This window comes from Pleurodeles waltl, chromosome 4_2 (assembly GCF_031143425.1).
Source record: "Pleurodeles waltl isolate 20211129_DDA chromosome 4_2, aPleWal1.hap1.20221129, whole genome shotgun sequence".
NCBI classification, from domain to species: Eukaryota; Metazoa; Chordata; class Amphibia; order Caudata; family Salamandridae; genus Pleurodeles; species Pleurodeles waltl.
In genome coordinates, this window is record NC_090443.1 from 1,055,614,678 (window position 1) to 1,055,758,856 (window position 144,179).

Sequence of the window (144,179 nt, forward strand, 5' to 3'; positions counted from 1 at the left end):
GAGCGGTGCACCGAAGACAAATAAAACACCTCTCAGTAGTAGTAGTACTTAGTCACCGAGGATGTGACCGCGAACTATTGTGGTTAGCTAGGCAAATACTATTTTGTATGTCTTTACATCTGGACGTAACTCCTCGCCGTTAATAAGTTCCGAGCCCGCGTCCTCCAGCTAGCTGAGGCCCGGGGACGTGGCGTCAACCTGCGCTCGGTGTCGGCGGAGAGAAGCCCGCCGGCGGCCCGCGGTCACGGTTCAGACTCCACTCCAAGATGGCGGCCGCGGCGCTGCGCTTCCGGTGCGGGGCTGCGGGTGCGCACGTGGGAGCGGGCAGGGGCGCCGGGGCAGCGGGCTGGGAGAGGAGAGAGCGGAGCTGCCTGCGAGGGAAGCACCGGGGCCGGGGGGCGACACACACGGCGCTGTCAGGTGAGGGGGACGCGCGGAGGCGGTCTGTGAGGCGCAGGGAGGGGACCGGGCCAGCCCTGGGCTGGGTGACGGAGTCAGGTACCGGGGGAGGAGTGAGGTATGGGGAGTGAAGTACTTGGATAGGGAGGGGTAAGCGGGAAGGATGGGCGTGAGATACAGGGTTAGGAGTGAGGTGCAGGGCTAGGAAGGGATGGGAGTGAGGTACAGGGTTAGGAGTGAGGTGCAGGGCTAGGAAGGGATGGGAGTGAGGTACAGGGGTAGGAGTGAGGTACAGGGGTAGGAAGGGATGGGAGTGAGGTACAGGGGTAGGAGTGAGGTACAGGGGTAGGAAGGGATGGGAGTGAGGTACTGGGGTAGGAGTGAGGTACAGGGGTAGGAAGGGATGGGAGTGAGGTACAGGGGTAGGAGTGAGGTACAGGGGTAGGAAGGGATGGGAGTGAGGTACTGGGGTAGGAGTGAGGTACTGGGGTAGGAGTGAGGTACAGGGGTAGGAGTGAGGTGCAGGGGTAGGAAGGGATGGGAGTGAGGTACAGGGTTAGGAGTGAGGTGCAGGGCTAGGAAGGGATGGGAGTGAGGTACAGGGGTAGGAGTGAGGTACAGGGGTAGGAAGGGATGGGAGTGAGGTACAGGGGTAGGAGTGAGGTACAGGGGTAGGAAGGGATGGGAGTGAGGTACTGGGGTAGGAGTGAGGTACAGGGGTAGGAAGGGATGGGAGTGAGGTACAGGGGTAGGAGTGAGGTACAGGGGTAGGAAGGGATGGGAGTGAGGTACTGGGGTAGGAGTGAGGTACTGGGGTAGGAGTGAGGTACAGGGGTAGGAGTGAGGTGCAGGGGTAGGAAGGGATGGGAGTGAGGTACTGGGGTAGGAGTGAGGTACTGGGGTAGGAGTGAGGTGCAGGGCTAGGAAGGGATGGGAGTGAGGTACAGGGGTAGGAGTGAGGTACAGGGGTAGGAAGGGATGGGAGTGAGGTACTGGGGTAGGAGTGAGGTACAGGGGTAGCAAGGGAGGGGAGTGAGGTACTGGGGTAGGAGTGAGGTACTGGGGTAGGAGTGAGGTACTGGGGTTGGAGTGAGGTACAGGGGTAGGAGTGAGGTGCAGGGCTAGGAAGGGATGGGAGTGAGGTACAGGGGTAGGAGTGAGGTACAGGGGTAGGAAGGGATGGGAGTGAGGTACAGGGGTAGGAGTGAGGTACAGGGGTAGGAAGGGAGGGGAGTGAGGTACTGGGGTAGGAGTGAGGTACTGGGGTAGGAGTGAGGTACTGGGGTAGGAGTGAGGTACAGGGGTAGGAGTGAGGTGCAGGGCTAGGAAGGGATGGGAGTGAGGTACAGGGGTAGGAGTGAGGTACAGGGGTAGGAAGGGATGGGAGTGAGGTACTGGGGATGGGAGTGAGGTACAGGGGTAGGAAGGGATGGGGAGTGAGGTACAGGGGTAGGAGTGAGGTACAGGGGTAGGAAGGGATGGGAGTGAGGTACTGGGGATGGGAGTGAGGTACAGGGGTAGGAAGGGATGGGGAGTGAGGTGCAGGGGTAGGGAGGGGTAGGAGTGAAGTACAGGGGCAGGGAGGGATGGGGAGTGAAGTACTTGGATAGGGAGGGGTAAGAGGGAAGGATGGGGCGTGAGATACAGGGTTAGGAGTGAGGTGCAGGGCTAGGAAGGGATGGGAGTGAGGTACAGGGGTAGGAGTGAGGTACAGGGGTAGGAAGGGATGGGAGTGAGGTACTGGGGATGGGAGTGAGGTACAGGGGTAGGAAGGGATGGGGAGTGAGGTACAGGGGTAGGGAGGGGTAGGAGTGAAGTACAGGGGCAGGGAGGGATGGGGAGTGAAGTACTTGGATAGGGAGGGGTAAGAGGGAAGGATGGGGCGTGAGATACAGGGTTAGGAGTGAGGTGCAGGGCTAGGAAGGGATTGGAGTGAGGTACAGGGGTAGGAGTGAGGTACAGGGGTAGGAAGGGATGGGAGTGAGGTACTGGGGATGGGAGTGAGGTACAGGGGTAGGAAGGGATGGGGAGTGAGGTACAGGGGTAGGGAGGGGTAGGAGTGAAGTACAGGGGCAGGGAGGGATGGGGAGTGAAGTACTTGGATAGGGAGGGGTAAGAGGGAAGGATGGGGCGTGAGATACAGGGTTAGGAGTGAGGTGCAGGGCTAGGAAGGGATGGGAGTGAGGTACTGGGGTAGGAGTGAGGTACTGGGGTAGGAGTGAGGTACAGGGGTAGGAAGGGATGGGAGTGAGGTACTGGGGTAGGAGTGAGGTACTAGGGTAGGAGTGAGGTGCAGGGGTAGGAAGGGATGCGAGTGAGGTACTGGGGTACGAGTGAGGTACTGGGGTACGAGTGAGGTACTGGGGTACGAGTGAGGTGCAGGGGTAGGAAGGGAGGGGAGTGAGGTACTGGGGTAGGAGTGAGGTACAGGGTAGGAAAGGATAGGGAGTGAGGTACAGGGGTAGGGAGGGGCAGGAGTGAAGTACAGGGGTGGGAGTAAGGTATAGGGAGGGGTAGGGGTGAGGTGCAGGGAGAGGGAGGGGTGGGAGTGAGGTACAGGGGGTAGAGAGGTATGGAGAGAGGTACAGGGCAAGTGAGATACGGGGAGTGTGGTGGAGGGGTAGGAAGGGATGGGGAGTGAGGTACAGGGGTAGGGAGGGGTAGGAGTGAAGTACAGGGGCACGGAGAGATGGGAAGTGAGGTACAGGGATAGGGAGGAGTAGGAGTGAGGTACATGGGTGGGAGTGAGGTACAGGGGTATGGAGGGATGGAGAGTGAGGGACAGGGCGAGCGAGATACAGGGAGTGTTGTGGAGGGGTAGTAGTGAGGTACAGGGGTAAGGAGGGATGGGGAGTGAGGTACAGGGGTAGGAGTGAGGTACAGGGGCAGGGAGGGGTTAGGAGTGAGGTGCAGGGGTGTTCCTGACATGATCGAGGTACTATTTGTTGTTTTGACTTCGAGTGCCCGCAAGCAGAAGGCTTGTGACTGGCAAAAGAAGTGCCCAGCAGGCACACAATTGCACAGTTTAATTTTTTAAAGCTAACTTCATTTTAGTTTGCCAAGTCGCCTTTTCTCAGTTTCTTCTCATGTTGTTGTTGTTTTTTTTTTTTTATCTGTTTATTGCATTTATGACACAAACAAAAACGTATACAACTGAGATACTTATAAGAGATAGGAGCAGAGTGGGAGAAAAGAATAGATAGTAGAGGGGTATGAAGATTATAATTTGCTTGATAAATGGCTGCGGGTCTGATGTTTGGTGATCCGGTGTAGGGGGTAAGGCTACCGTGGGGGGGTGCGCATAAGAGGCGAACAGGGTGTAAGGTATTAATTTCGAGCAGGGTGTATTTGTCATAGGAGGAATGTACCTCTATGGATATAGCTTCGCAGCGGTACATCTAGGATATGTGTTTATATACTTATCAACTGTGTTCAAGTTAAGGTTCAGATCTGAGTAGTTGCACGTGGAAAATGTCGGTTGTGATGTCTCGGTTAATTATTATTCCAGTAGGCTAGGGAGGTAGTGTATCATCTTTTCCCTGTAGTTGATCCGCGAAGGAGTCCCATATGTCGGCACCCTTGATTACCACTCCTATGTCTCGTAATGTATGCAATATCTGTATTTCTGCATTGACCCAACGCTGTACGTCAGTTATCCAGTGGCAGGAGTCTGGGGCGCTAGGTGACTTCCACTGCGTGGCGATGAGTCGTTTGAGGATAACAAATGCTAGATCTGCGCATCTGTGTTTTTGTTTATCTTTGCTACGTCTATGTCGGATACCCAATAGGCAGGACTCATGGGTGGGTGCCAGGGGCATTCCCAGCCATGTCGCCGTTTGTTGTGTGATGTCTTGCCATACGCGGAGTAGTGGTGGGCAGTTCCAGGTCATGTGTAAGAAGTCAGCTTCCGTTTTACCACATCTTGGACAATCGGGACTAGCTTGGGGGTACATAAGGTGGATTCGGTGTGGAGTCAGGTATGTCTGGTGTAGGTAGTTGAGCTGGGTATATCTGAAACGTGCGTTGCGCGATACCTTGCGCATGGATGTGAGGGCCATGGACCATGTTGGTGCTGTGAGTTGTGTGTGTGTGTAGTGCTTTTTCCCATTTGCTCTTGGCTTGTGATTGTACTTCTTCTGGGTTGGCTCGCAGCGCTTTGTGGATCCATGAGATTCGTGTTGGTGTGCCGGTGTCTAAGAGCAATTCGTGCATAATAGGTGATGATTGTGGTTCCCTGCTACTGTGTCCCCATGCGTTACGTATTAAAGATTGTAATGCGCCGTACATAATAAAACTGCCCTGTCCCAGAGTATACGTCGTCGCAAGTACCTCATAGGGGATAAATTGTCCCTCTGCGAATAATTCTCCCACTAACCGGAGGCCTTTGGTGACCCAGTCGGTGAGACACACACGGCCATGTAGTTTATGCACACCTGGGATGGCGAGTAATGGGGTCTTGGGCGAGTATGGTGGTTTTCCAGGTCCCCTCTTCACGTAGCGCGCCACACCCTTTCAGCCACTTTTAACAGGATATTACTGTGGCGCAGGAGGGCCACACGCCCTATAAGCCATTCCAGTATGTTTAAGCCACCCAGTTGTGTGCTCACAGTGTGGCTTTCAGAATGAGTGGGGTCTTGTAGCCAGATTAGGATCCAGTGCAGCTGCGTAGTAAAGTTCAAATTGTGGTACTCCCATCCCGCCTCTGTCCAGTGGTAGACCGATCTTAGCCAAGGCCACACGTCTACGTCCGGTGCTCCATATCAAATCTATCAACAGCTTGTTCAGCTGTGCGAAAAAAGTGCTAGGGAGCCATAATGGTAGGGCAGCGAAAAAATATAGTAGTCGAGGGAGTACAATCATTTTGATTAATGCCACTCTACCCATAGGTGATAGTGGTAGTGCACACCAGAAGGGCAACAGTCCTTTTATTGATCTAATAGTCCGGTCTAAATTGCCTTCCTTAAGGTCAGATTCGTCATGGTATATTTGCACTCCTAGATATTTAAAAGTGCTATAAGTCCATTGTAAGTTATGCTCAGTGCGTATGTGGGTCTGCGTGTCGGGTAGTCGGCGCATGGGGAATAGACATGATTTAGCCCAGTTCACGCGTAGGCCGGATATGTCTCCAAAAGAATTCAATAATTGTAGCAGGTTTGGTAGGGATTCGGAGTGGTTACGCAAGTATATTAACGCATCGTCTGCGTATAAGGAGACTATGCGGTGTTCCATGCCATCCGGTATGCCTCGTCTTGTGGCTTCATTACGCAATTTAGCTGCGGGGGGTTCTATGGCAAGTGCGAACAAAAGTGGTGATAGGGGGCATCCCCGGCGTGTGCCTCTACCGATCTTGAATTTTTCCCGAAGTGATGGTGCCCGTTTTGACTCTTGCTATGGGGTCTGAATATAGGATAGTTATCCAGCGTGTGAACGCTTTACCAAATCCCATTAACTGCAGAGTTGCCATCAGGTATGGCCAACCCAGTGTGTCGAAAGCTTTTTCGACATCTAGTGCGACCGCCACTCGGGAGTAGTCTGTATCAGGAGTTTCAGCTATCAAGCGCAATAGGTTCCTGATGTTGATAGAGGTGCTGCGTCCCGGTATGAATCCGGATTGGTCTGGGTGTACCAGGTAGGAGATTATTGGGAGAAGTTGGTTTGACAGTACCTTGCCTAATATTTTACAGTCTGTGTTTAAAGGTGATAAGGGTCGGTAAGAGCGTAAGTCTAGTGGGTCGCAACCCTTTTTATGAAGGACTACGATCGTTGCTTCACGTTGTGAATCTGAGAGACGACCTGTTTCATATGCCTCCTGTAACATGGTCAGATATGGAGTGAGCGTTTGCGATGGGAAAGTCTGGTAGTACTCGAACGGTTGTCCGTCGCCCCCTGGAGCTTTATTGTGGGCTGGCTGTTGTAATGCTTGCTTTATTTCGTCACTTTCGATGGGTTTGTCTAGCTCTAGTGCTTGTGCAGTAGTTAGATGATTTACGTGGGAGGTCCTGAAAAAGTCTTCTAATTGTGGTGCGAGTGGAGGAGGTTCTGCCTGATATAACCTTGCATAATACTGCTTAAATGCGTCATTTATTTCTGATTGTGTATTCACTATCACACCAGTATCTAGGCGGATGGCGTTTATAGGAGTATGCCGCTGAGTCCCTTTCTCTAACCAGGCCAGCATGCGGCTTGATCTATCGCCCTCGGCGTGTAGTCGCGCCGTGTGGTGTCGATAGTCCAATTTTCGTAAACGGGTTTTAATGTCACCCCATTGCTTTTTGAGTGTGATCGTGTTATTGTTAGCAGAACTATTTAAGGCCGCTTCACATTCCGCCTTACGCAATTTCTCCTCGGTGTCATGTAGCTCTGAGAGTAGAGTGCGTCGAATACCTCCTGCAGCCTTGTGTCCGTCCCACTCGATTGCGCGTGTTGTGGCTGTTTGACTATTAATTGTGAAGTATGACTTTATGGTGTCAGCTAGTTCTTCCCGGAATGGCGGGTCGCGCAACAAGGTGGGTTGTAAGCGCCAAGTAGGTGTTCGTGATGGCTGAGTGCCCCATCTCAGTGTGACGATTAGGGGGCAGTGATCTGATAGGGTTTTGGCCAGATAGTTGGCGCTGTGTATTGAGTGTGTTAACGTGGCCGAGCATAATAGTAAATCAATCCGTGTGTGGAGGTTGTGTACTGGTGAATAAAAGGAGTACTCTCTATCAATGGGATGAAGACTTCTCCATGCATCATGTAGCCTCCGTTCTGTTATCCAGGACCTTAGCATCTCAGATATCCGCCTACTAGGGGCGCTTATCATTGGCGGGTGCGATCTGTCCATAGAGATGTCCAGTACGCTGTTAAAATCTCCTCCCCAGATAATTGGAATGGACGGGTCTTGTGAGATCTGTGCAGACGTGGCCCTCAGGAATTCCCCTTGTCCCGAATTTGGGGCATATATACCAGCTATGGTTAGCTGTCTACCATCCAACTCTCCAGTGAGGCAGACGTATCTGCCATCTGTGTCTATATATGTGTCTTGGACCGCGTAAGGGACCCCTGAAGTGATCCAAATCAGTACTCCCTTGGCATATTTGGATATTTTAGTTCCATAGACAGTGCCCGGCCAGCTCTTATTAATTTCCTTTAATTCTTGTGTGGTGGCATGGGTCTCCTATAATATAGCTACATGCACCTTGTGGCGTCTGAGATATGTATATACTCTGCGTCTTTTAGTAGGATTAACCAGGCCCCTTATACAACATTGTAACCTGGAACATGTCATTGAAGCGTTTTCTGTATGTAGCGCAAGCGGTACGCGTTTTTAGGTAGGATTCGCTGCGTCCCCTCACCCATCACCCTCCCGCCCCCCCCCGAATCGGACCAACCCTCGAGTGTAGCGTGACTAGTACATAGAGGAGTTAGAGGAGCATAGAAGAAAAGGGGAAAAGTGTGGATAACCAGGCACAACAGGTGCAAGAGTGGCTTCGAGACGATTCGTGTCCATACGGGAACCCATCTGGGTTAGGGGGGCTGCTGTAGTATGTGGCCGTGAGAACCGGCCCAATCGGATGTCGTCTTCTCCCATTCAGGCACGCATAGACCGGAGAGCGCGCAGGTCGCGTGCACATAGTGTTTATGAGTTACAGAGTAGGTTGATCGCTGCATCTATGTGTTACTTTTTTAGAGGTCGTCTGCGGTGCGCGGCGTGACCGCCGGTCCCAAGATCAGTGGGGATGCAGGTAGGCTTTGCGGGGTCCCCATCGAGTCCGTGGTGCAAGATTCGCGGTTGTGCTGTATTCGAATGTTCGAGAACCTATTGACGTCCGTTAGTGCTTGAGCTTGCCAGTCCGCTGCTTGTTTTTCAGTAGGACGTGATCCGGTACTGGGTTTCAATTTCCTTTTCTTACGCTTTTTTTGTGTTAGCCATTCCTTTTGCTCTGTGTGTTCATCTGTGGGGTCTGCTAAGCCCTTGGCGTGGATCCAAGTCCAAACATCTTCTGGGGACGGAAAGACGTGAGTTTTGTTGCCATCCACTACGCGTAGTCAAGTAGGGTACATGAGGGAGTATGGAAAGTTCTTGTCGCGTAGTACCTGTTTTGCTTTAGTAAAAGTGTTGCGTTTGCGCTGGACCTCTGCTGTATAGCCCGGGTAGGCCAGCGACTTTTGCGTTTTCAGTTTCAACGGGTCCCAGCGCACGAAAGCCCTTTAGGATTTGATCTCTGTCACGGTAATTCAACAGCCTGGCTATTAATGGGCGAGGGGGGGGGGGGGGCCCTGGGCGTGCGGGACCGTCCGGAAACCGGTGTGCCCGCTCCACCGTCAGGAAAGGGGAGGCCTCCTGTTTCAGTATGTGATCTTTTAGCCAGCACTCTAGAAATAACTCTGCGTTAGGGAGCTCGATTCGCTCCGGGAATCCCATGAATCTAATGTTATTTCAGCGTGAGCGGCCTTCCGCTTCCTCCGCACGTCTTTGGAGCTGTATTATCTCAGATTCCTGTTGTTGTATTCGGTTTTTCATGTCCTCGATATTTGGCTGAGATGTTTCTAGAGTTGATTCGACGGTGGTTACTCTGTCCACTAGCTTCCGGTGTTCAGTGCGTAGTATGGTGACTTCCACTGCCATTGCATCTATCTTTCCTTCCAGGGATGTTTTAGTTTCTAATATCGCCTGCAGTACCTTGTCGATTTGTAACAAGTGAGCAGCTAGCGTTTCAGTCACTTTGTGCAGTGAATCTGAGCCCTCCAGCATTGACGGGTCCCCGATTCTGGTCTCTAATTGGCCCCTCGGCGGCTTCGGTTTCACCATAGTGGCGCTTGTTCTGAGCTCACTTCGTATTACGTTGTGGTTGAGGTGGCCAGTTTATGTGGTTACGACATTCGTGTTATGCCTTGATTACGAGGTTCTTTATATACAATTAGGCGAGACTTGTCGTGTGACCATCGGTGGATGCGTGGGAGCTTGATACGTTCTGCAAGAAGTATGCGCCGGATATGTGCAGTTGACGATTGCGCGCCGCAGCACGCGTGTCTGTGCTTTTTATGTTAGGAGAAAATCGGCATTGCTCCCTGCAAGAGATATGTGCCGGATATTTGCAGTTGGCGATTGCGCGCTGCAGCGCACTTATCTGTGCGTTTTATGTTAGGAAAAGAGAAAAAGAAAAACTGCATTGCTCCCGGGCTGTACATAAAGCTAGGAAATGTCACTGATTTCGCTGACTGGGCGCTGGTTGCCCCTCATTAGTACCAGTAGAGCAACGAAATGTAGCAAAAGCAACATAAAGCTGATCAGTTAAGCTTTGCAAAGGACCTTCCACCCCGCCGCATCGCATTCCTGCAGTTGTTGTAACCTTTGATCCGTTTGAGTTGGAAACATTTTGTTTGTTAAAATCTGCAGGTTATGCAGTAGATGATGGGTTATGTGGCAAATATATAATTATGCGAAACACACTCCAGCTGCATAATTCCAGTGGCCCTGCTTATTATCATTGCTGACCCCATAAAAGGCCCTTTCGTTGAGGGGTTCCTGGAAAGACCGCCTAACTCCAAGTCAGTAAACACACTGTTTCCAGTCCTGACATTTTCAGCTACACACCATTGTTTTCATGTGTGTTAGTCCTGTTAGTTCAATGGAAGTAAAACGACTACAACACCTATAATGCTTTGGGTTATCACACAAATGCCCAGTACTTTAAACACTCAATCTCCTCAAAGGGGGGATTTAATGCACCCTGACCTTTGTTCAGAAGCATCTCTCTCCTATTGTCAGAGCTAGAGCCAATGTTGACACAGATTTCACTGAGAAGTAACACTTGACTCACATTAGGATTTCTGTTCATTACTTAATTACTACTAATGTAGAACAGTAGCTTCTGGCTAAAGTGACTTTTTCAAAGCTTTTATATAAATAGTATATTTCAGCTTGAAGCTGTTCACGTCTGTAAAATGCAGAACTTCGAGCCTTCCCTTGACCATGCACACCACACATTTTCAGATGTTTATAGTAGAACCTAGCCCTCTCCAAGCTTTTTACAGCATGCTGGGAATTCCTGTCCTAATAACAAGGAACCCCTGAAGGAACTATTTATACAATCATTTCGACTGCTGTTGATTGGGGTTGGTCAAAAGATTATTTTAACACTAACCTCAAATTATTTCTCTTTTACTTGTTTTTGTTTTCAATACAACCATTTTGGGGTACAATCACAGTCCGATACAACTTATATTGAGAGTTTTATAAATACATGAGCCCCAACAAGGAGACACAACCCTCTGGTATGTTTTTAACAAGTGACCTTTCTTGATGTAAAACATCACCAGGGGACCTTTACATGTGGCCACTTGGTGAAGAGCACTGTGCTGCTGTTTAGTTGAGAGAGCACTAACCTTCAGAAAGAAGTTAAATAAATGGGCAAACTTTTATTACACGCTAACTTAAGCAAAACAAGAGAAGCAAATAAGGTGTTCTGCACCAATTTAGGAACACCTTTTTAAAGGTATTTTGAAACAAACCTGTAGAAATATAAAGTTTCTTCAGAATTCTAAAAAGTGTATTTCATTAACATGAAGAAGTTTTTCGGTGTAGTACAGAAAATTATATCCGTGCATTGAAAAAATATTCTTAAAAGTTATACATTTAAAACATGGATGTAAAAACACTCATACTTCCACTCACCTTGACAGCAAAGCCTACAATGAACTTAGACGCAAGTCCATTGTCATGTGCACCTTCAGGGGTGACTGTTGTTATACATGGTCAGCACTATACTTTAACAAAACAAGCAGAACATCTTGTACAGTGTGTATCCTGAATTCATGTATTTCAGGGTCTCTTATGTGTGGTAATGAAGAAAAGAGAGGCAAAGTGAATGAAAACCATTTCCTAGAATCACACAGTTTGGTCATGCAGGAAGCCAGGATTGATCCCAGGTTATCTAGTTTTACGTTGTGCAATTCTACTTCATTCCAATTTAGTAGCCAAGTTAGTTCCTTTTTATGGCCTTGCTTGATAGCTGAGCTGTTGCCAGACAATTATGCGAGCATCACTAGAGAGGGGCTTTGGGTCCACCCACATTTTGAGAGCTAGGAATACATGTTTTGATTGGGCAGAAGTTGTGCTTCTGCAAAAAAAAGTGTTGCCCTGTATGCAGCTGTGATGATTTTCTTTATATATCGAGCTGCCTAAGCTTGAACTTTGAGGGGCAAACACGTGACATTAGAATCCTATTAAAATGTTTTAGATAACTAGATAATTGATGTTTTTCACTGGCAGCAGCAAAAATGGGAGGTGCACAGTCATAAAGATACATGGATTTTGAGGTCTGGTTGATCTTTTAACCTACACCAAAATTATTCTACAGTTCTTTGCTTCCACAAAATACACATCTTTTCCCATGCTATTTACTTGTAATGCTTCACATTACCATACAACATTCCTGGTAAGCCAGACCTTTTGACATTGCCCAAGGTAATGTGAGCAGGGAGGAAAGGCCTGCTCTCGTGTGGTGGAGGGACAGAGCCTCAGATACAGCATATGTGTGTTGTCAGCCTAGTACCTTCTAGACACTACATTGCAGTATGGGATGAAACCCTCAGAATAACTCCATGGCTGACTGTCCACACCATGTACGTACGTCGCTTCTCTTACGCTCACCTTACACGTTATCCCCCGTCCGTCAGTGCATTAAGCTTCCAGCACGACAAGACATCAGTCCTCTCATATGAGGAAGCAGCTTCTCTGAGGTATTGCGCCCAGCATTCGTTCGTTTCATGGATACATTTATTCATACAGATATATGGTTAGTGATCCCATCATGTACTTCAGGATAACATCCTCAAGTGCAGGAGTAAGCTGTTCAAATCTTATAACCCATTCCATAACACCACAACAAACAACCAATCATGTGATGTTTACAAGAATGCTGAACGTGAATATGATGCATTAGCTTAACCAGGAGGGGTGTTGCCAACTCCAGCTGTATATGCGCCTCTATCTCAGCCTTTGAGAGAGACTAATGTGGGGGACCATGGAGGAGAATTGGGAGGGGAGGTAGGCATGATCAAACAGTTAGGAACCCCTCTGGGAGTGCATTTGTAACACCAGTAGTAGTGCCTGCCGTTACGCTACTATGGGGTACTTTTGCAGGCCCGAACTTCTTCTCGTCTCAGTGCTACAGCCTCCGCACGTCCCCATTTCAGGGTCGTCGCTCGCCAGTGCGCTACGTTTGACAGTGCTGGAGCCTTCTAGTACATGGCAATGAGCCTGCAGACTATCAATAATGCCAAATCAATTAATCTGTTCGCAGCCTTTTGCTACAGGCGACCGTTTTAAAAAGCCCAAGCAATGACCCCTCCGTCGTGTATAGAGCTGTACGGCCAGTTACTGCTCTATTTCATTAGAGATCGAGTTCCACATCTCTACAGCTTCTTAGAAGGCCCAAAACCTATGTATCATATCGGCCCTCGTTCGCTGGCATCTTGGGGATGCTGATGTGGATATAAACATGTGGGAGAGGGAGGCTGGTGTGAGAATATCCCTTTGTAGTACGTTATGTTGAAGTGTGCAATACGTTCCTGGGCTATTCTGTCACTTCCTCCCACTCTTTGCTGGAGAACTCTCTACCCAGGTCTCTCGCCCGTTCTCTAGCGGTTGCTGCTAGTGGATCTTGTGCAGCACATGCAAGCTCTCGGGCACACCAAGTAATGAGCCTGCGCCCTCCCCCCCATTATTTGTAATGTGTGTATCGGGGTGTTGATCCGGTTCTATGTCTGTGATGCTCCACACCCTTACTAGCGCCGCCCTCAAGCATGCATGTACTAGGATCTGCCCCGCTGGGCGCACATATTACCCCTACATGTTCTGTACGCGTATAATGAATTATTCTTATGATATTCTGGGGTGCTGCAACTGTTCTACAGAAAGTTCTTCTGCAGGTGGGAGAGCCCATAGTTCTTTCCTCGTATCACAGTGTGTAAGCTGAAGTCAATGGTGAAGGTGGGGAAACTGTCCAACATGTCTTGTTGGAGCGGAGTGTCCTGTGTGGTTTTCTGAGCTACTGCACAAGCATTATCAGTGTTGAAGCATGAAACAAATTACAGTACATCTTGAGCAAGTTGTTGCTTTACGATACACCTGTTCTGTATGTCTGTGTTGGTGCACCACACCAACTGCTTACATTTATAGCATGCTTACATCTAGTTAGTGAACATTGATATGTATCGGGGTATTGTGTATGTAAGGAAATGCCTCCTTGGCATGGTTACCCCCTGACTTTTTGCCTTTGCTGATGCTATGTTTTGAATTGAAAGTGTGCTGAGGCCTGCTAACCAGGCCCCAGCACCAGTGTTCTTTCCCTAACCTGTACTTTTGTTTTCACAATTGGCACACCCTGGCATCCAGGTAAGTCCCTTGTAACTGGTACCCCTGGTACCAAGGGCCCTGATGCCAGGGAAGGTCTCTAAGGGCTGCAGCATATCTTATGCCACCCTGGGGATCCCTCACTCAGCACAGACACACTGCTTGCCAGCTTGTGTGTGCGGGTGAAGACCAAAACGAGTAAGTCGACATGGCACTCCCCTCAGGGTGCCATGCCAACCTCTCACTGCCTATGCAGTATAGATAAGTCACCCCTCTAGCAGGCCTTACAGCCCTAAGGCAGGGTGCACTATACTCTAGGTGAGGGCACCAGTGCATGAGCACTGTGCCCCTACAGTGTCTAAGCAAAACCTTAGACATTGTAAGTGCAGGGTAGCCATAAGAGTATATGGTCTGGGAGTCTGTCAAACACGAACTCCACAGCACCATAATGGCTACACTGAAAACTGGGAAGTTTGGTAACAAACTTCTCAGCACAATAAATGCACACTGATGCCAGTGTACATTTTATTGTGAAATACACCCCAGAGGACACCTTAGAGGTGCCCCCTGAAACCTTAACCAACTACCTGTGTAGGCTGACTGGTTTTAGCAGCCTGCCACACTCGAGACATGTTGCTGGCCACATGGGGAGAGTGCCTTTGTCACTCTGTGGCCAGTAACAAAGCCTGCACTGGGTGGAGATGCTATCACCTCCCCCAGGCAGGAGCTGTAACACCTGGCGGTGAGCCTCAAAGGCTCACCCCCTTTGTTCCAGCACCACAGGGCACTCCAGCTAGTGGAGTTGCCCGCCCCCTCCGGCCACGGCCCCACTTTTGGCGGCAAGGCCGGAGGAATTAATGAGAAAAACAAGGAGGAGTCACTGGCCAGTCAGGACAGCCCCTAAGGTGTCCTGAGCTGAAGTGACTCTAACTTTTAGAAATCCTCCATCTTGCAGATGGAGGATTCCCTCAATAGGGATAGGAATGTGACCCCCTCCCCTTGGAAGGAGACACAAAGAGGGTGTACCCACCCTCAGGGCTAGTAGCCATTGGCTACTAAACCCCCAGACCTAAACACGCCCTTAAATTTAGTATTCAAGGGCTCCCCTGAACCTAAGAATTTAGATTCCTGCAACTTACCGAAGAAGAGGACTGCTGAGCTGAAAAACCCTGCAGAGAAGAAGAAGACACCAACTGCTTTGGCCCCAGCCCTACCAGCCTGTCTCCCTCCTTCAGAAGAAAACTGCTCCAGTGACGCTTTCCCCGGGACCAGCGACCTCTGAATCCTCAGAGGACTGCCCTGCTTCCAAGAGACCAAGAAACTCCTGAGAACAGCGGCCCTGTTCAACAAAGACTGCAACTTTGTATCCAGAGGAGCAGATTTAAAGACCCCTGCAATCCCCGCAAGAAGCGTGAGACTTGCAACACTGCACCCGGCGACCCCGACTCGACTGGTGAAGAAACAACCCTTCAGGGAGGACCCTCCGGGGACTCAGAGACTGTAACCAAAGTTGTCCCCCCTGAACCCCCACAGCGACGCCTGCAGGCGACTGCCTGACTCTGAAATCCCGACGCCTGGAAAAGACCCTGCACCTGCAGCCCCCAGGACCTGAAGGATCGGAACTCCAGTGCAGGAGTGACCCCCAGGAGGCCCTCTCCCTTGCCCAGGTGGTGGCTACCCCGAGGAGCCCCCCCTTGCCTGCCTGCACCGTTGAAGAGACCCCTTGGTCTCCCATTGAAAACTACGGGAAACCCGATGCTCGTTTGCACACTGCACCCAGCCGCCCCCGCGCTGCTGAGGGTGTACTTTTTGTGTGGACTTGTGTCCCCCCCGGTGCCCTTCAAAACCCCCCTGGTCTGCCCTCCGAAGACGCAGGTACTTACCTGCTGGCAGACTGGAACCGGGGCACCCCCTTCTCCATTGAAGCCTATGTGTTTTGGGCACCTCTTTGACCTCTGCACCTGACCGGCCCTGAGCTGCTGGTGTGGTAACTTTGGGGTTGCTCTGAACCCCCAACGGTGGGCTACCTTGGACCCCAATTTGAACCCCGTAGGTGGTTTACTTACCTGCAAGAACTAACATTACTTTACCTCCCCCAGGAACTGTTGAAAATTGCACTAAGTGTCCACTTTTGAAATAGCTATATGTGTTTTATGTAAAAAGTATATATGCTATTGTGATTGTTCAAAGTTCCTAAAGTACTTACCTGCAATACCTTTCAAATGAGATATTACATGTAGAATTTGAACCTGTGGTTCTTAAAATAAACTAAGAAAATATATTTTTCTATAACAAAACCTATTGGCCTGGAATTGTTTCTGAGTGTGTGTTCCTCATTTATTGCCTGTGTGTATGTACAACAAATGCTTAACACTACTCCTTTGATAAGCCTACTGCTCGACCACACTACCACAAAATAGAGCATTAGTATTATCTCTTTTTGCCACTATCTTACCTCTAAGGGGAACCCTTGGACTCTGTGCATGCTATTCCTTACTTTGAAATAGCACATACAGAGCCAACTTCCTACAGTGTACTTTTGTGCCATTGAATTAAAAAGTGTGTTGTATGCATATGTGTAGCTCCAGGGAAAGTATGCCTGTGCTTAAGAGTGAGCTCTACTCTTGGGCATCTCTGCTTTATCTGCCATAGAGCTTTGAAGCTGTGCTGCGCCCCAAATGTGCTGCTGGGATTGTGCGTTGGGAGGAGTTAGCTGAATAGTGCTTTTTAGATTACTAGAGTTGTCGGCTTCGTGATAAGACTGCTGAATTGTTGTGATGGGGTTGATTCAGCCAAATCCTTATTATTTATTAGTAGTAATAGATGAACATTGATACATCAAGGTAAAAAGAAGTCCAGGAGGCATACCACGCAGTAAATTAATATTTTTGAGGACAGTGTGAAGTTTACTGTCATGACATGGTAGTTGTGATGTGTAAATGTAAAATAGTGCGTGGATGAATTTGAATTTGTAGAGCACAGGGATACCCAAGGGTGTCTTGGTACTCAAGACTCGTACTCCATAGAGCCCCTGATATTGAATTCACAATGAGTGATGCAGAGAGCCTTAAAGGACAAGCACTTATCTATAGGATACCAGTGAACCAATCTGATGTTTTTTTTTTTTTTTTTTTTATGGAACCACACGCAGGAATTTTTAACTGAAGACTGTAAGCCACATTTTGGACAATTTGCAGACTGTTGATCCAATAGCAAGGGGACACCTGGATAGTGGATAGTGAGTTTGCAAAATTCAGACGTGAGGAAACTAGAGCCTGTGCCACCATCTTAGGAGGTGGGAAGAATTTTCCATAGTAGGCGGAGGACATAGAAAGAAGTGGCAGCTGTTTTATTGATGTATGAAATAAAGGTGATTTTATCACATAGGACACCTAGTTTCCTAGTGACTTGCCTTGGTACAGGACTCAGTTCGGCGGGTCAGCTGTTGGGAGACCAGAAGAGAGTTTGATTGTTGAAGATCAGGATCTCAGTTTTCCCACCATACTATTTAAGACAGTTTAACAAATTCAGTTTGTTGTCGTACAGCACAAAAGTTGGTTTGAGTGGTAGCAACGTCTTTTGAAAAAGATGATAATGATAATCTGAGTATCCTTTGCATTAAGAAGTGATCCTCGCAGCTCAGCCAGCTGGGCCACAGATATATATCCAACATGGTCGTTGTCAGTAATGAACCTTGAGCCTCTCTGCATTGAATAGAAAAGTCTTGAGACTGGAGAGGTCTGTAACTCTCAGTTGGACAAGATTGATGCTATTTAGAGCTATCTTTCTTGCTCCGAATTCAACAAGTCTTGACAGACCACCGCGTGAGAAACCACGTCAAATGCGCGGAGAAGTTTATCAGGACCAGAGCCGTGGCTTCTTGCTGGTCTAGGATTCTTCTGAAATCATCAGTCCTGGTCAGTCAGCTCTCTACAATGACCTGTGCTGGTCTGAAGCACGACTGAGGCTTGTCCAGGAGGTTCTTGTTCTCCACATATGTGGGTAACTAGGCATGTGTTGCCTTCTCTACGATTTTGACTGACAAAGGAGGCAATGAGATAAGTCTATAGTCTGAGGACGAGGAAGCATCACATGAAGATTTCTTAATTATACTGCAACAGCGGCTTTTTTCCTCAGATACACAGGGACAGTCACAGCAGTACAAGCTTTGTTGCAACTAGCAGTGAGACTAGAGACAATCTGGCATACTATTAACTGAACACATTTAGGAGGATAAGGTCCAAAGGAGATTTAGGTGTGATGTTGTTAATCAGCTGATTAACATGATCCTCGGATAAAGAGGACATTTCTACAAAGAGGAGCTAGAAAGTTCTGCTTAAGATTCACTATATCTGCAGTTATTGAGAAAATGAGAACACGTGTTCATAATTATATCCCGGAAACATACAGCATGCTTATCACGCATTATTCAAGAAGGTGCAGTAGTGGTATCAGTCACTTTGGGGTGTGTTACGTTATGTTTATTTGTAAAGGGCACTATCACCTGCAAGGGTCTCCCGGCGCTGAGCATGCGTGTGCTCCTAGCCCTACCTAGGGTTGGTTGGTTAATTGCAAAGGCAGGTCTTCAGCTTCTTGTGGAATTCAAGAAGCTAGGAGGAGACTCTGGTGTCAAGTGGGAGGTCGTTACATGGTTTAGTAGCGATGTAAGAGGACCCCCGTCCTCCTGGCTGAGTTCTGTATGTGCGCGGAAAGTATGTGAGTAGGAATCATGCTGCATGTCTGGGGGTTGCTGGAAGCAAATGTTGAGATAGGTGGGGGCTAAGCTGTGTAGTGCCTTGAATGTGTGTGGAAGGATTGTGAAATGAGCGTGTGACTGTATCAGGAGCCAGTGGAGCTTCCTTAGGTGTGGTGGGAGGTTGAGGCGGAGCCTGGCTGCCAATTTCTGAATGGTTTGTAGTCTTCAAGTGACTTTCTTGCCGTAGAGGATGTTCCTGTAGTCCAACTTGCTGGTGACTAGAGTGTGAATGACAGTTTTTCTGATGTTGTTTGCGAGCCATTTGAAGATCTTTCTCAGCATCTTCTGGGTGTGGAAGCAGGATGCAGTAACGGCATTGACTTGAGAGATCATGTCCTGTTTGCTGTCTGATTATTCTGAGGTTCCTGGAACGGATGCTGGGTGTGGGTGTGGTGTTCTTTCCAAAGATCACTACTTTTGTCTTGTTGGTGTTGAACTTGAAACAGTTGTCTTTTTTTCCAGTTACCGACTTTGGTCATGCAGGCTGTGAACGTGTTTCTTGTGCTAGGGACCTTGTCCGAGAGGAGGAGTTTAAGTTGTGTGTCGTCAGTGTAGGAGAGGATGCTCGTGTTGTTTGCGTGGATGACAGCCAAGAGGGGTAATGTATGCGTTGAAGAACCTTATCTAATCTGTTACGAAGGAGCAGATCCAGGGACGGGCTGGACCTTGGATGCTAATCTCATGCAGGCACCTGATGATGGTGGGGTGTGATACCGTGTCAAATGCTGCAGAGAGGACCAGGAGAATGAGGGCTGTCAGGTCTCAAATGGCAGGGATCATGCAGGTGTCATCTTTGGTGCCAGTGAATGCAGTTTCTGTTTTGTGGTTGGGCCAGAATTCAGACTGGATTGCGTGAAGGAGCTGGTGGTTGCTGAGGTGGCGGTGTCGCATTGGTTGATTAGTTTCTCTAAGTCACTTGCCAGGCATGGTAGGGATGTGATGGGTCTGTAGTTGGAAAGTGTCTCTGGGTCGGCTGATGGTTTCATGAGCAGGAGCATGACAGTGGCATGTTTCCAGGTGTCCAGCATGACAGTGGCATGTCGTGGATGTGGCTGAGTCGATGGAGGCATTGAGGATGGGTGTTAGTGCTTCGCTGATCAGTAGAAGCCCTTTGGTGAAGGCGTGGTGCGGGCAAATGTCAGATGGACCCCAGGTGGATGATCTTCATTGTAGAAGCGATTTTGATGTTGATGTTGGCAGGAAGATGGGCTTGCCTTTGGCGTGGCATCGGTACGTCTGTCCTGCATACGTGCTGCAGCCACCATTAAATGAGACCCTGGATGAGAAGGGGGAGCCCAGGGTACCATATGCGAGAAACCAGTAATGTCACTTCCTATGCCAGTGGATGATGGGGACGAGGAGGCGTGAGGCCGTGAACTATGGAAAATAACTGCCTATTTGAGTTTTGTGCAATTTTGGTTTTAACTGAGTAGTTTTTGGCTTTGACAAGTTTTATTTGATTTTTATGAAGTCTGATGGCTTGTTCCAGATCTAGCCAGGCACTCTGCACTGGGAGTGTTTAAGGTTCATGGACTAGTGGAAGCATTGCTTCTCTAACAGGTTGCCACAATCAAGAATGCTCTGGCCAGCTGTTATCCACGTTGTAAACATTTCTAGGATGATTCTAGTCCATGAAACTACCAATGTTCCTGTACAGGATAGTACTGTTGAAGATGTGTGCCAATCACTGCTAAATGAAACTTGTCTGTGTCTTGGGTGTCTGTACGCAAAGTGTGAAAAGAAAACTGTCATCTACAAAAATACCTTACCGTGTTCGATTATTTTTCACTGCAATTGTGACATTCATGTTCGTGCATGAGTGTAGATGAGCAACCCTGGGGTCCAAGAATATCTTTTAATATCGGCCAAGGTAACCATGAACAACACTTACCTGCAAATGTGAGATCTCCCCCTTACTGGTGATAGCGAGCTGTGTGGTGACAGATTTCAGATCTCGTCTCTGGCCCTCTAACTAATGTCCCTCTGCTTCCTCCTCATAGATAACTGAGGAGAGTTCTCTGTGCTGAGAGAAGGTGGATAGCAGTGAAGGAGAACTCTTTCCATAACCAGCTCCTCCACTCACAAAGGGAGCTTTCCTGAGCCGCAGCCATGGGCAAGAAGGGCAAGGTTGGCAAGAGCCGGAAGGACAAGTTCTACCACTTGGCCAAGGAGACTGGTGGGTAAAGCTCTTTGGCGGTTCTGGGTGTTTGTTTTTAAGGCTGATATGCAACAGACTGAGTGTGCTTGGCCTCTGGTACGCCTCCATACTTTTGTGCCGATGTCTGGATTCTTGAGTCTTGCTCCGTTCAGGTCTCACATCTCTGACCCTTTTCTGGGACTCCTCTTTGAGCCTCACTCCCTTCTTCTCTGTGCCCCTTGTTCCTCTGACTCGTGCAATACCATTTTCTTTCTTTGATGCTTCTGTCGGTCTTTGCCTGTCTTTCACCCCTGTTCTCCTTTGTGCTAAATGTTCTCTCTTGTACCTCCATTAACTCTGTCTTGCGCTGTTGAGTTGCTCTTGGTCTCAACGTCTTGTCTCCTTCCTTCTCCAGGGTATCGCTCCCGATCCTCCTTTAAGCTGATACAGCTGAACCGTAAGTTCCAGTTCCTACAAAAGGCCCGTGCGTTGGTGGATCTGTGTGCAGCTCCTGGGGGATGGTGAGTTCTCCTGGCAGCTTTAATGACCACCTCAATCTTACACCAAACATCTGTGTTTGAGTATCAACACCCAGTCCATTCCTTACAGAATTGTAATGAGCTTTTTTCTGTTTTTACTAGGCTGCAGGTGGCTTCTAAGTTCATGCCAATGTCCAGCCTGATTATCGGTGAGTTAACAGAACAAGTGCAGCTTCAAAAGAAGCTTATACAGTGAAGGGCCCAAAGTCTAGAGAGTGGGAATCTGTTAGGAATACATGAGGGGCATTGAACCTTATTTGAGCGGGATAGTTCCTATGGAGCAGCTTCTGTAAGAATCATATAGGGTGAAAGAAAGGTCCTAGTGTGTACGGGACAAGAAACAGGAGATTTAAGCCCCTCCCAGCGGGCGAGGGGTCCTTGTAGGTATAAAAGATTGTGCGAGAGAGCTGTAGCCTTTGCGGAGCATCTGCTGCTTACAGTAGCTGCTTCCCAGATGTGCCTCACAGATCCCCTCCAGCCACATGTTAAACATGTGTGCCTTGTACAGATAGTCTACGTGCAGCACATTGGCCACTTCCATTTTTTTAAAGTTCCATTAGCCAAGCTGTCACGTGCAGTCGTTGATGGTAAAACGTGTCTTACTTAGAGTCCAGGTCGTCAGTGACTGCGTCTCCCATCTTCAGGCCACACTACAGGACAGTTGACGAGGTGCATAGAAACCCCAGAAACATCCTTCTTGGTGAAAGGATGAGAAATGAAAGTGGGCAGAAGGAGGAGCACAGTAGGGACGCTCTGCAGTATCGGTTGAGGGGCTGACATGTACCCCAACTGATTTCTGAGCTTGTTTGGTAGTCGAGGGGCACCCATTCTAGCTGGAAAATTGTCTTAAGGAAGACACAGAGCAAGCTAGTGGCTGCAGGAGATGCACAGAACAAACTCCAGCGACGTTACTCTAAGTGAAAATCTACAGCTTGGGCAGGACAACAGAAATGTCTGGAGCCAGCGAAAGAGTCGGGTGATGGGGAATCTACAGGGAGTTCACTTGATGAACAGGCCATCAGTGGAGTCTACAAGTGCAACTGAGGCATTTAAAGTGGTACCCAGGAATGGCAGGACAAATACCAAGCATTCGGCTCGAGTGGGCGCAGCAGGGGGATTGTGTAGTTGGTAGACTGCAGGGCTGGCCCACTTTTAACCCCTCTTCATTTCCCTCCTTGCAGGAGTTGACTTGGTCACTATTAAGCCCATCCCTAATGTGGTGATGCTGCAGGAAGACATCACGACTGAGAAGTGCAGACAGGTATTGGTTGTGTCCTGGGAGTGGAATGGAGCTGAAGCTGCTCACGGGCAGCAGGGATTTTAGCTTTCGAGCAGTGGTCCCTCCCATGCCATGCGTGACACCCTCAGTAGGTTATGTAACTTTGCGTTATAGGTTTATAGTAAGAATGAAAAACGTGAAATAAGTATGGATGCAGAGTAGTCCTCTCTCAAAATAATTTAATGGCTGAAGTTGTCGTGTGGCATTGCATCACCTGGCAGCTTTGCCCATCCAATGCCTTGGGAGGGTCCATCTTCAAACTCTCTAACCCCCCTATCCCCCTGCCCACCGCTAATGCAAATTTCACTTAACAGCAGAGCGGTCATGGCGGTATTTGCCTATCATGTATGTGTTTTCTTTGAGTGCAGAGCTATGGGTGGCATAATAATCCCCATCCCGTAGGTTTCTGTGCAGAGAGGGTGAATTGATCACCCAGTAAACCCCCTCATTTACCTGTATCCCCAGTGCGTGGACCTTGGGGTGCATTTGTTTGTCCCCATTGCCTGTGGTGAGTATGAGGTGTCAAGGCCTCAATTCCTTGCTACCTTTTGTCTTGGTGCTCTTTGAGAGAAGCAGTTTGTACCTCAGATGGTGCATAAGTTCCTGAGCTACAAACCAGAGAGGAATCAGCCTCTGAGACAGCGCAGTTATGCTCCCTATTCACCCAGGACACCAAAACACACTTCCTTGGGTACACACTACAAATCAGACATGCTTAGCATTACTTTTCATTAAAAATGAGCAGTTTTCTCTTAAGTGCAACACCCTCCAAATCACTTTCAAATGGTCTCTGTTCTGTCTAGTTACTCCAGTCTGTTCCATCCCTGCTAATAAATAAGCTGTCTTCTCTCTAGAGAACGTTCTCTTCACTTTTGAGGCTAGGGTCCAGTAGGGTCCAAATGTTTACGTCGTTATCTTGAAGTAAAAGTAGCTGTTTTGGTCTTTGTGGGTGCCTCACATGTACCTATCTTTCCAGGCATTGCGAAAGGCTCTCCAGACCTGGAAGGCAGACGTGGTTTTAAATGATGGTGCTCCCAACGTTGGCGCTAGCTGGGTGTTCGACGCATATTCACAAGGTGACTTCCTGATTTATTTCTGACGGCCCCGGTGCCCTTACTGTCTGGTCTGCCAGTTCCTTCGTGTGCTTTCACTCATGAGCTCTTTGGATCCACCGCATCAGCACGTTTGGTGTATTAGCATTGTTGAGTTAATGTTTTCATTAAATGAGGTTAGAGCTTTGTCTCATTCATAAGGAATTGTTCATGTTTGCTGTCCAGAGGAACAGAACATCCAGTATATGCTTCTGTGATTTACCTTTGGGGGCATCAAGATGGTTCGTCCAAAGTAGAAAGAAAAAGCCACTTCAGACATATTTATAATCTGGATAACTTGGACCCATTACATCCCATCACTAAACGCACACCTGCATTATTCTCATCTGGTTGGTCAGTAAACCTGCAAAGTTGTCTGAAGGTAAGACTCCAATAGAACCCTTTCTACTTTGGTAACCCCTGTCATCTTCCTGGTATGACCTGTTCGGCTCAAGCTATCGACTAGCTCAACAGTAAAATGACCTTGTGACAAGTCCACTGCCTTTAGCACCAATGGCTTGCATGTACTCGTATGTGTAAACTTAACCCGGGGGAGCCCTCAATCAGTCTCAAAGGTTTGGGGGGAGAGGGGGACTCCTACCTTTGCTCGCAGTGCTAGAGCTGGTTCTGTAGAAGCAATATTGGGACTCTGAGCTTCAAAAGAGTCCTGGTGAAGTGTCGTAGGGCAGTGGTGCCAGTAAATAAAAATACATAGAAAATAATGTGCCACAGTGGATGGCTGGATGTTAGTAATTGGCACATCAGACATTGTTATGGAAGAAAAAAAAACTGTTTTTGTTTCTCGTTGTGTTTCTTTTTGGTTGAAAGGATGTTGGGTTATCTTTGTATTCGCCCACTTTGTAGGTGGCTTGCGAGACGGAGGGCGTTCTGTCCCAGCAGTTGGTTTCTGGTCTTAGTCCTGGTTTTAGATAGAACAAATTGCACATCTGTCCCTGTTACTACAGGTACACCAGGACACCGAGGCCTTTAAGCGGACGTGCTGGGTGCACACAGGGACAGTGTGCCCTATTACAATCAATGTACTGCCCCTAGGGCAAAGTCTATTTTCACTGTGCATCATCATGTTTTCTGTCCTTTTTTACGTACTTGATAATAAATGATCTTACCCCTATTTAATGTCCTCGCATTAGGTTTATATTTAGTTTGTTGTGTGTTGCTAACAGTGTCAGGCAGTATTTCGGTTTGTTACCTCGTCTGCCTCCAGAGTAACCCTTGTAAGCCCAGTCTTGCTTCCTGGAGTGCCAAGTGGCCAAAGAGAGTCACTCGGCTGCCCATGTAGAGTGCCTCATCACTGGGGCCCCTGGACACAAGTGGTAAACAATAGTATCCACAATAAATACTGTTTAGTAACCACTGACCGGTCCAGGATCTAAAGAAAATACCTTTTACCCTCTCCCGCCAGTGAGGCTGGCATCTTTTAATAACATTTTTACTGGCGATACCTCGCTCCATGCTGACACTTGTACCTCTGCATGTGAAATAAAATGAATGAAATGAAATCTGGATTTGTACAGCACACGGCTCCTCGAGTGTCCTGGCGCTCATATCAGTCAATGGGGAGGGGCAGAGAACAGCCAGTGAATGTTTGAGCAAAAAGCCAAGTTTTACTTTTGAACTGACCCTCAGAATCTACTTGTCAAAAGTCTAAGGGGCGTTTTATTCCAAGCTTGAGAGCCCCACCTCTGCAGGTATTCTCTGCTTCCACCCATGATGGTGACCCCCCTCCCTTCGTGGTCACCTGCCATCTTGATGACTCTGCTCCTTCTGCTGTCTCCTCTGAATTGCTCGCTCTCTGACCTGATTGTGCTTTTCCTCACGCTTTCATGATCCTTCATTCCCTTATTTGCGGGTACCTCTTCCTCAGTTTGCTGACCCTCTCTGCCTCTCTGCAGCTAACCTGACCCTCATGGCCCTGCGCTGTGCCACCGAATGTCTCAACAAAGGAGGATGGTTCATTACCAAAGTCTTCCGCTCGAAGGATTATCAGCCGTTGCTCTGGATCTTCCAGCAGTTCTTCAGGAAGGTGCAGGCCACCAAGCCCCAGGCCTCCCGGAATGAGTCTGCTGAGATCTTCGTCGTCTGCCAGGGTGAGTGCTTAGAGGCATCGATCGTTCTGGGTGAATGAACAATACATGCATGGCATAGTCTTTCTGCCTCAGTAGACCTGTCAGAGCAGAGCCTGGCTGTCTGTCCCCCAAACCCCAAGCAACATTCAAAGCCTTGGCCATCAGATGTCACTGTCAATAGTTCTTGATTCACCATGGGCAGGCAGTTCAGCGGCACCCCCAGTTCTGCCCAGAGCAGGTGTATTATCAGTAGTTGGTTGCCCCTGCCCAGAAGCTGTTCTGTTTCAGAAAAACTCCCAGTCCTGACAAACGGGTGTCACGCTTAAGGACTCGCTTATCTCTCTCCGCTACCTGTTTTTGCTAACCTTCATACCAGTTGCATCATTTCTTTTGATATGCAGGTTATCTGGCACCTGACAAAATTGACTCCAAATTCTTTGACTCAAAATATGCATTTAAGGAGGTGGAAATCCAGGCTAAAACTGTGAGCGACTTGATTAGTACAAAGAAGCCAAAGGTAAGACCTTTCTGTTGTAGTGGTGTGTGTCAGGACGTGTGTGCACATGGGTAGTTATACTAGTGGTGGTGGGAGGTACTGCAGTGTACTCGGGGCCTTATACTCAGGGGTTATGTGGCAGGGCTGAGCACCCCCCATAACACTCGGCCCCCTAAATGTAACCTGCAGCAGGCTAGGGATTGCTTTCAGAATTTAGTCTTTGCTCAGGTTAACATTTTCTCCAACCCAGAGTATGTTGAGCATGCAAGCAAACACTGAGGACCTGCGGTGTATTGTCAAAATTGTTAAACATGAAACTGTTTTTTAATGTTTGCATGATCAGCAAAACTGCCCCTGTATAGTCAACTATAAAAATCAATGAGACAGAGGAGATCGTTGTAACGTTGCACAAGTCGCTGTGCTCAGTGCCTTAAGCCTTAATAAAATGCATGTTTTTCTTGTCAACGCTTCCTTTTATAACTTATCCTTCCCAAAAACACTCCTCATCCGGACCACTTTTTTCCGATCACTAGAGCTGTCACCCATCGTTATCACCTTAGCACTTTATAGTAGCGGTAAGAGGGTATAAGTAGTTTACAGACAGTGACATCATGTGGGGCACTTGACACTATGGCTTGTACACTGACACAGCAAAGTCACCCTGACACTAGGAAACAGACCGGGGCACTGGCAGAGGGGCACAGAGTAATGTTGGGACACTGGCATGGGACAGTTTCACTGTGACACCAACCTCGGGGCGCTAGGCACAAGGATAGTGAAGTTTGGACACAATACTAGATCGTTGGCACATCATAGGGACACCTAGTTTGGGGAGGTGGCACTGACGTGTACACTGACAGATGGCTGACTCGAGGACGGTGAAGTGTGGGTGCACGGATGCTGCCACTTGGACTCACACACTAGAACGCTGACACAGATGCACCAACCATGACATGAGGAGGTTGACACAGTGATGGTGGCACCGAAATGGATCAGACACGTAAGCTCTGGGACATCGACAGGGAGGCTCTGACACCGACTCAGCCCCCGGCACAGCAGCAGCCAGAAGGCAGTGTCGCTACTGGGACACAGATACACCGGATTGCTGGCAGAGGGGCCAGCATTGATGCCAGGGCAGCAGCATGGGACGCTAACACTAAGAGACTGATATGGACAGTAGGATACAGGCACTAAGATACTGACCCTTGAACACAACACCAGGACAGTGTGATGCATGCTCTGGGGCACGAAAGCGGAGGATTTATCCCCAGGGTGCTGACTTTTAGTTACTGAATTATGTTCCCGACTAAGGTCTAATGACACATGGACACTGACATGGAGACAGTGGCATTGGGACACAGGATTGGATACTCACTGGGACACCTGCGTGGACCTGTGGCCCCCAGCACAGCCTGGGCTTTTAGCCACAGGAACACTGCCAGTGCACACAGACCTCCTGAGAATAACATGGAATAAATAAATACCTGAACGAGTAGTTTATAAAGCTGGAGCAGTTTGTCTGGAAGGGTGTCCTGGTGCTGAAAGCTGGTGAAGTTAGATGACCTAGCAGAACAGTAATGTTTTCGTGCATTTAGTAAATTTAAAGTGATTGAATTCAGAACAATGATTGCAGAGTAGAGGATTCCATAACTCAGATGCAGGTTAGGAAGGCGCCATCCCTGCTTGTCCTCTACGAGAGATGCAGGGAGCAGTTAGCAGGGATTCATCTGAGGAGCGTATTCTCCTCTCTGAAGATTAAGGATGAGCCCTGGACTGCATCAGTGTCGGTCCTTATTTACAGTAAGCTGCACGGCAGATACAAAGGTTCTTAAAAAGCTCTTGCTGCTCCGGAGCCAGTGCCGGTCCCCTGGATGTGAAGAGAAGTGGTGGTCGCGCCAGAGCCAGTAGGGGCACTACAAAGAAGATTGTGAAGTCAACAGTTGCAGCTCCTGGGAACTCCCAGATGAAGCAAACTACAGCAGCCAACTTAGGACAAAGTACGAGACAAAACAAGAGCTCTGACCACAGTATAGCGCAGGTCATTGGGGAACAAAGGAACCTCTGTGTAACACGTGTGTATTGAAAAAAAGCAAGTGCAGGGAAGTTCATTCATTTGCTTCCTGAAAGCTAACGCAATGTCAAAAAAGCCACCTAGATTCTTCGCTCATTGTTTGGAGAAGGAGTTTGACCCAGTTCTGGCACTCACAAGGCGGGGGACCAGACCAAAGAAGCCCCTCCAAAGAGCAAAATGTCTGCCTTGTCACTCGTGAGGTTGAGAGGCTTTTCATCCAGGATGTATCCACCAGCAAAGACTTGCTAAAAGTATGGCCAGGCGCAGGGGTTTGTTGCAGACACAGTCTGCATGGGACTTTGGAGAGCAGCTGCAGCTTTGAATGAGGTGGCGCGAGAGGCGTCATGTAAACGATAAAGTTTGAGGCTCAGTGAAGGATCCAGCGGGACACCATACCTCAAGGACTTAGGTTTTGAAGATTGAGATTATAAAATGACAGGCGAAAATCAGTCAGTCTGAAAAGACGAGAGCCATTTCAGTGCTTGGATACGTATCCCAGTTGAGTGTACCTTGTGTCAGAGCAAATTATGGGGACCGTATCAAATGCAGCAGTAAGAGAATAAGTGCTGCACTTCCTGCGTGATATAGCATCATCCGAGTGCATTACATAAATGTAGAAAGTTAATTATTCATTGTACTTTCTACAATTCTAGCTGGAATGTGAAGAAGCGAAGGAATTAGTTGGGGGCGGAAGGGGGGCTAGTTCAGGAAGGGAACAAGAATGGCTTCCTTCCAAAGCTGGGGTTCTGCTGCTTGTTCCAGAGCTGTTACAGTGCGACAGGAGCTGGGGCGCTGGTGAATCACGCACAATCCTGAAGATGTTTGCTGGGTACAGTCCTTAAGGGAACCAGACTTTGCCCGAGAATACGTTTTTAATGTTTTCCAGTTGCAGGATTTGGAAATCCTGAAGGACAGAGAGCTGGTTCTCTGGCAGATCGTTGGAGGGACCTCTGGACATGTCATCAAAAACCACTTAATAGCAAATTTTAAAACCTTTTTTTTTCTAAATATATTGATATTAGAATGCTTACATTGGCACATGGACCATGAGATAGAAAACTGCCATGGGGCACAGGGACACGGGTAGATGAAAAAATTGAGCTACTCCACTTGATACTGGAACACTGGCCGGCTGAAACAGAGAAAGACGGATGGACATACACTGACGCACTCGCCTATGGCCACAAACGCCCATTCTTGCACAAGGCATCAGCAGAGGGGCACTGACACACGGATGCTGCAACCCACGGATAGAGGCATTAAGACTAGGAAATGACACTACACACGGGCACCTACATTGGCACCGGCTTGCTTGGTCCAGAGAAGCAACGCTGCCCTGGGGAATCTGCCTGGCGGGACCCAGACACTGGGGCTCCAACACTTGCTCAGGAATACTGATAAGAGGGACTCGGACATGTAGTACTGACATGCGGCTGCTGAGGCAAGGCCACAGATGCTGATACATTGACACAGAAATGCAGGGGATGTAGGAAGTTGGCTCTGTATGTGCTATTTCAAAGTAAGGAATAGCATGCACAGAGTCCAAGGGTTCCCCTTAGAGGTAAGATAGTGGCAAAAAGAGATAATACTAATGCTCTATTTTGTGGTAGTGTGGTCGAGCAGTAGGCTTATCAAAGGAGTAGTGTTAAGCATTTGTTGTACATACACACAGGCAATAAATGAGGAACACACACTCAGAGACAAATCCAGCCAATAGGTTTTGTTATAGAAAAATATCTGTTCTTAGTTTATTTTAAGAACCACATGTTAAATTTTTACATGTAATATCTCATTTGAAAGGTATTGCAGGTAAGTACTTTAGGAACTTTGAATCATTACATTAGCATGTATACTTTTTACATTAAACACAATAAGCTGTTTTAAAAGTGGACACAGTGCAATTTTCACAGTTCCTGGGGGAGGTAAAGTAATGTTAGTTTTAACAGGTAAGTAAGGCACTTACAGGTTTCAGTTTTTGGTCCAAGGTAGCCCACCGTTGGGGGTTCAGAGCAACCCCAAAGTTATCACACCAGCTGCTTGGGGCCGTTCAGGTGCAAAGGTCAAAGAGGTGCCCAAAACACCTAGGCTTCAATGGAGAGAAGGGGGTGCCTCGGTTCCAGTCTGCCAGCAGGTAAGTACCCGCGTCTTCGGAGGGCAGACCAGGGGGGTTTTGTAGGGCACCGGGGGGGACACAGGTCAGCACAAAAAGTACACCCTTAGCAGCGTGGGGGCGGCCGGGTGCAGTGTGCAAACACGCGTCAGGTTTGTAATGGTTTTCAATGAGAGATCAAGGGATCTCTTCAGCGTTGCAGGCAGGCAAGGGGGGGGCTCCTCGGGGTAGCCACCACCTGGGCAAGGGAGAGGGCCTCCTGGGGGTCACTCCTGCACAGGAGTTCCGTTTCTTTAGGTGCTGGGGGCTGCGGGTGCAGAGTCTTTTCCAGCTGTCGGGAAATTGAGTTCAGGCAGTCGCGGTCAGGGGGAGCCTCGGGATTCCCTCTGCAGGCGTCGCTGTGGGGGCTCAGGGGGGACAACTTTGGTTACTCACAGTCGTAGAGTCGCCGGAGGGTCCTCCCTCCTCCCTGAAGCGTTTTCTCCACCAGTCGAGTCGGGGTCGCCGGGTGCAGTGTTGCAAGTCTCACGCTTCTTGCGGGGAGTTGCAGGGGTCTTTAAATCTGCTCCTTGAAACAAAGTTGCAGTTCTTTTGGAGCAGGGCCGCTGTCCTCAGGAGTTTCTTGTCTTTCTCGAAGCAGGGCAGTCCTCAGAGGATTCAGAGGTCGCTGGTCCCTTGGAAAGCGTCGCTGGAGCAGGTTTCTTTGGTAGGCAGGAGACAGGCCGGTAAGTCTGGAGCCAAAGCAGTTGGTGTCTTCTGTTCTTCCTCTGCAGGGGTTTTTCAGCTCAGCAGTCCTCTTCTGCTTGTAGTTTCAGGAATCTCAAGTTTTAGGTTCAGGGGAGCCCTTAAATACTAAATTTAAGGGCGTGTTTAGGTCTGGGGGGTTAGTAGCCAATGGCTACTAGCCCTGAGGGTGGGTACACCCTCTTTGTGCCTCCTCCCAAGGGGAGGGGGTCACATCCCTAATCCTATTGGGGGAATCCTCCATCTGCAAGATGGAGGATTTCTAAAAGTTAGTCACCTCAGCTCAGGACACCTTAGGGGCTGTCCTGACTGGCCAGTGACTCCTCCTTGTTGTTTTCTTTGTTTCCTCCAGCCTTGCCGCCAAAAGTGGGGGCCGTGGCCGGAGGGGCGGGCAACTCCACTAAGCTGGAGTGTCCTGCGGTGCTGTGACAAAGGGGTGAGCCTTTGAGGCTCACCGCCAGGTGTTACAGCTCCTGCCTGGGGGAGGTGTTAGCATCTCCACCCAGTGCAGGCTTTGTTACTGGCCTCAGAGTGACAAAGGCACTCTCCCCATGGGGCCAGCAACATGTCTCTAGTGTGGCAGGCTGCTGGAACCAGTCAGCCTACACAGCTAGTCGGTTAGGTTTCGGGGGGCACCTCTAAGGTGCCCTCTGGGGTGTAGTTTACAATAAAATGTACACTGGCATCAGTGTGCATTTATTGTGCTGAGAAGTTTGATACCAAACTTCCCAGTTTTCAGTGTAGCCATTATGGTGCTGTGGAGTTCGTGTACACCAGACTCCCAGACCATATACTCTTATGGCTACCCTGCACTTACAATGTCTAAGGTATTGCTTAGACACTGTAGGGGCACAGTGCTCATGCACTGGTGCCCTCACCTATGGTATAGTGCACCCTGCCTTAGGGCTGTAAGGCCTGCTAGAGGGGTGACTTATCTATACTGCATAGGCAGTGTGAGGTTGGCATGGCACCCTGAGGGGAGTGCCATGTCGACTTACTCGTTTTGTCCTCACCAGCACACACAAGCTGGAAAGCAGTGTGTCTGTGCTGAGTGAGGGGTCCCCAGGGTGGCATAAGATATGCTGCAGCCCTTAGAGACCTTCCCTGGCATCAGGGCCCTTGTTACCAGGGGTACCAGTTACAAGGGACTTACCTGGATGCCAGGGTGTGCCAATTGTGAAAACAAAAGTACAGGTTAGGGAAAGAACACTGGTGCTGGGGCCTGGTTAGCAGGCCTCAGCACACTTTCAATTCAAAACATAGCATCAGCAAAGGCAAAAAGTCAGGGGGTAACCATGCCAAGGAGGCATTTCCTTACACAACCCCCCCCCCCCCCAATCGAAAGAGGATGAGACTAACCTTTCCCAAGAGAGTCTTCATTTTCTAAGTGGAAGAACCTGGAAAGGCCATCCGCATTGGCATGGGCAGTCCCAGGTCTGTCTTCCACTATAAAGTCCATTCCCTGTAGGGAGATGGACCACCTCAACAGTTTTGGATTTTCACCTTTCATTTGCATCAGCCATCTGAGAGGCCTGTGGTCAGTTTGAACTAGGAAGTGAGTACCAAAGAGGTATGGTCTCAACTTCTTCAGGGACCAAACCACAGCAAAGGCCTCCCTCTCAATGGCACTCCAACGCTGCTCCCTGGGGAGTAACCTCCTGCTAATGAAAGCAACAGGCTGGTCAAGGCCATCATCATTTGTTTGGGACAAAACTGCCCCTATCCCATGTTCAGAGGCATCTGTTTGCACAATGAATTGCTTGGAGTAATCTGGAGCTTTTAGAACTGGTGCTGTGCACATAGCTTGCTTCAGGGTGTCAAAGGCCTGTTGGCATTCGACAGTCCAGTTTACTTTCTTGGGCATTTTCTTGGAGGTGAGTTCTGTGAGGGCTGTCACAATGGATCCATATCCCTTCACAAACCTCCTATAGTACCCAGTCAAGCCAAGGAATGCCCTGACTTGAGTCTGGGTTTTTGGAGCTGCCCAGTCCAGAATAGTCTGGATCTTAGGCTGGAGTGGCTGAACTTGGCCTCCACCTACAAGGTGTCCCAAGTAAACCACAGTTCCCTGCCCTATCTGGCATTTGGATGCCTTGATAGAGAGGCCTGCAGATTGCAGGGCCTTCAAAACCTTCTTCAGGTGGACCAGGTGATCCTGCCAGGTGGAGCTGAAGACAGCAATATCATCAAGATAAGCTGCACTAAAGGATTCCAACCCAGCAAGGACTTGATTTACCAACCTTTGGAAGGTGGCAGGGGCATTCTTTAAACCAAAGGGCATAACAGTGAACTGATAATGCCCATCAGGTGTGGAGAATGCTGTCTTTTCCTTTGCTCCAGGGGCCATTTTAATTTGCCAGTACCCTGCTGTTAAGTCAAAGGTACTTAAGAATTTGGCAGCCCCTAATTTGTCTATTAGCTCATCAGCTCTAGGAATGGGATGAGCATCTGTCTTGGTGACAGAGTTGAGACCTCTGTAGTCCACACAAAACCTCATCTCTCTCTTTCCTTCTTTGGTGTGAGGTTTGGGGACTAAGACCACTGGGCTAGCCCAGGGGCTGTCAGAGTACTCAATTACTCCCAATTCCAGCATCTTGTGGACTTCCACCTTGATGCTTTCCTTAACTTGGTCAGACTGTCTAAATATTTTGTTTTTGACAGGCATGCTGTCTCCTGTGCCCACATCATGGGTACACAGGTGTGTCTGACCAGGGGTTAGGGAAAAGAGTTCAGCAAACTGCTGCAGGACCTTCCTACAGTCAGACTGCTGTTGGCTAGAGAGGGTGTCTGAGTAGATCACTCCATCCACTGAGCCATCTTTAGGGTCTGATGAGAGGAGATCAGGGAGAGGTTCACTCTCAGCTTCCTGGTCCTCATCTGTCACCATCAACAGATTTACATCAGCCCTGTCATGGAAGAGCTTAAGGCGGTTCACATGGATCACCCTCTTGGGGCTCCTGCTTGTGCCCAGGTCCACCAGGTAGGTGACCTGACTCTTCCTCTCTAGTACTGGGTAAGGGCCACTCCATTTGTCCTGAAGTGCCCTGGGAGCCACAGGATCCAGAACCCAGACTTTCTGCCCTGGTTGAAATTCAACCAGTGCAGCCTTTTGGTCATACCACAACTTCTGGAGTTGTTGGCTGGCCTCAAGGTTTTTACTTGCCTTTTCCATGTACTCTGCCATCCTTGAGCGAAGGCCAAGTACATAGTCCACTATGTCTTGTTTAGGCTCATGAAGAGGTCTCTCCCAGCCTTCTTTAACAAGAGCAAGTGGTCCTCTTACATGGTGGCCAAACAGAAGTTCAAAGGGTGAGAATCCTACTCCCTTCTGAGGCACCTCTCTGTAAGCGAAAAGCAGACATGGCAGGAGGACATCCCATCTCCTTTTGAGTTTTTCTGGGAGCCCCATGATCATGCCCTTTAATGTCTTGTTGAATCTCTCAACAAGGCCATTAGTTTGTGGATGATATGGTGTAGTGAATTTATAAGTCACCCCACACTCATTCCACATGTGTTTTAGGTGTGCTGACATGAAGTTGGTACCTCTGTCAGACACCACCTCCTTAGGGAAGCCCACTCTGGTAAAGATACCAATGAGGGCCTTGGCTACTGCAGGGGCAGTAGTTGACCTAAGGGGAATAGCTTCAGGATACCTAGTAGCATGATCCACTACTACTAGGATGTACATATTTCCTGAGGCTGTGGGAGGTTCTAGTGGACCAACTATGTCCACACCCACTCTTTCAAAGGGGACCCCCACCACTGGAAGTGGAATGAGGGGGGCCTTTGGATGCCCACCTGTCTTACCACTGGCTTGACAGGTGGGGCAGGAGAGGCAAAACTCCTTAACCTTCTGGGACATATTGGGCCAGTAGAAGTGGTTGACTAACCTCTCCCACGTCTTGGTTTGTCCCAAATGCCCAGCAAGGGGAATATCATGGGCTAAGGTCAGAATAAACTCTCTGAAACCCTGAGGCACTACCACTCTCCTAGTGGCACCAGGTTTGGGATCTCTTGCCTCAGTGTACAGGAGTCCATCTTCCCAATAGACCCTATGTGTTCCATTTTTCTTGCCATTGGACTCTTCAGCAGCTTGCTGCCTAAGGCCTTCAAGAGAGGGACAGGTTTCTTGTCCCTTACACAACTCTTCCCTTGAGGGTCCCCCTGGGCCTAAGAGCTCAACCTGATAAGGTTCCAGCCCCATAGGCTCAGTTCCCTCAGAGGGCAGAACTTCTTCCTGAGAAGAGAGGTTCTCTTTTTCTTGCTGTGTTGCAGTTGGTTTCCCAGCTGACTTTCCTTGTCTCTTGGTAGGCTGGGCCCTTTTTCCAGACTCCAGCTCTACTTTTTCACCCTGAGCCTTGCACTGTGCCCTTGTCTTGACACACACCAGTTCAGGGATACCCAGCATGGCTGCATGGGTTTACAGTTCTACCTCAGCCCATGCTGAGGACTCCAGGTCATTTCCAAGCAAACAGTCTACTGGGATATTTGAGGAGACCACCACCTGTTTCAGGCCATTGACCCCTCCCCACTCTAAAGTTACCATAGCCATGGAATGCACTTTAGTCTGATTGTCAGCGTTGGTGACTGGATAAGTTTGTCCAGCCAGGTATTGGCCAGGGGAAACCAGTGTTCGATGGCATCTGTCGCTGTAGATACGCATGTTCTGCAATAGCTCGCCATCTGGTGTTGGGCCGGAGTGTTACAAGTTGTTTTTCTTCGAAGAAGTCTTTCGAGTCACGGGACCGAGTGACTCCTCCTTTTGTCTCCATTGCGCATGGGCGTCGACTCCATCTTCGATTGTTTTTTTTCCGCCATCGGGTTCGGACGTGTTCCTGTCGCTCCGAGTTTCGGAACGGAAAAAATAGTTAATTTCGGAAGATTTTCGTCGGTATTGTTGCGTTCGGGATCGGCGTACTTAGATTCCACACCGCATCGAAGATCGAAGAGCTCCGGTGCCCTTCGGGGTAGTTTTTCGATCCTCCGTCGGGGGCCTGGTCGGCCCGACCGCGTGCTGAAGAACGCCGATGGAACGGACCCCGTTCCGTTTCTGCCCCAAATGCCACAATAAATACCCCTACACAGACCAACACTTGGTCTGCAACCTGTGCCTGTCACCTGAGCACAGCGAAGACACCTGCGAGGCCTGTCGTGCGTTCCGGTCCCGAAAAACACTCCGAGACCGTCGAGCCAGAAGACTTCAAATGGCGTCCGCACCGACAGCCCAACGGGAGTTCGAGGAACAAGAAGAGGAAGGTACCTTCTCGATCCAAGACTCAGACTCCGAAGGATTCGACGATACACAAACCGTGAGTAAGACGTCGAAAACCACACAAAGAAACATTTACAAGGCCCAGGGGACGCCACTGCCACCAGGCCATGGCTCGACCCATAAATTCGGTGACCGACCGTCGGCACCGAAAAAGGCCCAAACAGTGCCGAGATCGCCCGACTCCGGTCGAGACACCGGCACGCAGCCTTCTCGGGACCGAGAAAGTGCTGGAGACAAGCCTCGACACCGAGATGCCGGTGTGGACACGTCTCGACGCCGAGACAGCGGCACCGAAACAGATCGACGCCGAGAGGTTTCGGCCCCGAAAAGGAAAAAAGTCACCTCGGAGCCGAAAAAACACGCAGACAAAGTTTCGATGCCGAAACAAACTGCAAGCGACCCAGCTTCAGGCTCTTATACAGAAGAGCACTCGCTAACCTCCCAAATGCAAAAGCATAGGTTTGAGGAAGAGCTACAAGCAACTGATGTGGACCATACGCAAAAGCGTATCTTCATTCAGCAGGGAACAGGAAAAATAAGCACCCTTCCCCCCATTAGGAGAAAGAGAAGGTTGGAGTTCCAGACGGAACAAGCACCACAACCAAAAGTGGTGAAAAGAGTTACACCACCACCCTCTCCTCCGCCCGTGATTAACGTTTCACCAGCACAAACGCCATCACACTCCCCAGCTCACACCACCATGAGCCAGGGTGACCAAGATCAGGACGCATGGGACCTATACGACGCCCCAGTGTCAGATAACAGCCCAGAGGCATACCCTACAAAACCATCTCCACCAGAAGACAGCACCGCGTACTCTCAGGTGGTGGCTAGAGCAGCACAATTTCACAACGTAAGCCTCCACTCAGAACAGGTCGAGGATGATTTCTTGTTCAACACACTCTCCTCCACCCACAGCTCCTACCAAAGCCTGCCTATGCTCCCTGGTATGCTCCGGCACGCAAAAGACATATTTAAGGACCCGGTCAAAAGTAGGGCAATCACACCAAGGGTGGAAAAAAAGTATAAGCCGCCTCCTACGGACCCGGTTTTCATCACAACACAGCTGCCACCAGACTCTGTTGTTGTAGGAGCAGCTAGGAAAAGGGCCAACTCTCACACATCTGGAGATGCACCACCCCCAGATAAAGAAAGCCGCAAGTTCGATGCAGCTGGTAAGAGAGTCGCAGCACAAGCTGCAAACCAGTGGCGCATCGCGAACTCCCAGGCACTACTTGCGCGCTATGACAGAGCCCACTGGGACGAGATGCAACATCTCATTGAACATCTGCCCAAAGACTTCCAAAATAGAGCAAAACAAGTGGTTGAGGAGGGACAGACCATCTCCAACAACCAGATACGTTCCTCCATGGACGCTGCAGATACAGCTGCACGGACAATTAATACATCTGTAACTATCAGAAGGCATGCATGGCTCCGAACGTCTGGTTTTAAACCAGAGATTCAACAAGCAGTTCTCAATATGCCTTTTAATGAAAAAGAACTGTTCGGTCCAGAAGTGGACACAGCGATTGAGAAACTCAAAAAAGATACAGACACTGCCAAAGCCATGGGCGCACTCTACTCCCCGCAGAGCAGAGGGAATTACAGCACATTCCGTAAAACGCCCTTTCGAGGGGGGTTTCGGGGTCAAAGCACACATGCCAGCACCTCACAAGCAACACCGTCCACTTACCAGGGACAGTATAGAGGAGGTTTTCGGGGACAATATAGAGGAGGGCAATTCCCTAGAAATAGAGGGAGATTTCAAAGCCCCAAAACCCCTACTACTAAACAATGACTCACATGTCACTCACCCCCTCCACACAACACCAGTGGGGGGAAGAATAGGTCATTATTACAAAGCATGGGAGGAAATCACTACAGACACTTGGGTTCTAGCAATTATCCAACATGGTTATTGCATAGAATTTCTACAATTCCCTCCAAACATACCACCAAAAGCACAAAATTTAACAACACACCATTCCAATCTCCTGGAGATAGAAGTGCAGGCACTATTGCAAAAGAATGCAATCGAATTAGTGCCAAACACACAAATAAACACAGGAGTTTACTCACTGTACTTTCTGATACCAAAGAAGGACAAAACGCTGAGACCAATCCTAGACCTCAGAGTAGTGAACACTTTCATCAAATCAGACCACTTCCACATGGTCACACTACAAGAAGTATTGCCATTGCTAAAACTGCACGACTACATGGCAACTTTAGACCTCAAGGATGCTTATTTCCATATACCAATACACCCATCGCACAGGAAATACCTAAGGTTTGTATTCAAAGGAATACATTACCAATTCAAGGTACTGCCTTTCGGATTAACAACCGCACCAAGAGTCTTTACCAAATGTCTAGCAGTGGTCGCAGCACACATAAGAAGGCAGCAAATACATGTGTTCCCATATCTAGACGACTGGCTAATCAAGGCCCATTCGTTAATAGAGTGCTCAAATCATATCATACAAACCCTCTTCAAACTAGGGTTCACCGTCAATTTCACAAAATCCAAAATTCTGCCACGCAAGGTACAACAATACCTGGGAGCCATAATAGACACATCAAAAGGAGTAGCCACTCCAAGTCCACAAAGAATTCAAAATTTCAACACCATCATACAACGCATGTATCCAACACAAAAGATACAGGCAAAGATGGTATTACAACTCCTAGGCATGATGTCATCATGCATAGCCATTGTCCCAAACGCAAGACTGCACATGAGGCCCTTACAACAATGCCTAGCATCACAGTGGTCTCAAGCACAGGGTCACCTTCTAGATCTGGTGTTAATAGACCGCCAAACTTACCTCTCGCTTCTGTGGTGGAACAACATAAATTTAAACAAGGGGCGGCCTTTCCAAGACCCAGTGCCACAATACGTAATAACAACAGATGCTTCCATGACAGGGTGGGGAGCACACCTCAATCAACACAGCATACAAGGACAATGGAACGTACATCAAACAAAACTGCATATCAATCACCTAGAACTTCTAGCAGTTTTTCAAGCACTAAAAGCTTTCCAACCAATAATAGTTCACAAATACATTCTCGTCAAAACAGACAACATGACAACAATGTATTATCTAAACAAGCAGGGAGGGACGCACTCCACGCAGTTAAGCCTGCTAGCACAAAAAATTTGGCATTGGGCAATTCACAACCAAATTCGCCTAATTGCACAGTTTATACCAGGGATACAAAATCAACTCGCAGACAATCTCTCTCGAGATCACCAACAGGTCCACGAATGGGAAATTCACCCCCAAATACTGAACACTTATTTCAAACTCTGGGGAACACCTCAGATAGACTTGTTTGCGACAAGGGAGAACGCAAAATGCCAAAACTTCGCATCCAGATACCCACACAAACAATCCCAAGGCAATGCCCTATGGATGAACTGGTCAGGGATATTTGCTTACGCTTTTCCTCCTCTCCCTCTCCTTCCTTACCTGGTAAACAAACTCAGTCAAAGCAAACTCAAACTCATATTGATAGCACCAACTTGGGCAAGGCAACCCTGGTACACAACGCTGCTAGACCTATCAGTGGTACCCTGCATCAAATTGCCCAACAGGCCAGATCTGTTGACACAGCACAACCAAAAGATCAGACACCCAGATCCAGCATCGCTGAATCTAGCAATCTGGCTCCTGAAATCCTAGAATTCGGACACTTACAACTTACCCAAGAATGTATGGAAGTCATAAAACAAGCAAGAAGGCCATCCACCAGGCACTGCTATGCAAGTAAATGGAAGAGGTTTGTTTGCTACTGCCATATTAATCAAATACAACCATTACACACAACTCCAGAACATGTAGTGGGTTACTTGCTTCACTTACAAAAATCTAACCTAGCTTTCTCTTCCATTAAGATTCACCTTGCAGCAATATCTGCATACCTGCAGACTACCTATTCAACTTCCCTATATAAAATACCAGTCATTAAAGCATTCATGGAGGGCCTTAGGAGAATTATACCACCAAGAACACTACCTGTTCCTTCATGGAACCTAAATGTTGTCCTAACTAGACTTATGGGTCCACCTTTTGAACCCATGCACTCCTGCGACATACAGTTCCTAACCTGGAAGGTGGCATTTCTCATCGCCATTACTTCCCTGAGAAGAGTAAGCGAGATTCAGGCGTTTACTATACAGGAACCTTTTATACAACTACACAAAAATAAAGTCGTCCTAAGGACCAATCCTAAATTTTTGCCAAAGGTTATTTCACCGTTCCATCTAAATCAAACAGTGGAACTTCCAGTGTTCTTTCCACAGCCAGATACCGTAGCTGAAAGGGCACTACATACATTAGATGTCAAAAGAGCATTAATGTATTACATTGACAGAACAAAGAACATCAGAAAGACTAAACAACTCTTTATTGCATTTCAAAAACCTCATGCAGGAAACCCAATTTCAAAACAAGGTATAGCCAGATGGATAGTTAAATGCATCCAAATCTGCTACCTTAAAGCTAAACGACAGCTGCCCATTACACCAATGGCACACTCAACCAGAAAGAAAGGTGCTACCATGGCCTTTCTAGGAAACATCCCAATGCAAGAAATATGTAAGGCAGCCACATGGTCTACGCCTCACACATTCACCAAGCACTACTGTGTAGACGTGTTATCCGCACAACAAGCCACAGTAGGTCAAGCTGTATTAAGGACATTATTTCAGACTACTTCCACTCCTACAGGCTGATCCACCGCTTTTGGGGAAATAACTGCTTACTAGTCTATTGCAGAACATGCGTATCTACAGCGACAGATGCCATCGAACTGAAAATGTCACTTACCCAGTGTACATCTGTTCGTGGCATCAGTCGCAGTAGATTCGCATGTGCCCACCCGCCTCCCCGGGAGCCTGTAGCAGTTTGGAAGTTACCTTCAATTATTTATATATGTATCATCTCAACCTTAAATAGGTGCATACTTAGTCACTCCATTGCATGGGCACTATTACTACAATTCAACTCCTACCTCACCCTCTGCGGGGAAAAACAATCGAAGATGGAGTCGACGCCCATGCGCAATGGAGACAAAAGGAGGAGTCACTCGGTCCCGTGACTCGAAAGACTTCTTCGAAGAAAAACAACTTGTAACACTCCGGCCCAACACCAGATGGCGAGCTATTGCAGAACATGCGAATCTACTGCGACTGATGCCACGAACAAATGTACACTGGGTAAGTGACATTTTCATTCTCTGTCACCATAGTGACACTGGCACCTGTATCCCTCAGGCCCTCTACACTTGTCCCATTAATTAAGAGCTGCTGCCTGTATTTTTGCATGTTAGGGGGCCAGGCAGCCAGTGTGGCTAAATCCACCCCACCCTCAGAGACTAATGTAGCTTCAGTGTGACACCTGATTTGCTCTGGGCACACTGTTGATCCCACTTGGAGACTGGCCATTCCAGTTTTAGCTGGATGGGAGTTAGAAGTGGTATCTTTCTTGGGACAGGCCTTGTCTCCAGTTTGGTGTCCAGACTGACTACAGCTACGACACCAGGCCTTTTTGGGATCAAAGTTTTTACCCTTGTACCCAGAATTGTTTTGTGAAGAGGCTCTGGGCCCACCCTCCTGTGCAGGTTTTTGGGGGCCTATAGAAGACTCTTTACTATTTTTGTTTTTGGCTGTCTCACCACCTTTCCCCTGGGGAGGTTTTGTGACCCCTTTCTTTTGGTCACCCCCTGTGGAAGTTTTGGACACCCTAGTCTTGACCCAATGGTCCGCCTTCTTTCCCAATTCTTGGGGAGAAATTGGTCCTAGGTCTACCAGATGCTGATGCAGTTTATCATTGAAACAATTACTTAACAGGTGTTCTTTCACAAATAAATTGTACAGCCCATCATAATTACTTACACCACTGCCTTGAATCCAACCATCTAGTGTTTTTACTGAGTAGTCTACAAAGTCAACCCAGGTCTGGCTCGAGGATTTTTGAGCCCCCCTGAATCTAATCCTATACTCCTCAGTGGAGAATCCAAAGCCCTCAATCAGGGTACCCTTCATGAGGTCATAAGATTCTGCATCTTTTCCAGAGAGTGTGAGGAGTCTATCCCTACACTTTCCTGTGAACATTTCCCAAAGGAGAGCACCCCAGTGAGATTTGTTCACTTTTCTGGTTACACAAGCCCTCTCAAAAGCTTTGAACCATTTGGTGATGTCATCACCATCTTCATATTTAGTTACAATCCCTTTAGGGATTTTCAACATGTCAGGAGAATCTCTGACCCTATTTTTGTTGCTGCCACCATTGATGGGTCCTAGGCCCATCTCTTGTCTTTCCCTTTCTATGGCTAGGATCTGTCTTTCCAAAGCCAATCTTTTGGCCATCCTGGCTAACTGGATGTCCTCTTCACTGGAGTTATCCTCAGTGATTTCAGAGAGGTTGGTCCCTCCTGTGAGGGAACCAGCATCTCTGACTAGTATTTGTGGAGTCAGGGCTTGAGAGGCCCTGACCTCCCTAGATAGGACTGGTAGGGGGGAATCATCCTCCAATTCACTATCCTCATCCTCTGTGTTGCCATCCTCAGAGGGGTTGGCCTTTTCAAACTCTGCCAACAGCTCCTGGAGCTGTAGTTTGGAAGGTCTGGGGCCCATTGTTATTTTCTTTATTTTACAGAGTGACCTTAGCTCCCTCATCTTAAGATGGAGGTAAGGTGTGGTGTCGAGTTCCACCACATTCACATCTGTACTAGACATTATGTTTCTAAAAGTTGCAATACTTTTTAAGAATCTAAATCTAGTTCTAGGTTCTAATTCAAACTTTCACAAACTTTTAAACTCTAAAAGCAATGCTAACAGGGACTAACACAAGCCCCTAGCAGGACTTTAAAGAATTTAGAAAAATTTCAAATTGCAAAAAATCAAGTTCTAATGACAATTTTTGGAATTTGTCGTGTGATCAGGTATTGGCTGAGTAGTCCAGCAAATGCAAAGTCTTGTACCCCACCGCTGATCCACCAATGTAGGAAGTTGGCTCTGTATGTGCTATTTCAAAGTAAGGAATAGCATGCACAGAGTCCAAGGGTTCCCCTTAGAGGTAAGATAGTGGCAAAAAGAGATAATACTAATGCTCTATTTTGTGGTAGTGTGGTCGAGCAGTAGGCTTATCAAAGGAGTAGTGTTAAGCATTTGTTGTACATACACACAGGCAATAAATGAGGAACACACACTCAGAGACAAATCCAGCCAATAGGTTTTGTTATAGAAAAATATATTTTCTTAGTTTATTTTAAGAACCACAGGTTCAAATTCTACATGTAGTATCTCATTTGAAAGGTATTGCAGGTAAGTACTTTAGGAACTTTGAATCATTTCATTAGCATGTATACTTTTTACATAAAACACAATAAGCTGTTTTAAAAGTGGACACCGTGCAATTTTCACAGTTCCTGGGGGAGGTAAAGTAATGTTAGTTTTAACAGGTAAGTAAGGCACTTACAGGTTTCAGTTTTTGGTCCAAGGTAGCCCACCGTTGGGGGTTCAGAGCAACCCCAAAGTTATCACACCAGCAGCTCAGGGCCGTTCAGGTGCAAAGGTCAAAGAGGTGCCCAAAACACATAGGCTTCAATGGAGAGAAGGGGGTGCCCCGGTTCCAGTCTGCCAGCAGGTAAGTACCCGCGTCTTCGGAGGGCAGACCAGGGGGGGTTTTGTAGGGCACCGGGGGGGACACAGGTCAGCGCAAAAAGTACACCCTCAGCAGCGCGGGGGCGGCCGGGTGCAGTGTGCAAACACGCGTCGGGTTTGTAATGGTTTTCAATGAGAGATCAAGGGATCTCTTCAGCGTTGCAGGCAGGCAAGGGGGGGGCTCCTCGGGGTAGCCACCACCTGGGCAAGGGAGAGGGCCTCCTGGGGGTCACTCCTGCACAGGAGTTCCGTTTCTTTAGGTGCTGGGGGCTGCGGGTGCAGAGTCTTTTCCAGCTGTCGGGAAATGGAGTTCAGGCAGTCGCGGTCAGGGGGAGCCTCGGGATTCCCTCTGCAGGCGTCGCTGTGGGGGCTCAGGGGGGACAACTTTGGTTACTCACAGTCGTAGAGTCGCCGGAGGGTCCTCCCTGAAGCGTTGTTTCTCCACCAGTCGAGTCGGGGTCGCCGGGTGCAGTGTTGCAAGTCTCACGCTTCTTGCGGGGAGTTGCAGGGGTCTTTAAATCTGCTACTTGAAACAAAGTTGCAGTTCTTTTGGAGCAGGGCCGCTGTCCTCGGGAGTTTCTTGTCTTTCTCGAAGCAGGGCAGTCCTCAGAGGATTCAGAGGTCGCTGGTCCCTTGGAAAGCGTCGCTGGAGCAGGTTTCTTTGGAAGGCAGGAGACAGGCCGGTAAGTCTGGAGCCAAAGCAGTTGGTGACTTCTGTTCTTCCTCTGCAGGGGTTTTTCAGCTCAGCAGTCCTCTTCTTCTTGTAGTTTCAGGAATCTCAAGTTTTAGGTTCAGGGGAGCCCTTAAATACTAAATTTAAGGGCGTGTTTAGGTCGGGGGGGTTAGTAGCCAATGGCTACTAGCCCTGAGGGTGGGTACACCCTCTTTGTGCCTCCTCCCAAGGGGAGGGGGTCACATCCCTAATCCTATTGGGGGAATCCTCCATCTGCAAGATGGAGGTTTTCTAAAAGTTAGAGTCACCTCAGCTCAGGACACCTTAGGGGCTGTCCTGACTGGCCAGTGACTCCTCCTTGTTGTTTTCTTTGTTTCCTCCAGCCTTGCCGCCAAAAGTGGGGGCCGTGGCCGGAGGGGGCGGGCAACTCCACTAAGCTGGAGTGTCCTGCGGTGCTGTGACAAAGGGGTGAGCCTTTGAGGCTCACCGCCAGGTGTTACAGCTCCTGCCTGGGGGAGGTGTTAGCATCTCCACCCAGTGCAGGCTTTGTTACTGGCCTCAGAGTGACAAAGGCACTCTCCCCATGGGGCCAGCAACATGTCTCTGGTGTGGCAGGCTGCTGGAACCAGTCAGCCTACACAGATAGTCGGTTAGGTTTCAGGGGGCACCTCTAAGGTGCCCTCTGGGGTGTAGTTTACAATAAAATGTACACTGGCATCAGTGTGCATTTATTGTGCTGAGAAGTTTGATACCAAACTTCCCAGTTTTCAGTGTAGCCATTATGGTGCTGTGGAGTTCGTGTACAACAGACTCCCAGACCATATACTCTTATGGCTACCCTGCACTTACAATGTCTAAGGTATTGCTTAGACACTGTAGGGGCACAGTGCTCATGCACTGGTGCCCTCACCTATGGTATAGTGCACCTTGCCTTAGGGCTGTAAGGCCTACTAGAGGGGTGACTTATCTATACCTGCATAGGCAGTGAGAGGCTGGCATGGCACCCTGAGGGGAGTGCCATGTCGACTTACTCGTTGTGTTCTCACCAGTACACACAAGCTGGCAAGCAGTGTGTCTGTGCTGAGTGACGGGTCTCCAGGGTGGCATAAGACATGCTGCAGCCCTTAGAGACCTTCCTTGGCATCAGGGCCCTTGGCACCAGGGGTACAACTTACAAGGGACTTATCTGGATGCCAGGGTGTGCCAATTGTGGAATCAAAAGTACAGGTTAGGGAAAGAACACTGGTGCTGGGGCCTGGTTAGCAGGCCTCATCACACATTCAATTCAAAACATAGCATCAGCAAGGGCAAAAAGTCAGGGGGTAACCATGCCAAGGAGGCATTTCCTTACACAGGGGTATCAACAGACACTGGAATACTAGCACTGGGTTTGTGAGGCCCATCCCGCCACTGAAGGACAGGCATAGATACTGCAAGATGCTGAGACTGTTAAACTCGCATGAACTCACGGATATTGGAATGGTGACATTGGCATAACCATTGAGATGGGGGTAGTGGCACTGGGACAGCGTCTGAAGCACTGAAAGACCTGGCTGTTCTCAGCCTAGGCGGTATTTGTTCTTATCTGCGGTGATGTGGTTATAGTTTGCTGTTCTTGTCATCTCAGCGATTAGCGGCGGGAAGCACCATGCTAGGGCAGCTGTGCGCTTTAAAAATCTTTCTAGCATAAGAGACCTATGGACATGGGGGATACACATGCAAGAAAGTTGACATCTGGACACAGCCACGCTGACATTGGGAGACTGACACTGCATGATGCAGGGACATTGGGAAACATTTCTTCTTCCTGGCTAGTTCTTGCCACTGTGGAAGAGGGGTCCATGAGCACCCTCACTCCCTGAGCTGTGTCCAGACTTCCCCAAGTCTCTAGGTGCTCCTTGTACAACCAGGTACATCAGTGCAGTGCTGATAGCGGACCATGTCTGTGTGCTCATTACAATATGCCTCTGAGATTTATTCATTAATCATCACTGGTTCTTAGTAAAATGTATCTAGAAAAGCAACATTTGCCATAGGTTTCCACAATGGAGGGAGAACACAGCCCCTTGCATACTCAATTTGTTCTATACCGTTTTCATCAATTTTACTAGATGGAAGTACTTTCAAAACATTGTTTAACGCACATTTTGTAATAATCTTGTAGTGTTTCCAACGTACTGAGCTTTAAAGTGCACAATTTCCCACCAGTTATCTGAAATAGTTTTAAAAAGTAGAATAACACGTTAAAAGCAACACAATGTTCTAGTTTATAAAATGACAGTATATTGTGCCATTTTTAAAAGATGATTTTTCTGGGGACCACTCCCTGTCCAACCCTTTTATGCCATAGTTTTCTTAAGGCTGTGACTTCAAAACTACGCCTTGCTAGAGGCTAAAGTATGGTGTATGTATGAAGGGAGGTCTGTGCTGTGTGCAGCTGTGTGTACGTGTGCATGTTTTGCTCAACTTTGTAAACCTGAATTGGAAGTTGAACTGATCAGCAGCTATCCAAATATTCCCTGGACTGAACCATGTTCACCTTTCTGCCGTCCGGTGCAGTCTTGGGGTGGCCTTTATAAAGTTGCTGATTTTGAATGAGTGTTCACAGGTAGTGCACTTGTTCTCCCAGTGACTACAACCCAATAAGAAACACCCATGAATGGATTGCCAGGGGGTGTATGCAGCCTCCGTGAAAAGGGAACTTGGAGAGGAGCGATAGAGCACCAGAAGATGCATGGACCTCTGCGAGCATCATTTGTACGCATGACTAATGGGTCTGGGAATAAAAGCGAGTGTTGGAATACCTTGTTGGTTTATGTGAGTGAATATTCAAGCAGTGTGTGAGAAGGATCTCCGATATTCACTCTTTCCATCTCATGCCCTTTAGCACACCTCCTCATTTCTGCCCTGATAGTTCTCATCCTTTCTCTCTTCCCTTAATTAGCTTCCTTCCTGTTTTTAGCTCTGCTCCTTCGCCCTGTCCCACACACGTCTGTTTTTACCCCTTACTGCCCCCTCCTTCACCTGAACCCCACTTCTCACCCTCACATCATCTTTCTTTTGAGTTCCTTCCTGCTCTGCCACTTATCCTGTCCCTTCTCTTGTATTGTAGGCGGAGGGGTATGCAGATGGTGACCTCACCCTTTATCACCGCTTTACGCTCATGGAGTTCCTGAAGGCAGATAATGCAGTGGACTTTCTCTCCAAGGCTAGTGAGGTAAGTCTCCTTCCACAGGGTTGGGTTTGCCATTATGAGGCCATCCTGTTGCTGTGAAGCGAGGCTGCGTCCAGGAGGTAGCCGGATGCGCAGTGTTACTGAGGTAAGTCGGTAAGATCAGGCTTGTGTGTTGAAGGCGCCACTAGAAGGTCAGGCTGTTGCCGCAAGGCGAGCCTTCCACCATTACCTATTGCAACAGGCTGGCCATCCGCAGTGGTGAATACTTCACTTCTGTAACCGAGAGTTCAGTTCTAGAGGTGGGATCAGGCTGAGGCCAGTGTTTGTATACATTTCCAGTGTCCACGAACGGGTGGTTTCCATGTGGGAGAGCGGAGCAGACTGAGGCACGGCGGCTAGTATTTTATTGCCTCTGATTGCCATCAGTATCATCTCTGTCGGGAATGCTGCAGTCATGAATGAAATGGATACAACCCAAAAATAATTGGCTAAGTAAAAACAGAGGTTGATCTTAGGTTAGTAATAAACCTCTGGGTTTGAACTGGCACCTAGAGTTTGGGTTAAAGTCCAAGAACTTGTAACACAGAATATTAGCATAGAACGGCATCTCCAGGGCCTGCGTGAGGAAAGTGCCTGGCATTTAGCTGTACAAACAAAATGGGAAATAATGCATAACTAAGTAATGAAAGTTGAATTACGCAGGCACTGCTTGCTTTGGTCAATCAAAATGTAACTAATGGGGCATTCAGAAACCAAACACTGCATAAGAGACAATACCAGGACCATGTCCCTGGAACTTAAAGAAACTCAGATGCAGCAGGTTTTACTACTCCTAGAAGCTGCCCAGGCTCTCCTGTAAGTAGTTGTGAGCGCTGCATCTTCCTGGCAAGGATGCTGCAAGTAAAACCTTGGAAGGACGAAAGTAGTGGAAAACAGGAGGTAAATCACAGAAAAGCTCAGATAATGTTAATGAAACGGACTGAAGTCAGACAGTGGCAGAGGTAGACTGGCTTTATATTTGCTTCCTTTCTGGTTCTTTCTTGGTGCAGAAGGTAGTGAGATTGTGGCTCCCCAAGAAGTTTAAACCCTGTTCTTCTCTTACGACAGATTACATTGGATAACCCTGAGCTGGATCGGCACTCTGCTACAACAGCAGACGTACGAGAGTGCTGCAAAGACATTAGAGTGCTGGGTCGAAAGGAGCTCAGGTGAGTTTACCCTTTGGATTCAGAGTGGGGGCTGAGAGGGTCATTTGTACAATGTTCCTTTGTTATTCAGTGAAGTATAACATTCCCTTACTGCAATCCCTGCTAACCTTTATATGTAATAATGTAACTTAGCCTCATCAGAGCTCAGAATTAAAACCATCTGTACTACATGGTGGGGTGTGGAGTGAGAGTGGATTGGGGGGGAAGTGGGTGAAGGTCTTGTAAGTTATGCATGTGTGTTTGTGGTCCACCAGTGCCTAAACACTCGTTCTTGGAGGGAATCTTTGAAGGGTGGCCAGAGTCTCCCATCACAATCTGGAAGCATCTAGGCACTCTAAGACTACTATGCGACTGCTGGCATTGAGGGCTCGCTGTCTGTTCCAGTCCCTGTGTGTGTGTGTCCTTCTTTTGGATCCATCCATCACAATCTGGAGGCATCTAGGTACCCTAAGGCTACTATGCGACTGCTGGGATTGAGGGCTCACTATCTGTTCCAGTCCCTCTACATGCGTGTGTAGCCTTCTCTTGGATCCACCCATCACAATCTGGAAGCATCTAGGTACCCTAAGACTACTATACAGCTGCTGGGATTAAGGGCTCACTGTCTGTTCTAGGCCCTCTGTGCGCGTGTGTGTGTGTATCCATTACTTGGATCCATCCATCGCAATCTGGAGACCTCAAGGTGCCCTAAGGCTACCATGCGACTGCTGGGATTGAGGGCTGTGTGTGTGTGTGTGTGTGTGTGTGTGTGTCTGTGTCCCTTCTCTTGGATCTATCCATCGCAATCTGGAAGCATCTAGGTGCACTAAGGCTACTATGCGACTGCTGGGATTGAGGGCTCGCTGTCTGTTCCTGTGTGCACGCGTGCACACACAGACATGTAGGTTCACTAAGGCTACTATGCGACTGCTGGGATTGAGGGCTTGCCGTGTGTGTGCTTGTGTGTCTGGATCCTTCTTTTGGATCCATCCATCACAGTGTGGAGCATCTAGGTACCCTAAGGCTACTATGCGACTGCTGGGATTGAGGGCTCGCTGTCTGTGTGTGTGTGTGTGTGTGTGTGTGTGTATACGCACAGACATGTAGGTACTCTAAGGCTACTATGCGTTTGCTGGGATTGAAGGGTTCGCTGTCTGTTCCAGTCTGTCTCTGTGCGTGTATCCTTCTCTTGGATCCATCCACCACAATCTGGAGGCATATAGATACTCTAAGGCTACGTTAGGAAAATGCCACTGTTGGCATGGTCACCCCCCCACTTTTTACCTAGTGTTGAGGCCAGCTTTGATTGGAAGTGTGGTGGGACCCTGCTAACCAGGCCCCAGCACCAGTGTTCTTTCTCTAAAACTGTGCCTTTGTTTCCACTTGCATCTGGGGTGTCTATAAACCTTTCCCTCGTGCAATGAAAGATGCAATCGCTAGATAACTGCTTTTACAGGCAAGTAATATTTTTTTCTGTAGGGTCATAAGTGGATCCACTGATCCTTTTCTTCTTAAGTGTTTTCTGTAGGTAATCAGTATTTTGTGAAACCTGAAAATGAGGCAGAGGCCTCTGTAATCGGGAGCTTACTCCCATGTACATTGACACAATCTGAAATCGCCTCCTGCCATTGGGCAGAATGCTGTATCTTTCTGTGACTCTCCTGAAGATGTGTACTGGTCGGACAGCTACTTTTGCACCCACCCTCTGCTACTTTGGGGTCTGACCGTGAGGCCATTGTTGGTATCACCTGCTTGGTCAGAATATGCTGGTCCCACCTCCCATTCAGACACCTCCCACCTCTCATTCTTTTATTATATTTCTCTCTTCTCATGCTCACTTTTCCTGTCTCTAACTCCTTTCTGTATTAGCAAGTTACTGTATTTTTCTGTCTCTATTGTCTGCTGCTGTAGAAGGACGTGAAGGTGCTGATTACCAGTGGCCTCTGTTCTCTTGTGTATGGCCAATCTCCTCACATAATCTCCCTGACGTCTACCCTGGCAATGGAACACCTTTGGGTAATTCTACTTGTCTTTTCTTCTTTTCATAGGTCCCTTTTGAGTTGGCGTTCCAAGCTGCGACGATACCTGGCCCGCAAGCTGAAAGACCAAGTCAAAGAGTTGGATGGGGGTATCAGGTGAGCGCATGCGCGCATTCCTTGGCGAGTTCGGCCTCGCAGATTTTAGCTATGTGGAAGGGTAGACGGGGCGCCTGTGTAAGGTGCTTCCTCTGTAAGCAGATACTGTGGCACTGCACTTGTAACAAAATTATGCATGTCCCATCCATCAGCCTGAGCTCCGGTGAAGAGGAAGATGCAGAGGTGGAGAGTGAGGGGACGCCTACTACATCGGCCCCTGAGAAGGACCCGGAACAGGAGGAAGAAGAGGAGCTTGAGAAACGCCTGGCTGAGTTAAAGGCTGAAGAGGTGGCTGAACTAAAGAGGTGAGGATAGATGCAGGCTGCCAGTGTGAGATGATTACTCTTCCGCGGTTAGGACCTTGTTTGTCCTGAGTCGTTATTGCATCCCCGGCTGCACACACCTGCACATTGTCCGGCTTCGTCTCATGGTGATGGGGCACCTGCTACCCCAGTTTCACTGGCACCTTTTTACTCTGCATTCCTAAAGAGGAAAGGGAGTGTAGAAATGTTTCAGGAAATATTGGCTTCCACAAGCCCTGGTCCCCTCTGAACCCTAAGCATCACAACATATATAACCTATAGGATTATACAGATTTAAGAGCAATGCTTGTAAGACCCCCAGGTGCAGGGAGTGGAGTGTGTTCCTGCTTGAGTGTGCACACAGGTTCCTGCACCCTGCCCTCTGGGCTAGGAGGGCCTGCCATAAGGGTGACTTATAGTAACCTGGTTGTAAAAGGGTGCATGCACCTTTTCACGCAGGCTGCAATGCAGGCCTGCAGAACATTTTGCATGGGCTCCCTTTCGTGGCATAATAAATGCTGCAGCCCATAGGGACCCGCTGGTAACCCAGTGCCCTAGGTACCATATACTGGGGTTTACATGGGGGTACCAGGATGCCAAATGTGAGGTGAAAAAGGATCCAGCAACCAAGTTTAAAGGAGAGAGCATAATCACTGGGGTCCTGGTTAGCAGGATCCCAGTGAACACAGTCAAACATACTGACAAACAGGCAAAAAATTGAGGGTTACCATTCGTGGGGTTAACCATGCTAGAAAGAGGCTACTTTCCTACACAGGGTTCCCCCATCAGTGAAATGTATATAGTGTCCAGAAGCCAGGCTCTGTAGATGTAGCTGTGGATGAGCAGCCAAGGCTTATCTAGGAGACATGCAAAGCTCCTGCAATACCACTGCAGTCACACATCACTTACACACATGAAAGAAAACACTCAGTGTTACAAAAATAAAGGTACTTTGTAGGAAGTTGGCTCTGTATATACTATATCAAAGTGAGAGATAGTGGGCACAGAGTCCAAGGGTTCCCCTTAGAGGTAAGATAGTGGCAAAAAGAGAGAATTCTAATGCTCCCTTTTGTGGTAGTGTGGTCGAGCAGTAGGCTTATCAGAGGGTAGTGTTAAGCATTTGTTGTACAAACACAGGCAATAAATGAGGAACACACACTCAAAGACTTAACTCAAGGCCAATAGGTTTTTTATATACAAAATTATTACTTTCTTAATTTATTTTAGAACCACATGATTCAGAATTCAAGTAAGTACATAAATTGTAAGATACTTGGCATAGGTAAATATGAACTTAGAATTAAAACAGTAATGTACACAGTTTTGGCGAAAATGGCTAATTTAAAAGTGGACACAGTGCAAAACATCCACACAGTTCCTGGGGGAGGTAAGTTTTGGTTAGTTTTTCAGGAAAGTAAAGCACTTACAAGTTCAGTCCCCTGGACATAGGCAGCCCACCGATGGACAACCCCAAACACCCAGCACCAGCAACACAGGGCCGGTCAGGTGCAGAGGTCAAAGTAGGGCCCAAATAGCATAGGTGCCTATGGAGACCAGGGGTGCTCCGGATCCAGTCTGCTAGCAGGTATGTACCTGCGTCCTCAGGGAGCAGACCGGGGGGGGGGTTTGTAGAGCACTTGGGGGAGGGGGTCACAAACAGGCACACAAAATACACCCTCAGCTGCACATGGGCAGCTGGGTGCAGTGTGTGAAGTAGGTGTCGGAATTCAGGTAGGAGTCAATGGAGAGACCTGGGGGTCACTCTGGCAATGCAGGCAGGGCACAGGGGGGCTGGGCAAGGAGGGGGGCCACCTGCTGGTCACTCCTGCACCAGTAGTTGGTTTCTCTCGGTCCTGGGGGCTGCGGGTGCAGTGCTTCTTCCAGGCGTCTGGTTCCTTTGTTACTGGGCAGTCGTGGTCAGGGGTAGCCTCTGGATCCTCTCTGCAGGTGTTGCTGTGGGGGTGCAGGGAGGTTGTCTCTGGGTGTCTGGGTCGTGGAAGTCGCCTGGGGGTCCTCTCTGCAGTGTTGGTTTCTCTGGACACGAGCCGGGGGCGTCGGTGTAGAGTGTTGGGGACTCCGGCTTTCGGAGTGAGGCTGGAGTCCCTTTAAAGTTAGTTGTTTCTTTGTTTCTTGGACAGAGCTGCTGTCCACAGGAGTTTCTTGGTCCTTTGGGTGCAGGTCAGTCCTCTGAGACCTTCAGAGGTCGCTAGTCCCGCTGGATGCGTTGCTCTGCAGGTTCTTTGAGTCTGGAGACAGGCCGATAGGGCTGGGGTCAAGTCAGTTGTTGTCTCCGTCTTCTCTGCGGGGCTGTCAGGTCAGCAGTCCTTCTTCTTGCTTCAGGTCGTCAGGAATCTGGTTTCCTGGTTACAGGGTCACCCCTAAATACTCAATTTAGGGGGGTGTTTAGGTCTGGGGGGCAGTAGCCAATGGCTACTCTCCTTGACGGTGGCTACACCCTCTTTGTGCTTCCTTCCTGTGGGCAGGGGGGCACATCCCTAATCCTATTAGGGGGAATCCTCCAAACCAAGATGGAGGATTTCCTAAGGTAGGGGTCACCTCAGCTCAGGACACCTTAGGGGCTGTCCTGACTGGAGGGTGACTCCTCCTTGTTTTTCTCATCATCTCCTCCGGACTTGCCACCAAACGTGGGGGCAGTGGCCAGAGGGGTGCCATCTCCACTAGCTGGAGTGCCCTAGGGTGCTATAACACCAGGCTTGAGCCTTTGAGGCTCACCGCCAGGTGTTACAGTTCCTGCAGGGGGAGGTGTGAAGCACCTCCTCCCAGTACAGGCTTTGTTCCTGGCCACAGAGTGACAAAGGCACTCACCCCATGTGGCCAAAAACCCGTCTGACTGTGGCAGGCTGGCAGAAACTGGTCAGCCTAGCACTAGTAGTTTGGCTGGTATACAAGGGGCATCTCTGAGATGCCCTCTGTGTGCATTTCTCAATAAATCCCACACCGGCATCAGTGTGTATTATTTGTGCTGAGAAGTTTGATACCAAATTTCCCAGTATTCAGTGTAGCCATTATGGAACCGTGGAGTTCTTGTTTGACAAACTCCCAGACCATATACTCTTTATGGCTACCCTGCACTTACAATGTCTAAGGATTGTCTTAGACACTGTAGGGGCATAGTGCTCATGCAGCTATGCCCTCACCTATGGTATAGTGCACCCTGCCTTAGGGCTGTAAGGCCTGCTAGAGGGGTGACTTACCTATGCCACAGGCAGTGTGAGGTTAGCATGGCACTCTGAGGGGAGTGCCATGTCGACTTAGTCTTTTTCTCCCCACCAGCACACATAAGCTGTGAAGCAGTGTGCATGTGCTGAATGAGGGGTCTCTAGGGTGGCATAAGACATGCTGCAGCCCTTAGAGGCCTTCTCTGGCATCAGGGCCCTTGGTACCAGGGGTACCAGTTACAAGGGACTTACCTGTGTGCCAGGGGTGTGCCAATTGTGGAAAAACAATGGTACATTTTAGGTGAAAGAACACTGGTGCTGGGGCCTGGTTAGCGGGGTCCCAGCACACTTCTCAGTCAAGTCAGCATCAGTATCAGGCAAAACTTGGGGGGAAATTGCAACAGGGAGCCATTTCCTTACAAGGAGACGAAGTCACAGAAGAGTCCAGGGGGAGCAGGAGCTACTACCCACCCAGCAATGGATGCAGGAGTTGGTCGACGGTAGGATGAAGATGGTCAGGAATGCACCCCTTCCCCTGTTCTCCCAAAGGAATGTTCTGCATTCCTGGGCTTGAGCTTTTCAAGCAGCAGGAGGACAGAAACCTGTCTGAGGGGTGGCAGCAGCTTGGGCTGCCCGAAACACCCCAGAAGGCTGGTAGGAGCAATTCTGGGGGTCCTCTAAGGAGCCCCCAGAGTGCATGGAACCATTCTTCCACTACTGGCAACAGTATTGGGGTGTGATTGCGACATGTTTAATACCAAACATGCCCAGGTTTGGAGCTACGATTATGTAGCTTGACATAGGTAGTGACCTGTATCCAGTACATGATTAAAAATGGCGTCCCCGCACTCATGAAGTCCAGGAAAATGGGACTGGAGTTTGTGCAGGCACCTCTGCTAGTGCTAGAAATTCACTGAAAAAACAAATGTTACAGGGCTGTTATAGTTAGGAAATATAATTAAAAATATCATGGAAATGCACTTAAACAATCAAAGGTTACAGTGACGTTATAATTAGGTTCTGAATTTACTCGCACAAAACCATAGAAATTCAGCAGTCCTGGTTAGTTATTTCAGTTGACTTTAGCTCGCAGGCTAAGGTAAGAATAACTCGCTCCCCCTTCATGCACAGTTTTCTCTTCAATAATTTGACTGCTAATATTGCATTTATATTTTTAGTAACAGTATAGAAGTTGTCATGGGTGGTGTAATTTCTGGGATAATTAGCAGTGCATGGTGAGGGTGAGAGTTGTAGTTACTTGAAATAACTCCATGCTGAATTTCTAAGATTTTGTGTGAGTACGTTCAGAACCTAACTATAACGTCCCTGTGACAGTTGTTTTTTGAGTGAATATATATACAAACAGATAAATGCACTGGAACGGGAAGTGTGCAGTTGGGCACATATGTAAGAAGGGTAGCATGAGGCGATGGCTCAGACACGCTGGAAAGTGTAGAGTTGGGAATCGGGCACAAATACTGGGAAGGGCGGAATGAGCTCACGGGAGGAGGTGCACAGGCCCTGTGGAGTTGGCAGATATGCACCGCAAAGGAGAGGGAGAGCAGACGGCAAAGAACACTGGACCCAAGCCCATTTACAATCTGTGCAGGGGAAGGGTATTCACTTGATCATCTAGAGCCACACGAGAGATCAGCCTGTGCTTCCTGCAAATACATTGATGCCAAAAAGGAAGTTGGCCGCCTTAAGTTTCTTTGGTTTTATAGTTAAATGACTTTTTTTTGTTTTTGAAGTTTTGTACAGCATTGATGTCAGCGCTCTGTTAATATAGTATCTGACCATCATCTAGTCCTCACCAAGTCACTCAAATTGCATACTGTCATTTTTTTAGTAAACAAATCAGGCAGCATTCAGAAGTGTTGCTTAAAAAAAGTATAGACTCCTAGTGTAGGAAGTTGGCTCTGTATGTGCTATTTCAAAGTAAGGAATAGCATGCACAGAGTCCAAGGGTTCCCCTTAGAGGTAAAATAGTGGTACAAAGAGATAATACTAATGCTCTATTTTGTGGTAGTGTGGTCGAGCAGTAGGCTTATCCAAGGAGTAGTGTTAAGCATTTGTTGTACATACACATAGACAATAAATGAGGTACACACACTCAGACAAATCCAGCCAATAGGTTTTGTATAGAAAAATATCTTTTCTTAGTTTATTTTAAGAACCACAGGTTCAAATTTAACATGTAATATCTTGTTTGAAAGGTATTGCAGGTAAGTACATTAGGAACTTTGAATCATTTCAATTGCATGTATACTTTTCAAGTTATTCACAAATAGCTATTTTAAAAGTGGACACAGTGCAATTTTCACAGTTCCTGGGGGAGGTAAGTTTTTGTTAGTTTTACCAGGTAAGTAAGACACTTACAGGGTTCAGTTCTTGGTCCAAGGTAGCCCACAGTTGGGGGTTCAGAGCAACCCCAAAGTTACCACACCAGCAGCTCAGGGCCGGTCAGGTGCAGAGTTGAAAGTGGTGCCCAAAACGCATAGGCTTCAATGGAGAGAAGGGGGTGCCCCAGTTCCAGTCTGCCAGCAGGTAAGTACCCGCGTCTTCGAAGGGCAGACCAGGGGGGTTTTGTAGGGCACCGGGGGGGACACAAGCCCACACAGAAATTTCACCCTCAGCGGCGCGGGGACGGCCGGGTGCAGTGTTAGAACAAGCGTCGGGTTCGCAATGGAAGTCAATGAGAGATCAAGGGATCTCTTCAGCGCTGCAGGCAGGCAAGGGGGGGCTTCCTCGGGGAAACCTCCACTTGGGCAAGGGAGAGGGACTCCTGGGGGTCACTTCTGCAGTGAAAGTCCGGTCCTTCAGGTCCTGGGGGCTGCGGGTGCAGGGTCTTTTCCAGGCGTCGGGACTTAGGTTTCAGAGAGTCGCGGTCAGGGGAAGCCTCGGGTTTCCCTCTGCAGGCGGCGCTGTGGGGGCTCAGGGGGGACAGGTTTTGGTACTCACAGTCGTAGAGTAGTCCGGGGGTCCTCCCTGAGGTGTTGGTTCTCCACCAGCCGAGTCGGGGTCGCCGGGTGCAGTGTTGCAAGTCTCACGCTTCTTGCGGGGAGTTGCAGGGTTCTTTAAAGCTGCTTCTTGAAACAAAGTTGCAGTCTTTTTGGAGCAGGTCCGCTGTCCTCGGGAGTTTCTTGTCTTTTTCGAAGCAGGGCAGTCCTCAGAGGATTCAGAGGTCGCTGGTCCCTTGGAAGGCGTCGCTGGAGCAGAGTTCTTTGGAAGGCAGGAGACAGGCCGGTGAGTTTCTGGAGCCAAGGCAGTTGTTGTCTTCTGGTCTTCCTCTGCAGGGGTTTTCAGCTGGGCAGTCCTTCTTCTTGTAGTTGCAGGAATCTAATTTTCTAGGGTTCAGGGTAGCCCTTAAATACTAAATTTAAGGGCGTGTTTAGGTCTGGGGGGTTAGTAGCCAATGGCTACTAGCCCTGAGGGTGGGTACACCCTCTTTGTGCCTCCTCCCAAGGGGAGGGGGTCACAATCCTAACCCTATTGGGGGAATCCTCCATCTGCAAGATGGAGGATTTCTAAAAGTTAGAGTCACTTCAGCTCAGGACACCTTAGGGGCTGTCCTGACTGGCCAGTGACTCCTCCTTGTTGTTCTCATTATTTTCTCCGGCCTTGCCGCCAAAAGTGGGGCCTGGCCGGAGGGGGCGGGCAACTCCACTAGCTGGAGTGTCCTGCTGGGTTGGCACAAAGGAGGTGAGCCTTTGAGGCTCACCGCCAGGTGTGACAATTCCTGCCTGGGGGAGGTGTTAGCATCTCCACCCAGTGCAGGCTTTGTTACTGGCCTCAGAGTGACAAAGGCACTCTCCCCATGGGGCCAGCAACATGTCTCGGTTTGTGGCAGGCTGCTAAAACTAGTCAGCCTACACAGATAGTCGGTTAAGTTTCAGGGGGCACCTCTAAGGTGCCCTCTGTGGTGTATTTTACAATAAAATGTACACTGGCATCAGTGTGCATTTATTGTGCTGAGAAGTTTGATACCAAACTTCCCAGTTTTCAGTGTAGCCATTATGGTGCTGTGGAGTTCGTGTTTGACAGACTCCCAGACCATATACTCTTATGGCTACCCTGCACTTACAATGTCTAAGGTTTTGTTTAGACACTGTAGGGGTACCATGCTCATGCACTGGTACCCTCACCTATGGTATAGTGCACCCTGCCTTAGGGCTGTAAGGCCTGCTAGAGGGGTGTCTTACCTATACTGCATAGGCAGTGAGAGGCTGGCATGGCACCCTGAGGGGAGTGCCATGTCGACTTACTCGTTTTGTCCTCACTAGCACACACAAGCTGGCAAGCAGTGTGTCTGTGCTGAGTGAGAGGTCTCCAGGGTGGCATAAGACATGCTGCAGCCCTTAGAGACCTTCCTTGGCATCAGGGCCCTTGGTACTAGAAGTACCAGTTACAAGGGACTTATCTGGATGCCAGGGTCTGCCAATTGTGGATACAAAAGTACAGGTTAGGGAAAGAACACTGGTGCTGGGGCCTGGTTAGCAGGCCTCAGCACACTTTCAATTGTAAACATAGCATCAGCAAAGGCAAAAAGTCAGGGGGCAACCATGCCAAGGAGGCATTTCCTTACACAACCCCCCCCCCAAACGAAAGAGGATGAGACTAACCTTTCCCAAGAGAGTCTTCATTTTCTAAGTGGAAGAACCTGGAAAGGCCATCTGCATTGGCATGGGCAGTCCCAGGTCTGTGTTCCACTATAAAGTCCATTCCCTGTAGGGAGATGGACCACCTCAACAGTTTAGGATTTTCACCTTTCATTTGCATCAGCCATTTGAGAGGTCTGTGGTCAGTTTGAACTAGGAAGTGAGTCCCAAAGAGGTATGGTCTCAGCTTCTTCAGGGACCAAACCACAGCAAAGGCCTCCCTCTCAATGGCACTCCAACGCTGCTCCCTGGGGAGTAACCTCCTGCTAATGAAAGCAACAGGCTGGTCAAGGCCATCATCATTTGTTTGGGACAAAACTGCCCCTATCCCATGTTCAGAGGCATCAGTCTGCACAATGAACTGCTTAGAATAATCTGGAGCTTTGAGAACTGGTGCTGAGCACATTGCTTGTTTCAGGGTGTCAAAGGCCTGTTGGCATTCCACAGTCCAGTTCACTTTCTTGGGCATTTTCTTGGAGGTGAGTTCAGTGAGGGCTGTCACAATGGATCCATATCCCTTCACAAACCTCCTGTAATACCCAGTCAAGCCAAGGAATGCCCTGACTTGAGTCTGGGTTTTTGGAGCTACCCAGTCCAGAATAGTCTGGATCTTGGGTTGGAGTGGCTGAACTTGGCCTCCACCTACAAGGTGTCCCAAGTAAACCACAGTTCCCTGCCCTATCTGGCATTTGGATGCCTTGATAGAGAGGCCTGCAGATTGCAGAGCCTTCAAAACCTTCTTCAGGTGGACCAGGTGATCCTGCCAGGTGGAGCTAAAGACAGCAATATCATCAAGATAAGCTGTGCTAAAGGACTCCAAGCCAGCAAGGACTTGATTCACCAACCTTTGGAAGGTGGCAGGGGCATTCTTTAAACCAAAGGGCATAACAGTAAACTGATAATGCCCATCAGGTGTGGAGAATGCTGTTTTCTCTTTTGCTCCAGGTGCCATTTTTATTTGCCAGTACCCTGCTGTCAAGTCAAAGGTACTTAAGAATTTGGCAGCACCTAATTTGTCTATGAGCTCATCAGCTCTTGGAATTGGATGAGCATCTGTCTTGGTGACAGAATTGAGCCCTCTGTAGTCCACACAAAACCTCATCTCTTTCTTTCCATCTTTGGTGTGAGGTTTGGGGACTAAGACCACTGGGCTAGCCCAGGGGCTGTCAGAGCGCTCAATTACTCCCAATTCCAGCATCTTGTGGACTTCCACCTTGATGCTTTCCTTAACATGGTCATACTGTCTAAAGATTTTGTTCTTGACAGGCATGCTGTCTCCTGTGTCCACATCATGGGTACACAGGTGTGTCTGACCAGGGGTTAAGGAGAAGAGTTCAGGAAACTGTTGTAGGACTCTCCTACAATCAGCTTGCTGTTGGCCAGAGAGGGTGTCTGAGTAGATCACTCCATCTACTGTGCCATCTTTTGGGTCTGATGACAGAAGATCAGGGAGAGGTTCACTCTCTGCCTCCTGATCCTCATCTGTTACCATCAACAGATTGACATCAGCCCTGTCATGGAAGAGCTTAAGGCGGTTCACATGGATCACCCTCTTGGGGCTCCTGCTTGTGCCCAGGTCCACCAGGTAGGTGACCTGACTCTTCCTTTCTAGTACTGGGTAAGGGCCACTCCATTTGTCCTGGAGTGCCCTGGGAGCCACAGGCTCCAGAACCCAGACTTTCTGCCCTGGTTGGAACTCAACCAGTGCAGCCTTTTGGTCATACCAAAACTTCTGGAGCTGTTGGCTGGCCTCAAGGTTTTTGGTTGCCTTTTCCATGTACTCTGCCATTCTAGAGCGAAGGCCAAGTACATAGTCCACTATGTCTTGCTTAGGCTCATGGAGAGGTCTCTCCCAGCCTTCTTTAACAAGGGCAAGTGGTCCCCTTACAGGATGACCAAACAGAAGTTCAAAGGGTGAGAATCCTACTCCCTTCTGTGGCACCTCTCTGTAAGCGAAAAGCAGACATGGCAAGAGGACATCCCATCTCCTTTTGAGCTTTTCTGGGAGCCCCATGATCATGCCTTTTAATGTCTTGTTGAATCTCTCAACCAAGCCATTAGTTTGTGGATGGTATGGTGTAGTGAATTTATAAGTCACTCCACACTCATTCCACATGTGCTTTAGGTATGCTGACATGAAGTTGGTACCTCTGTCAGACACCACCTCCTTAGGGAAACCCACTCTGGTAAAGATACCAATGAGGGCCTTGGCTACTGCAGGGGCAGTAGTCGACCTAAGGGGAATAGCTTCAGGATACCTGGTAGCATGATCCACTACTACCAGGATATACATATTTCCTGAGGCTGTGGGAGGTTCTAGTGGACCAACTATGTCCACACCCACTCTTTCAAAGGGAACCCCCACCACTGGAAGTGGAATGAGGGGGGCCTTTGGATGCCCACCTGTCTTACCACTGGCTTGACAGGTGGGGCAGGAGAGGCAAAACTCCTTAACCATGTTGGACATATTGGGCCAGTAGAAGTGGTTGACTAACCTCTCCCACGTCTTGGTTTGTCCCAAATGTCCAGCAAGGGGAATGTCATGGGCCAATGTTAGGATGAACTTCCTGAACAGCTGAGGCACTACCACTCTCCTAGTGGCACCAGGTTTGGGGTCTCTGGCCTCAGTGTACAGGAGTCCATCTTCCCAATAGACCCTATGCGTTCCATTTTTCTTGCCTTTGGACTCTTCAGCAGCTTGCTGCCTAAGGCCTTCAAGAGAGGGACAGGTTTCTTGTCCCTTACACAGCTCCTCCCTTGAGGGTCCCCCTGGGCCTAAGAGCTCAACCTGATAAGGTTCAAGCTCCAGAGGCTCAGTTCCCTCAGAGGGCAGAACTTCTTCCTGAGAAGAGAGGTTCCCTTTCTTTTGCTGTGTTGTAGTTGGTTTCCCAACTGACTTTCCTGTTCTCTTGGTAGGCTGGGCCATTCTTCCAGACTCCAGCTCTACTTGTTCACCCTGTGCCTTGCATTGTGCTCTTGTTTTCACACACACCAGTTCAGGGATACCCAGCATTGCTGCATGGGTTTTTAGTTCTACCTCAGCCCATGCTGAGGACTCCAGGTCATTTCCAAGCAGACAGTCCACTGGGATATTTGAGGAGACCACCACCTGTTTCAGGCCATTGACCCCTCCCCATTCTAAAGTAACCATTGCCATGGGATGTACTTTTCTCTGATTGTCAGCGTTGGTGACTGTGTAAGTTTTTCCAGTCAGGTATTGGCCAGGGGAAACCAGTTTCTCTGTCACCATGGTGACACTGGCACCTGTATCCCTCAGGCCCTCTATTCTAGTCCCATTAATTAAGAGTTGCTGTCTGTATTTTTGCATGTTAGGCGGCCAGACAGCTAGTGTGGCTAAATCCACCCCACCCTCAGAAACTAGAGTAGCTTCAGTGTGGACCCGGATTTGCTCTGGGCACACTGTTGATCCCACTTGGAGACTAGCCATACCAGTGTTACCTGGATGGGAGTTTGGAGTGGAACCTTTCTTGGGACAGGCCTTGTCTCCAGTTTGGTGTCCATGCTGTTTACAGCTATGACACCAGGCCTTTTTGGGATCAAAGTTTTTACCCTTGTACCCATTGTTTTGTGAAGAGGCTCTGGGCCCACCCTCCTGTGCAGGTTTTTGGGGGCCTGTAGAAGACTCTTTACTATTTTTAGTTTTGGTTGTCTCATCACCCTTCCCCTGGGGAGTCTTTGTGACCCCTTTCTTTTGGTCACCCCCTGTTGAAGTCTTGGACACCCTTGTCTTGACCCAATGGTCCGCCTTCTTTCCCAATTCTTGGGGAGAAATTGGTCCTAGGTCTACCAGATGCTGATGCAGTTTATCATTGAAACAATTACTTAACAGGTGTTCTTTCACAAATAAATTGTACAGCCCATCATAATTACTTACACCACTGCCTTGAATCCAACCATCTAGTGTTTTCACTGAGTAGTCTACAAAGTCAACCCAGGTCTGGCTCGAGGATTTTTGAGCCCCCCTGAATCTAATCCTATACTCCTCAGTGGAGAATCCAAAGCCCTCAATCAGGGTACCCTTCATGAGGTCATAAGATTCTGCATCTTGTCCAGAGAGTGTGAGGAGTCTATCCCTACACTTTCCTGTGAACATTTCCCAAAGGAGAGCACCCCAGTGAGATCTGTTCACTTTTCTGGTTACACAAGCCCTCTCAAAAGCTGTGAACCATTTGGTGATGTCATCACCATCTTCATATTTAGTTACAATCCCTTTAGGGATTTTCAACATGTCAGGAGAATCTCTGACCCTATTTATGTTGCTGCCACCATTGATGGGTCCTAGGCCCATCTCTTGTCTTTCCCTCTCTATGGCTAGGATCTGTCTTTCCAAAGCCAATCTTTTGGCCATCCTGGCTAACTGGATGTCCTCTTCACTGGGGCTATCCTCAGTGATTTCAGAGGTGTTGGTCTCTCCTGTGAGGGAACCAGCATCTCTGACTATTATTTTAGGAGTCAGGGTTTGAGGGACCCTGTCCTCCCTAGATAGGACTGGTAGGGGGGAATTTTCCTCCAAGTCACTATCCTCTTCCTCTGAGTTGCCACCCTCAGAGGGGTTGGCCTTTTCAAACTCTGCCAAAAGCTCCTGGAGCTGTATTTTGGTAGGTTTGGGGCCCATTGTTATTTTCTTTATTTTACAGAGTGACCTTAGCTCCCTCATCTTAAGATGGAGGTAAGGTGTGGTGTCGAGTTCCACCACAGTCACATCTGTGCTAGACATTTTGCTTCTAAAAGTTGGAATACTTTTTAAGAATCTACAACTGGTTCTAGAATCTAATTCAAACTTTTACAAACTTTTAAACTCTAAAAGAAATGCTAAACAGGATCTAACACAAGGCCCTAGCAGGTCTTTTAAGAATTTAGAAAACTTTTCAAATTGCAAAAATCAATTTCTAATGACAATTTTGGAATTTGTCGTGTGATCAGGTATTGGCTGAGTAGTCCAGCAAATGCAAAGTCTTGTACCCCACCGCTGATCCACCAATGTAGGAAGTTGGCTCTGTATGTGCTATTTCAAAGTAAGGAATAGCATGCACAGAGTCCAAGGGTTCCCCTTAGAGGTAAAATAGTGGTACAAAGAGATAATACTAATGCTCTATTTTGTGGTAGTGTGGTCGAGCAGTAGGCTTATCCAAGGAGTAGTGTTAAGCATTTGTTGTACATACACATAGACAATAAATGAGGTACACACACTCAGACAAATCCAGCCAATAGGTTTTGTATAGAAAAATATCTTTTCTTAGTTTATTTTAAGAACCACAGGTTCAAATTTAACATGTAATATCTTGTTTGAAAGGTATTGCAGGTAAGTACATTAGGAACTTTGAATCATTTCAATTGCATGTATACTTTTCAAGTTATTCACAAATAGCTATTTTAAAAGTGGACACAGTGCAATTTTCACAGTTCCTGGGGGAGGTAAGTTTTTGTTAGTTTTACCAGGTAAGTAAGACACTTACAGGGTTCAGTTCTTGGTCCAAGGTAGCCCACAGTTGGGGGTTCAGAGCAACCCCAAAGTTACCACACCAGCAGCTCAGGGCCGGTCAGGTGCAGAGTTGAAAGTGGTGCCCAAAACGCATAGGCTTCAATGGAGAGAAGGGGGTGCCCCAGTTCCAGTCTGCCAGCAGGTAAGTACCCGCGTCTTCGGAGGGCAGACCAGGGGGGTTTTGTAGGGCACCGGGGGGGACACAAGCCCACACAGAAATTTCACCCTCAGCGGCGCGGGGACGGCCGGGTGCAGTGTTAGAACAAGCGTCGGGTTCGCAATGGAAGTCAATGAGTGATCAAGGGATCTCTTCAGCGCTGCAGGCAGGCAAGGGGGGGCTTCCTCGGGGAAACCTCCACTTGGGTAAGGGAGAGGGACTCCTGGGGGTCACTTCTGCAGTGAAAGTCCGGTCCTTCAGGTCCTGGGGGCTGCGGGTGCAGGGTCTTTTCCAGGCGTCGGGACTTAGGTTTCAGAGAGTCGCGGTCAGGGGAAGCCTCGGGATTCCCTCTGCAGGCGGCGCTGTGGGGGCTCAGGGGGGACAGGTTTTGGTACTCACAGTCGTAGAGTAGTCCGGGGGTCCTCCCTGAGGTGTTGGTTCTCCACCAGCCGAGTCGGGGTCGCCGGGTGCAGTGTTGCAAGTCTCACGCTTCTTGCGGGGAGTTGCAGGGTTCTTTAAAGCTGCTTCTTGAAACAAAGTTGCAGTCTTTTTGGAGCAGGTCCGCTGTCCTCGGGAGTTTCTTGTCTTTTTCGAAGCAGGGCAGTCCTCAGAGGATTCAGAGGTCGCTGGCCCCTTGGAAGGCGTCGCTGGAGCAGAGTTCTTTGGAAGGCAGGAGACAGGCCGGTGAGTTTCTGGAGCCAAGGCAGTTGTTGTCTTCTGGTCTTCCTCTGCAGGGGTTTTCAGCTGGGCAGTCCTTCTTCTTGTAGTTGCAGGAATCTAATTTTCTAGGGTTCAGGGTAGCCCTTAAATACTAAATTTAAGGGCGTGTTTAGGTCTGGGGGGTTAGTAGCCAATGGCTACTAGCCCTGAGGGTGGGTACACCCTCTTTGTGCCTCCTCCCAAGGGGAGGGGGTCACAATCCTAACCCTATTGGGGGAATCCTCCATCTGCAAGATGGAGGATTTCTAAAAGTTAGAGTCACTTCAGCTCAGGACACCTTAGGGGCTGTCCTGACTGGCCAGTGACTCCTCCTTGTTGTTCTCATTATTTTCTCCGGCCTTGCCGCCAAAAGTGGGGCCTGGCCGGAGGGGGCGGGCAACTCCACTAGCTGGAGTGTCCTGCTGGGTTGGCACAAAGGAGGTGAGCCTTTGAGGCTCACCGCCAGGTGTGACAATTCCTGCCTGGGGGAGGTGTTAGCATCTCCACCCAGTGCAGGCTTTGTTACTGGCCTCAGAGTGACAAAGGCACTCTCCCCATGGGGCCAGCAACATGTCTCGGTTTGTGGCAGGCTGCTAAAACTAGTCAGCCTACACAGATAGTCGGTTAAGTTTCAGGGGGCACCTCTAAGGTGCCCTCTGTGGTGTATTTTACAATAAAATGTACACTGGCATCAGTGTGCATTTATTGTGCTGAGAAGTTTGATACCATACTTCCCAGTTTTCAGTGTAGCCATTATGGTGCTGTGGAGTTCGTGTTTGACAGACTCCCAGACCATATACTCTTATGGCTACCCTGCACTTACAATGTCTAAGGTTTTGTTTAGACACTGTAGGGGTACCATGCTCATGCACTGGTACCCTCACCTATGGTATAGTGCACCCTGCCTTAGGGCTGTAAGGCCTGCTAGAGGGGTGTCTTACCTATACTGCATAGGCAGTGAGAGGCTGGCATGGCACCCTGAGGGGAGTGCCATGTCGACTTACTCGTTTTGTCCTCACTAGCACACACAAGCTGGCAAGCAGTGTGTCTGTGCTGAGTGAGAGGTCTCCAGGGTGGCATAAGACATGCTGCAGCCCTTAGAGACCTTCCTTGGCATCAGGGCCCTTGGTACTAGAAGTACCAGTTACAAGGGACTTATCTGGATGCCAGGGTCTGCCAATTGTGGATACAAAAGTACAGGTTAGGGAAAGAACACTGGTGCTGGGGCCTGGTTAGCAGGCCTCAGCACACTTTCAATTGTAAACATAGCATCAGCAAAGGCAAAAAGTCAGGGGGCAAGGAGGCATTTCCTTACACCTAGTAATTAAAATCAGGTGCCGCTGAACAAGTGTATGTGATGAGTTTGTCCTCCGATGGTGTTACCACCTCTGTACCAAATCAGAAACCTCTTCAGTTTGGTTTGGACCATCCAGGTTTTTAAGTCATCAGACCTAGCTCAGAATGTCTGTCTGCTTCAGTTAAGAATTGTTGCTGCTGAGCAGCCTTAAGGATTACCAGGGCATTTAGGAACATGAGCTTTGTTGTTATACAGTGAGAAACATTTGCAACTAGTGGAAGTTGAAGACTGTTGCCAATCTGCCTAGGAATAGGCGCCCCAGAATTCACCCAGACCAGTCTACGCCCCTAGAGAACCCCAGAGCTATGCTCTGAGCTTTGCTGCCTTCTGCAGTGGAGTAAATGTTAGAACTCATGATTCCTTCATTAGCAAAAAACTGAAGAAGTATGGAAGACCTGACAGAAGAAATCCCCTTCTGGCCAAAAAAGGAACTTTGCTTCAGGGCTTATTTAGCAGCACATGTCCTTGTGTGAACCATAGGACGTCTGCAGTAGTGCTCACTGAACAGATAAGACCAGCGTGATGGCGTAAGGCTGCCATGCACACGTACATGATTGCTAAAGAGCAAACCCTGCATATCACTAGAAGAGCCTCGGACCAGCCGTCGAGCGTGGTGGTGATGGAGCGTGTTCTGAACAGCTTTGCGGCTATTGGACAGACACCGCGCAGTCACCGAGTCCACCATGGATTCCCATCTCTAGCAGCGCGTTCTGTGGGGTGACGTGAGGCTGTCTGTCCAACAGCTGAAGTGGGTGATGCAATAGGACAATGAACCTAACACACTAGTTGACCCAATGACTGACTATCTAAAAAAAGAAAAGAATTAAGAGGTTGGAATGGGCAAGTTGGCACAGATTTCATCCACATTAGGATGCTGTGCCGGGATCTTAGGACGCTGTGCATAAATGAAGGTCCTTAAACATCAGGAAGCCCGATCCGCTGTAGGAGGAGTGGGCCGGAGTGGGCCATAGTGCCTCCCTTGCAATCTGAAAGACGTGGTGGAAATGTTTGACTTAAGTTATTGCTGCCCAAGGCAGCGCCAAATGTTACTGAATTGTAAGATATGTTTTTTCACACAAAGCTGCAGAATGTCACCAGTTTTTTTGTTTAGTAAAATTCTGTTACTTGTCACATTAGGTTAGGTTTTCCTAAGCTAACGTGACAAATGGAAGCTTGGGAGGGTGTACTTTTCTCACATCGCGGTAGCTAGCCTGTCTGAAAATGCCTTTGGAAAGAGCAGTTGGCCCAGAATGCTATAGCAATCACTCACCTCAGCAGACGGACCGTGTCTGACTGCACATGAGAAGCTGCAATCACTCCCCTCAGCAGACGGACCGTGTCTGACTGCACATGAGAAGCTGCGCTGTCTCAAGAAGGCTAGACTTGAATTGAAATCTTTAATTCTTCATAAGTGCTAACTAACTCAAGCTTGATATCCTTTTGTTGGCAGCACTTTGCTGTCACTGGCCCCAGACGTTTGTCACTCCAACTCGACTGCAACACTAGTCCCCTCTTGTTTAACCCTTGTTTGCCAACTCATTTTGCAGGAAATATACCTGAGCAGAACCTACACAGCTTTGCAGCTGCACTGGACAGTTATCAGCGCTCACTCTTTTTTACTGATCCTTTCATCATATTGTGTCTTCAGGAAGAAGAAGAAGATCTTAAGGGAGAACCGGAAGCTGCGTGAGCGCGTGGAGCTGAAGATGGATCTCCCCGGGGTCTCCATTGCAGAGGAGGGCGAGACAGGCATGTTCTCTCTGAAGACCATTGGGAAAACAAAGGTGGGTGTGAGCTGGGGTGCAGTGGCAGCCGTGTGAGGGCCTCGGGAGGGGACCTATGGTGGTCGTGTAGGTGATGAGAGGACAACAGACGAGGTTCCCTTTTGTGTGTACATAGCATGCCTCAGCCTTCACCTGTAACCCAGGACATACAGCCAATGTGTGCTGTTAACTCAAACATGAACGATCCTAATGCAAATAGGCAGTAAGCAAAAACATTTATAACAGTTTACGTAAATAGTCTCTCTCACTGTGTTCTTATAAAAATATATTCATTTATTCTTATATCAAAGAAACATATAATCAGTAACATTAAAAATTACATCCACACATTAAAAAGAACTTGATTCATCAATATTTCTTTTGATACAATGTATACTGTACAATCAAAAACAATTTTTTTGTCAATGTATAGAACATTTTAAAAAACTAAGTTAAAAACAAAAATCTGTCACTTTTGTTTTTCACATAGTTTTTATAACAAAACTGAGACAGATTATCAACGTAAATTGTTATATGTTTTTGCTTATTGTCTTCTTAGATTAAGATTGTTCATGTTTGAGTTCCTGGGGTTACAGGTGAAGAGTGTGCACACAAAAGAGAATCTCGTCTGTTGTCCTAGTTAAGACTACCCTGTCCCTTTTTGGTGTTTAGGGTGACTCCTCAGATTGATGGTCATAAGCGGTGCATCGAGCTGTATGTTTCACAGGCTTCTGGAAGCGCGGTGTCTGGATATCAGTGTATTAGAAGGTGGTGCTGCTCTCTGTAGTAGTGTCTGTCCCAGTGCTAGGATGTGGGGGAGGAGGGATGAGAAGAGGGTGTTGGTCCCAGTCAAGACCTGGAGAGGATGGCGAGGTGTGCACCAGATCCCAGATGAGGTACGTTGGTAGAGCTCTGGGTGTATTCTACTGTGTGGTGTAGTCGGTGGTTGAAAGGAGTGGCGTAGGTCAAGAGCTGTGCACGCGCCGCAGTACTAACGTGCACTTGTTTCTTCTTCACACCCAGATCCTGAATGAGATGGTGCGCGGGGACATGACGTCGGCGGATATGCTCTTACAGTCTCAGGCACAAGGGGGAGATGTTTATATCTCGGACGACGAAGCGCTTGGAGCAGACGAGATTTCCCTTGCTAGCGACCTGGACGATGAAGATATGGAGGAGGTGCAAGCCATCGAGAAGACCCTGGCGAAGGACAATAAGAAGAAGTGAGTGCTCGTCCTGGTGATAGGAGAGCTTCCTTTGGTGCCACGCGCAGTGTGCTCGGTATCGCTGTGAGACGGGTAACATGGTGTTTGAGATAAGAGGTCCTTGTGCAGGAGTGCTGCTTCCTTTGGACATGGAACACTAACTGTGAGAAGTGTTGGATGAGTCTCCAAGGTTTGGTTATGGGAGAGTGTTTATGGGCTGTCGGTGAACGAGTGGTGCTTTCTCTCTGTCGTGGGCACAGGTGACTCTTGCCGAAACAACTCTCTGGCGATCGTTTTAGGATTAAACTCACAAAAGGTGATAGGAGGCTGCTTGCAGTAAGTCTAGCCACTGCCAGTCGCTCAGGGTAGCATTCCAGTCCACCTCACTTTGGGCCCAGCTGTATGCAAATCAGTCTTGTCCCTGCTCCTTCTGGGAACACTCCACCTCGAAGTACCAAACCAGATCCTCACTGAACCAGAACACAAGCAGCCCCGACCAGTCTCGCCCTAGTCATGGGCTCGCCAGCCGGGTACAGCCTGACTCCAGTGACACAGTGAGCACAGGACCCACGTCTGGGCACACCCGTAGTGGTTAGACACATTGCAGGCATTCCTCCCAACACCTTTTGTGTGTTTCAAGATTGTTTTAGGGTGTTGTGCGTGAGAAGACTAATAACTGATGCCGTCCTACAGGAAAGGTGCTTATTGTACTGGGGTTATCTTTGATTTTCATTAACTGCATAAAACAATATTTCTACCTATGTGGGGATCCTGAAGTACAAATTAAAAAAATACATTTTATTTGAAAATAATTCCTTAAAGAACATGTATTGCAAAATGTTCTACCTTTTTAGATCTGGCCTTTTAAGACTGATTGTCTGACTTTCTCAAAAGTTTATAGACAGCATAATACATAGCGGGCCTGTGGTCACTGGGTTTCATCCAGTCTCCTGTCAGTTTACTTCCTCCCACCACAACACGCAGCATGGGCGGCGCCTTAGCACACGGTAGCAGATGGCTGCCTTCACTTTAGTAACTGCAGGATGTGTCCACATAATCACAGCAACCTAAAAGTAGTTCCTACCTATCAGTGGTCACCCTTGGCTCCAGGAGTGCTTTGCCATTGGCATCATTAATTTTCAGTAGCAGCCGTTTATTTTATCTGCACTAAACGCCCCAGTTAGGTTGATGTGTGTTCTGCTTCTTTTTCTAAAGTTAGCTGATGTTGTGACATTGTAGCTGCCTCGAGTGGGTTGTTAGCTGGTGAGTTTGTTGTTGTTTCCTTCACAAATAACAATAGTGTGCATGGCACAACTGAATCACTTTTATATAACGAACACTAGTAAAACAACTGCATCCGTGAAAGCTTTTTAATTTTTACATTTTTTAATGCAAGCATACGGCGGCCACCTTTAGGTGGGCGTGTGTTTCTGCTTAAAAGATAAATTAACCATTCCACCAGCCTGCTGCGGCCAGACCTGTTGGCTTTGATATCCAGATTATTTAGTTTCCAACAAGAAGCAATGTCTAGCTTTGTGGTTTTGTAGCCTGGTGTTAAATTTTGCCTGCAACTCACTCATCCTCCCCTTGCTGTAGGAGACTGAAAGGTTGACTTTACCTTGAACTGTGGCTGACTGGTTCCAAGTATGTGACTAATGGATGTTAAGCAACAGTGTATTGTGGTCGGGAGCATGTTTTCAGGATTTGTCTTGTAGGTTTCTGTGCGGTGCACTCCCCCACTGTTTAGTGTTGGACTAACCAAACTGTAGATGGTAGATAGTGCACAATGTGCCAACCTACAGTGCAGCGAGCAGCAAACCATCTGTTGCAGGTAAGCGACTTTTCCTTCCATGTACAGTGTCTTCCAATCCCAGCATCCTTTCCGAAACCATCCAAGTGGTCCTTGGAAGAAGGGGACACTTGGGAAGCATATTTGGGCTCAGTCTTTGGAATGTGGGCGAACAGACCACAGAATCCTTTGAGGGGGCTTTTGGGTCTCTCTCTCTCTCTCTCTCTCTCTCCCTCCCCCTCCCCCAATAGCAGGTATGCAAAGAAATGAATGAGCCTTAGGCCATGGATGGTTAAGTGTCATTGAGATGCTTGTGTGAATGATATCAGCACTGACCGACTTCATTCTTTGACTCATCCTGGTGTAGGAAAGCGCCTTGTGAGTGTTGTGGAAGGTTTGGAGGAGCCGGTCGGGTAGAGGAGGACACCTTTTTTTATTTACATGAAAGAGCTTGTGACTAGATCAATAAACCTGTTGCTGTACCAAAGCTTCGTCCTATCACCATCTCCCTCTCTACTGATTTCCAACGTTGTGTTACATCCTTCACTTTTCACATTCCTGACACCAGCTCGGATACACAGGATACTACACACCAGCTCACACCGGGAATGTGGACATACGGGACACTAGACACCAGCTCGGATACACAGGGAATGTGGACACAGAGGAGACTACACACCAGCTCACACAGGGAATGTGGACACACAGGATACAACACACCAGCTCACACAGGGAATGTGGACACACAGGATACAACACACCAGCTCACACAGGGAATGTGGACACACAGGATACAACACACCAGCTCACACAGGGAATGTGGGCGCACAGGACACTACACACCAGCTCACGCAGGGAATGTAGACACACAGGATACAACACACCAGCTCACACAGGGAATGTGGACACACAGGATACAACACACCGACTCACAGAGGGAATGTGGGCGCACAGGACACTAGACACCAGCTCGGATACACAGGGAATGTGGACACACAGGACACTACACACCAGCTCACACAGGGAATGTGGACACACAGGATACAACACACCAGCTCACACAGGGAATGTGGACACACAGGACACTACACACCAGCTCACAGAGGGAATGTGGGTGCACAGGACACTACACACCAGCTCGCACAGGACACTACACACCAGCTCACAGAGGGAATGTGGACCCACAGGACACTACACCAGCTCACGCAGGGAATGTGGACACACAGGACACTACACACCAGCTGACGCAGGGAATGTGGACACACAGGATACTACACACCAGCTGACGCAGGGAATGTGGACACACAGGACTCTACACACCAGCTCACACAGGGAATGTGGACACACAGGACACTACACACCATCTCACAGAGGGAATGTGGGTGCACAGGACACTACACACCAGCTCACAGAGGGAATGTGGACCCACAGGATACAACACACCAGCTGACGCAGGGAATGTGGACACACAGGACACTACACACCAGCTCACACAGGGAATGTGGACACACAGGTTGGTACACACCGACTGAGATAAATAGGATGCTACACACCAGCTCAGATACACAGGAAATGAGGACGCGCAGGATGCTACACACTAGCTGACACAGGGAATGTGGGCAGACAGGATACTACACACCAGCTCACAGAGGGAATGTGGACACACAGGATACTACACACCAGCTGACACAGGGAATGTGGACCCACAGGATACTACACACCAGCTCACACAGGGAAAGTGGACACACAGGACACTACACACCAGCTCACAGAGGGTATGTGGACACACAGGATACTACACACCAGCTGAGAGGCACACAGGGAAGGGAGGACACACTGGATAAGATACACAGGGAATGAGGACACACAGGATGCCACACACCATCTCGGATACACAGGGAGTGAGGACACACAGGATACTACACACCCCTTTGATTCCTGATCCTGTTTGTTGCAGAGTGAGTTTCGTCACCGAAGACGCGCCAGAGGATGAGACGAACCCTCTTCTGGTCCCCTTGGAGGAGAAGTCTGTGAGGGAGGAGCGTGAGGCCAGCCTCTGGTTTGGGAAGGTACTTCTGTCTCCTGCTGGTCTTTGCCAACCCTAATTGTACTTCATAAGCTGTTTTTCTTTACTTTGCCTCTCAATCTATTTTTTAACCTATTTTTAACTCACATTTTCTGATTTCCGATACTTTTTGATCTTTTATTCATTTTCGTTGTCATTACCTTTATTCCCTTTTTTGGTCCCTGGTTTTAAAACTTGTTGGCTTTGCTCTTTGCTTTCTGTTTTCAGGATATTTTTGCCGGCATTGAGGCTGATGGGGATGCGGAGCTGGAGGTCAAGCAAGCGAAGGCCTTGTATGAGAAGAAAGGAGGGGTTGTGTCCGGTGAGAAGCCCAGCTGTAGTCTGTGTGACTGATGAGGGGTGGCAGGGGTAGTAAAAGTCTATGGGCTAGCGTGTGGGGTCTAAAAGCGACCGGTGTGGGGGTTATAGCAAGCGGTCCAGTGGTAAGGACTGAGTGTGTCATACCGAGAGACTGAATTTCATGGTGTGAAGTGGCCGAAAGTTAGTGATAAGATGATGTGTGGGGCACCGTAGTAAAGTCCCCTCTTTCTGGCATGGTTCCCCCCACTTTTTGTGTGTAGACTGTTTTCACTGGGATCCTGCTAATCGGGATCCCAGTGATTGTGCTCTCTCCCTCTTACTTTGGTGGTCTTGGTAGTTCTTACACCCCACACTTGGCTTACTGCTGTACCCCGTAAGTCCCTAGTATGTAGTACTTGGGTACCCAGGGCACTGGTACACCATGGGTCTCCCATGGGCTGCAGCATGTATTATGCCACCCAAGGGACCCATGCAGACTAGGTCAGCAGGCCTGCCGTTTGCAGCCTGTTTGAAATGGTGCATGCACCCTTTCACTGCTAGTCACTACACCAGGTCACTATAAGTCAACCCCGTGGCAGGCCCTTTCAGCCCAAAGGTCAGGGTGCAGATCCCTGTGTGTGTGGGCACCCCTGCATGAGCGGAGGTGCCCCTACGAACTCCAATTCCCTGGACTTCGTAAGTGCGGGAAAGCTATTTTATCTATGTACTGGCCACCGGTCACTCCCTGTGGCCCAGCTACATAATGGTAACTCCGAACCTGGGCAGGTTTGGTATCAAACATGTTGAATCCTACCCCAGTACTGATGCCAGTATTGGTGGCATGATTACTGCACTTGGGGGTTCCTTAGAGGATCCGCCAGCTCTGCTCCTACCAGTCTTCCAGGTCTCGGGTTAGCCCGCACTGCTGTAGCACCCCAGACATGATTCTGTGCTCCTGCTGCTTGACCATCTCGAGCAGGGGACAACAGAATAAAGCATTTCCTGTAAGAGAGGAGTGCAACCTCCTCTCCTTTGGAAATAAATGTTACTGCCCTGGGGAGGGGTAGCCTCTTTGCGTCAGCGGTCTGCTTTGAAGGGCCCATTTTGTGCCGTCCTTGCATAATCTGGTTTGCACCAGTCCAGGAACCACTGGTCCCCGCTCTGGCGCGAAACACACAAAGGAATGGGGAGTGTCCTCTCCCCTGTCCAGCTCCATCCCTAGGGTGGTGGCAGGAGCTCCTCAGGTGGCCACTTGGTTCTGCCATCTTGGGGCCAAGATGGGCAGAGGCCTCTGGGAGCATCTGAATGGGTAGGCCAGGTAGCTGACATCAGTGACCTCTCCTGCTAGGTGGTCACCCCAGAGAGTGACCAAACCCCCTCTTTTGGCTATTTAGGGACTCCCTTGAGGGTGGGGTCCCCTAATTCGTCATGCACGACTCCACCGGGAACCTTCTGCAAAGACCTCTTCTGCTCCTAGCCTCCAGAACCACTGCTGGGCTGCACAGGAACCAAACAAGAGTGCACCGCCTGAGGCAACCTCTCCTTGCAACATTGTTTCTGTGGCTCCTGACAGCGCTTTACAACTTCTCCACGGCTGTGCATCCTCTTGGGACGGCAAGACTTCGATTGCACCAAGAAGCAAGAAGGAATCTCCCATGGAGTGAAGGAATCACTCCCCTGCATCCGAAGGCACCTTAGGCAATTCTGTCTGGCTGGTGGTATCTTCTGTCCTCCGGAACTGTGAAGATTCTCCAACCCAGGTGGTGGTTCTGAGGGATCCTCTGGGTCCTCTCTGCCTTCTGTCCAGCGTGGGAGACGGAGAGCCCTTGCCTCTTCCACTGGGACAGCATCCCTGCATGCAACTGTTGCACCAATCAAGACTTGTTGACTCCTGCTCTGAGGGCTCTTTAGGCTCCAAGGAGCACCGGCCCCCAGCGCTTTACCTCTGCAAGGACAGTCTCTCCTCTGCTGCTCCAGCGATGTAGGACTCCTCTTCGGGTGTGCTGACTGGGCCTCACTGCGACTTACTGTGCCTGCTGCCAGTGGGTTGCTTGTGGGAGCTCCGACTGCTTCTGCTGGCTCTCCTGCATCCTGAGGGTCAGCCCAGACTCTCCTCCGAGGGTCGACTCCCCAGGAGCTTGCAGGCCCTCCACAGCTCTGCAAAACCTCCAACAGCTCCTTTTGTATTTGCCTGTGCTTGTTGGCGGTACTCCTTACCACTGACCCAGCTGCAATCTGGCGACCGTTGAGGGACAGCTCGTAGGCCACTCCTGGGACTCCTCTGAAGCTCCTGGACTCCGCAGCTGGACTTCATCCATCACCATCAATCCAGATCTTCAGCTACAGAAGGGTGGGCATTGGCTCCTGCCCCACCTGGGCACTTCTGCTTGGACTGGACTCTGTCCCCTTCCTTTGCAGGTCCTCCTTGCTCGAAATCCGCCCTTGGGTTACACTGGTCTGGTCCTGCTTCTGCATCCTCCCACCATGACGTCCCCATGTTAGCCTATGGGAGAACCGGGTAACTTTTTGCACCCAGTCGTTGGGGATCTTCTAGATGCTTACCTTTTGGGGTTTCACTCTTCCACAGCCCTCATCTACTCCATACACTCTGGTGGGGGACATCCGTTTGCTTTACATTTTTTTTAATGTATGTTTTGGTCCCCCCTTAGGGCCCTTGATAATTAATGCTTTTCCTGAGTACTTACCTGTGTATATTTTGTGTTTTCATACCTCTAGAGGGAGGTATAGCAACAGTAGTCTAGTTTGGCGTGTCTATAACAAAGTACCTTTATTATTGCAACACTGTGTGGTCTTTTCATGTGATAAGTTACTGTGTGTCTGCTGTGGTATTGCAAGTGCCTCACACTCCTCCTAGATAAGTCCTGGCTGCTCACCACAGCTACCACTAGAGATCCCTGGCTAACCGGACACCGTAACGCTATCTAATAAGGGTTGCCGGGACCCAGTCTAAGGTGTAAGACCAGAGGTGTCCACAGGCACGAGGCCAGGAGCGGGCAGGGGAGGCGTGAGGCGCCCACTGGTAATGGAGAGTTCACGGAGTGGATAAGAAGACTCTGTGACAATATCTGGGTGTGAAGCAGTCGTTCTCACATAGATATTGGACCTGTTTTCTAGGCGGGGCGCTGCCAGAGAAGGAAAATGCTGTGAAAAAGAAGCCTGAGCCCTTGGAGGAAACAAAAGAGAAGGAAGAGGAGAGGGCTGCAGTCCCAGGGAACAAAAGTCCGCTTGGACCTTCGCAGCCTCGCAGCAGCGAAGCACCAGCCTCTGATGTCAACTCCGATGACGAGAGCAGCAGTGAAGATGAAAAGTAAATATTATAATTTCATATTGAAAATTGTAACCAAACACTGCTTATGGTGACAATCCCTGTCCAGGGATTGGGGTTTCAGCTGAGAGGGCAGCTCAGTTGTAGATAGAAGAGTACTGCCTGCATAGTCAGTCGCCTGACAGGGATGGGTGTTCAGTGAGAGGATAGGACGATGAGTGTCCTTGAGACCAGGACTGCTGGCACGGTGTACTGAGAGCCCAGTACTGCTCTACACTGACACCTGCTGGCTAGGGCAGCACGTAACCCTGAGGGACCAGTACTGTCGGCACAGTGTACTGCAAGAGCCCATACTGCTCTACAGTGACACCTGCTGGCTAGGGCAGAGAGTGTCCCAGAGGCCAGTACTGCTGGCACAGTGTACTACGAGAGCCCAGTACTGCTCTTCAGTGACACCTGCTGGCTAGGGCAGCACGTAACCCTGAGGGACCAGTACTGTCGGCACAGTGTACTGCGAGAGCCCATACTGCTCTACAGTGGCACCTGCTGGCTAGGGCAGAGAGTGTCCCAGAGGCCAGTACTGCTGGCACAGTGTACTACGAGAGCCCAGTACTGCTCTTCAGTGACACCTGCTGGCTAGGGCAGCACGTAACCCTGAGGGACCAGTACTGTCGGCACAGTGTACTGCGAGAGCCCATACTGCTCTACACTGACACCTGCTGGCTAGGGCAGAGTGTGTCCCAGAGGCCAGTACTGCTGGCACAGTGTACTACGAGAGCCCAGTACTGCTCTTCAGTGACACCTGCTGGCTAGGGCAGCACGTAACCCTGAGGGACCAGTACTGTCGGCACAGTGTACTGCGAGAGCCCATACTGCTCTACAGTGGCACCTGCTGGCTAGGGCAGAGAGTGTCCCAGAGGCCAGTACTGCTGGCACAGTGTACTACGAGAGCCCAGTACTGCTCTTCAGTGACACCTGCTGGCTAGGGCAGCACGTAACCCTGAGGGACCAGTACTGTCGGCACAGTGTACTGCGAGAGCCCATACTGCTCTACACTGACACCTGCTGGCTAGGGCAGAGAGTGTCCGAGAGGCCAGTACTGCTGGCACAGTGTACTATGAGAGCCCAGTACTGCTCTTCACTGACACCTGCTGGCTAGGGCAGCACGTAACCCTGAGGGACCAGTACTGTCGGCACAGTGTACTGCGAGAGCCCATACTGCTCTACAGTGGCACCTGCTGGCTAGGGCAGAGAGTGTCCCAGAGGCCAGTACTGCTGGCACAGTGTACTACGAGAGCCCAGTACTGCTCTTCAGTGACACCTGCTGGCTAGGGCAGCACGTAACCCTGAGGGACCAGTACTGTCGGCACAGTGTACTGCGAGAGCCCATACTGCTCTACAGTGGCACCTGCTGGCTAGGACAGCGAGTGTCCCTGAGACCAGGACTGCTGGCACGGTGTACTGAGAGCCCAGTACTGCTCTACACTGACACCTGCGGGCTAGGGCAGCACGTAACCCTGAGGGACCACTACTGTCGGCACAGTGTACTGCGAGCCCATACTGCTCTACAGTGGCACCTGCTGGCTAGGACAGAGAGTGTCCCAGAGGCCAGTACTGCTGGCACAGTGTACTACGAGAGCCCAGTACTGCTCTTCAGTGACACCTGCTGGCTAGGGCAGCAAGTGACCCTGAGGGACCAGTACTGTCAGCACAGTGTACTGCGAGAGCCCAGTACTGCTGTACAGTGGCACCTGCTGGCTAGGACAGTGAGTGTCCCTGAGACCAGGACTGCTGGCACAGTGTACTGAGAGCCCAGTACTGCTCTACAGTGGCACCTGCTGGCTAGGGCAGCGAGTGACCCTGGGAGACCAGTACTGTCGGCACAATGTATTGCGAGAGCCCATACTGCTCTACAGTGACATCTGCTGGCTAGGACAGCGAGTGTCCCTGAGACCCGTACTGCTGGCACAGTGTACTACGAAAGCCCAGTACTGCTCTTCAGTGACACCTGCTGGCTAGGGCAGCGAGTGACCCGGAGGGACCAGTACTGTCAGCACAGTGTACTGCGAGAGCCTAGTACTGCTCTACAGTGGCACCTGCTGGCTAGGGCAGCGAGTGACCCTGGGAGACCAGTACTGCTGGCACAGTGTACTGCGAGAGCCCATACTGCTCTACAGTGGCACCTGCTGGCTAGGACAGCGAGTGTCCCTGAGACCCGTACTGCTGGCACAGTGTACTGCGAGAGCCCAGTACTGCTCAACAGTGGCACCTGCTGGCTAGGGCAGCGAGTGACCCTGAGAGACCAGGACTGCCAGCACGGTGTACTGTGAGAGCCCATACTGCTCTACAGTGGCACCTGCTGGCTAGGGCAGCGAGTGTCCCTGAGACCCGTACTGCTGGCACAGTGGTACTGCGAGAGCCCAGTACTGCTCTACAGTGGCACCTGCTGGCTAGGGCAGCGAGTGACCCTGGGAGACCAGTACTGTCGACACAGTGTACTGCGAGAGCCCAGTACTGCTCTACAGTGGCACCTGCTGGCTAGGACAGCGAGTGTCCCTGAGACCTGTACTGCTGGCACAGTGTACTGCGAGAGCCCAGTACTGCTCAACAGTGGCACCTGCTGGCTAGGGCAGCGAGTGACCCTGGGAGACCAGTACTGTCGGCACAGTGTACTGCGAGAGCCCATACTGCTCTACAGTGACATCTGCTGACTAGGGCAGCGAGTGACCCTGGGAGACCAGTACTGTCGGCACAGTGTACTGCGAGAGCCCATACTGCTCTACAGTGGCATCTGCTGGCTAGGGCAGTGAGTGTCCCTGAGACCCGTACTGCTGGCACAGTGTACTGCGAGAGCCCATACTGCTCTACAGTGACATCTGCTGGCTAGGGCAGCGAGTGACCCTGAGACCCGTACTGCTGGCACAGTGGTACTGCGAGAGCCCATACTGCTCTACAGTGGCACCTGCTGGCTAGGGCAGCGAGTGACCCTGAGAGACCAGGACTGCCAGCACGGTGTACTGTGAGAGCCCATACTGCTCTACAGTGGCACCTGCTGGCTAAGGCAGTGAGTGACCCTGAGAGACCAGTACTGTCAGCACAGTGTACTGCGAGAGCCCATACTGCTCTACAGTGACATCTGCTGGCTAGGGCAGCGAGTGACCCTGAGAGACCAGGACTGCCAGCACGGTGTACTGTGTGAGCCTGTACTGCTCTACAGTGGCACCTGCCGGTTGTTGCAGTGTGTGCAGTTCATCCCTTGTCTTTGCAGTGAATGTAGCAGTCCGGAGCAGACAGTGCTGAGAAGAAGCACATTTGTGGTCTTACACTGACACCTGCTGGCTGGATACAGTGGGGGTCCTTGAAAGGCTTGTGCAGGAGTTGTTTATAACAGGAGAGATGGCATTGCTTTCATCTGCTTGATGACAGGCGGGTGTAGGGAGGGAGGGCCTTCCTGGAGATGTATATATTTCAAGTATTGTTTTTTTTTTTTTTTGTTAGAGAAATTCAAAATTTAAAAAAAAAGATGAAAAAGAAGCGACCCCAGGATGAAGAGGAGGAGACCGAAGGCTTTGAGGTTGTTCCTATCGAAAGATCAAGTGAGTGTTTTTCTTCCTTCTTGATTATTTTCTTTCTCAGCTGGTCCATCGGTCACTCTTGCGTTCCGTCACTCCATGGCCCACAGTGTTCCCAAGTCCTATTTCATTCCCTGGTACACGTAGTTTCCGTCATCTTCCCTTGATCGTGTTCACATACTCGGTGTTTCTGCCTTTGGTCTTCTATTTTTCGACTGCTCTGTCTGTTATTTGTCTGCCGAGTTCTCTTCTCTCTTTTCCTTGCTGTTGCTTACCTAACCCCTGGAGGCCCTTTTGCTTGTTTTCTCTCTCCTCCCTCCCGCCCACCTCTTCAGTATTTGACACCTTGAAGACGGCCCCTACCAAGGGCTAGACTGGCTTTTTTCATCTCTAATTCTGGCTTTGCTTATTTTTTGTCTCTAACTTCTCCAGTTAAACGAGCCCGAATACTGGACCCTGAAGGCCTCGCTCTGGGGACAGCGATAGCGACGTCCAAAAAGAAGAAGAGAGACTTGATCGATGGCTCCTTCAACAGGTACTAGCTGCTGATCAGGGGCTGTCGAGGCGTCTTCTACAGGGGTTGAGCTCTCCGCGCCAGTAGGATGAGCGATCTTTAAACGTAGTCCACCCCCCCTCCCCAAGGATCACCTGAGCTTGTCAGAGGGGCATGAGGGACATGCAGTCAATAAAAACAAGTGTCCTTTGCCAGAACATACTGTACTGCGAGTCACAGGCACTTATCTAAAGAAGAATATTGCAGGGGTCGGACAGCGGCGTGCTAGGTGTCCTGAGTCTCTTGTGCGGTGCTGTAGTTTTGTGTACTCGGTATGATCGTTTCTCTTACTGGTGAAGTACCGGGTCCATGGATGGGTTCTTTGCTGAGACAAGTCTTAAGCATGGGTTCTAGAAAGAGCAGGGTCCTATTACCAAGTACCTCTTTGAGGTGAACTAGGGAAGTTCTTTGCGAAGAAAGAATTAGTGACTATATAAGGTATTCTTAACATGCAAATAAATTGATCTCCTCGGAACAGGTGCGACTCTGCAAAGGTTTTATTCTGGGAGTATTCTACATAGAAAAATGCTGTTATCTCAGATACCTAGACAGGCCTCCAGACGGTGCCATAAAAGTAACTGAATGCACAATATTAAATAATGTTACTGCTCATAAGTAAGGTTAAATGGACTGCTTGGGTCTGCGCACACCTGCAAACCCTTTATGGCCAGTAGCCTTTCTGAACTACATATAATCAAATCCATGTAAAGGGCAAGAATTACTCAGTCAATAATCCATGCACTTGTGCTTTTTTAGAAGAGAAATCCCAATAAAATTACATCCATTCTTTTATTTACCAAAACTGATATAAAGATATATTTACTTCCTCGTACATCTATTATACATTTCAGCTTATAGAGGAAGAGATGTTATTCCCTTTAAAATTTAAAATCGTTTGGAAAAGTTACAAATTTTTCATTGATGTAGCCCTTGCATTAATTTTACTGAGGATAATTTGTAAATGGGCCAAATCTATAAACCAATCACATTTGTTGATTGGGTAAATGAAATTTGGTTTATGACAGACGTTGTGTAAGAAATCATATTTGACTGATAAGGAAAGTGAGGGAATGAGAAAGAATGTGGTTTGTCTAGGACATGCTGATGTTCAGCAGATTTTCCTCACCTTGTGAGTTGATCCCAAAACTCTGTGCGTAGCAGATGGCACCATCGGCAGCCATTTCTAAACTGTGTCCTGCCTCTTGACATGATGGCAAGGAGCCGTATATAGGCACCTCCCATGTGCACTGACGCCATTTCCTCTTTTTCTGTCCCCTTCAAAGTGGATCCAGTACATCCAGTACTCTGCTCTCACGTTTTTCAACTTCTTTTCAGAAGTTTTTCTTCCCGTTTCAACAGTGTTCCGGGATATGTTACCCCTCCCCAAAACTATACACAACATCTGTCTTTGGTGCCTTGGCATCCGGCGCGATTCCAAGTCTTGCAACAAACCCTCACTGATGAATCCAGAAGCCAGCTGGGAGTGAGAAGCAAGACTACATGCTGAGCTACATTGGTTGATGCAATCCTGTTCCGAAGGGATACATGGAGCCACGTACGAGAGCCACTCATGCATGCTAACACCTGCTCCATCATCTCATTCTTCAGCATAGGTGCCCGAGGAGGATCTCCCACCCATCATTCTGTCTGACTCCGAGCCGGCTTTGGCCCGATCATGACACGCCCCAGCCTATATTGAACCCATCAAACTCAGACACAATCTCACAACCGAACGGCAGCACAAATACATAGTACAAGCTTTTGGCTCAAACTCTGATCGTAGCCGGCCATACGGAGATGACAGTGGAGGGAACAGGGAGGAACTTGCCCCTCCTTATTATACAGGCGACTGGTGCAGGAGGTTAGTGGACTGGACACCTCGCTTGACACTGGGTTGGTTTTTCTCCCTGGTCCAGGCAAAGGGAGAGAATTTCCTTAGCCACAGTAATTAAAAGGGCTGCTGACTTTGGAGGTTAAAATGAGGTTAAAATAAACGTCCTCACAGAGGTCCTGCAGCCTGGCTGAGCATTGACGGAACCTCTTTAACCTTTTAATGAAGTCCTTACTGACAAACTGTTGGCCATTTGGGCTAAGTCATCAGTCGACAACTTTCCTGTCGCCCTGCTGTAGGAGATCCAGATTTTTGGACTCTGCATCCAACTCAAGAGAACTTGGTATTACAAGGTCCATCAGTAAAGTAAAGTTCGATGGCATCTGTCGCTGTAGATACGCATGTTTTGCAATAGCTCGCCATCTGGTGTTGGGCCGGAGTGTTACAAGTTGTTTTTCTTCGAAGAAGTCTTTCGAGTCACGGGACCGAGTGACTCCTCCTTTTGTCTCCATTGCGCATGGGCGTCGACTCCATCTTCGATTGTTTTTTTTCCGCCATCGGGTTCGGACGTGTTCCTGTCGCTCCGAGTTTCGGAACGGAAAATTAGCTAATTTCGGAAGATTTTCGTCGGTATTGTTGCGTTCGGGATCGGCGTACTTAGATTCCACACCGCATCAAAGATCGAAGAGCTCCGGTGCCCTTCGGGGTAGTTTTTCGATCCCCCGTCGGGGCCTGGTCGGCCCGACCGCGTGCTGAAGTACGCCGATGGAACGGACCCCGTTCTGTTTCTGCCACAAATGCCACAATAAATACCCCTATACAGACCAACACTTGGTCTGTAACCTGTGCCTGTCACCTGAGCACAGTGAAGACACCTGTGAGGCCTGTCGTGCGTTCCGGTCCCGAAAGACACTCCGAGACCGTCGAGCCAGAAGACTTCAGATGGCGTCCGCGCCGACAGCCCACCGAGAGTTCGAGGAGCAGGAAGAGGAAGGTACCTTCTCGATCCAAGAATCGGACTCCGAAGGATTCGACGATACACAAACCGTGAGTAAGACGTCGAAAACCACACAGAGAAAGATTTACAAGGCCCAGGGGACGCCACTGCCATCAGGCCATGGCTCCACCCATAAATTCGGTGACTGACCGTCGGCACCGAAAAAGGCCCAAACAGTGCCGAGGTCGTCCGACTCCGGTCGAGACACCGGCACGCAGCCTTCTCGGGACTGAGAAAGTGCTGGAGACAAGCCTCGACACCGAGATGCCGGTGTGGACACGGCTCGACGCCGAGACAGCGGCACCGAAGAAGATCGACGCCGAGAGGTTTCGGCCCCGAAAAAGAAAAAAGTCACCTCGGAGCCGAAAAAACACGCAGACAGGGTTTCGATGCCGAAACAAACTGCAAGCGACCCAGCTTCAGGCTCTTATACAGAAGAGCACTCGCTAACCTCCCAAATGCAAAAGCATAGGTTTGAGGAAGAGCTACAAGCAACTGATGTGGACCATACGCAAAAGCGTATCTTCATACAGCAGGGGACAGGAAAAATAAGCACCCTTCCCCCCATTAGAAGAAAGAGAAGGTTGGAGTTCCAAACTGAACAGACACCACAACCAAAAGTGGTGAAAAGAGTTACCCCACCACCCTCTCCTCCGCCCGTGATTAACGTCTCACCAGCACGAACTCCATCACACTCCCCAGCTCACACCACCATAAGCCAGGGTGACCAAGATCAAGACGCATGGGACCTATACGACGCCCCAGTGTCAGATAACAGTCCGGAGGCATACCCTACAAAGCCATCTCCACCAGAAGACAGCACCGCGTATTCTCAAGTGGTGGCTAGAGCAGCACAATTTTACAACGTAAGCCTCCACTCAGAACAGGTCGAGGATGATTTTTTATTCAACACACTCTCCTCCACCCACAGCTCATACCAAAGCCTGCCTATGCTCCCTGGTATGCTCCGGCACGCGAAAGGAATCTTTAAGGAGCCGGTCAAAAGTAGGGCAATCACACCAAGAGTGGAAAAAAAGTATAAGGCGCCTCCTACAGACCCGGCTTTCATCACTACACAGCTGCCACCAGACTCTGTCGTTGTAGGAGCAGCTAGGAAAAGGGCCAACTCTCACACATCTGGAGATGCACCACCACCAGATAAAGAAAGCCGCAAGTTCGATGCAGCTGGTAAAAGAGTCGCAGCACAAGCTGCAAACCAGTGGCGCATCGCGAACTCCCAGGTACTACTTGCGCGCTATGACAGAGCCCACTGGGACGAGATGCAACATCTCATTGAACATCTGCCCAAGGACTTACAAAATAGGGCAAAACAAGTGGTTGAGGAGGGACAGACCATTTCCAACAACCAGATCCGCTCCTCCATGGACGCTGCAGATACAGCTGCACGGACAATTAATACATCTGTAACTATCAGAAGGCATGCATGGCTCCGAACGTCTGGATTTAAACCAGAGATTCAACAAGCAGTTCTCAATATGCCTTTTAATGAAAAAGAACTGTTCAGTCCAGAAGTGGACACAGCGATTGAGAAACTCAAAAAAGATACGGACACTGCCAAAGCCATGGGCGCACTCTACTCCCCGCAGAGCAGAGGGAATTACAGCACATTCCGTAAAACGCCCTTTCGAGGGGGGTTTCGGGGTCAGAGCACACAAGCCAGCACCTCACAAGCAACACCGTCCAGTTACCAGGGACAGTATAGAGGAGGTTTTCGGGGACAATATAGAGGAGGGCAATTCCCTAGAAATAGAGGCAGATTTGAGAGCCCCAAAACCCCTACTACTAAACAGTGACTCACATGTCACTCACCCCCTCCACACAACACCAGTGGGGGGAAGAATAAGTCATTATTACAAAGCATGGGAGGAAATCACTACAGACACTTGGGTTCTAGCAATTATCCAACATGGTTATTGCATAGAATTTCTACAATTCCCTCCAAACATACCACCAAAAGCACAAAATTTGACAACACACCATTCCAATCTCCTGGAGATAGAAGTGCAGGCACTATTGCAAAAGAATACAATCGAATTAGTGCCAAACACACAAATAAACACAGGAGTTTACTCACTGTACTTTCTGATACCAAAGAAGGACAAAACGCTGAGACCAATCCTAGACCTCAGAGTAGTGAACACTTTCATCAAATCAGACCACTTTCACATGGTCACACTACAAGAAGTATTGCATTGCTAAAACTACACGACTACATGGCAACTTTAGACCTCAAGGATGCTTATTTCCATATACCAATACACCCATCGCACAGGAAATACCTAAGGTTTGTATTCAAAGGAATACATTACCAATTCAAGGTACTGCCTTTCGGATTAACAACCGCACCAAGAGTCTTTACCAAATGCCTAGCGGTAGTCGCTGCACACATAAGAAGGCAGCAAATACATGTGTTCCCATATCTAGACGACTGGCTAATCAAGGCCCATTCGTTAATACAGTGCTCAAATCACACAAATCATATCATACAAACCCTCTTCAAACTAGGGTTCACCGTCAATTTCACAAAATCCAAAATTCTTCCGCGCAAGGTACAACAATACCTGGGAGCCATAATAGACACATCAAAAGGAGTAGCCACTCCAAGTCCACAAAGAATTCGAAATTTCAACACCATCATACAACGCATGTATCCAACACAAAGGATACACGCAAAGAGGGTACTACAACTCCTAGGCATGATGTCTTCATGCATAGCCATTGTCCCAAACGCAAGACTGCACATGAGGCCCTTACAACAGTGCCTAGCATCACAATGGTCACAAGCACAGGGTCACCTTCTAGATCTGGTGTTAATAGACCGCCAAACTTACCTCTCGCTTCTGTGGTGGAACAACATAAATTTAAACAAAGGGCGGCCTTTCCAAGACCCAGTGCCACAATATGTAATAACAACAGATGCTTCCATGACAGGGTGGGGAGCACACCTCGATCAACACAGCATACAAGGACAATGGAACGTACATCAAACAAAACTGCATATAAATCACCTAGAACTTCTAGCAGTTTTTCAAGCACTAAAAGCTTTCCAACCAATAATAGTTCACAAATACATTCTCGTCAAAACAGACAACATGACAACAATGTATTATCTAAACAAGCAGGGGGGGACGCACTCCACGCAGTTAAGCCTGCTAGCACAAAAGATTTGGCGTTGGGCAATTCACAACCAAATTCGCCTAATAGCACAATTTATACCAGGGATCCAAAATCAACTCGCAGACAATCTCTCTCGAGATCACCAGCAGGTCCACGAATGGGAAATTCACCCCCAAATTCTGAACACTTATTTCAAACTCTGGGGAACACCTCAGATAGACTTGTTTGCGACAAGGGAGAACGCAAAATGCCAAAACTTCGCATCCAGATACCCACACGAACAATCCCAAGGCAATGCCCTATGGATGAACTGGTCAGGGATATTTGCTTACGCTTTTCCTCCTCTCCCTCTCCTTCCTTACCTGGTAAACAAACTCAGTCAAAACAAACTCAAACTCATATTGATAGCACCAACTTGGGCAAGGCAACCCTGGTACACAACGCTGCTAGACCTATCAGTAGTACCCTGCATCAAATTGCCCAACAGGCCAGATCTGTTGACACAGCACAACCAAAAGATCAGACACCCAGATCCAGCATCGCTGAATCTAGCAATCTGGCTCCTGAAATCCTAGAATTCGGGCACTTACAACTTACCCAAGAATGTATGGAAGTCATAAAACAAGCCAGAAGGCCATCCACCAGGCACTGCTATGCAAGTAAATGGAAGAGGTTTGTTTGCTACTGCCATATTAATCAAATACAACCATTACACACAACTCCAGAACATGTAGTGGGTTACTTGCTTCACTTACAAAAATCTAACCTGGCTTTCTCTTCCATTAAAATACACCTTGCAGGAATATCTGCATACCTGCAGACTACCTATTCAACTTCCCTATATAAGATACCAGTCATTAAAGCATTCATGGAGGGCCTTAGGAGAATTATACCACCAAGAACACCACCTGTTCCTTCATGGAACCTAAATGTTGTCCTAACTAGACTTATGGGTCCACCTTTTGAACCCATGCACTCCTGCGAAATACAGTTCCTAACCTGGAAGGTTGCATTTCTCATCGCCATTACTTCCCTAAGAAGAGTAAGCGAGATTCAGGCGTTTACAATACAGGAACCTTTTATACAACTACACAAGAATAAGGTCGTCCTAAGGACTAATCCTAAATTTTTGCCAAAGGTTATTTCACCGTTCCATCTAAATCAAACAGTGGAACTTCCAGTGTTCTTTCCATAGCCAGATACCGTAGCTGAAAGGGCACTACATACATTAGATGTCAAAAGAGCAATGATGTATTACATTGACAGAACAAAAAACATCAGAAAGACTAAACAACTATTTATTGCATTTCAAAAACCTCATGCAGGAAACCCAATATCAAAACAAGGTATAGCCAGATGGATAGTTAAATGCATCCAAATCTGCTACCTTAAAGCTAAACGACAGCTGCCCATTACACCAAGGGCACACTCAACCAGAAAGAAAGGTGCTACCATGGCCTTTCTAGGAAACATCCCAATGCAAGAAATATGTAAGGCAGCCACATGGTCTACGCCTCACACATTCACCAAGCACTACTGTGTAGACGTGTTATCCGCACAACAAGCCACAGTAGGTCAAGCCGTATTAAGAACATTATTTCAGACTACTTCCACTCCTACAGGCTGAGCCACCGCTTTTGGGGAGATAACTGCTTACTAGTCTATGCAAAACATGCGTATCTACAGCGACAGATGCCATCGAACTGAAAATGTCACTTACCCAGTGTACATCTGTTCGTGGCATCAGTCGCAGTAGATTCGCATGTGCCCACCCGCCTCCCCGGGAGCCTGTAGCAGTTTGGAAGTTACCTTCAATTATTTATATATGTATCATCTCAACCTTTAATAGGTGCATACTTAGTCACTCCATTGCATGGGCACTATTACTACAATTCAACTCCTACCTCACCCTCTGCGGGGAAAAACAATCGAAGATGGAGTCGACGCCCATGCGCAATGGAGACAAAAGGAGGAGTCACTCGGTCCCGTGACTCGAAAGACTTCTTCGAAGAAAAACAACTTGTAACACTCCGGCCCAACACCAGATGGCGAGCTATTGCAAAACATGCGAATCTACTGCGACTGATGCCACGAACAGATGTACACTGGGTAAGTGACATTTTCATTCTAATGCTTTTCCAGCCACTCCCTGTCAAAATGAGCCAACATTTTTGGCCAGGATATGTTCTCCTCTGTGAGTCTTACTCTGAAGTCTGTTAATTCGAATGGCTTCTTGGGACATTACACCTAAGCACTTCTGACGTGGTGGACAAGATCTTATCTACTGTCCCAGAAGACTACGAACCTCACTAGCCCAAACCATTCATGATGTTTGAGCTACTGCCAAATTCGTCATCTGCTTGGACCTGGACACCACAGATTGTCTAGGCAGGGCTATGCGATCTAGCATGTTGCTTCCGCACCACACATGTATGAGGTTCACTTGCTTTTCCGAGGATGTCCGAGTGTTGTTAAAGGAAAGGCCTTTTGACGATTTCTGCATATTTGGTTCGGGAGTGTTTTGAAGAGAGCTGTGCCAAAGTGCTTTCTCCGGGCCTCAGAGCTATAGTCTGGCAATCCCCACAACACTTTTGTCCTTTTAGTTGATCTGCACAAGTCTGCACAAGGGAGATACAGATGAAAAGACAGTGGATTTAGGAGAGAATGCCGAAAGAAGGCCCAGCTGGGAGTAGAAGTCACCTGATGCCCTCTACAGATGGACATTGGGGTTTTGGCTTCAGCTAACCCCCAGGACTATGATGAGTATCTCCATGGCTAGTGGCACTGTTCCTCTTACAGCTGAGGGTATGGACCATCAGGGAGACCCTGGGGCCTATTACATATAGGGCGCACTTCCCTGTTTGCACCACAGTGCAGAGCACCTTCAAACAGGCACGCATACGCAGACCGGGAAAATACACTCTACTATGTTGAATACACTGCCCTCAGGGTAGCCGCAAACACGTGCTGCCTTAAGGGCAGCTCATTCAAGTGAAATACAAATCGGCTTTGAAGCAGTTACTCTGTTTCTCTGTGCAGGTGGCAACCCGCCTGCACTTTTAGGAGGGGAGAGAGATCCCCTTGCAGGTGGGTGGAGGGACTGACTGCACCCGCCTGCAAGAGGATGTCAGCGGTCCTTGGAACCCCCTTAACTCCCTCCAGAGAGCTACCACTGGGATGCATGGACAGTGCACCTCCTGACAGCTTCTTGGCCTCTGTGTCCATGTCCATAACACCGCGCAGGTGCAGAGGCAAAGAGATTCCCTCATGTGCATGGAGCCACGTTGGATGCAAATGAAGGAACACCCTCCAGTGATAGCACTGGCACTATATGTGCACCAGCGCTATCTGTACTATAGAAGGGGCAGCGGAAACGTCTGTGGCTCCCTCTATAATACCATAATGCCCGGGGTGTGCAAAGTGGGCACAAATGACCGTTGTGTAATACGGCCCCTGGAGGGTTACATCGGTAGACTGGCTCCAGACTCCCTTGCTGACAGCAAGTGCCCGCAACACAGGCAAGAGGGCATGGGCCCTGTGAAGTGCAGTACGAAGGGTGGTCTGCTTGATGGTTGTGGAGGGGCTCCCCCAGCAGCCCTAGGGAGTCCGGTGAGCATGGGCACTTGGGGTGTAAAACAAAGAGGGGAAAAAAGTGCTGTGCGGCACAAGTTGGCATAAAGAAAGAAGGGCGGCATTTGCCTCATATTCAGGCCTGTGGCATGAAGTGCCCCGTAATCCCCCACGAGGGGGATTAAGATTGGAATTTCTTATTTTGTGATGCTCCAGGATAGGTAGGGGACGCCGCCAATGTTTTTGGACTGTTGGGGGGGACTGCAGAGTGCAGCAGCCCCCCATAAGTTGCTCTTCTAATGTCTCCCCGGGGTAGAAGACTTTTCTTTATTCCAAAGTGCTCCTGCAGCCTGTGCTGTGGTGCTGGTGCTGTGGAGTGTGTCGACCCCTTTTGGTAGGCTCTAAAGTTGCAGCAGAGTAAAAGTAGAAATGAGTCTCTGGGACACATAAATCGGGGATTTAGTCATAATGTTTATTACCAGTGAAAGGTTTCCTGCATCTCGAATGCAGTGGAATGTTTGGGCTCCAACATTTATTGCATTTTGATACTGTCCCCAGTGATTTCATTGGTGTTGCAGTGATAAAATATAACACGTTGATGCGTCTACTAATGTGGTGGCTCACTGACAAAGCCAGTAGACATGCTTTTTTATTAATGACACTCCCTTATGTTGTGATGTTGCGTGTAGAATGGGGAGGGGATGCATTGTGGTTATAGGGTTTAGGACCCAATAGGGGTGTAAAGTGACACGAGGTTGTCACCAAAGATATTTCCATCTACCGGATTGTATACGTTTGTAATTTAATGCGTAGTATATAGTACTGTGTGTTATAAATATACTTCCCTTTTTAAGATAAACAGTACAGACTGGACAGTAATTTGAGTGGTGTTATATACCAGCGAGCTGTGGGTCCTAACCCACACCACCTCCCCTGAGTATATCTTGGACTGCTCTGCTTCGCTGCCCTAAGAGAGTCGAGCGCTACAGTGGAGTGTTTAGTTCCACGTAAGAAGACATTTGTTGAATTATTCACTTGCTAAGGACCCACATCTGTCACAACTAAATAACCCAAATTGTTCCGTATAGACCTTTTTCAAGAAAACCTTTTCTTTAGTAAAAAGTGAAACCTTGAAACGCACAGCTCCTGCCCTCTCCTCATCTTCGCAAGTGCCTACTGATTTCTGGAGCCCTGATTCTCCCACACACTGCAAGGAAACTTGCCGCACCTGCCTATTGCTCGCTTGGGCAGTTTGATTTCTTGCTCCTTGCAGTTCCCTCATGTGACACAGGCCAGGGGTTTCAAAGCTTTTGCCAAAACTGACCCTCACAGGTGTAGGGTCTGTTTGGCTTGGAAGCTCTGCTCTGCGCCCCATACCCTCTTGCCCTGTTTGCTTCATCAAGAATCGCTTGCTGAAGTTCAGACACCTTCAAACTGGGCCCTGACAGGAGAAGCATTTCCATGTGGGCTACTCCAAATTCTTTTATAAGTATTGTGCCCATTTTCCCCGAGTGCTGTTTGTTAAAGCCTCACTGGAGTATGTGTGGCTGGGCTAGTGGTGCCTAGGAGGCTCGATAAATGACAGTTTTCAGTATGTAAACGAGGTCAGTTTCTATCCATTGCTTGCGAGTATCACTTATGTGGACATCTTAAAATCTACTATAAATCTCCTTCTTGGACCTGAGTTTGGATCCCCGTGGCCCATGTGCTTGCACTACATTAGCCTGGGGGCTGGGACGCAGCAGTAAGTTGAGTTTACCTCTGGTAACTGTTCTACTTCTGGTCAGAAGTCCTTTCCTCCGCTGCATACACAGGTGCTGTCCACCCATCTGTGTCTATAGGTCTTGGAGCTCTGGTAGCAGGGCTGGTGCACGAGAGCACGGGCTGGGCCTGGACACCGCTGCCTGGGAGCGGAGAGAGAGATGACTGATGAGCAGGGGTGGGACTAGGAATACTGCAGTCACCGTGGCTTCCTCCTTGATGTAACAGATGTCACAGGGCTTCATCCAGCACCACTTTCAGATTTACCCAGCATGCCGTTACCTTTTCAAGGTTCTGGTCATTTTAAGTGTTTGCCAACCTGCCCATGTTGTTTACTTTTTAATGTATCTGCTCATATATCTCCCGGCTTGTCCAACATCCCACCCTTTTTCCTTGCAAGGTACACCTTTAATGACGAGGAGGATGAGCTGCCGGACTGGTTCGCTACAGAGGAGAAGAAGCATCGGGTGAAGCAGGTTCCTGTGGACCGCAAGCTGGCCGACGAGTACCGCCAGCGATGGAAGGAGCTCAACGCTCGGCCTATCAAGAAGGTGGCGGAGGCCAAGGCTCGGAAGAAGAGGAGGGTACGTCTTTAAGCATCGACGTTCATGCTCCATGGCACTGGATGGCCAAGAGTGCGAGGATGGAGTGGGGAAGGGAGTGTGGTGTTTGTCTGCCGCCTTTCAGTAACCATATTTGTTCTCTCTAGTTTTTGGTGTAGTGTGCTACAGTGTCCATGTCTCTGACCATGCTTCTTCTTCTTCCAGATGTTGAAGAAACAGGAACAGGCGAGAAAGAAGGCAGAGGCAGTCGTGAACACCGTTGATATTTCCGAGAAGGAAAAGGCAGCTCAGCTGCGCGGGTAAGACCACAGCAGCGTTCGCAACTTGTGCTCGTCGGCACAAAAGCATTGGATGAATTTGTCTGCCACAAACGCCTCCGAGTGCATTAATTGCAGCTCTTCCTATTTGGAAGAGAATTAATGTTTGTAGCGTGTGTGGCTGTAGATACACGTGCTCTGCGTGCTCCTGTCATCCATTGTAGGGACCAGCCATTTGTCACGTGTTTTTTGTTTGAAGAAGTCAGTTTCAAGACCAGTTGCAGTGACTATTTGCATAGCTCACAATGCGAGAGGACACAGGCTCTACCGGAAACAGTTTTCTTTTGCCATCCAGTTAAGACATTTCGAGTACGAGGCCAGTATTCGGTAAGCTTTCAGGGAACGCAGGTCATAGGTTCGGAGAATGAGTAGAGGGTGCTATGGAACATACACCGATTCTGTTTTAGCCTAGGTGCAACACAAGTACTGGTGGGTGGACCATGATGGTGAATGCAACCTTTTGTCTCTCTCCTGACCATGACAAGAACACCTGAAACTTCTGCCGCGACTTAAGAGTGCAAAAAGACACTCAAGTGCTGAGGTGTGAGACACTGGGTCCCCCACATCCCCTACATCCTTGAGGAACAATATCCTCTTGACATCAAGGAAGAAGAAGATGGCCATTCAGGTCTTCCAACAGCGCAGGGCACTACAGCCCAAAGAGTCTCTTCTCCAATAGCTGCGATGAGGGGCAACATACCAAGGACCACATCTCTGGCCACAGGTCTAGCGACCAAGCTCAAGTGCTTGGTAGAACCCCATGCTTAAAGAGCAAATCGAAGAGGCAGGGAAGGCTAAAGTTGTCACTCCCAAGGTGGGTGAAGTGTTTAAGGCCACACCCACTGACCAGCTCTACATCTGGCACCAGGCCCCCCTCAGACTCCTTGGGTGTGCACAATGTGCATAAATAGGCCTCCGCACTAGATGACTCCTGACTCACCCCCTTGCCAGCTCTGTGATCTTCTGTCCTGCTTTGGTAGATATCACTGGGAAGAAATGGAGTAGATAATAAAGCAGCACCCAGAATCACTCCTGGACAGAGAGCATAAGAGCTTGTGTCGAAGGGAGGGTCCCGCCTGGACACAGCAGAGGCCGCTCCAGAGGCATCTAGACAAGTATCTCCTTACAACGCCCTGCGGGCCTCTGCATTTCAGGGTTCAGGCCTGAGGGGCAGCACCACTGTCTAAATCTTCCATTTGGCTGGGGTGGAATCTCTTCAGCCCTCAGATTGATGAGATGTTAAGGAAAATGTAAAAAACGGATTCCATAGGTTCCCTCCAGGCTGCGACCCTAATGATGCTTTTCGGGGAGAGCAGCAGTCCAGATGCTGAGCCGCTCAGTCAGGCCCAAGCCTTCCAACGCCAGCAGCAGTCTTTTCAGGACTCCTAAATAGGTAGGGTTACACCCGAGGCGGGTACATGGACGTCGCCTGAGCCCCTCCCCCCCGATCTGATAACACCTGTCGGCAGAAGGCTAGGGGGTTTTCTTCCCATGGTGGGGGCAGTTCACCTCTCATCAGAGGGTGCACACACTAGAAAGGCAGGGTTATTGCATCAAGTTCCATACCACAGCCCCCAACATCCCGTCCCACAGCTTTAGCCGAGACCCGCTCCGCCTTCTAGTGCTAGTAACTCAAGCTCTCCTTGCGAATGACGCCTGTGAGGAAATGGGCGTATTATATGGTGTGATTGTGCGAGCTCACCGTGTAATAGGCTTGCCAAACTCTCTTAGGACCAGTAGGTTTATTCTGTGAACCCCTGAGCTCAACCCTGGGTAGCGCTGGCTCTTGGCAGTCAGACTTACGTAAAGGAACAACTGTAAAGCATTTAAGCACCAAAACAATTGCAGAAGAAATCAACACGACACTCTAGAAATCCGACACCAATCTATAAAAATAGATTATATCTTTATGTAATTTTTGACGAAAAAAAAAGTCCACCAGTGGATTCCAGAGATTGACGCTTTACAAGGTACAGTGAATATTCACTTTTTACTTAACTGTGAGCAAGGACTTGCAAATTCAATGAATTTGACACTTGAAAACATTTTCAAGACAACCTTGGGTAAGTATCAATGTGGTTACTTAGTTATTTTGGGCAACCAACTCCGACATGGAACCAGTCAAGGGGGCCAGCAAGGTACTCAGAAGCAGCCACTTAAAGGAAAGTTGCAGTCTTCAGTCAGTTCCAGGCGTTGTATTCCCTTCCCATAGACTTCTGTAAAAGAGGTCCTGATGCAAGGGATACAGGATGCTAAAGATCCTCAATGATGCTGTAGATACAATGCGGTTGGCGGAGGACTTCCTGTAGTTACTCTCAGTCCACACGTTTGCTGAGGCTGTCTTGGCCACAGGGTTCGAGAGCCCTCGAAGTCCTCTTGAGCCTGGCTGAAGTCTAGTTGCCACTGGGCTACCGGTTGCCCAGAGTTGTGGTTACAGTGAATCCATCCTTGGGCAATAACTTGCCTTCTGGGCAATCAAGCTGCACTCCAACGAGGGCCGGGTCAAGCAGACTCTGGGGCAATGTCTGATCTTTGGGTTGTGGTCCCTACTGATGCACAGCAGCAAGGGGCAGCAATTCGAGGATCTGGGCTACCAACTGGCCCCAGTAGACTTCTTCAGCTGTTGTGGCCCTGTCCTGGAAACAGGTGGTCGGCCAGCTGGCCCTTGGGGTCTCTTGCTTCGGCTGGGCTTCCAAAACAACTTATCCATGAGCTGGACACAGCAGGCACAATTCCTTCTCCTTTGCTAGCCAGCAGGTGCAGTCTTTGCTGGTGCAGCCTCTCTTTGTTGCGTCTGTGGGTTCAGCGGGGCAGTCCTTCTTGGGTCTTGTTGGAGGCTGGCAATCTATGTAGTGTTCCAGTGTAAGGAGACCCTATACCCAGGGCGACCCTGATTGTCTGACAGGACCTAACCTAAAAGCTCTCCTTTGTGGTAGGGCGGGCGAGCAGTTCAGCTTATTAGAGGACATTGTTCAGCATTTATTGCACACACAGAGACAGTTAGCGAGACACACACTCAATAAAGAACTCTGATACCAGTTTATAAAAATGACACAGAATTTTAAAATTAATTTAGATACCAAGATCATCAGAATCAGGTAAATACTTTTCAAGATATTAATTTTTAAAAGTTGGAAAAGTTGACAGCGCAATTTCTGGAGCAGTAATTTTATCCTGTTGGGGAAAAAAAAAGCATATACTGCATCTGGATACTTAGCAGAGATTTACAGGACCAATGTTCTGGAGTTAAGGTAATTATGGGGCAAGGTCCAAGGCAGCACCAACAGGTCACTTCATGAGGCCCTGGGGCGTCCGGGTGCAGAGGTGTTACGGCGTCAGGTGTCCCATTCACTTCAATGTAGAAAGGCTTCAGGCAGTGTTGGGAAGCCCACATTTGGCAAACCCAAGGTGAGCTTCGCCTCTGGAGTGTCTGTGGACCAGGCTGGCCCCGTTGGCCCACTTCAACTCAGGCTAGGGTGCACAGGTGCAGTGGTGCTGTCCAGTGTTGAGTTTTGGTGGTCCAGAGTCCTCGTGAGTCTTCTCTGGTGCCTGCGGGGTGTAGGGAAGCAGCCCCACTACTCCACAGGAGACCCAGGTTACTTCTCGAATTGCGGGCTGTCCTCCCAGGCTTTTGGAGGCAGAACACCTGCAGGATGACTCGTCTTTGGCACAGTTGTCGAGGACAGCAGGCAGGCTGGCGGGATTGGGGCCAAGTCAGTTGCTGCTCCTCAGTTCTTGCTTTTCTTGGCTCTTTGGGTCCTTCTTCTTTAGGCCAGCAAATCTGAAGTCCTGGTATCAGGGGTTCCCCTAAATACTCAATTTAGGGGCGTGAAGGGTAGTAGCCAATGAACTTCTTAGCCCTAGGGTCACTAAACCCCCTAGATGACCACTTCCTGTGGGAAGTGGGCATCACCCTGTTCCAGAATTCCTAATTCCACCACACACAAGATGGTGTAATAACTAATTTCGTGTTCACTTCAGGCTGGTCATTCTAGAGGTGGTTCCAGCTGGGCAGTGTAACACGCCTCCTGCGTGAGTAATTTCCCCCGCCTGTCCTGGTGCCAGATGGGCCTCAGGGCAGGGGGCTCGCCTCTCCCCAGGTCTGGTGGAATCTGGGGTCGCATACCAAAGGTGGCAGAGACTTTGAAGTCCCTGGCCTTGGTATGCAGATTTACTAGCCATCCTGTTGGAAGTGATAACATCTGCCAGAGCATGCATTGTTTCTTACTTCGGAGAGCAGCGGCTCAGAAACTCGTCTGTGGTGGCAGCCTGTTCGAAACCAGTCAGCCAGCACACTAGAGGACTAGTAGGTTTTCAGGAGGCACCTCTAGGGTTCCCTCTGCATGCATGTCCTCCCATAGGATAACATTGCAGAACTCAGAAATTGCACTATGTCCACCTGTTAAAGTGAAAAGAATTCCTATTTAAAAACATACTTACCTGAAAGGTTTTTCTCTAATTCTTAAATATATATAAAGATACTTGCTATTTTTATAAATTGGTGTGGATATCCTTCTTGAGTTGTCTCTCATTTATTGACTATTGTGTGTATTTGTAGATGTCTTGCACTCCTCTGTGTTATGCCTAAGGCAGCTCGACCACACTACCGCTAGAGCTAGGGTTTGCGTAGTGAGCCCTCTCCACTCACTGGGTAACCCCCGGACCATTTACACGGTATTCACATACCACCTAAAGGGCCAGCTTCCTACAGTGCCCTTTCCTGGGCGTCGTTCGCATGTTTCCCTAGATGGGCAGAAAGCTGTCTCATGGAAAAGACCCCATGTGCGTCTGTGAAGTGGAACAGGAGACCTAGGGCAACAACGTGGCAACTTTGTAAAAGTTGCACACGGCAACAAGTTACATTATTTCAAATTGTGTATCAAATTGGGCTTAATGTAACAAGTTGTTTGATACCTTGGAGTATCAGTTGTGGCCGTACCATTCAGGAGTTAGCGCCGCTAAGATGTCAGCGTGCCAATCCTGCACTCGCCAATGAGGTACCAACTCCTTCCACCGTAAGCGACACCTTGACATTCTTACTGTCAGAATAGTTAAGTACATGTTCCGCTCTGAATATATGTTGCACCTTGCCTTAGTGGTTGCGAGGCAAGGGGCAGGGGCAACATACATATTAGAGAAGAAGGTTTTGGCTTTCCAGGTCGGGTTAGCAGTCTAACAACTGCCCTGGCAAACTGGAAGCTGTATTTACATTTGTCACACCCAGGGTGGCATAGCCAATCCCTGGGGTGACTCTAGGTATACGTGCCCTGGGTTCCATATACTAGGGACGCACAGTTGACTTAGCTTATGCCAATTGGGTAGAAGTAAATTCACTATACACACTCAGGTCCGGGCACAGACGAGCAGGTCTGGTTAGCAGGCCTCAGTGCACCTAGTGCACTCAGTCGAAAAACCAGCAGCATGAGTTCCAAACTTTGGAGGTGACCATACAAAAAGAGGCAAATCCTTACAGCGGTATGTGCCGCATCTCTCTAGGGCCAGGGTCACACAGGAGAGGTAGTTGTGTGTGTGTGTGCGTGATGTCTATCTCTAGGGCTGTAGCCTGTGGGAGAGGTGCAGTGGGACAGGTGTGTGTGTGTGTGTGTGGGGGGGGGGGGAGGGGGGGGGGAGGGGAGGGGAGGGGGGGGGCTGGCACCTACTGGCGAAACTGTGCCTGAGTTATCTAGCTTTTCCTCCAGCATCCACAGTTAAAGGGCATGGACTCCCTGAAGATGTGATTGTGTTTTTGGAGAAGGCTTCTCCAGGGCTGAATTATTCTCTTTAGTCCAATCCTTTTGAGGTTGAAGCTGATCACTCACTTGCACCCTGTACAGCGCTGGAGATTTTGCACCCTTTCTCCTGTCAGGTATTTTCACAATGTCAACAATGGCCTTGTGCATGCGGGAGGAATTGTTGTTTTGTCGCAGTGGAATGTCAGCTTGGCTCGTAGATTGATTTCTATCTCTGCATAACATATGTGAGGTCTTCTGTTCGCTTTGTCGTGACACTTCTTCTCACGGCAGCCTGGGGACGTTAGTGGAGACCCAGCACGTAGGGGGAGAAAGCATGGCAGTATCTGGCCACTAGCTTCACCCAGTTCCTCACACCAATCCATATCGTGATCATAAGGCTGAAGTTTCTCAGGGTCCAATGACCCCTCACATTCCTTCTCAAGTCCTAACTGTAGGAAACTGGACTTCCTTGCAGATGTCCTCCAACTTTTTGTCCCTTTTAGAACTACTAGATGCAGGTTTTCGGCTCTGACAATGCACCGAGGTCTGCCAACCAGAACTCAGTGCCAGTGCTCATTCCCCTAAAACAAACTGTGTCTGATTGTAACACAGTTGGCGAAGGACTTTAGCACCCCTGTAAGTCCCTAGTAAATGGTACCCCTAGTACCTAGGACATGGTCACTAAAGCGGGACTGTAAGGGCTGCAGCATAAGCTATGCCACCCTAAGGACCCCCCAACAAATTGCACACAGCCTGTCATTGCAGGCTGCGTGTCAGGGTGCAGGCCCGGAGTGAAAACACGACATGGCACACACATGTGGGTCATGCCACAGTCACTGCATGCGTTATATGTAAGTCACTCCTCTAGCAGGTCTTAGACCCCTAAGGCAGGGTGCATTATAATACATGTGAGGGCATAGCTGCATGAGACCATATGCCCCTGTTATGTCTAGTTCTATTGCTAGATATTACAAGTGAACAGGGAAGCCATCTTAAGGTGTGTACTCCGCACTGGTCATTGCGAGTGTACTCTTTTGTCCTTCCCCAGAATCTTCTCAGAGGTCAGGCAACACCTACGTGTCCAGTGTGCATCCTTGGTAACGAGGCCATGGCGTACTGGGGATTGGTCAGTAAATCAACAGTGGAAGTGGTCTTTTTAGTTCGCTTGTAGATTATTCCTCAGATGCGATGATCTTAACACAGATAAAGGGATAGGTTAGGTGTTTTCAGTTCTGGGCCAGTTAAGGTTCCAGCTCCCTTTACCTTTTTGGTGTCCGTACTCCTGCACTTTTGTGACATATGGCATCCATGGCATTTCTGCGATTTGAACTCCATTCTTTCTGCAGTCACTGCCATGGAGTCCTGTTCCAAGGTCTATGATTCATTCTAGTCCTTGCCGCTGTCAAGCCTCCAAAGCTCTTGCAAAGGAAGTGCCAACTGGATGCAAGCGTGATGATTTGTGACCAGTCACTCTTAGTGAAGACGCTGGGGCATATCGCGGTCACTCACGAACCATCCCTTATCATGTGCACCAGTCTACGCTTTCCAGCCAGCTGGACCAGCCAAGTACTGAGGGGTGACGGGCAAACAGGGACTTGAGGAGCACAGCCTTGGAGTATATATTCACATGACTTCAAAGAACATCTTTGGGCTTGATGTTCCCCAGCCCTGGTGTTCACGCAGAATGGATGTCCTAAGCATTGGAAAGTATTGGTTCTTAAATGTAAGAACAAAATGTATCTTCTCCCAGGTGATGGACCTGGTCATGAGTATGCTTCGGAACCCAAGAGCAGAAACACAATGTGAAGCTGCCATCCACGGTGTGGTGCGTTCTAGGATGTGAGTCAGTGTTGCCATCATCTGTACTTATTCCATCTGTGGGTACAGCCCAAAAAGAATTTAGATTTGTAAACCTGACGGTTTGGTACCCAGACAAGTTTGGGTGATGCACAGCGTCGCAGCCACGAATGGCGACAATCTTCTTAAGTATTGTTACAGGCGAGTATTCTTCTCCTTACTACGGTTAGTAACCTTTTCTATCCGTTTCTGTCACCTTCATCTCAAAAAGTGCTCATTTGTGTCCAACTGTTCCCCAGCATAACATTTAGTAAACACCCATTTGGTCAATGGGGAGTCTGTGCCAAGAGCTGCGTGTAGGAATTTGCTCCATTTTTGTGTAGAATTTGCCCCTGCCTGGCATTGTTGGCCAACTCTCATCCTTTCTCTGTTCCCTCCTGTAGCATCTACAAGAAGGCCGGCCTTGGCAAGGAGAAGCGGGAAGTCACCTACTTGGTCGCCAAAAAGGGAGTTGGCCCGAAAGTACGGCGCCCAGCCGGGGTCAAGGGCCACTTCAAGGTGGTGGACGGCCGGATGAAGAAAGACATGAGAGCCCAAAAGAGGACCAGCCAAGGCAAGAAGGGTGGCCAAGGAAAGAGGAGCGGGCAGGGGAAGAAGCAGAAGCACAAAAGGACATGAGACCAGCTGGTGACACTTTAAAAAAGGAGTTTGTAAACTCAGTGAAGGGAATTTTCTGCCTTCTGATAGATCTGCCTGTGTGTACGAGGATGTAGCAGTAAAAAGAAAGACTTGGCTCCTGGGAAATCACTTCCTGTTTGTGAGATGGTCACTTCCTGCGACTTGAGGCAGTGCAGCTCACTTCCTGTTTAAATGGATTGTGGGAGACTGCTTCTTTTAAATGAGACATTATTCCCTTGTTTGAAGTGACTTCCTCTTTTTAATGGGAAAGGCATCTTTTGGGAGACAGCCCTTCTTCCTATTAAGGTAAATACCTCCCTGTGTTGGAGAACGCGTCCTCTTAAGAGGTAAATACAGTCTTTGTAGCTGGACATTTCTTATTTGATGTGCTGCTGGTGTTCTTTTCTGAGCATCAATTCCCCTTTGTTAAACATCTCCATCATCCTTATTGCAAGGACTGTCCTTCCGCGTGAGAGCTCACGTGCTCTAGAATGTTCACATCTCACTTTTTAGGGCTCTCCTGCTCTTTGAGGGAACATCTTCCTCCCTAGCAGGCCGCTTCTTGTTTGATGTGATGGTTCTCTTTGCAAGGGGTCACTTCCTGTTTGCCCGAATGCATGTGTTTTTTGCAGGAGGGGTGCCTACGTCCCTGTCCTTCCTACTGTAAATGGTTTTATAGATGGTCTAATTCTGCTGCCAGTTATTCAATATTTTTGTATTGTAAAGTTATGGCGCTATTCAAATGAAATTAACACGTTATTTACCTTCAGTGGTAACCCCAGAAAGACTGTATCCTTGCATGTAGAGTTTTCTTTTTTTTTAACACAAATGTCAGATTTTGCTTGTTTGTGGCGAGGGAGTCCTGGTTCGGTCTCACCTTTGCTTCGCCCTTAGAGGCAGGTAAGGGTGAGAGTGTGCTAAGGGCGAGGGAGGGCTGAAAGGAACATGGGAATTTAAGGGAAGTGAAAGCTGCCGAGGCATGAGCTGTGTGTAGGTTTGAAGAAGATGAATGCAGAGAGATCGAAGGGAAGTTGAGGATAGGAACACTGCAGCTGGTGATGAGTGGCTGCAAGGACAGGTGGTGAGATCTAAGGAAAGTCAGAAATGAGGGGTGGGGGGTCATGAAACTTTAGAGATGGGATAATCAAATGAGATGTTCAAATGAAACTGTTGAAAACCCAAATAAAGAAGTTTGAGAAGCCTTAGGAGGTACATGAGACTGTGAGAGTGGGAGGAGGGCTCCTGAGTCAGGGTCCTGGAGATTGAATAGGGGTCAGCGGAGAGAGGCTGAGCCTGGCTCGAGAAGAGCGAGACAAGCGTGAAGGATAGAGAACGTGGACGAAGGAAGTCTGAGTTGGGATTATGGGGAGAGACCGAGCAGTGATCCAGGAGAAAGACTGAAGAGTGACAAAGGAACAGTGACTTGCGACTGATGGGGACTTTAGATCAACAGAAGTACCAAGTGTCCAAATGATAGCCTGGGAGGGATACTGAGTGAGGGCTGAAGGCAGATTGAGTATGGTGTAGAGGCTGTAAAGCAGAGAGAGAGAGCGAGTGAGGTTGATGCCGAACTACTGGAGACCATTATGTGGAAGAGTACAAACCAGGGAGGGTACACAATGAAAAGAAGAGGATTGGGAGATGTTTGGGTACAGAAAAGTATGGAAGCAAGACAAGGGGAGAGATGGATAGAGGGGTGGTAAATGCGCTATAAACAAATCTTAGAGCATTGAATGAGACGGATGGGTTTTGGAGATGAACTGCGGAGAGCGGCTTATCCTCGGTTGACCACAGGGCTGCTGGACACCCTCTTGAGGTAGACTGCACTATCGGCTAGAGTCAGAAACGTACTCAAGAACACTCTGCACACTCGAAGCAGAACCGGACCCAGGCGGATATCAAAAGGATACACTTACAGGCTGTTCTAGGCGCTCTCACGCTAGAGCCGCACAGGTCGAAGGCTGCTTCTAGGTGCTCCCATGCTAGAGCCGCACAGGTCTGCAGACTGCTTCTAGGCGCTTCCACGCTAGAGCCGCACAGGTCTGCAGACTGCTTCTAGGCGCTCCCACGCTAGAGCCGCACAGGTCTGCAGACTGCTTCTAGGCGCTCCCACGCTAGAGCCGCACAGGTCTGCAGACTGCTTCTAGGCGCTCCCATGCTAGAGCCGCACAGGTCTGCAGACTGCTTCTAGGCGCTCCCATGCTAGAGCCGCACAGGTCTGCAGACTGCTTCTTGGTGCTCCGATGCTAGAGCCGCACAGGTCAGCAGACTGCTTCTCTAGGCGCTCCGATGCTAGAGCCGCACAGGTCTGCAGACTGCTTCTCTAGGTGCTCTGATGCTAGAGCCTCACAGGTCTGCAGACTGCTCCAAATCGCTCCCACGCTAGAGCCGCACAGGTCTGCAGACTGCTTCTAGGCGCTCCCACGCTAGAGTCGCACAGGTCTGCAGACTGCTTCTAGGCGCTCCCACGCTAGAGTCGCACAGGTCTGCAGACTGCTTCTAGGCGCTCCCACGCTAGAGCCGCACAGGTCTGCAGACTGCTTCTAGGCGCTCCCACGCTAGAGCCGCACAGGTCTGCAGACTGCTTCTAGGCGCTCCCATGCTAGAGCCGCACAGGTCTGTAGACTGCTTCTAGGCGCTTCCACGCTAGAGCCGCACAGTTCTACAGTCAGTGACCGGTTCGGACAAGTGAAGCTCAGTACCTTGGCACTGAAGCGGGTGAATCTGTCTTCAGCACTGTTCAAGACCCGTCCAAGTTATGTGCGGAACTGGACTAATGCTTGTGTACGCAGTCAGGTGTCTAAGGTCTGTGTGTTGTCTTCTGGATGCTGGATGTTGACTGGTTGGTCTTTAAATCTAGGCATGACTGAGGCAGGTTGTACTGTGCCCGCGGAGGGCGGGAAGGCGGGGTGCCTGCAAGTCAACACAAGAAAGGGCAGTAATGCTTCTCACCTCCTGCTGAGGTCAGTGGCACCACAGATGCTTGTGCCACGTCAGGATGGACTTACCAAACTCATTCCTCATGCACCCTCTTGTTCTTTCTGCAGGCTGGCACTGCTCCAGGTTTTGTCTGGTACTTTGGGTACAGGGTGGTGGTTATTGGCCCTACATTGATGTGGATGTGAATCCATTGAGTTAAACAGTGCAAGCTCTTAAAACGTATTCGACTACGTGTGCAGATCCACCTGTAAGTTCGAGGCGTGGACACACCTTTTCACTGTGGCCAAACTTAGTGAAGTTTGATGACGTGTTTAGTAGGATTTTAATAGCACAGTGTTAAGTGCACAAGCTATACTTGTGTGTCAGAGTGAGCACTGCTCCCATCTCATACAGTGTGCAGTAGACTCAAATGTTGGTTGAGTTGTTTTTGCAGGACAGTGTTAGGACATATGTACTCCGCATGGCCTGGAAAAGCTGGGCCATCTGCCCTGTGTTTCTGAATGACCCGTATTTTCTTTTCTCCAGTGAACACAACAATCGTGCAGGTCCCCTGAAGGTGCCCCATATGGTTCTTTTCTGGTCATCATCAGAGCTGTGGTCTGCAGTGTACCCCCAATGAGTGACGATGCTGCTACTCTCCTCACCCTAACTTGTGTAGTGACTGCTGATGTTAGTGCGCGCATCATATCCCGTATCACTTTTACCTCTGTGAAGAGCATTCCTACTGGCCATTATCAGATAGACACTTCCCATCTCCCTAACTCGATCCTGTCTGTCGTCATGTGTGTAACATGTATGGATGATTTCCATGAGTCAGTGGTAGAGCCCTTTTGAACCCTGTCATCACACTGCACAAGCTGGTGACCAGTGTGGACATGCCCGACTGCACGTACTCCTTCCTGGGTCCCACTTCCTATCAAACATTCGACCAGGTGAATGCGAGGTAGTGACGGTCTCCCAGATTCCTCTATCGCGAGTACTGGCACCACCGTTCGTTCCTTCGCTTCCCGCCTTTCCTCTCTTCTTGCTGGTCCGTCTGGGATGCAACTGAGAGACCATTTAACCAGTCCGGGCTGCTCTAACTTGTGACCGGGAAAAGGTGGAAAAGACCTGGAAGCAGCACTGGTGTGGATTTTGTAGCTATGAAAAAGGGAAGACTCTGGCTACCTCCTTTGTACACCAGAGAAGGGTAAAGACTGGCCCTCTGGAGGAGCTGACCTCCTAGGTATCCTCCAACCAACCCCAGACGTTTCTCTTCTGATGGATACTTCTAACCGCAGATTCCTCACCTTTTGAACCTGTAACAGTATCACTGTGCACCGGTCGGTGGCGTCCTGCAGCTCTGGATCAACCTCATTCTGCTCTGGGAGGGATGTGTGAGCTGCATGTGAGCACCACCTGTGCACTCTGGCGTCCGCGCCTTTCTTTTCACTTCACCAGTTGTGGATCTGGAGCTGCAACTTGTAGACACCAGATTTGTCTGTGGTGCTTGGGCTTGTAACACAACTCCATGCAAGTAGGAACTGCGCCTTGATGAATTAGAATGTCATTCAGCACTGTGAGGCGAAGCTGTGAGCCACCAAGTAACTCCAGACTCCAGCCGTGACCGGTCATCGTCAAAGGTTCCGTTCCAGTCTTTGTCGCAGTATGTCAGACGAAGCACAAGGAGTCCAACTGGGGCTCTGCCCCTTCCTGCCACTCTCGAACTCCTGATAGGGCCTCTGTCTCACTCCCAGACTCCTCTCTCCTTCAGAGCTGATTCCGACTCTCATCCTGGGGCAGCCTTTATTTCTGGGTTCCCCGTCGAAGCCTCAGCAAATCCACGACTTCATGAAGCGATGCTGCATCTCTTTGGCATGCTACTGACTTCTTCTGGTGCACCTCTAAGCCCCAAAGAAAAGGGAGGACATCCATTTGGAGCTACGCTGGTGGGTCTGTCCTCAGTGCCGGCTGACACCTCTAGATCTGTTACAGGCCCTGCCTGGCTTCAGTGCGAACCTCTGTCTTAGCGCTGCAACCCACGCCGCATTCTGGAGCATTGACACCGAGGCTAACACTGGCCAATGAAGCTCAGTCTGGCTCTGGTGGGAGCATGACTGCATCCTAACCCTGCTGGGGGCAACCTTCCGACACCCCGTTGGGCTCTGATATATTGACCTTTGCTCAAGGAAGGACCCATATCATCCTCAGTCTTTCTGGCATGTGCTTCATGATCACACTCATTGCCTTGCTTCTCTTTGGTCAGCATGTGCTGGCTTCATTTCCTCTATGTGTTAGTCCCTCCCCTGGAGCATGGTTGAAGAACTGCTTTTTGCCCAGTTTGTGTTCTTCCACTTTTGCTTTTGGAGGTTCTTTTTTCTGTACTTGCACATGCCTCTCTTGCAATGCTTGCTCTGTCACTCCTGTCCGCTTCCCATTTTGTTGCATGTCTCCCCTCCCCCCCTTTCTTGTTTGCCCTGGTCCCTAATGCCTCTCACACATCCCCCGCCTAGTTGCATTCCCTTGTCCCTCCCCCCCACCCCTTTCTTGCCTCCTCTGGTCTCTAGTCCCTTCCACCCATCCCCCGCTTTGTTGCTTGCCCTGGTTCCTCCTGCCTCCCTCCCACTTTGTTGCTTGCCTCATCCCCATCGCACCCTCTTGCGTTGCTTGCCCTGGTTCCGTGCCCCTCCCCATACCTCTTACCATGCTGTTAATTGCTGCTTCCCCCCCTCCCATGTTGTTGCTTACACCCTCTCCGGTCAGAAATAAACCTCTTGTTGTCCATCCTGGTACCTTCCCTAAAAGCCCTGCATCAGTGTTCCTTGTGCAGGCCCAAAACCTTGCAGGGTAAGATCCTCGCAAGTAACTGAATAAAGGCGTTTCACAGGTGACCCAAATGCAACACTGTCAGATAACCAATGGTGCCAGTGTGAGGGGAGAGCAGACAACGAGAGCCGGGCAGTTAGTCCACTTAAAAATAAGCATTGGCAAACCCACTAGCTCGGACCTTGGCCAACCTGCAATGTGTTCTGTATTTATTTTGCCAGCATGTACAATCAAAATTGTTTTTTTATGTTTAGTAAAAAAATTAAAAAAAATTGCTGATGGGGAGGTTCTGGATATTCACAAAAACATTCTGAGCCCAATGGAAAAAAAACAGGCATATACCATGTAAATAAGAATTTTGAAAGTTAAAAAAAAAAAAAAAAAAAGTAAAGATGTCTGTCAGGGGCCCTTTCATAATAAAAAAAAAAAATAGAAACCAAAGGAGCGTTTGGCCCTCTGGCCCTAGTACCGAAGTGCATTCCTTTATACGCAGCAGGGCACAGTGATCAGGATAAATGCTGTCACTCACAGTGCAAGAGAGCCAAGGACTGATGTAGGCTGACCCACTGCCTCGTGCTGGTGTAAAATACGACGGACGGGTGGTCTGGAATGGACATGGACAGTTGGAATCAAGAGGGTCAGGCCAAAGCTCCTCTGTATGGACATTTAAGATATATATTTTCTGTTAAATGAGGTTGTGAGACTTCTTGGTTTTGTGTACATCCTCTGGATGGAGATAAACTTTGACTCATTCAGGGAAGCCAGGTAGGGAACCAGAGGTTTTTGTTGCACCATTTCTGCAAAGCAAAGAATGAGAATGCCCAGTTTGAGGCCGCACGCAACACTGGTGCCCAAGCTGTCTCCTGGTACATTTACTATCACAATGTAGCTTAAAAGCGCAGTGAGATGAAGTGATTTACAGAGGATCACACATTTGAGTCACCAATTAATCAGGATCACAATCCAGGTCTGTTCTATCCAGTAGAAATTAAAAATGAATTTAACATTTTTCTGGAGCGCAGTGACCCGGATTGGTGCATCTTACATTATCTCATAAAATACTTGAATCGTTCAATTCAGTGTGAAGCTGTAAACCTGCTTTTGTTACAGATCTCAAGTTTGAGAAACTTAAATCAGAAAACGCTTAGTTCTCCTCAGTTCCACCCTTCTGATTTCAAACTGGGTTGTTCATGTTCTTTGTGTGGGACAAGCTTGCGCTGCTGCTCTGCGGGTTGTACTTTCCTGCATGTGGAAGAAACTGAGTCTGCTGCTAACTTTACTGTACATGTCCTGTTGGTGAGTGAAGCATGACCTGATGTTTTACATATAATACCTGTTGTGGGTGTCAGGGAATCCTGTTCTGTCTGTAAGGGAACGTAGCACTGATGATGCCTGGTCTGCACCAGTCCTGTTTGTGAGTGAAGCTTGCACTGACTGCACGTGCAGTAACTTCCCTCCTTCCATCTGGTTGTACCTCTTCTATCTGTTAGTAAAGCCTCCACTGCTCTTGTCTGGGCTCTACGTGTTATCTGTGAGGGAAGCTTGCACTGCTGAGGTCTGTGAGTGAAGCTTGCACTGCTGCTGTCTGGGGTTTACCTATTCTACCTCTGAGTGAAGCCCGCACTGCCGTTGTCTGAGTTGTACCTGTTAGGTCTACGAGTGAAGCTTGCGCTGCTGCTATCTGGACTCTACGTGTTCTGTCTGTGAGTGAAGCTTGCGCTGCTGCTATCTGGACTCTACGTGTTCTGTCTGTGAGTGAAGCCTGCACTGCTGCCATCTGGCTGTACCGCTTCTATCTGTTAGTAAAGCCTCCACTGCTCTTGACTGGGCTCAACATGTTATCTGTGAGGGAAGCTTGCACTGCTGCTGTCTGGGCTGTACCTGTTCTGTCTGTGAGGGAAGCTTGCTCTGCTGAGGTCTGAGAGTGAAGCTCGCACTGCGGGCTTTTCTCTCTGTGAGGGAAGCTTCCACTGCTGCCATCTGGGCTGCACATATTCAATGTGTGAGTTAGGCGTTTACTGCTGCTGTCTGGGCTGTAGTTGTTCTGTCTGTGAGTGAAGGTTGCACTGCTCTCTTCTGGGTGGTACATATTTAGTTTGAGAGTGAAGCTTGCACTGCTGTCTTCTGGGCAGTACCTGTTCTGTCTGTGAGGGAAGCTTGCACTGCTGCTGTCTGGGCTGTACCTGTTCTGTCCGTGAGGGAAACGTGCGCTGCTGCTGTCTGGGCTGTACATGTTCTGTCTATGAGTGGAGCTTGCACTGCTGCTGTCTGGGCTGTACCTGTTCTGTCCGTGAGTGAAACGTGCGCTGCTGCTGTCTGGGCTGTACATGTTCTGTCTGAGTGAAGCTTGCACGGCTGCTGTCCTGGTATACCTGTTTTGTCTGTGGGGGAAGCTTGCACTGCTGTCTTCTGGGCTGTAACTGTTCTGTCTACAAGACCCCCTGACCTGCTTCGGGCCAGGAGTACACTTTGACTCCACCAGCCTGCCTCCGTGCCCCTGACCCTGCCGTTACTGCCACAGAAGAAGTTCGAGGCCCTCTACCACCCGCAGGTACCCGCCTGCGCCTCATCCCTGGTGCCTAGTGGTAGGCGTGTTTGGTATTTCGTCCTGCAGATTGTATTTCGTTTTCTGTGTTTAATTTTCGTTTTTAGATTATTTTTTTTTTACCTTGACTGTGCCCTTTTTGTGCCCTGCTTTGTTTTCGCGCTCCAATTGTGCCCATTTTCTTTTCCGGCTCTCGCCGGTTCCTGTAAATCCCAGCCGCTGTGTCAACTGCGGTCCCACCCCCCTCGCGCCCCCATTCGACATTCCCTCCCACCTCCCCTTCTTAATGGCGGCCGCTGGCACGGCAGAGGCAAGCCCGTCTGCGCCTGGACCATGCTCCTCCGCCCCCCCCCCGAAGCAGCACTACTCCTCCACAGAACTCCTTGCTCTCAACCCAGGCCCGCATCCCGCTTGCGTCTAGGCCAACCCCCAAAACACACACACGGACCTTTCTCATGCCACTCATGCCATTTCTCCTGCACTCACACCAACACCAGCAAGCACCGCAACAACACCAAATCCCGCAAACACCTCAACTGCATCCTCCATAACACCCGCTCCGTCCACAAGCACGCCATCGAATTTTGGGACCTGCTCACCACAAACTCCCCTGACATCGCCTTCCTCACTGAAATATAGATGAACTCCTCATCAGAACCCTACATCGCCATAGCCATCCCAGAGGGTTACAAAATCACCTGTAGATACCGCACCAACAAACCAGGAGGAGGTATCGCCATAATACACAAAGTCTCCACCAACACCAACGACACCCTAGACAACGCTGAACACCTACACTTTCAAATACACATCAACGCTAACACCACCCTTAGAACAACCCTCATCTACAGATCACCAGGACCCCGCCCCCCCATTCTGTGACACCATCGCCGATACCATCAGCTCCCACGCCCTCACCTCCACAGACTGCATACTCCTTGGTGACCTCAACTTTCACCTAGAAAGCACCCACGACTGCAACACCGCAGCCCTGCTGGACAAACCTCGCCTCGAGCAACTGGTCACCTTACCCACCCACTGAGCGGGACACACGCTAGATGCCATCTTCACCTCCAGCAACCACATCGCCTTCACTCACACCACCGAACTCCACTGGACTGACCACCACTACGTCCACTTCTCCTTCATGAAACCCACCACCAACAACTCACCACACCCTACCGCAAGTGGAACAAGATCTCCAACGAACACCTGATCTCCAACCTCTCACAAACTCCACCGCCCATCACCAACGAACCCAACACCGCTGCCCACAACCTCACACGATGGCTAGAAACCTGCGCAGACTCCCTCGCCCCATTGAAAACAAAGAACACCCGCACCACCGAGACCGCCCCCTGGTTCACCACAGAACTTCAATCTTCCAAACGAGAATGCCGAAAAATTGAGAAAGCCTGGTGCCAAGAACCTTCAATGAGCAACTTCTCCACCCTCAAAACAGCCATGCGCAAATACCACCAACTCATCCGGACCACCAAACGGTCCTTCTACAAAGAACGCATAGACAACAACACACACAACAGCAAGGAACTCTTTGCCATCATCAAAGAACTCACCAAACCCAAATCCTGCACCATCGACTCTCCACACTCCCAAGACCTCTGCAACTCCCTCTCCAACTACTTCCACCACAAAATCGCAGACATACACAACAGCTTCACATCATCAGCACCCACCACCACCGACACAACCAACACTACAAAACCCTGCCGCACCAGTCGACTGAACACCTGGACCCCCAACATTGACAAAGAAATCAGCAAAACCATGAACTCCATCCACCCAGGCCCCCACCACATTTTCAACAAGGCCAGTCAAATCATCGCTCCGGGCCGTCATCAACAGTTCCTTCGACACCGCAACCTTCCCAGATATGTGGAAGCACGCCGAAGTCAACGCTCTTCTCAAAAAACCCAAAGCAGACCTGGAAGACCTCACAAACTACCAACCCATTTCTCTTCTCCCCTTCCCCGCTAAGGTCGCTGCAAAGATAGTTAACGCTCAACTGTCTCACTTCCTAGAAGAAAACATACTCAACGCCTCCCAGGCTGGATTCCGCAAGAACCACAGCACTGAGACCACCCTCATCGCCTGCACAGACGACATCAGGACCAGAGTGGACAAGGGCTAGACCGTCACCCTCATCCTCCTAGACCTCTCTGCAGCTTTTGACACTCTATGCCACCAAATCCTCTGCACACGCCTTTTTGATGCCAGAATTTGCCACAAGGCCCTGGACTGGCTCACCTCCTTCCTCTCCGAAAGAACCCAAAGAGTTTGCCTCCCTCCTTTCCGATCTTCAGCCACCAAGATCATCTGTGGGGTCCCCCAAGGATCCTCCCTCAGCCCTACCCTCTTCAACATCTACATGGCTCCTCTCGCCAACATCCTCCGTCCCCATGGCATCACCATCATTTCATACGCTGACGACACCAAGCTCATCATCTCCCTCACCAGGAACCCAGCCACTGCCAAGATTAACCTGCACGCTGGACTTCTCGACGTTGCCAAATGGATGACAACAAGCCACCTCAAATTGAACTCCGACAAAACAGAGATCATCTTCGGCCCCAACAAGATAGCATGGAATGACTCCTGGTGGCCCACCACCCCCAACACCCACCACCCACGCATGCAACCTTGGCATCATACTGGACTCGTCCCTCTCCATGACCCAACAAATCAACGCCATATCATTCTCCTGCTTCAGCACCCTCCGCATGCTACGCAAGACTTTCAAATGGATACCTTTAGAAACAAGAACAGCAGTCACCCACGCCCTCATCAGCAGCAGACTGGACTACGGCAACGCCCTCTATTCAGGGACCACATCCAAGCTTCAAAGAAAACTCCAGCGAACCAGAACGCAGCCGCATGTCTCATCCTCAACCTCCCACGAACACATATCCACCCACCTCAGATCCCTACACTGGCTGCCCATCAACAAAAGGATCATTTTCAAGGTCCTCGTCCACCCTCACAAAGCCCTCCATGACACTGGACTGGCCTACCTCAACGAACGAGTAAACTTCCACATACCAACTTGCCAGCTCTGCTCTGCCGACCTCGCCTTCGCTACAGTCCCCGCATCCATTGCACCACCTCCAGTGGCAGATCCTTCTCCCACCTCCCAAGACCTGGAACTCCCTCCCTCACCAACTTATGCAAGACCCAGGACCTCCTAACCTTCAGAAAGCACCTAAAAACATGGATTTTTGAGCAGTAACCGGAACCCCCCCCCCCCCCACGCCATGAGACCCTACAGGGTGAGTAGTGCGCTTAAGAAATTATTTTATTGATTGATTGATACATGCACTGCTGCTGTGTGGGCTGTACCTGTTCTGTCTGTGAGTGAAGCTTGCACTGCCGCTGTCTAGGCTGTACCTGTTCTGTCTGTACCTGTTCTGTTTGTGAGTGAAGCTTGCACTGCTGCTGTCTGGACTGTACCTGTTCTGTCTGTGAGGGAAGCTTGCACTGCTGCTGTCTGGCTGTACCTCTTCTATCTGTGAGTGAAGCTCACACTGCTGCTGTCCGGTTTGTACCTGTTAAGTCTACAAGTGAAGCTTGCACTGCTGTCTTCTGGGCTGTACCTGTTCTGTCTATAAGTGAAGCTTGCACTGCTGACGTATAGGCTGTACCTGTTCTGTCTGTGAGTGAAGCTTGCACTGCCGCTGTCTGGACTGTACCTGTTCTGTCTGCGAGTGATGCTTGCACTGCTCATGTGTTGGCTGTACATGCTCCGTCTGTGAATGAAGCTTGTACTGCTGAGGTCTGAGAAGGAAGCTCGCACTGCTGCTGTCCTGTCAGTGAGAGAAACTTCCACTGCTGCCGTCCGGGCTGCACATATTTTGTGTGTGAGTTAAGCGTTCACTGCTGCTGTCTGGACTGTTCCTGTTTTATCTGAGTGAAGCTTGAAATACTGCTGTCTGGCAGAAGCTTGCACTGCTGCTGTGTGGACTGTACCTGTTCTGTGAGAGAAGCTTGAACGTCTGCACGTGTTGTCTCTTCTTTGTATTAAAACACCTTTCTATTAGACAAAAGCTTTACCGATTATCATTGCTTGTTTATAGCTGTATTTTTACACCTTTGCTTTCAGGCGTTCGTTTTTTTTTTTCTTTTTGTAAATTCCATCTGTTGATTTCTGAGAATTGAAATATTTTGCTGGCTGGACTAGTGGACTTGCACATTAGTAATTGTTTTGCATGAATTTAAGATCTGAAGCCCTCCTGCAGTTGTGTTTTCATCCAGATGTTGCCCCCTGAGATGTGCGCGTGCTGCTGCCGCCACCTGGTGTCCGTGGGGGGGAACGGCTCCTCTTGTGACCTCCAGGCTTTTCCAGTTCAGGGTATAACATCAGGTGGCAGGAGTCCTGCAAACCAGCACAATACAATCTACTCACACTCTGTATGTGAATCGGTGCATATTCACGAAAACTGGAGCTCCGTATAGTGCCGGGCGAGGGCTTCCTTTTAAAGGAGCAAAGACAAACTTATTTCAGTAGGTTTATTGCAGTAAATACATGCAGAGACCCCGCCAGCGGCTGAGGAGGGGTCGGCCTGGTGCAAGTGAGTGTGAAATAAAAACCTATCCAGCCGAGGTGCAGAAACGGGGAGGCGCTTTAAAGTATGGACTCAATGCGGGGTTCGGGCTCGCAGGGTCTCCTCTCCATCACACATCAGTGAGCCCCCCAATGTCCCTTTAGTGAAGATTCCCTGGCTTTGGGTGGGACAAGGCTGTGGAGGTTCAGGAACTTTCACCAGAGGAGCAGCCCCCAGGCCCGGGTCGCTCCCTGTGTTGCCCCACTCCTGCTGCCCCTGCCCCACTCCTGCTGCCCCTGTCCCACTCCTGCTGCCCCTGTCCCACTCCTGCTGCCCCTGTCCCACTCCTGCTGCCCCTGCCCCACTCCTGCTGCTCCTGCCCCACTCCTGCTGCCACACTCCTCCTGCCCCACTCCTGCTGCCCCTGCCCCACTCCTGCTGCCACACTCCCCCTGCCCCACTCTTGCCCCACTCCTGCTGCTCCTGCCGCCCCTGCCCCAATCCTCCTGCCTCACTCCAGCTGCCACACCCCTCCTGCCCCACTCTTGCCCCTCCTGCTGCTCCTGCCCCACTTCTCCTGCCCCACTTCTCCTGCCCCACCCCCACTTCTCTGCCCCTGCCCCACTCCTGCTGCCCTACTGCTCCTGCCCCACCCCCACTCCTCCTGCCCCACTTCTCATGCCCCTGCCCCACTCCTCCTGCCCCTGCCCCACTCCTCCTGCCCCACTCCTCCTGCCCCTGCCCCAATCCTCCTCCTGCCCCAATCCTCCTCCTGCCCCAATCCTCCTCCTGCCCCATTCCTCCTCCTGCCCCATTCCTCCTCCTGCCCCAATCCTCCTCCTGCCCCAATCCTCCTCCTGCCCCATTCCTCCTCCTGCCCCATTCCTCCTCCTGCCCCATTCCTCCTCCTGCCCCTGCCCCACTCCTCCTGCCCCTGCCCCACTCCTCCTCCTCCTGCCTCACTCCTCCTCCTGCCCCACTCCTCCTCCTGCCCCACTCCTCCTCCTGCCTCACTCCTGCTCCTCCTGCCCCACTCCTCCTCCTGCCTCACTCCTGCTCCTCCTGCCCCACTCCTCCTGCCCCACTCCTCTTGCCCTGCTCCACTCCTGCTCCTCCTGCCTCACTCCTCCTCCTGCATCCCCTGCCCCTCTGCTGCTGCTCCTGCCCTGCCCTCTCCCAATTCTTGATTGATTGAAAGTGGCTGCTGAAGCCTCTCTCCACCTCCCCACAGCCTTGAATCACCTTGGATATCTCTTCAGATGTGCTTTAGAATGTCTCAAGCGTCCTCAAGGCGCTTTGTTGTGTTGACACTAGTGTCTGAAGCAACAGTTTGGGGTGTTGGACTCCTGGGGCGTTTCACACAGGTGGCTAAGGACACACCAGGTGAGCGGCCAGCGGTATATACTTCTTGGGGGCATGACCCCTTGGAATGACATCATTCAGTGACTATATTTAACCCCTCCCTGGCTTTTTCCTTCTACATTTTATCATGGTTTCGCGCTCCCTTTCTTTCTTGCTCTATTATTCCTTCCCCTGCCCTTTCTCTGTCCTTTCTCCAGCTCACTCTTCACCTCCTGCCCGGTGGTACTCCTTTCATCTTATCTGTGCGCAGCTCTTCCTGCCGGGCCTCATTCACCACTGGATCCAGAAAGTCTTGAGCAGTACCTGCACCGGTAGGTGGTGCTGATCGGCTCTGCTTTGGCATCCACGTGGCAGTGCCCATACAAGTGCCATCCTGATGCACTGACATCAGTCCCTTTTTCTGACTACCTCAGTCATTTCTTCTTACCAACTTTTGCAACCTTTCTGTTGCCTATTTCTGTTCCTCCCAGTGCGCTAGGGACACGAATCTGGCAAAACTTAGTTTTTAGACCTTGCGGGGAATGTCAGACGGATGTCTGGGTCTGATCCCTACGTGGTCTGTCTCTAGTGCCTAGTGTCAGGCCACTGTCCACGAGCCCAAGGGCTGCGTCCAGTGCAAGTCAATGCACACAAAGGCGATTCTGGCAATGGAGCTCGTGGCAGAAGGGGAAGCTGCCCTGTTCCCAGGGTAGATTTCAGGGCCTTTCCCACAGATATTTTTCATGTTCTTCCATATCAGATAAGGCCAAAAAGCACAAAAAGTTGAAGCGTTCTTCGACTTCCCCATCAAATCGCATTGCTTCTAGGCCCCTTTCCCGGACCCCACCTGCAGAGCTTGCTTCCTGGCGCTACACAGAATTCCTGCGAAGCCTGAACGATGCCCACCCAAATAAAATAACTTTCCGAAGCCACCTTTGGGCTGTCGCGTGGGCTCTCATTATCCTAAATGAGACTACTGGATTTCTAGGCAGCAGGATCGATCACGGTGTGGGGGACTGAGTCTGACCCACGTGTAAGGAACTCTGTCACCCTAAATCCGGTTTTCGCTCCGGCTAACTAGCAGTGCCTCATTTCTCCCAAGGGGAAGAGATGATTGGGCAGCCGAGCGCATGACATCTTTGGAACTTCTCAGGGAAGTCGTGGTCAACCAACTCTCTCATTTACAGTATGATCTTATATACAAATGACAAAGGCAGTATAAGTTTTATATAATGTTTTAATAAAACGACTGCATTTTAGATAATAAGGCGTGAGCCGCAATAACCAGAACCATACAACACAGTAGGATTAAAATAGTCACCAGGAGAGTAAAACATAAGAACAACGCTATCATGGTGTCTAATAGTTTCTACTCTCCCTCTGCTTGTTCTTTTTCAAGCACAGCATGTTAAGCTTCTAACTTGCCTTTCTGAATCACTGGGGAGACATCAACCCTCATACCTGAGCAAAGGCCTGTGATCTTGGTTCAGCATCTGCAACGAGGCAGTCAGCGTCTAGTTGTGGTTCCCTGGTCGGAATCTCCCTCTTGCGTTTATTGGGACAAGGAAGTGTTTTTATAACTAACATGTCAGCGTGATCACAAAATGTCCCTACGCAGGAATGCCAAAGACTAAACTCCTACCATGCCTATCGGCAATGTACTAGACTGTATCCTTGACTGAAGCACAGAGTGAACAAGAATGTGTTATGGAGAACTCCAGTGCTGAAGTAGGCTAAACAGTGTGATATGAATATAAAACAAGACCGTAGAACTGGCTATTTGAAAAATAACAGTACGAAGCCTAATAAAAAGTATTTAGAGCAAAGTGCACAGAGGCTCTAAGCTGCAAGGAAATGAATAAAATACATCCAGGGCAAAGTGCACAAAGGCCTAAAGCCTGAAGCTAATGCGCAAAGGATACATAAAACTAACCACACTACACCCTCCCCTTGTCGGTAGCAAGTGGTTCCAATAATATAAAAGTATGCCCCAGATATAAACAATACATAAAAATATATATGTCGACAAGGTCAGAGGACAACAAAGTCATAAATTTGGGAAGCATGTGACTATAAAGCCAAATTCAATATAATGTCAATTTTTGAGGAGAAGAAAAAAAAAAAATCCAATTGTCAGACAGAAGCAATAGAAAGCAGGAGCTCCTCCACTTCAATATATGTCAATATCGGAAGATCCACGCCAAAAAGTACCATGGAGCAGGTGTGTTCCAAAGCCCCAAAACCATTCAGGGCGGCACCCAGTGCAGGGCCTATGAATGAGACGATACCATCTTCCTCCAGGAAGGGAATCTCATAAACTGCCTCACGAAGCAGACGCAACCGTAGTGCACAAGTCTGGGAATGAGCCCTAATCGGGAACATCAACAGATCAGTATCGACCACTGGAGGGCGCTGCAGTGAGAGACAGAGAGTCAGTGCATGTTCAAACGAGCACCAAAGGCACTGAAACACGGGTTGCACACAATCCAAAACTGTCCGGAATGACAGAGACCAGTCACACTCCAAATGTCCCAGGAGTGTTGCTCCAAAATGCTGCATCATGCGTTCACGACACAGCTGCGCTGACGGGAGCATCAATATAGGATCTCGTTGTGGCGGGACAGCCATTGCGGAAGAACAGCAGCAATAGCAAGACTCCAGCCAATAAAGCCAAAGTAAGGTATTAAACCGAATATGGAAGAGAAGGTGTGAGCAAAACCATCACCAACGGCTTTGAAAAAATGTGCAATTCCAGCAGTGCTGGACGCATTAAATATACGTCCCACAAGTTCACCAAAGTGACTCGGAAAGTTCGTATTCAAAAGGGACTGTATTTCCGCCGACGACCTTGCCACCTGAAGTGCGTAGGTCTCGCTAGCAGATGTAAGGGCCACATGCTTTTGAAACAATAAAGCCTTTAGTCGACTCAACTTGTCGAAATTTACCTTGGAAGTAGCAATATGAGGCCAGATGTCTGCTACCTCCCTAATTTGAGTGGGGGGAAACCACACATTCCCGCAGCACGTAACGGCCTTGGTGACAACGACCACGTAAACTATTCCGGCACGCATGCCACAGCAGCGTTCGCTGTTAAGAACAATGTAACTGCCGTTAGAAACCACCTGGAAAGTGTTTTTAATAACCGGGACTGGAACTCCCTTCAGATAACAAGCTAAGTTAGCAATCGAAGCGTTACACGCCCCGTGCAAGGACAGCTGTTTACAAACCATGGAATGGCTGACAGAAGTCTCGCATTCACTACCGCTAAGAAAAACCTCCCTCAAACCATTAATACATCTGTTTAGAAAGGGAAGCTCCCACACCTCGTGTATGTAACTGTCTCCCAACCGTTCGTATCTACCCACCGGAATGTGCTTCAAACAAGAAGTAAATTGCAGAGTGGAGATAGGCAAATTAATAACCCCATGAATCAACCACTCAGCTGACGGAATCTCAGCAACTGTGAAAGGCAGTTTCTCCAATTTTTCAATATTTAACATGACATACGTCGCTTCCTTTTTAGCCATCAGCTGTTGTTGACGAGTCAAATTAAAGGAAACAAAGATCTCTCTGGCACGAATGTGCTGCCACGGAACGCGACCTGCCTTCAAGGTCTGTAGAGTCCAACCCAGCTGCATGATGGACCGCGTCTGACTCTGCCCATGATATAAAGAAGACATATCCGATTTAATAATGTCTATAGCAGAGGAAACGATGCTGTCAATTGTGTAAACACGGTCAGAAAGGGTATGCATCCCATTATCCACAACAGACAAAGCCTGTATCAGGTTTTCCTGATCAATTTGCCTCAGCCGGGCCGCTGCCTCTTGTTGTGAAAGCTTCCAAATCTCATTATATACTTTGTATAAAAACGTTTCTTCCGAGGCACCTTAGTTCCTGACAAAAAATCTTGTAAGTCAGTATCATTAGACAGTAACTTGAGATGTGATTTAACTGCATCCAGCGTGGATGCTTTTAACCATTGCTGACAAAGCTTTCCCACGCTGTATGTAGTTATATCAGCATGTTCTGGTGAAATGTAGCGAGGGTCTGCCCTACTTGTCCTGAACCCCCCTGAAGAGGTGACAAAAAGTTGATGACACCTATTAGTGTCTACAGGCCATAATAACCACCCGCCCGGATGTACCAATGAAGTGTTAAGCGTACCATTCTGGACCCAGTGTGTAAACTCACTAAACGTGGCATTAACATATCGCTGCCAATTGTTCAATTTGGAAGGGACAGGTATACCAGGCAAATTCAACTCTTTAATTGTTGCCAAGCCCAAACAGCTAGTCTGTTGTACTGTGTCGTTGAGGAAAATCATCTGCACAGGGATAATACATGCTCTAAATAATGTGTCCCTGCCTTGCATTTGCCAATTTTTCGTTCCCCAGACACTTTTTAAGTCAACAGTCTTAAACCAATATTCATACCCCTCAACCGAAAGTTTAGATACAAACAAATTCGAATACAGTAATTTAGTATCGGTCAATAACATTTGCTTATTAGCATACGGAGTAACTTTAAAATAGTAAGACTTAGCATTTTGTTGATTATGCCCACAAAAATATGCAAATTTATCATAATACGTTTTAGAACTCCCCTGAGGAGGAGTTGGGCAATGTTCCCATTACACATATTCAAATATGGACTTAGGGCTACTTGCTTTATGAATAAAGTGGTGTCCATAATAATTGTAGCAAAACATGTCACCATGATTATCTCTAAATAGGTAAGCATCTTCATCGTCATAGACCGTATAATATTGCAGGTCTGTCAGCATAGAATCTACCTTCTTCACATCCCAATCATCAGAAACAATGCCTGGTATAACAATATCATACATTGACAATTTGAGAACATACGGTATTTGAATCAATTCAGTAGGACCATATATATCAAACATTACTTTATCCCACACAATCCCATCCTGAATCGGTATTGCAGAAATGTTTACATTGGACAAGTCTCTTCGAACCATATGAGACGAAAAATGTGGTTTTAACACCGTCTCCACGTGCTCAATGTCAGATCGTTCAGAAAGAAAATTACCATGTATTACTAGAAAAAAAGTAACCACAAATCCCAACCACAAAAAAAAGAGTCATTACAGACATAAAAAGCCACAAATAGTTCCAAGGAAAAACAAAATATGTGCGTTTAAGCCAACACAGCAGCTTACGTGGACCTCGGATTGAAGATAGTGAGGACGAGGAGTCTGACACGGCATCATCAGTGTCATTGAAGCAGCCAGAGGCAGTTCTTGCAAAAGGTGCAACTGTGAACAAAGAAGCAGATAGAGGCTCTCGCCTTGGCACACTGTAAACCACATGTTCAGAAACATCAGTAGAACATACAGCGACTTGATCAAAAGATTACAAATTAATCGTCGTCTGTGGAACAATCGCAAGATCAGCTTCCACCCTCCACAAGCTCGGAGAGGAAACAGCATCGGTGCAAATCACCTGCAGCAGGACTTCTTCCCCAGTAGTGAGAGGGATTCCGGAACTACTGGGTGTCCCTCTTGGTCTGCTGTGCAGAATCGGCCACATGTTGTAACTTGACATTATCAATGGAAACAAAGTGATTTCCTTTGGCCCCGTGCAGCGGTGGTAAAATTACAGTTCTCGTGCCGCTAACCCCTAATACAGGGACTGGTGCTCGATAAGAAGGACCAAATTCTTTCTTTACTGCGACCTTTTCACGCACTAGATCCCCAATCCTGGGTATCCAACCAGTAGGCGTTACTGGCTCATCCTTAATTCCTGAGGAGGCAGCACTTGCAGAAGAGTTATCTTCACGGAATTGTTGTAAATCCTGCAAAACAGTGACACGATCATTTATGTCAAAGGGCGTATCTGCCGCCTCCACACCAGGACCATCTAGATCAGGAACATACATCCGTGTTCCAAACAGGCACTCATATGAAGTACGACCCCCCAGGGACCTTCTAGGCAAGTTATTAAGTGCTCTCTGTACTCCATACAGGTGGGCTAGCCAACTACGACCCGTACCTATAACTCTGGCTGCTAAGGATTGCTTTAAATCACGATTTAAACACTCCACAACAGAATTTCCCTCGGGATGAAATGGAGACGAGAATTGGAGTTGGACCCCCAACGAAGCCATGGTGTCCCTGAATGCCTTAGAGGCAAAAGCAGGGCCCTGGTCCGAATGAAAAGCCGCAACTGCAAATGTATCAACAAAGATGCGCAAATCTTTAATAACAGTCCGAGCGTCAGCCGAGCGCTGTGGCCAGACCCACACAAATCTGGAGCACGAATCTACAGCAACCAAAATATATTTGTATGCACTATCTGGCGTCAGTGGACCACAATGATCCAAGTACACACACCGTAAAGGTTTATTCGAAATTAGAAAGGGTGTCTGCAGCGGGCGTCTAGCCGACGAAGCTTTAATCTGTTGACAAACGTCACAACAAAGGACATACTGCTTCGTCTCCTTATAGAGACAAGGCCACCAGTAACGAGCCTGTAACAGTGGAATCGTGGCAGCCACACCAGCATGTGCAGATGCCGCCCCCTCATGTGCCGCAGAAATTAATCGAGGTCTCTCAGTTTTATCGGGCATTTCACGTACACCAATGCCTGGAATGTTAACAACAGCATTTAGCGCACCACTCAAGCAGTAACTATATTTAGAAGGAAATCCCTTAGGAAAGGGCGTGCCATCAGCCGTAGCCTTTATGGCAGCCGAAATCCCTGTGTCTGGTTTGGAACTCGAACGAGTTACTGCGGCTACAGTGGCGACAGCCACTGCCGACTTCGCGGCTTCATCAGCCAAAGTATTCCCAGCAACGTGTATTCCAACACGCTGGTGTCCAAGTGTATGTACAGCATGGACTTTAGGAAGCGTTTCCTTCAGATTCGCAACCTTACCCCACAGCAATTTGTGTTTAATGGTGTTGCCTTTAGAATCTCTGAACCCATTTAACTTCCAATAGTGTAAATATTCATTGAAAGACTGAACACAGAAGTAGGAGTCACAGACCAGCAAGGTTAAAGTCGCCGGATCCGCGTGTTCCAATGCTAACAACAGAGCTTTGAGCTCAGCCAGCTGTGCCGTACAATCTCCCAAGGTTTGTGTATAAGTATGTCGGGGGCAGAACACTTCCCCCTCCATAGTGCTGCTCACCACCGCACATGCAGCAGAATACTGTTGTTTAGTCCCAACCGCCGGTTGTGCAGAGCCATCGGTATACATGACCACCTGATATTGGTCAATAGGTAACGTGCCAGCAGGAACTGGGTATTCCATTTCATATTGAAGAAATTCTTGAGTCTGCAGTTTAGGGTCAAATATGTAATCTACATCAGTGGCTGTCAAAGACGTAGCCCATTGTATCCATCGCGGGTGTAAAGCTTTCGAATTAGGAACACTCGCTTTAGTAACAGCCTCTAAGGCTGGAATCGGGGAAACGACAATGATGCGTTGGCCCTGGGCAAGAGATCTTTCTTTAATCACTGCCATCTGTACTGCAGTGAGTATTTTCTCAGTTTGTGTGTAATCGTTGTTCTGCAGCAGAATACAAGTGGGACTTGTATGCAATCGGGACTGTCTCACCCTCATTAAAGGTGACATATGTAAACCCAACAGCCCCAGGTATCACCCTGATGACTAAATGCATTTTATTGTCCCGTGTGTGTAAATGTTTAACTGCCAAGAGATCAGTTTGCAAATCTCGTAGTATATGTGTATGCTCAATCGTCCAAAATCTACTCGAAAAATTCGGTCGAATCAACTCGTATAATGGTTTTATACGCGTAGCATATTCAGGAATGTAAGTTCTGCCAAAATTCAGAAACCCCAACAATGACTGGAGCTTCCGAACCGTATTAGGAGGCTGCAATCGAGCACACTTCTCCAAAAAATGTGGCGCTAAGCTCTTGCCCTCGCTCGACAACTCATATCCCAGGAAAATGACGCTGAGGAAGGCAATCTTCGATTTCTTAAAATTAAACTTATAGCCAATTCCAGCAAACCCCACAACAATGCGTGATACACGCCTTAGATGTTGCAGAATCTCATCGTCTGTCAAATATATGTCATCAACATATGATAACGCTTCAGGGTCCAACTCGTGCAGAATTTCAGTTACGCGGGCCGAAAATAGTCCTGGGCTATTCTTATACCCCTGAGGCAAACGACAAAACTTTTTCTGAGAGCCAAACGCACTGAAACTGGTATAGTCCCGACTTTCGGGCGCTATATTTTGGCAGAAAAATCCATTCGAGATATCTAACGTTGTTTTGTATTTTTTACGCACTATATTATTCATAAGCGCTGCGCTATGTGAATTCTGTATTGCATATGTGCGTGTATGTCCATTTAAATGTCTGTAATCCACCACTATCCTATATGAATGGTCCGGTTTAGCAACTGGAAATAAGGGATTATTCATCAACGAGACACAGGGTTCAATTACACCCTGGTACTCCAATTGTGTAAGAATATTCCTAACCGATGCCCTTGCCTCAAATTTAATAGGATACTGCGGCTGAGGTTCGCCTTTTATTGGAATTACATGATAAGGTGATTGTCTATCCCACCCCACGTTATTTCTATATAGGGCGGGGGCCTGCGCCAGAGCCCATGATTTACTATAGGACTCTGCTAGTTCTCTCGGAACAAGTGGTGAGAACAAAGGTGTAATAACCTCCCCAACCGGACAGTTGCGAACAAAGTCAGATGGCCAATCCTGTTCGGCCAGCAGAACGTCATATGATTTTACCACATGGTCCCAAAAGATGGCGTGTACAATGCGGTCAATGTCCCCTTCTAATTGCAGAGTTACTTTATATACTCTATCATTATCAGAGACTCGCATATCTGCCGTTTCGACTTGTATGAAGTCATCAGTTGCTTTCACCTCCAGATGCTCTAGAAGACTCCGGCGAACTATTGTGACCTCTGCCGCGCTGTCTAACAGCACCAACGCCCATGTCTTGTTCGTCAAGAGAACTCTCTTCTTGAGCGGCATGTCTAAGAGAGACTGCTGCCACTTTCTTCTTTTTAAATTGTTGCTTTTGTTGGAGTGGTTTCTCTTCTTGCTTAATAGAAACCTCCGTTTAGCGTTGTGATTCCTGTCTTGGTTTCACGTACTCAGTTCTCCTCTCTGACCGCCCACCTCTCTCACTTCTCTTGTCTGAGGAGTCCTGAAAGGAACAAGATTGGCGTGTATCAGTATATTGATATCTATCAGGCGTCTTCAAATTATCCCTATTCCTGAGATTATACCTATTCTGCGGGGTCTCCGGTTGCGGAGACTGTCCCCCATCTTTCTTAGGTGTTTGCTGTTGTTTCTTCTCCCAGCGCTTTTTAGTACCCTCAGGTTGCTGTTGTTTAGCATTGTCTTTATTATTTTTACCCTGTAATTGGGGTTTTTGTGGTCTAGCCCCTAGGCTATCGCGACCAATACTAGAATATGTTTCTGCAATTATTCTCGGGAGTTCCCGCTCTTGATTAATCTGCGGAACGTCCCGAAGACGCATACGCACTGCTAGTGCTACTGCCTCTCCCTTGAGATTACTCAGAATAATAGAAGAAACTGCGGCAAAATTGCCCATCAACTGCATGCCCAAATCTAAGGCAGGGGCAGCCCCATATTCATCCTGAATTTGTTTAAGCACTTCCGGTAAATTAGCTAATGTCGGTGTACCGTGTGCCGTAGTGTAGAGCGCGGCAAACACCGTGCCCCAGGTATTACAAAGGTCCACCGGAGGAACCATCCCATACGGCAAACACATCGTCAATATTCTATGTTTATCCTGAGGTCCCGTATGGGGAAATACTGCTTCCAGCGTATTAATTTTTTCGCCAGCCAAAATGGAGTTTCCTCACGTTTAGCTGGTACTTTACCCATAACTGAGTGTACAGTGGCCGTATTAATACCCGGAACCACTGCCTGTGGGTGCGCCGGAGCAGCACACACTGCATCAGTATTTAATGCCTGCATGACAAACTGAACCAGTCTTCTGTACGTAGCTGCCAAATCCATATATAAACGACGCACGTCAGCCACTACCTAATTAGCAACCGCAGGATATGGTGTGTATGTTGCCAATAAAGGCCAGGTAGGACCTTCATTACTTAAGGGACCTAACCTAACCGGTGCTACTGTGTGTGGGAGGGCGCCATCAAGCCAATTATGGTGTTCTTGATAAGATAAAGGTATCTCTAAGTATGCATAAGCCCTGTATTGTCCAGGGACATTCGCAACAGTGTATTCGTGAAAAGTGTTCGTACCCCCATCAACTGCTGGAAACACGACCCAAGAATAAAAAAGTTCTGTTCTATAGGCTGCATGGGCGTCCACCACAAAAGTGACCAGACCCCCCTGGACCGTCAGTCCATGTGCTATCAGATGTCCCGTGAGCGGTTGTCCCATATTAAGCGCTATATTCACTACATTAGGATTCGCCATTTGTAAAGAAACAGCACTAGGTCAGAGAAGGCACACCAATATCGGGGTTTTCCTTTCAAAGTTCAAGCTTGAACAACCAACCACTAAGTAATAGGATGTACCTATCCCGTGGCGGCGGAAATCCTCAGCCCCACGGACGTCTCCGCTTACGGAACCGAGGAGTCAATATATATATGAGACCGAGAGAGTCAGCCGGACCTAAAAATTAGAGCCAGACCAATCGTTGGCGGCGCCATGTCGCGTGGGCTCTCATTATCCTAAATGAGACTACTGGATTTCTAGGCAGCAGGATCGATCACGGTGTGGGGGACTGAGTCTGACCCACGTGTAAGGAACTCTGTCACCCTAAATCCGTTTTTTGCTCCGGCTAACTAGCAGTGCCTCATTTCTCCCAAGGGGAAGAGATGATTGGGCAGCCGAGCGCATGACATCTTTGGAACTTCTTAGGGAAGTCGTGGTCACTCAGATCAAAACCAACTCTCTCATTTACAGTATGATCTCATATTCAAATGGCAAAGGCAGTATAAGTTTTATATAATGTTTTAATAAAACGACTGCATTTTAGATAATAAGGCGTGAGCCGCAATAACCAGAACCATACAACACAGTAGGATTGAAATAGTCACCAGGAGAGTAAAACATAAGAACAACGCTATCATGGTGTCTAATAGTTTCTACTCTCCCTCTGCTTGTTCTTTTTCGAGCACAGCATGTTAAGCTTCTAACTTGCCTTTCTGAATCACTGGGGAGACATCAGCCCTCATACCTGAGCAAAGGCCTGTGATCTTGGTTCTGCATCTGCAACGAGGTAGTCAGCGTCTAGTTGTGGTTCTCTGGTCGGAATCTCCCTCTTGCGTGTATTGGGACAAGGAAGTGTTTTTATAACTAACATGTCAGCGTGATCACAAAATGTCCCTACGCAGGAATGCCAAAGACTAAACTCCTACCACGTCTATCGGCAATGTACCAGACTGTATCCTTGACTGAAGCACAGAGTGAACAAGAATGTGTTATGGAGAACTCCAGTGCTGAAGTAGGCTAAACAGTGTGATATGAATATAAAACAAGACCGTAGAACTGGCTATTTGAAAAATAACAGTACGAAGCCTAATAAAAAGCATTTAGAACAAAGTGCACAGAGGCTCTAAGCTGCAAGCAAATGAATAAAATACATCCAGGGCAAAGTGCACAAAGGCCTAAAGCCTGAAGCTAACGCGCAAAGGATATGTAAAACTAACCACACTACAGGGCCACTGACTCCCTCTGATGCACCTTTGGCCCCACGGAGCCGTGAGGTTCCCTCGCAGGGTTACCACCAGTGGGTGCGGCATGATGCCAGCTAGGCCCTCTGGATCCAGGCTGGTGCCTCGGCGAGAGCCTTTGTCTACTCTGGGTCCTTTCCACCCGACGCTGTGCCCGACACCACCAGCGCCGATTGATGACAAGCTCATTAGAATCCCCCACTGAGAGATGGTGCCTTTCGATGTCTTTGGCAGTGCCATCGAGGCCCTACCAACCCCTGCACTTGATGCCCCTGGACATACACTTCCTTCCTGGAAGGAGAGACGAGGAGAAAGGATTTATGCCCCTGGTGTAGGAGCCTGAGCCAGAAGAAAACCGGTGTGGGGTGCTTGGTGATGCCATTGGTTTGAACACTTCCTTAGATTCTGGCGTGCTGTACAGTCCAGACCCGATTTCGGAAGAAGGTGCATCCTTGGGCACTGTAATGCACGGGGCAGTTGAGGTCAAGACAAATGTCTTGCCAGCGATCCTTCGCCCAGGAGCAGGTTCATCTGAAGTGTAGCTCCCTTTCAATGAAGCCCTCACCGACGTTCTCCTGGGTTCCTGGGCCAAATCGTGCAGAGGGATTCCTGTGCACTGCATGATTGCCTGACGCCACTGTCCTGCCCTTGGAGACCCGGCCTTCCTCTCCCAGCACCTCTCCCTGGACCTCCTGGTTGTACAGCCCTCAATGGCCAAGATAAACCTAAATGCTCTTCCTTCCACTCCATTGGGCTAGGAATCCAAGAGGCTGACACCTCTAGGGAGCACACTTTTGCTTCCACCTGCCTAGCCCTTCGATCGGTGAACACTGCGTGCCTCTTGGGCTGATATTCCCTCGCGTTGAGAATCAGTTGCACAGATGTTTCCCATGCTTCATGAGGAATGCTGAGCCATTCTCAAACAAGCCTTCGTGGATTGTCAGGATGCAGTGAGGTTTGGCATTCGATGTCGGCTGGACACTACGGACTCCCTGGATAGTCATGGCTTGGTTGTGGTCCACTGAGTTCTTGGGGATGTCCAATCATCCTTGATTGATAATGTCCTTCGATGGCTGTTGCCTGTTTGCAGGCAAAGCGAACATGGTGCTCAAATGATTTTGAGAGAGCCGGGTCACCTCCAGGTCTCTTGAACTTTCTCGAATTGCCCGGTCCTGGCAACTCCTTTTGATCCTACAGTGGACGTGGTCTGGGCACGTACAGGCATCAACAATACCAACTGCACCTGCCAGTCCCAAAGAGGATGCATGAGCCACACCCAGCGTACTGTACAGTCCCCCATCCTTCTGGCTGCTGCAGCCTCTAAACCTCTTTAGTGCACCCTCTGTCCAGCACAGCCGTCCCGTTGGAAGGATCAGGCACAACCTGCCCCAGTGCTCTGCCATTACCTCCGACAAGCGCGTCCTTCGAATTGTGCGGAAGAGGTACACCCTTCCATTTGCGGAAACCCCTCTGCCTTTGACACCATCCCAAGAACGGCTGATGGAGGATTTGCTCTTATGGCTAAAGGAGCCATTGATAGGGGGCCAGCGCCAGAAGTAGGATGTGGTTGCTAGTCCTGCTGCCTTCTGGTGCCGAAAAAGGACAGAGGACTTCATCCTATATTGGGTCGGCCCCCTCTCAGTGCCTTTCTACAGAAAGAAAAAATTGCGATGCTCACATTGGCACGTCTTATCCACCCTAGAGACTGGATGGTAGCGTTGGACTTGCAGTACAATTACATTCACATTCTTGTCCTGACAGCTCCCAGGTGGTACCTGTGGTTCATGGTGGGCCAACCGCATTTCCAGCTCATGATCCTCCCCTTCAATCTCACCAGTGTGTCTCAGGTATTCACGAAAGTAACGGCAGTGGTGGCAGCACACCTTTGGAATCAGGGATGCCCGTCTGCTCCTACCTTGATGACTGTCTGTTTAAGGCGCGCTCACCCCAGACAGTCGTCAACCACCTACAGACCACAGCGACCCTCCTGTCATCTGTTGGCTTCACTATAAATGTGCCAGATTCCCACCTGACTCCTCAAACACTGCCCCTTCATCGGAGCCCTTGTGTACACTGTCCCTTGGGAAAGAGTTGAGGCCTTCTAGGCTTCGTTCCCAATCTTCAGCCCCAGTCCTGGGTTTCAGTGAGGTTGACTCTGCGGCTGCTGGGACTGATAGCTTCCTGCGTCCTGCTGTTTGAGTATGCCAGGTGGCACACGCATGCTCTGCAGTGGGGTCTGAATTCTCAGTAGGCCCAATGTCAAGGAGACCACTCTTCCCACGTTCAGGTTTAGGAGGAGACTGCGAAAGACCTGCAGTGGTGGTTGCTGAACCGCGACTTGGCCAGCTGCAGACCTCTTAACCTCACCCAGAACTGACAGTGGTGACTGATGCATCCCTTCTGGTTTGAGGCCACCATCTGGGAGAGGTGGAGATCGGAGGCCTCTGGTATCCAGCTGAGTCTGTCAGCTCCACATCAGTCTTTTGGAGCTGAGGGCCATCGGCTTGGCACTGAAAGCCATCCTTTGGTCTATAAAGGGAAACCTTGTTCAGATGCTGATGGACAACACCACCACCATGTGGATCCTGGACCCTGAGCTAAGAGGCACTGTGCCTCTGGAAATGGCTGGACCACCAGGGATTTTTCCTGATGGCAAACAACATGGCAGGTTGTTTCAGTACCAGGGAGGACCAACTCGGCTGTCGGTTCCTCAACATCACGAGTGACGATTGCGCTCAGAGGACATTACTTCATATATAACTTGCTTTCCCATCACGCACTTGTAGGAGGCTGGACTGGCTTGTAGTGAGTACCAAGGGGTACTTGCACCTTGCACTAGGCCCAGTTATCCCTTATTAATGTATAGGGTGTCTAGCAGCTTAGGCTGATAGATAATGGTAGCTTAGCAGAGCAGCTTAGGCTGAACTAGGAGACGTGTGAAGCTACTACAGTACCACTTAGTGTCATATGCACAATATCATAAGAAAACACAATACACAGTTATACTAAAAATAAAGGTACTTTATTTTTATGACAATATGCCAAAGTATCTTAGAGTGTACCCTCAGTGAGAGGATAGGAAATATACACAAGATATATATACACAATAGCAAAAATATGCAGTATACAGTAGTCTTAGAAAACAGTGCAAACAATGTATAGTTACAATAGGATGCAATGGGGAAACATAGGGATAGGGGCAACACAAACCATATACTCCAAAAGTGGAATGCGAACCACGAATGGACCCCAAACCTATGTGACCTTGTAGAGGGTCGCTGGGACTATTAGAAAATAGTGAGAGTTAGAAAAATAACCCTCCCCAAGACCCTGAAAAGTGAGTGCAAAGTGCACTAAAGTTCCCCTGAGGACAAAGAAGTCGTGTTAGAGGAATAATGCAGGAAAGACACAAACCAGCAATGCAACAACTGTGGATTTCCAATCTAGGGTACCTGTGGAACAAGGGGACCAAGTCCAAAAGTCACAAGCAAGTCGGAGATGGGCAAATGCCCAGGAAATGCCAGCTGCGGGTGCAAAGAAGCTTCGACTGGACAGAAGAAGCTGAGGTTTCTGCAGGAACGAAAAGGGCTAGAGACTTCCCCTTTGGTGGACGGATCCCTCTCGCCTTGGAGAGTCGTGCAGAAGTATTTTCCCGCCGAAAGGACGCCAACAAGCCTTGCTAGTCGCAAATTGGGCGTTTGGCATTTTTGGACGCTGCTGGGGCCCAGGAGGGGCCAGGAGGTCGCAAATTGGACCTGAAGAGAGAGGGGACGTCGAGCAAGACAAAGAGCCCTCACTGAAGCAGGTAGCACCCAGAGAAGTGCCAGAAACAGGCACTACGAGGATGCGTGAAACGGTGCTCGCCGAAGTTGCACAAAGGAGTCCCACGTCGCCGGAGACCAACTTAGAAAGTCGTGCAATGCAGGTTAGAGTGCCGTGGACCCAGGCTTGGCTGTGCACAAAGGATTTCCGCCGGAAGTGCACAGGGGCCGGAGTAGCTGCAAAGTCGCGGTTCCCAGCAATGCAGCCCAGCGAGGTGAGGCAAGGACTTACCTCCACCAAACTTGGACTGAAGAGTCACTGGACTGTGGGAGTCACTTGGACAGAGTCGCTGGATTCGAGGGACCTCGCTCGTCGTGCTGAGAGGAGACCCAAGGGACCGGTAATGCAGCTTTTTGGTGCCTGCGGTTGCAGGGGGAAGATTCCGTCGACCCACGGGAGATTTCTTCGGAGCTTCTGGTGCAGAGAGGAGGCAGGCTACCCCCACAGCATGCACAAGCAGGAAAACAGTCGAGAAGGCGGCAGGATCAGCGTTACAGAGTTGCAGTAGTCGTCTTTGCTACTATGTTGCAGGTTTGCAGGCTTCCAGCGCGGTCAGCAGTCGTTTCCTTATCAGAAGGTGAAGAGAGAGATGCAGAGGAACTCGGATGAGCTCTTGCATTCGTTATCTAAAGTTTCTCCAGAGACAGAGACCCTAAATAGCCAGAAAAGAGGGTTTGGCTACCTAGGAGAGAGGATAGGCTACTAACACCTGAAGGAGCCTATCAGAAGGAGTCTCTGACGTCACCTGGTGGCACTGGCCACTCAGAGCAGTCCAGTGTGCCAGCAGCACCTCTGTTTCCAAGATGGCAGAGGTCTGGAGCACACTGGAGGAGCTCTGGACACCTCCCAGGGGAGGTGCAGGTCAGGGGAGTGGTCACTCCCCTTTCCTTTGTCCAGTTTCGCGCCAGAGCAGGGCTAAGGGGTCCCCTGAACTGGTGTAGACTGGCTTATGCAGAATTGGGCACCTCTGTGCCCAACAAAGCATTTCCAGAGGCTGGGGGAGGCTACTCCTCCCCTGCCTTCACACCATTTTCCAAAGGGAGAGGGTGTCACACCCTCTCTCAGAGGAAGTTCTTTGTTCTGCCATCCTGGGCCAGGCCTGGCTGGACCCCAGGAGGGCAGATGCCTGTCTGAGGGGTTGGCAGCAGCAGCAGCTGCAGTGAAACCCCAGGAAGGGCAGTTTGGCAGTACCAGGGTCTGTGCTACAGACCACTGGGATCATGGGATTGTGCCAACCATGCCAGGATGGCATAGAGGGGGCAATTCCATGATCATAGACATGTTACATGGCCATATTCGGAGTTACCATTGTGAAGCTACATATAGGTAGTGACCTATATGTAGTGCACGCGTGTAATGGTGTCCCCGCACTCACAAAGTTCAGGGAATTGGCTCTGAACAATGTGGGGGCACCTTGGCTAGTGCCAGGGTGCCCTCACACTAAGTAACTTTGCACCTAACCTTTACCAGGTAAAGGTTAGACATATAGGTGACTTATAAGTTACTTAAGTGCAGTGTAAAATGGCTGTGAAATAACGTGGACGTTATTTCACTCAGGCTGCAGTGGCAGGCCTGTGTAAGAATTGTCAGAGCTCCCTATGGGTGGCAAAAGAAATGCTGCATCCCATAGGGATCTCCTGGAACCCCAATACCCTGGGTACCTCAGTACCATATACTAGGGAATTATAAGGGTGTTCCAGTAAGCCAATGTAAATTGGTAAAATTGGTCACTAGCCTGTTAGTGACAATTTTAAAGAAATGAGAGAGCATAACCACTGAGGTTCTGGTTAGCAGAGCCTCAGTGAGACAGTTAGGCACTACACAGGGAACACATACATATAGGCCACAAACTTATGAGCACTGGGGTCCTGACTAGCAGGGTCCCAGTGACACATAACAAACATACTGAAAACATAGGGTTTTCACTATGAGCACTGGGCCCTGGCTATCAGGATCCCAGTGAGACAGTGAAAACACCCTGACATACACTCACAAACAGGCCAAAAGTGGGGGTAACAAGGCTAGAAAGAGGTTACTTTCTCACAGCACTACTTATGACTTCACATATCACATCACTCATGACCTGTTAAATGACATAATTGATGACATCATGCACACCCTCGCGGTCCTAGCCTCCAGCCAGGTCCTGCATCAGGGATAGGAATCAGTGCCTTGGCCCTGGCAAGGCCCTGCACCGAACCCTCCACAAACCTTCAGTGCACACGACCTTCAGACATACTTAGGACAAGTCTTCACCCAGGCCTTATCCTGTGGCCAGGGTATACAACTCCCCACCCCCCCCTTTCAGTAGTGGGTAACCCCCATGCAGAGACTTTGGACATAGACACTGGGGTTGTCTGCCAGGCCTGGTGGCACACAAGACCCTACGTGCAGTAGGGGTTGGATGCAATGTTCCCTCTGTTCTTTCCCTGTGTGTGCAGCAGTGGGAGGTGTCTCTGGGCTGCAGCTCACCCTATGTGCACCAAGGGACTGATCATGCATGCGAGGGAGGCGCTCAACTATATCACTCTGGCAATCCCCACTCCAAACGTTTGTTTAGAACAACTGCACAACAGGTGCGTTTAACTCAAAGCTTCATTTAATAGGGTTTGTGACAGTTTTGCAAAGTAGAGAAAAACTGCCACAATATGAACTGTTTACTCCAGTGGCACCCACTCCCAGCTTTAGAAAAGTACAGGCCTCGGAAGGTGGCGCCATTATAAGGTTTTACTGATGTGGTGGTGGTCTGGCAGGGTTAACATAGCCTGTGTGGCCCCAGGAGAGGGGGTGGGGCCAGTGGCATTAGCTTCAGCAGCACACATCCCCCAAAGTGACCCTAATGGTGACAGGTCATAAGGGACTAACAAAAGGGCGCTGGCATCTCCCCTGGGGGCGTTCGCCTCTTCTACCCTCAGAGTGACCATCGCCAGGTAGGAGGGTGAGGTCTGTAGGAGGCTGGCCTGGTTTGTAGTGGGTACCAAGGGGTACTTACACTCTGCACCAGGTCCAGTTATCCCTTATTAGTGTAGAAGAGGTGTCTAGCAGCTTAGGCTGATAGAAAAGGTAGCTTAGCAGAGCAGTTTAGGCTGGACTAGGAGACGTGCAAAGCTCCTACTATACCACTGGTGTCATATGCACAATATCATAAGAAAACACAATACACAGATATACTAAAAATAAAGGTACTTTTTTTTTAATGACAATATGCCAAAAGTATCTCAGTGAGTACCCTCAGTATGAGGATAAGTTATATACACAAGATATATGTACACAATACCAAAAATATGCAGTAATAGCAATAGAAAGCAATGCAAGCAATGTACAGTCACAATAGATTGCAATGAGAGCACATAGGTATAGGGGCAACACAAACCATATACTCTAGAAGTGGAATGCGAATCACGAATGGACCCCAAACCTATGTGAGCTTGTAGAGGGTCGCTGGGACTGTAAGAAAACAGTGGGGGTTAGAAAAATAGCCCACCCCAAGACCCTGAAAAGTAGGTGTAAAGTGCACCTAAGTTCCCCAGAGAGCACAGAAGTCGTGATAGGGGAATTCTGTAAGGAAGACCAACACCAGCAATGCAACAACAATGGATTTCCAGACGAGAGTACCTGTGGAACAAGGGGACCAAGTCCAAGAGTCACACTCAAGTCGTGAGTGGGCAGATGCCCAAGAAATGCCAGCTGATGGTGCAAAGGAGCTGCCACCGGATGGTAGAAGCTGTGGATTCTGCAAGAACGAAGAGGACTAGGAACTTCCCCTTTGGAGGATGGATGTCCCACGTCGTGAAAAAGCTTGCAGAGGTGTTTCCACGCAGAAAGACCACAAACAAGCCTTGCTAGCTGCAAGGGTCGCGGTTAGGGTTTTTGGATGCTGCTGTGGCCCAGGAGGGACCAGGATGTCGGCAATTGCGTGAGGAGACAGAGGGGGCATCCAGCAAGACAAAGAGCCCACTCAGAAGCAAGCAGCACCCGCAGAAGTGCCGGAACAGGCACTACGAAGAAGAGTGAACCGGAGCTCACCCGAAGTCACAAAAGAAGGTCCCACAACGCCGGAGGACAACTCAGGAGGTCGTGCACTGCAGGTTAGAGTGTCGGGGACCCAGGCTTGGCTGTGCACAAAGGAAATCCTGGAAGAGTGCACAGGAGCCGGAGCAGCTGCAAATCACGCGGTACCCAGCAATGCAGTCTAGCATGGGGAGGCAAGGACTTACCTCCACCAAACCTGGACTGAAGAGTCACTGGACTGTGGGAGTCACTTGGACAGAGTTGCTAAGTTCCAGGAACCACGCTCGTCGTGCTGAGAGGGGACCCAGAGGACCAGTGATGCAGTCTTTTGTTGCCTGTGGTTGCAGGGGGAAGATTCCGTCGACCCACGGGAGATTTCTTCAGAGCTTCTAGTGCAGAGAGGAGGCAGACTACCCCCACAGCATGCACCACCAGGAAAACAGTCGAGAAGGCCGCAGGATCAGCGATACAATGTTGCAGTAGTCGTCTTTGCTACTTTGTTGCGGTTTTGCAGGCGTCCAGAGCAGTCAGCGGTTGATTCCTTGGCAGAAGGTGAAGAGAGAGATGCAGAGGAACTCTGATGAGCTCTTGCATTCGTTATCTAAAGAATTCTCCAAAGCAGAGACCCTAAATAGCCAGAGAAGGAGGTTTGGCTACTTAGGAAGGAGGATAGGCTAGCAACACAGGTAAGAGCCTATCAGAAGGAGTCTCTGACGTCACCTGCTGGCCCTGGCCACTCAGAGCAGTCCAGTGTGCCAGCAGCACCTCTATTTCCAAGATAGAGGCAAAGGTCTGGAGCACACTGGAGGAGCTCTGGGCACCTCCCAGGGGAGGTGCAGGTCAGGGGAGTGGTCACTCCCCTTTCCTTTGTCCAGTTTCGTGCCAGAGCAGGGCTGGGGGATCCCTGAACCGGTGTAGACTGGCTTATGCAGAGATGGGCACCATCTGTGCCCATCAAAGCATTTCCAGAGGCTAGGGGAGGCTACTCCTCCCAAGCCCTGACACCTTTTTCCAAAGGGAGAGGGTGTAACACCCTCCCTCTGAGGAAGTCCTTTGTTCTGCCTTCCTGGGCCAAGCCTGGCTGGACCCCAGGAGGGAAGAAACCTGTCTGAGGGGTTGGCAGCAGCAGCAGCTACAGTGAAACCCCGGGAAAGGTAGTTTGGCAGTATCCGGGTCTGTGCTAGAGACTCGGGGGATCATGGAATTGTCTCCCCAATGCCAGAATGGCATTGGGGTGACAATTCCATGATCTTAGACATGTTACATGGCCATTTTCGGAGTTACCATTGTGACGCTATACATATGTAGTGACATATGTATAGTGCACGCGTGTAATGGTGTCCCCGCACTCACAAAGTCCGGGGAATTTGCCCTGAACAATGTGGGAGCACCTTGGCTAGTGCCAGGGTGCCCACACACTAAGTAACTTAGCACCCAACCTTTACCAGGTAAAGGTTAGACATATAGGTGACATATAAGTTACTTAAGTGCAGTGGTAAATGGCTGTGAAATAACGTGGACGTTATTTCACTCAGGCTGCAGTGGCAGGCCTGTGTAAGAATTGTCAGAGCTCCCTATGGGTGGCAAAAGAAATGCTGCAGCCCATATGGATCTCCTGGAACCCCAATACCCTGGGTACCTCAGTACCATATACTAGGGAATTATAAGGATGTTCCAGTAAGCCAATGTAAATTGGTGAAATTGGTCACTAGCCTGTTAGTGACAATTTGGAAAGAAATGAGAGAGCATAACCACTGAGGTTCTGGTTAGCAGAGCCTCAGTGAGACAGTTAGTCATCACACAGGTAACACATACAGGGCACACTTATAAGCACTGGGGCCCTGGCTGGCAGGGTCCCAGTGACACATACAACTAAAACAATATATATACAGTGAAATATGGGGGTAACATGCCAGGCAAGATGGTACTTTCCTACAAGGTCTCGGCGTATTTTTGGTTGATTTTAATTCCACTTTCTCCTTTTGGCCTCATCCCACCCCCCCTGTGTCTGGTCCTCTCCCTCTCCCCAGGTTCTTTGCCTTCACAGAATCCAGGACGCCCACAGATGCTCGGCCTGTGGATCCCGAACCCCACATTATCCAGCAGCCCCATCGGTGTCCCCTCAGTCCTGGACAGGCCCGCTGTGCCAGTCCCTTCAGTGGCATTGCTGTGTGCTTGGATGGTGAGCTTGCTCTACGGCCGGACCCTGTGCCCAACCCCTGCTCCAGGTGCAGTGGGGTTTGGCCGCAGGGCCTCGTCTGTGCCAGGCCCTTCAGTGGCATTGAGGTGCGCTTGGATGGTGAGCTTGCTCTATGTCCAGACCCTGTGCCCAACCCCTGCTCCAGGTGCAGTGGGGTTTGGCCGCAGGGCCTTGTCTGTGCCAGGCCCCTCAGAGGCATTGCTTTGCGCTTGGATGCTGAGCTTCCTCTGTGGCCAGACCCTGTGCCCAACCTCTGCCGCAGGGCCTCGTCTGTGCCAGGCCCCATGTCCCACCTATCACCCGACTTATTCAGCCTTCAGCCCCTCACAGCAAAGGTTGACAAAAGAAGTGTTGTTGAAAGATGTCCAGTGGTCCCCCCCACCCATCCTTTCGGTGAACACATGTAAAAAGACATTCATATCTATTAAAAGTGCTTCACTTCCGAGATATCCAATTTTTATTGCATCTTTCGAATACACCTGAGCGGAGGTCGCAGAGTGAAACACAGAAAGTCCACGAGATTCAGCAGCTTCACGAGAGGACACAATCCAGGTGCTTTGCATCGATGTTTAGCATTGGAAACTTGCTCTGTGCTGTAAAATCCGTGCGAACGGCACTCTGCGTCACACCAGACGGCGCACCAGATGGCGCTAGGGTGACCACCTGGCATTGAGGCAAATTCTGGACAGGACTGTAAAAAATTCAGGACAAAAGGTCAAAATTCAGGACAAAAATTCAGGACAAAGGGTCAAAATTCAGGAGAAAACTTCATGAACAAACGTCAGTTTTACAGACACACGCAAGAGAGGCCATGCCTCACTATGTTGTCAGTGCATTTATTTACTCTTTTTTAACATAGCACTATTTATTCACTGTGGTCTTTTTGTGATTGCCTCCTGGTATGCTACATTTAGGTGTCACAGTACGTCCTTGTACAGTAGTAAATTAATGCCCTTCAGTACTGCGGCAAGCCCATCACCCCTACCCAAATCTACCCGATCTTTCTTACAGAGAAAGTAACAGGGCGGTCTGACCATCTTCCTATCTGTGGAGGCTGGAGGGATGGAAGCACGTGTTGTAGGCATATCGCCTTTTTTTCTGGCCCTATCTTTGAAAACTAGAAGAATCATTCGATATACTACTGATCAACTACTATAACAACACCTTTGATAATTCGGACATTAGTGTGGTCAGTAGTCTGGAGACCTTAATACATAAGGTAACAGTATCCAGTACAAAGGACATAAGAATAGTCTGGGTTGGTGATTTTAATGCCCACCTCTGCGAGCCAGAGTTCCTTGACTGCTGTGGACTCCTGGACGAGAATGACAATCCCATTCAACACTTCAAGCATTCCCCGTATGGGAACGCTCTTAATTCTTTGATAACAGTAAATTCTCTTTCCTTTCCCACACCCGCTACCAGAGGGATACCAACATTTGTAAGGGGGGACACTCACATCACTATTGACTATATTATTTACTCTAGAGAATTGTCCCCTATTACAGGACAATTCAGGGTTATCCCGACCTGTTTTAGTGATCATAATCCCCTGTCCATTGTGATTAATTTAGATCTGACAAATGATTCAAGAAGAGGGAAGCGACACCCTGCCATGAAGCTCTCATCCCAAAAAGGGCTTACAATCAAATGGGGGAAGATAAACAATAATATCTTTTTTAGAGATTTATTCTTGAATAAATGGCCAGACCTTATGACATCCCTGGATGAAAATAAGGCCCGCACGAAATTATCCGTGCATTCTCCTCTCTGACAAAATATATGGCGGAGAAACTACAGCCTCAACGAGCTAATAAAGCCCACTGCCCAAGATGGTTTAACCACGCATGTACCACATCCCTAAGCAAGCTAAAAAAAACAATTAATGCATCTCCCAAAGATCTACAAGCAATCAAGACTGCCAGGAAAAACTATAAAGAAGTTCTTGCCAAAAGGAAAGTTGAACTAAGTGAATCTGCGTGGGAGGAACTGATGGCTGCAAGCAAAATTAAAGATACAACTGCATTCTGGCGTGTGGTTAACTCTCCACTATTGAGCGATAAATATGAGACACCCATGGACAGTGTCATCCCAGCCAAGACCTGGGTGGACTATTTTAAAAAAACTCTCGCCATAGAGACAAATGCCCAATCAGAAATGCTAAACTGTCTAAAACCTGCAGGAAATGATCAGCCAAGTTTGGCTTTTAGTAATATTATAAGCGTGGATGACGTTAAACAAGCAATTCAAGATTGTCCATCTGAGAAAGCCCCGGGTCCAGACAGAATTCCTGCTGACTTATATAAAGCACTCCCAGACTTCTGGGGTCCACTGCTAACCAATGTCTTGAGATCGGCTGTGGTGGGCCCTTTAGTAGACTCTTGGAAAGAAGCGATCATCGTCCCGATTTTCAAGAAGGGAGATGGGGCAGACCCCCTGTGCTATCGCCCAATCTCTTTGCTGGATAGTTCAGTCAAAATTTTAGGCCGAGTAATTTTAAATAAGCTATAAGAATGGGCGACCGATACCCACTCCCTCTCGGAAATACAATTTGGCTTTCGCCCAGGGGTGGGCACAGTCGAACAAACTCTTAATTTGACACTTATAGTCCAGAAATATACTAAAGCCAAAAGGGGCTGTATACACTTAGCATTTATGGATCTCTCCTGCGCTTTTGATACAGTCAGCAGGGAGAAATTGTGGAAGGTAATGCTGGATATGGGCGTGGATAAACACATAGTTATATTACTTAGTAAACTTCATGCCTGCACAGAGGCTCGGGTCCGCTACTCCCGGGAGGGAGGCCTGACAGAGAAATTCCCCTCACAAAAAGGGGTCAGACAGGGATGTGTTCTTGCCCCTTTCCTCTTTCTCCTATATATAAATGGGCTGGAGAAATTTCTTTGCGAATTAGGGAAAGATTCCGCAGTTATCAATAACTCTCCAATCCCTGTACTTTTATATGCAGATGATGCAGTACTAATTTCAAGGACGAAAAAATTTACTTTAAATGGGCACGAGATACTTAAGGTCCCACATTTTACGTATCTGGGGGTCCCTATTGACGTTGATTTTAACTGGAAGTTTTTAGTTAATATACATTCATTACAATTCCAAAAAACCATTGAAGCTGTTTTTAGGTTTGCAAGAAGTCTTCGGCATAAACCTGTTAAGGAAATGATGACTGTCTTCACTTCTAAATGTCTCTCTGTCGCGACATTTGGAGCTGGAGTCTGGGGCTTTGCAGAATGTACAGGGCTCCAGATTATAGAAAATAAATTTCTAAGAAGACTATTATCAGTCCCCCAATCTACACCAGTAAAGTTTTGCCATAAAGAAGTAGGTTTAAGATACATATCCAGCTATATAAAACTTCAACCCCTTATATTGTGGGTAAAAATCTGGACTAAGCCTGAAGCGCTTCTATGTAGAAAGGTGATACAAGACTGTCTACTTCTCTCTCGATCTCTAGATATACCCTGGCTTAGATATGTTTATCTTTCTCTCCTATCATTAGGATTAGGAGACTTTTTCCTCAAACCAGATACTTTAACAAGACAGGACATTAAGAAGGTTAAAGACATATTCTGGCAGAAGAATCAGGACTTGGACCTAGCCCCTAGCTCAATGAGACCATGGATAAGCTATGAGACACAACAACTTCAACCAAAGCTGTATCTCACCATCACTAATCATGAGCAAAAAAGGTTTTTACTCACAAGACTACGTCTGAACACCTTACACTATCTGGTAGCATTCCCAGTTGCTGGAACCTGGTCTAAGAACCTCCCTCCCTGTTGCTGCGATGGAAAGACATTTCAAAGTACATTACATTTTATGCTTTTTTGCACTTTATATACTGTTCCAAGAAAAAGATTTTTACGTCCGCTATTTCAGTCTAACAGTATTAGAACTAGCCAACTTGCTTACTCCCACTTACAGGATTTGGGAAATATGGACTTAATCCAGGCCGTGCAAAATTTTATACATGCTGCTATTGGTGTTCGGAAAATGTATTAACAACGTTTTTTAGAAATTTTTATGACTGTGAAATCTGTATGTTATTTATTTATTTTATGCCTTTTATGGTCTGTTTGCACCGAATAAAGTATGATAAAGAAAGAAAGAAAGAAAGAAAGAAACAGCTACATTTTTATTATGTTTCTGAACATTTCAAAACCCCTGGCAAACCATTTGGGAAACATTAAGGTTATTAACCTTATACTAATTTAAACAAATTGAACAAAAACATCTGGCTTACCCCAACCGCCCATGGACTTTCAACTTAAAAGTTTTTAATGAAGCAGGGCAGATGGTGTGGACAACAGTCTCACACCTAATGACAGGATGTGATGTACCCATAACTTGTCTGTAGTCTCACTGCACTAGAGTGTATGTCTGGGACTCTACATTTATCTCAGAAATGGGACCCCGGACTACCAATCAAAGATAATAAAAGAGGAGGATGAAATCTAGAGAAAATGGGAGATCCACGGTAAGTGATTCAAAGAGTTGTTGCTAAGAACGGGATACATTAAGAAGAGAAGAACAGGGTGGGACAATTCCTAAAATCAGACAAGATGGGTCCACCAAGACTATTGGAAGGTATTGGGTACCTGGGGAGTTGTCTCTGCACACAGGAGAGAAACAGAAGGGGCACTGTCAAGTGGTTGAACAAGAAACACCCATCCACCTTGGCAAACTCTTCTGGTGCAATGGTTCGCTGTTAGTGCTTGTGAAGGGTGAGCAGGGGCCAGACCCCTTGCAAGGTTGTGCAAGGCAATTGCCCGCTTTGTCCATGTCTTTAAATGGTTTTGAAATTGAGCAAAAGCTAAACTAGAGATCTGGGTTATCCCTAAGTGTCAAGTACACATAGAATCTTCAAAATATTTGGGATGTAAATTTTACAAACAAAATGTACAAATTTAAAAATGTAATTAGTGTTTCTTTAACATATGGCACTGTTTTTCCCTTTATATACAATTAGATCTCAGATTGAACTGGGAACCAGTTATCTTTTGATACCTAGTGATTAATATCTACCATTCTGACACTGATTTCCAGGATGAAAATCTCGGCAGAGCGAACGGTCCCTCCAAGCCCAGTTTGCTTTTTGGTCTTCTCTTCTGCTTTCTATAGAGGCCACGTGGCACTAGTGAAGATGGTGTGCTACCCCAATGATAGTATTATTTAGCAAACCTTCCCCTGCTCGTCCTTCATTCCTTCTTCAGACAGGCCACACATCTGATTTGGTCGCTGCGGCGCCATCGGGAGCTCTTTCCACTCTAAAGCTAACTGTGACTGCGGGTGGATTAGATCTTCTGGACTTAGAATGCTTTTATTCAGCCGCAGATGTCCAATGGGTGGCTCACTGGCTTTCTGCCCACCTCCCTGCATGAGATGGGGTTTACCAGTAAAGACTTTTAAGGAGGGTTTAATGCACTGCTCATCGTTTCCTACGGACCATTCTATGGATCACCATCCGTGGTTATCATGCATGGCTTTCTCTTTCCTTGCCAGAACCTGTAAACCCACTGACACGAAGAAACCCTATACTCCTGCACTACCTTTGCTAAGCCTTCCCACTCGCACAGGATGGCTGTGCTCAGAGCAACTCTATCAGTGGCATGTTGCAGGTGTCTTAAAATTGGGGGATTTGTTTCTGGATGAAGAGCTACTAAATTTCCAAACCCTTGTGGCAGACTACCATCTTCACCCCGGTCAACTCCTTACTTACAACCACCTTAAATAATCATTAAATGCCCTATTTCATGTCTGCTACCTAGCACTAACCCTACAAGAGGTGTGCCAGAAGCTCTGTACCATAGGAAATGGTGCAAACTGATAGAATGGGTGTGCAGACCTTTCCTGCAACATGGAAACTACTCCAGGTCTTCTCGTCATACTACCTGTGTGATTGATGTGGCCAAATCTCTGCAAGATACGGACTGGACTAAAATACTGGACTTTCCCCACAAAGTATCGCAAGGAAGTCACTTTAAGCACATTCATAGAGCTTCCTTGGGAATGCATTCTGCCCGTTGCTTGCCATTGGCCTTGTGGTTTGTAGCTCACATTTTGTTGCTTTCAATTTGCTGGCTTTATTTGTTTTAGGCTATGCAGCTTGAATTCGTCCCTTCCCTTGCCAAAACCTTATTTACAGTATCCTTCCGAGTACTCCCTTTCTGTAAACAGGCCTGTAAATCTTGTTCTTATCTCATCACGTTTGCTGTGCATTCAAAGAACAAAGTCAAATGTCAGGCTCTGTCTTCAGTGGGGACTTAGGGGGTCATTCTGACCCCGGCGGTCT

At 48.9% G+C, this 144,179-nt stretch overlaps 1 protein-coding gene across 1 annotated transcript; it reads left to right on the forward strand.

The window, feature by feature from the left end:
- The first annotated feature begins 308 nt into the window (after window positions 1–308).
- Window positions 309–102,722, forward strand: FTSJ3 (FtsJ RNA 2'-O-methyltransferase 3). Its single transcript, XM_069233077.1, has 22 exons — window positions 309–420; window positions 20,495–20,670; window positions 21,047–21,152; window positions 21,273–21,319; window positions 22,352–22,431; window positions 23,426–23,525; window positions 25,454–25,648; window positions 26,029–26,144; window positions 47,781–47,885; window positions 48,951–49,051; window positions 51,079–51,165; window positions 51,318–51,470; window positions 68,669–68,804; window positions 69,807–70,006; window positions 73,735–73,846; window positions 74,071–74,164; window positions 77,278–77,470; window positions 80,927–81,024; window positions 81,433–81,535; window positions 93,251–93,434; window positions 93,618–93,712; window positions 101,703–102,722. Exons 2-22 carry the CDS (start codon window positions 20,604–20,606, stop codon window positions 101,935–101,937), a joined length of 2,607 nt encoding a protein of 868 aa, XP_069089178.1. The 5' UTR covers window positions 309–420; window positions 20,495–20,603; the 3' UTR covers window positions 101,938–102,722.
- The last annotated feature ends 41,457 nt before the right edge of the window (window positions 102,723–144,179 follow it).

What these genes read in the sequence shown, in the direction of transcription:
- FTSJ3 (XM_069233077.1), top strand. Translation starts at nt 20,604, where the DNA reads ATGGGCAAGAAGGGCAAGGTTGGCAAGAGCCGGAAGGACAAGTTCTAC. An exon ending in GAGTTGGATGGGGGTATCAG is followed by an intron (nt 51,166 to 51,317) that starts GTGAGCGCATGC and finishes CCCATCCATCAG; the next exon opens with CCTGAGCTCCGGTGAAGAGG. An exon ending in CCAGCCTCTGGTTTGGGAAG is followed by an intron (nt 73,847 to 74,070) that starts GTACTTCTGTCT and finishes TTCTGTTTTCAG; the next exon opens with GATATTTTTGCCGGCATTGA.